General features: G+C 38.1%; 2 protein-coding genes across 12 annotated transcripts; both read right to left on the bottom strand.

The window, feature by feature from the left end:
• Positions 1-800: 800 nt before the first annotated feature.
• LOC113077117 (cdc42 effector protein 2-like) lies at positions 801-12844 on the bottom strand. Of its 7 annotated transcripts, none has more exons than XM_026249591.1 (3): positions 12527-12844; positions 1976-5160; positions 801-1496 (listed from the first exon to the last, which is right to left on the bottom strand). In XM_026249591.1, exon 2 carries the CDS (start codon positions 4877-4879, stop codon positions 4109-4111), a length of 771 nt encoding a protein of 256 aa, XP_026105376.1. In that variant the 5' UTR covers positions 4880-5160; positions 12527-12844; the 3' UTR covers positions 801-1496; positions 1976-4108. The 7 variants fall into 7 exon arrangements, with proteins under 7 accessions (XP_026105376.1, XP_026105388.1, XP_026105369.1 ...); XM_026249603.1 differs by lacking the exon at positions 12527-12844 and adding an exon at positions 11828-12044; XM_026249584.1 differs by lacking the exon at positions 12527-12844 and adding an exon at positions 9286-11297 and having other exon boundaries at positions 801-1499.
• Positions 12845-16019: 3175 nt separating this feature from the next.
• LOC113076851 (spectrin beta chain, non-erythrocytic 1-like) lies at positions 16020-97285 on the bottom strand. Of its 5 annotated transcripts, XM_026249487.1 has the most exons (42): positions 96820-97285; positions 71846-72030; positions 40225-40376; positions 39750-39923; positions 36199-36290; positions 36014-36094; positions 35062-35177; positions 34765-34877; positions 34453-34640; positions 33395-33512; positions 33133-33291; positions 32748-33050; positions 32405-32558; positions 31929-32323; positions 31737-31841; positions 31430-31588; positions 30596-30807; positions 30357-30494; positions 29932-30151; positions 29483-29836; positions 28710-28892; positions 28300-28502; positions 27949-28039; positions 27502-27648; positions 26909-27172; positions 26558-26782; positions 26267-26356; positions 25864-26157; positions 25601-25731; positions 25307-25511; positions 24747-25124; positions 24397-24641; positions 23970-24108; positions 23729-23813; positions 23329-23525; positions 23095-23210; positions 22160-22235; positions 21391-21504; positions 19784-19965; positions 19510-19683; positions 19360-19402; positions 16020-19262 (listed from the first exon to the last, which is right to left on the bottom strand). In XM_026249487.1, exons 2-42 carry the CDS (start codon positions 72000-72002, stop codon positions 19053-19055), a joined length of 7182 nt encoding a protein of 2393 aa, XP_026105272.1. In that variant the 5' UTR covers positions 72003-72030; positions 96820-97285; the 3' UTR covers positions 16020-19052. The 5 variants fall into 5 exon arrangements, with proteins under 5 accessions (XP_026105272.1, XP_026105273.1, XP_026105274.1 ...); XM_026249488.1 differs by lacking the exons at positions 71846-72030; positions 96820-97285 and adding an exon at positions 68442-69153; XM_026249489.1 differs by lacking the exons at positions 21391-21504; positions 96820-97285 and having other exon boundaries at positions 19053-19262; positions 71846-72002.
• Between the last annotated feature and the right edge of the window lie 14283 nt (positions 97286-111568).

Raw genomic sequence — 111568 nt, 5'->3', positions numbered from 1 at the left:
CATTCTTTTTATTATTATTATTATTATGTGGCTGTTATTATTTGAAAGGGGAAACTATATCCACACACACTTTTCTCTTGTAGCCCATTTTTAAACCTCTTCATCTGTTCTTTTCTGTGTTTAAGAGACAGGTTGTGAATAGTAGCCACACACAAAGGCCTCACTGAAGTATTAGAGTGCATGGTGAATACTTTTCGGTGTCCTCCCTTCCTCAAAGCACTTTCAGCATATTCCATGGAAATGTTTGGATATGTGTGCGTGTTTTCAGATACTGCCTGGGTGGTGATTATCTGTTACATTCTGTTAGTATGGGAGTGAGGACAGAGAAAGGAACGCTAAGCTAAAATCAACAGGACAGTTTCTACTGGAAACACTGATTAGGTCTGATCATATTAGGTCTGATCAAAGGATAGTTAAACTAGAAGTGAACATTCTGTCTTCATTTACTCACCATTGTCCCAGCTACCAGGGAACATTCTCGGAACGTTCTGGCAAGGTTCTTTCAAAGTTATGAACCAACATTCTTCCAGTAACATTAATAGAATGTTTGTTTAAGGACTTTAATACTTTAAAAACATTGCTTATATAATTCAGAGAACATCCCCATAATGCTTAGCAAGAGAATTATGTTCATTAAACATTTTTGCTATCATTTGCATAACCAAGAACAAAGTTTTTAAAACAGAACATTTTGAATGTTTAAAGAACAGTCAGAAATAACGTTTCCATTACGTAAAAGAAACATTCACAACATGTTCTTGGAACATATTTTTTTTAAATGGGATGTCTTCGAATAACTGTTTTTTTTTCATTTACAATGAATGTCAGAAGGATCAAAAGAACATCAGACCACACTAAATGTAATTACCTGGAGAAATAAAAGACTGAAATATTTCTTCTTTTGTGTTCAACAGTAGAAAGTCAGTCATACAGTTTTGGAACAATACGAGGGTGAGTAAATTACCTTTTTGGGTGAAGTATCTCTTTAAATATGGATTTGCTAGGGACAGCGTGGCTCACGATGACTGCACAGAAATTATTACATGAAAAAAGGAGCCAGCTAAACCAGTATTACGCTGTGAAACGTTAATTTGATTTAAGATCAGAATGCAGATCAGCCGGTTATGATGATCTCCTTTTGTCTGAGTTGATTGTAGGAGCCTCACCCTGTTGATCTTTTAATAAAATATTTATAAAAGTGCAGCGTGTTTTGACAATACATTACTTGCTGATTGTGAACCATGGTCTCCTTTTTGATACCAAATACATCTGCTCTTCTACAAATCTTCACTCCCTCTTTTCCTTCATCCTGGCCCTTGTTCGCCTTCCCTCAACCCTTTTCCGCCCATACTCTTTTCCTCCAACTCTCTCCAACCTCTCCACCTCTTTCTCGCTGGAGTTCCCATGGTATTGTGATCGTACGGTCAGGGACTTGGGCTGCTCTGTGTTTAAGCCAGTTGGAAAGATTCCCAGGGCCTGTGCAGAAAATGGAAGAGCTACTGCAAATAAGCAAAAGTACACAGACACGCTCTCAATCTCTTAAGGGGCTTTGAACATGCAAACACACACAACCGCAAGCCTGGGTTTCAGCCACAAGATACTGGTTCAAAATTGCAAATTCAAGACATTACTTGTATTCAAAACAAGTAGAAGTAATAGAGACATGCGTGCGAAGACTTGAAAAAAGTGTCACAGGTAAAAGCAGTAAAACCAGATTGGTTCATGTACTGACCTGCATTTCTGCTCTTTCTTATTCACTCATCATAATTTCAGTCTTAGCTAGAACTTTTTTTATATTAAATTTTGTATTAAAATAGGTCAAGGTAACTCAGTATACAAACCTATATTGTATCACATAAAATCCACATGAAACATGCAATGTCTGACTGCCTTCACGTTAAACTATATGAGCAAATAAAAGAGAGAAAGAGATTTCACAGCCAAACTAATGAATCAGAAATCAACATTTATTCACCATTATGTTTCTGTCTTATCCTGTAAGTCTTGTAGTGTGTACAGCAGCAAACATCCACTTGACAGCCAGGTACAGCATCTGAATAAAAGCCCAATAAAAACCAAGGCATGGGCAAAAATGTCTCCTGGTGCAGATCTGAACAAGCGCTATAGAGGCACATGACATGAGGTTAACGTGTAGTCAAAGCAATTAATGATTTACTTTTGTTGATAAGGCAGCAATGCTATAATATTTCTCACAGAGATACAGCTGCTCCCCCTCCAGTCTAAAAACATATGTGTATATAATGCATTTTCATGGTTAAAAGTCTTTGTCAGGAATGTAAGGTATTTGTGAAATGAGTAATGTCAATAATATATGAATATCACATTTTCAATTGAATATAAAATCCAAGTCAGTATTTTTCACAAAATGAAAATATTAGCATTAATATTAAACAACATGAATGATCACAGTATTCTGCTGTGGTGGAGCAGAAAAGTGTTTTAGATATGATTAATAAATTGTGTACAAAGCATCTGCCTATTTATACATATATACAAGTACCCATCTATATTTATATTTATAAAAGAACTTTTATTTATTGTTTTTTTTGTTTGTTTTATTGTTGTAATAGTGCCTCAATGATGCAAAATCATAAGATCCTCAGTAACCCTGATCACCCTTAATTAAATACAACTGTTTATATGAGCTATATAAACTTTAAAAAAGGCAAATGTGAAAATATTTTCATATTCAACATTATCTTTTGTCTCGTCTGAGGAGTAAAATGGCTTTGAGAACTGTTTACGTCACCAATTAAAAAAAAGTTAGTAGGGGTAAGTTAAAAAAAATAAATACTAATAAATACCAAGAGTTATGATAATATTTAGTGTAATGAAATTAGTCCTCATGCTTACAAAAATAATTCCCAGAAACACTTGCTACTTAGAGCAAAGCTTTTGAGAAGAGAAAAATGTGAGATTGTTTTCAAATCTCAAATCGATTTTTTATATTTTTTTATATTAGAACTTATGAGTTTAATTGAACACAGTAGATTTTTTTTATTGCTTTTACTAAAGATAGTACAAAGGTAGCATCATAAAGTTGTTTGCAATATGACTATTTCTGTTAATGTTTGCTCTTGTTGACCGTTTGATGCACTTTGGGGTAAGTTCATAACTTGTTGGTGGTGATGATGTTACTTATTTGAATTTATAATCTGACAAAATAATACTAATAGGTCTAAATCTGGGAACAGGAAGCACTGAGTATTATTAACCCATGTGGGGTGAATTACATGCATGGGGCAAACAAAGGTAACAAGCCCTTTTTTAAGGCCCCACCACTCAGTCAGAGAAGAAAAAAAAACACTGCTGCCTAAGAAAAGTGATCATCTGTCAAAGCCTCGGGGATTGTAGACACCTCAACAACAACCAAACACAGTAAAAAAATTGTATTTTATGAAAGGAAACATTCCATATTCCTGCTCCATCAAAAAACAACCTTTGGGTTTTGTTTTGGAACAATAAAAAAAAAAAAAACTCCCAACAAGAAGAGAAAGCTCCAATCCCAGGGTGTAGATGCAGAGGCCTCCTGGCATGTGTGTGTGTCCAGATCATTGGGGAGGAGCTGCGCATTTTTACCCAATTACACAAATTGCAACAACACAGAAAGGGGGGGAGGATGATGTCATTGCTGCTTTGAAAGAGAAAAAGTTTTCGTTTTTTTTTTCTGAAGTGAATCCAGGAGGCCTATAGCATGTTGCTCTGTAATAGTACATACACACTGCAGGTAGTATTAGATGAGCTTGCTAAAATGTTTTCAGATGTTTCATAATGTATCGAAGAGTAGCCAGAGTTAGTGTATTGCTTGTAGTCCAAAACAAACAGAGAGGAAGTAAAACAATCTATATGAACACAGAGAAATCCAACGATCGATTCAATTCACATCGGTTCCAATCCTGTAGCTTCCAAAGGTCTTTTTCAAAGATTATATGTATAATAAGCATACAATTTCAAAATATCCAGGAAATGCAATTGTACAGCAGGTAAATGAGTTCTTTCACAAGGCAAACTGTTTTGATACATGAAGAAAAATGCGATTAGTCCATTTATGCACCATCGAGCTTTGATTCTGATATCTTGATCACTTTCAGGTATATATCTCTTGTCGTCCACGAGGTTTAAGTCCCCCACTGAATGTCCCTGTCCTCTGGTTGTCCATGATCTGAAGCACATCTTCTAGGATCGATGGCCCCAAGTCCAGATGGAGGGAAAGCATCGAGCCAGCGTTGGTCAGATATGGCTTCTCCGCCTCATCCCTATCCTTCACACACTTCTCATTTTCCTCAGGATCTGGTCTTTGTCCATTTGTGTGCAGATGAAGTGGAGAGCGTTTTGTAGATGCAGGAAGTGATGAATGCCGTGACACGATCCTCTCTTCCAGGTGCAGTCTGGGAGGTTTGGGAGGTGGAGCGAGAGATGGAGATGTTGGGGGTGACTGGGCCGTTGTCGGTGCTGTCGGGACCTCAGGGGTCTCCATTGCTGTTGAAGTCAGAGGGGCTGTGGCCATCGGGGCTGGAAGGGTGAGCGCCTGCACCCCTCCAATGATAGGAAGAGACAGGGCATTTTTTAAGAGGGGCGAGTTATCACAGGACGGCGGGGGATTTCTTACACTCGCTGTGCGACTTAGCTGGGAAGACCCCTGGTGACCTTGTTGCCCTGGTAACAGGTGAAATTTACCTTGTAGGAAAGACAGGTCACCAAAAAGATCTTCTGCACCCCCACCATTGCCAATGTGGATGGTGTGTCTGAAGTCTCCCAGCGGAGGACTGATCATGTCAGAGGAAAGAATGTCACGCAATTTTTCCTTCTTTCCTTTACGGCTACTTCGTTTAAGGTATATGGGAGCCTTGGCAGACATGTCGGACCCTCCGCGTCCTCCTGCACAACAGAGAAACAGACCTTGCAGCAGGGTGAATGGAAGAAAGGAAAGGCGGAAAGAATAAATGGACCGTACACGTGAAGGAGAGACGAAAATCACAATGCACTTGGCATTAAAATCAATCCAACTTGACAAAGTCAGGATGCTCTTTGGTTCCTTTCTTGTGGAAAATTCACATTTGAAGGCCACATCCAGAAGGATAGTTTTCCCATCAGGACAACAATCCTGACATCATTTTAGACACTGAGCGTCCAGTCTGCCTGCAGTTTGGGAGAAAAAGAGAGAGTGTTTAGCACATGCACACTATAATTCAACTCTGATTTGCTAATTTGACAAAATAAAGCAGCTCATGTTAAACTGATCAAAAGTCAAAAGAAAGCCATCTATAATGTTACAAAACAATTTAATAAAAAAATTAGAAAAAAATCTATTAGGGTTTCCACAAAAACATTAAGCAGCACAACTGTTGATAGTAGTAATAAGAAGACTTTTTTGGTGATCATAACAGACTTCTTTCTGATATAATGTATCTCTTTTTGTTTACTTGCTTTTTTGTTTTGTTTACTGAACCGAGCCAACCTTAATAAAAAAAAAAACTATTTCACAAAAAGATGAAACCAAATTTGAATTCAGTGGCCCAACTTGTATAACACATGGGTTCTTTAGTTCAAAGTCATGGGATTTACTAAGAGAAGGGAAAACGTTTCAAAATAAGAAGTGAGAGATAATAAACAAACTGTAATTTGAAAAGAGTCGGAGCAAATAATCAGGGTTTGCTAGTCTTGGCACGTCTGACTTGTTTTACGCACATAGGAAAGATGACTATATCATGATAGTGGACTGTGCTGCAGTATAAAGGTTCAGCAGCAGTTTAATGGGAACGCTTGAGTGAATGTGTTAGTGTGTATGTTTTTGTGCTGAAAAGTTTAACAGACCATAAGACCTGTATTCTTGTGACAATACATCAGGGGCTAGAGAGCATGACTCATAACACATACCTTTAGCATTAAATCATACCTCTGGAGCTGGTTCTGTTAACTATATCCTGGTGTGTGTGTGTGTTTCCTTCAACCTTGACTTTTATCAAAGGGAGTTAACAAGCACACACTCTCACCAAAAACAAAGGGCAGTGTTTCCATCTCAAGTGTGGGAAAAGCCACCTTGCTGTTGCATAAGTGACCGAGCAAAACTCTGAGAAGTTCTGAGATGTTTCAGGGAATGAACTACAGAGAGTTTACACATCATTTCCCCCAAATTATACTGATCCCAGATGTCAGCTGAGTGTTTTGCAGATTGCAGCAACATTTTATGTAGGTCATTATGTCAAATGTTTGATCATATAATTGTGTACTATTCATTTATTTACATCCTTAAAACGATAGTTCCACCCCAAAATGAAAATTCTGTCATCTTTTACTCACCCTTTTTTGTTTAGTTTTTTTTTTTTTTTTCAAATCTGTTTGACTTCCTTTTATAGAAAGTAAAATGTCTCAGTATTAATTTTGTTCATACACTGTAAGTCAGGGGTCCCCAAACTCCAACCCTAATCAAACACACCTGAACCAGTTCATCAAGCTCTTACAAGGCATACTAGAAACTTCCAGGCAGGTGTGTTGAGGAGAGTAAGACCTAAACTCTGCTGGACACCGGCCCTCCAGGACCGAGAAAGTCCCACAGGTTTAACATGACATGAACATGAGTAAGGACAAAACATTCATTTTAAAGTGAAGTGTCCCTTTAAGGGTAAACATTATGGTCAAATCATTTCAACAATGCACAACTGGAGGAATGTGGAAACGGAGCTGGAGATATCTTTATCAGGAGATACAGATGTGAGTCCACATGTGCATGCTTCACAAGATGCCAGTGCGCTGACTCACTAATCTGAGCAACATAATGATGAAACATAAATAAACCAAGTCAGAGAACAATTAGCACATCAGTTCTACCCCAACTGATTCAACGTATGGTTACTGCTTTTCCACTGATGCTTGTGCCGGAGTGGCACTCGTTCAGAACCAGTTCGTGTTTCCACTGGCAGGGAGCAGAACCCTCTACTGTAAATCACCAACATGTAACAGAAATCACCTGCTGTCTCTTGCAGAAGGAGAGTGTTGGCCTCTTCTGCCGACCACTGCTGAACTGACATATTTAATTGTTGTTGTTAATTTACCTGAAATCTGTGACTTTCAAGGTGCGGTCTGCAGTGGAAACTACTACTGATGTCATAGGTTCCCTTGTTCGAGACCAGTAGGGTTTTGGGGTCATTTCAGAATATTTCTGAATGGAAAAATTTAGCTCGGTTCCCGACTGATCTCTGGCTCCGGCACCAACCCCGGTGGAAGAGCGGTAAGAGTGATTAATTAGATTGCATTTCAATCTGCATGTTGTGTTTTCAATTTACATTTTATTTTAGGTTAGATTATGTTCACTCAATTCATTTATTTTCATATGAGGTACAAGAGAAATAAATCATTTGTCAGGATACGGTCTTAAATTTTAAATGAAATAACCAGATCAGTTGGCTCTTAAAATACAAAAAGATCTAACTTCATTACATAAATCTGGCAAAAGTAATACTCTAAAAATGTGTTAAACTACACACAGCAGCATCATCTTTATGATATAAGGTTAAGAGTGAATGGCACAATTAACAAAAGTGGGTCAGCATTAGTTTCTTGCATAACAACTTTGGATGTCAGAAAGGCTTAATGAAGCCAAAACTGAATAACAGTTTTTCCAGGGAAGGAATGGGGTGAGTCCTGTTCAGACTCGCAGAGGAGTGTTAGGAAGTGTGAATGGTTTTTTTATGGTACTTATGGTATTGTGATATCTCTGTGTTTATAAGAGTCCAATCAAAGATATTAAACAATTCAGTGGAATTCTGAAGAATATGATTCTGGAAAAGAGGATGTTTACCATCACTGAACTAAATTAAAGTATTTCACATTGTGGAAATGAACTATGCCGCTCCTCTGAAGGCCCGAGGTTATTTATCAGCTTCAGAGCAGAATTGAACAATGTTGCTGCTGGAAAGTGTAAATGGGGAGCTGTGCTCAGACAAGCCCTCAACAGACTGCTCTGTTTGGTAGACAAAGCAGAGAACAAACTGACACAAAAACACCACAGCTTTTGGTTTGTTTAACAGAGAGAGTAACTGTCAAACCTGACAGACAACCATCAAAACGCTAGTGGTATGATCTTTGTCCAGATCTCAGAGACTAACACATATTTTTCATAATCAAACAGAAGAATGAGCATTGAATGTACTATGATTATAGAGTCTGATATTCAAAAATAGCTGCTAACTCAATTCATTTATTTCATGGAACTACACAAGCACTTCTATGGGATCGCAGATAAAATTATGAAAGGGATAACAAAAGAGCCATTATATGGTTAGCTTACAGGTCATGCGTGATCACCGTTACACTTCTTTTTGTGTTTTCCTAATGGTATGACAAGATTGTCACTAATCCTCTATAGATTTTTTCAATATAATTCTATAAAACAACAAAAAAAGTTTCTGTTATGTTTCTACTTCTCTGATCGCAAAGCCTATTAGCCAAACCTCAATTTTAAACTCAAACTCCAAGGATATTTCAAAACTTTCAAAAGGCTTTTGTCAAGAAAACACTCAAATTCTGTCTTGACAGATCAAAAACACAAATTCAACAATATGGATTTCAATTCATCTCAATTCAACTGCACTTAATTCAAACTGAATTATTAGCAATCTAGAACTAACATTTAACTCGCGAAATGAAATAAAATACATCTGAGGCGGTGGTCAAGCTGTCATATCTCTGTTTAAAGCTGTGCGCGCGCGTGTACTGTGTACTTACCAGCTCCAAAACTATACAACAAACACCCCGGAAAGTTTTTAAAGTCATTATACTCGTTTACAGATACACGTTCATATTTTAAACAAGCAAACTGAAGCAGAGTAGTGTAACTCCGTAGTCCGTACATCTCACATGGCCACACGAGCAACACAACAGCCCATTTCACTTTAGCACTGGCGGAAGTTTGCTATACTGCATGTTCAAAAGAGTTCATCAGAGTTATGTTTTAAACGATCACTTGCATTACAAATATCTGACTGAATTTATCTGAAAAGGAAATTACGCGTAACTCCATGAAAACACTCCTACATGATTACAGAACATTTTGTATTTAAACTGCATGCAAATGTTATATTTCGCCTACCTCTGAGATAGATGCCAGTGTGACCAAACTCCTATCCAAGACGCATCTATGCGCAGGTCTTTCATGTCAAAATGATTCAATACCAACTATGCTCGGCCATATATATTTCTTTCCACACGAAACCCAGCAGAACTGACAGAAGTGTAAAAATAACCCTAACACTTGATAGCGCATACCTATACAGAGAGTATTTGCTGATCCAGTAGAAACCTCACATCACTGCTGGCTGAAACAGAGCGCACAGGACTGGACTCCGTGGATCTGGAGCGACGTTGATATCCACACTCGCGGTATCCAGGTCATTCTTTGGCGTGTGCCGCTGTGTTCTTCCGCTTCTTCCGTGTTTGCTGAAGGACAGCGGAGCGGAGGGAGTCTGTAGCGCATCACACACGCTCGCGGTGACTCATAAGAGGAGGTTATCACACCCTCCAACACTCGCATAACCCATTACTGCGAGAATGTCTCCTTATTCAAACCCATATTCCCATCGCACATACTCAAAAACAGATAACTGTTTGTCATCACATATTAAAACAGAGATGCATTTTCAACTCTTTAGGAACTCAATTTAAATTAAAATGTGATTAAATGCAAATATCAACATCTTATTTATACCATACTGTGATCTACATTCAAGTGTAACGGACTATAGCAAAATAGACGAATGTTGGGCTGGGACTTGGTTCTTTTGATTGTTGAGTGGATTTTGGGCCTGGGGCAATGCACTCAAAAGTGAAGGCAGATGAACGTCATAACAGTGGTTGATTTAAGTGGACTAAATAATTGGACAAGTCCTGCATGCCACCAACGAATAGTCAGTGGAAGCTCCACTGATGACAGTTTGAGTAAACGTTATACAAGGTCTTATATTCAACTTGTTAAAAAGTAGACAAAACTCTTTTTTTGATTGACACAATCCTGCATTCAGCTCTAACAATAGCTGGCCAAGTGCTTGCTTGTCTGCCTGCCTGCCTTTGGGGGGGATCTTAGCCTTGTTCTTTTCAATATATTTCTATGGAGATTCCTTTTTGTTCTTTCAAACCTGTATTGTAAATTCCTAAATACAATCCTGTGACTCAATCAGTCAGTGAATGTTGTTCCTACATCCTATTAATAGCTCATAATAACTGACCTGTCTCTGTAACAAAAAGAAGGTCTGCTCTTAGTGTGCTCACACATTGACAATAACAGGATATCCATTGGAAATTTACGTCACACATTTTGTCCACATACCATATAGCAGCAAAAGATGACTTGAACATATTCCAGAATTATACACCAATTAAATCACACACTGAATAAAAACAGTTTCATTTTCCAAATTTAACTCAGAGATGCTGAGTTAAGGACACTCACAGGAGACTGGACAGACAGGATTTATAAAACGCACCAGCCTGCCCACTTGCAGTCACTTCCTCATCTTCCTTATCTCCTCATATTTCTTTATCACAGCTCTCTGTGTTCCACTGTCGTTTCACATTGCGGAATTCCTCCAGTGTGGGTTCAGAGACTCCAGACCAAACTAAACGTCTTCACCACAATCTTATTTTCTAACTTCCATTTGTAATGTCTGATATTTTTCTTCAACTATTCATAACGATTAAAGTGCAGTTCTTTTCATCAGACCATGGATTGTGCCAGCTCACATTAAGATGCTTTTCATTATATTAACACATTCAACGGCTTGACTTGACATGTCTAAATCTGTCTAAATTGGCTTCTTTTTTTCCTCCTCTTTATCTTTTCATTTCATACTAGTTAAAACAATGCTTGATGGTTCTGCTTAAGATATAGAGAGCAGAGTGAAGCTAAATCATCTTTGCTTTATCACTTCCTCTCAGTCTGATATCTGAACTGTTTTCATTTTTCTTGCTTTGTCTATCTCCTTATCTACCCTTATGACCTTATCTGCTCTTATGAACGACAAGCCTTCAGCCCTCAGCATCACACATATTTGCCTGCAGAACAATCTGGAGTCATATTGCTGAGTGTGTGTAGCTTTGATTGGAAAGCAGAGCCAGCTATTATCCATCTTTCTGTTCTGTTCTGTTCTGTTCTCCAAATCCACTCCAGATGTGATGTGCATTGTGTAGAGCAGACCTGATTCCAAAACTCATACTTCTATAGAAACACACGCACATATGAGCAGAAACTCAATGCATGCCATTCCCAGCAACACATTATACTTCAGATAGTCTTAGGAAGCTCTTTCTGAAGTTGTGAGTGGAGTCAGTGAGTAAAAGCGTACCTCATGACTGAAGAGACTTGCCAGCGGAGCTAATTGGCTAATTTGACTAGAACGCATCTACCCCCATGAAGCAAACTAAGTTATGTGCAAATTCAGCAGTCAAAAGGCATAATAAGTTCAAAAGTGCTTGGTTCACATGTGCAGAGCCACTGCACATTGCTCACCATTTCTGTGGTTAGCCGCAAACCATTTAATTGGTATCTGTGAAATATTAATGCAATGAAACTAGTCATGTTTAGAGTGTCACTAGTGTCTATCGTAACAAATTTGTTACATTGTTCTCAAAGTGTCAGACAATTATTGTAAGATGTCTGTTACTGACAGACATACAGCAATTTCAGCTTGAGTGAGCTTCACAAGAATGCCCCAATGCAGCAATATAGCCTATTATATGTATTCATAAGCATAAAAACTGGCTTCCAGAACAAATAATAATACTGTACATGAAAAAAGTAATTAACTTTCGTTACCTAAATAGCGAATCCATGAATACTACAGGCCTATTAATCATACTTTAGGAGCCAATCGCCTGTTTATGTTTTTCCAGGTCGGGTTCTTACTCGATCACTCTAACGATCAAACTCATGCACGCGTTTCCCAGTGGAGCTCAGTGCGCTCGCTCGCTCGGTCACGCGCACAACAGTTTGCTGACTCTACATTCTGCTCAGCTCCCTCTGAACATTCACTGCACTTTAAAATGAAATATGTGCATTGGTTTAGTTTATCAGCACTAAAATCGCATTACAACACACGTATCTGCAGCTGATTTACAAGAAAGCCACATGGACCAGAATTTCCACTTTGTGAATGTTATCTACAAGTTTTTCACAGCCGTGATAACAAATCAACTGAGCATTCACGCCTTTCCTCGAAACTGTTGCGCAAACAGCGTAGATTCAGATGAATGAACGACGTCTGCCTCACCACCCCAGCCACACTGCCAAAACATCTGCTTTATCTAGATTCTAGAACAAGTGACGAGTCCAGCTTTTCTTTTTAATACCATGGCAACATTCCCCAATTAATACACGTATTATTTTTTATATATTATGTATTATACGTATATTTTTACGTATAATACAAACATAATTCCATATCGCTTGGTCAAATTCAGCGCGCTAAGAACAAACACATATTTGGCGAAAATTAATTAAAGTTAATTTACTTACGATAATGCGCATGCGAAGATCCAGCGTTAGCTTTTGTGATCCAGTAACGATATTCTTTGCATCTTTTACCAGTCCGTTTGGGGCTCAAAGACAAGTTTGGCAACAGTTTAAAGCATCGGTGACACTTCAGTGCGGGTCCTGCCCCTCGAGCTGCACTCGGGCGGTTTCACCGGTCGCTGGGAAACGCGCCATTGTGACCGAACACAAAGCAGGGGCCCGGGAGCGCGAGAGGGGAAGCCTTAACATATCGGTGCTGCGTTTCCAAGCGATTCTGAACACTTGATAGACTTGATAGATGACACTTATCAGGTCTGAACGTTTAAAACATGATAAACACTGGAGGAGGAACGACTGTTAGTCAGTTTATTACTTCACTAAACGGCGATTTGCATACTGAGCAAGTGTATAACAGAGTAGAAAGGGACCTGTTGAGAGGGGCATTTCATCCAGGCCTTGTTTGGAGGTCTGTAGGCTTACTCTGTAGGCAGTTGAAAGCTTTCTGGTTGAGTTTCAAGGCCAGATTCAGAACAACTTGTTCTCTGTGTGGTGCAGATTTGGTCAAGATCTTAAAAATGTATCTCATTCTCCACCTATCATTTGTTACACTGATTTGTCATAAATATTTAACCTTATAATAGAAAATAACAAATCAAATTCAGCTACCACAGCTCTGCAAGCACAAGCATCTTAAGTCAGATGGACTAGTGGAGGGATAGAAGGGAAGAGATATAAGCATTTGAGGCAAGCTGATTCTTGTTAAGATGGTAAACTTCATAGATGTGGATGGGTTAAGGTCAAAGTTCATGACCCGTCAAGACTTAGCTGGTGGAGCAGACTGAGAACGAGGTCTTTTTTGTGCTTAGACACGTATGGGAACAGAAAATGTTTAAAAAGGCAAGAATATGCATAGATATATCCAAATAAAGAACATTGATCTTTGACTGTCAGAAGTTTTTGAAAGTGGTGGACATGCATAAATATTAATCTTATATTTAGGGTAGAGTCGGGGGAAATGCCCCCCTGGTGTGAAGCGCCTCCTACTGTTTTTCCCCAAATAACCACATGATAAAGTCAGGATATATTTTTGTTGTAACTGTGGACTATGTTGACAAGATTGATGTAGAAGTATTCACCACTAAGTTTACACTGGTGATGTACCTGAGGATTTCACAGTGAGTGAATCCAAATCTAATTTTCAGCAGAAAGAAAACAAGTGTTTTAAAGCTGCTTGTTTTGTAGAACATCACAGTTACACAGTCGCAATCACAATTATTCAACCCCTTTGACCTGCAAGGCATTTTGTTGCAGAGAACACAGTTTTATGAAAACAATTCAACAAAGACATCAATGAACTATTAGAGAAAGTTTCTTAAAACACATTTGAGTGATTCCGAGAATGCAAGATTGATGAATAATGATACAAATGTAATTGGCTCTAAACATTCCTGTTCAAAATTAGTCAAACCCAAAAGTCAAATTTTGTGCAGAATCTTTTATTCTGTGTAATAAAACTATTTCTTATAGCTTTTGAGGAAGCTGAGAGTTGAATTTATATATTTGCTATTCATATCAGCACATGCATTGGCAAAGAAGTTTATGTATGTGCAATAGCTCAAGTTAATTCAAGCTAGTTTTTAAAAGAGCTTCTAAAGGCTTAATTGTGTTTTAGGACAATTTTGTCGCACGACTCTCCAGGACAATCGAAAATGGGCAAACGGCAGGCGGGAAGGAAGTCGACCGGAAGTTGAAGTTGGTCGCGTGCCGCCATCTTGTAGCAGAACTTCACTTGCGTTAGCATCCCATTGACTCCCATTCATTTTGGCGTCACTTTGACAGCGAATAACTTTACATCTGAAGACTCCATTTGTCCATTATTTATTTCTAAAGATACATGTCAATGTATAAAGGGCACCATTACCTTCTATGTTACATCATGGCCCAATAGAAACAGTTTTTGTAAAAACAGGCTAACGATTGCATCATAACCACTCGACTCTCTGTCGCACAGTAGAGAAATTACCGTACAGACAGGAGGAGAAGCTCGCAGGCAATTATCTTAAAGGTGTGGTGAAATGCTATTTCATGCATACTGAGTTTTTTACATTGTTAAAGAGTTGGATTCCCATGCTAAACATGGACAGTTTCAAAAATTAAGTTGTACGTTTGAAGGAGTATTTTTGTTCCAAAAATACTCCTTCCGGTTTGTCACAAGTTTCAGAATTTTTTTTTCTAGTATGGGTCTGTGTGACGTAAGATGGAGCAGAATTTCCTTATATGGGTCCTAAGGGCACTTCTGCCGGAAGAGCGCGCGCTCCCGTAGAGTAGAGCACTCAGAGGCTGAGCACAGACATTCACTGATCAGAGCGAGAGCGTCGCGAAAATTTGTTTTTGGTTGCCAGGGCAAGACAACCCTGCACAGATTACCCCCCCCCCCAAAAAAAACCCAAAAAAACAACAGCATTAAGGGACCAGTGGATGGAGTTTATTTTTAAAGAGCATCAATGGAGTTGTGCAAGTGTTTTTGTTTGTTCCCTGCATTTTGAAGATGCTTGTTTTACAAACAAGGCCCAGTTTGACGCCGGATTTGCACATCGTTTATTTCTTAAGGATAATGCAGTCCCAACGAAAAAGGGTCACGATCGTGTGTTGGAACCGCAGGCGGTCAGTAAAACTGCTTCAAATATCTCTGTGTTGTTAACTTAGCTATCGGCGCGTAAGCACATCAAGTAAACAACATGCGATGTTGTCATCAAACTGCACTTTCATGTACACCTTAAAAAAAAAAAAAAGACGACATAAAGTGGAACTTAGTCATTTTCCAAAACCGCTAAGCAAATATATACAGTTTCAGTATATTTGCTTGGCGGTTTTGGAAAATGACTAAGTTCCACTTTATGTCGTCTTTACAATACTCCTTCAAATGTACAACTTAATTTTTGAAACTTTGTCCATGTTTAGCTTGGGAATCCAACTCTTTAACAGTGTAAAAAACTCAGTATGCATGAAATAGCATTTCACATACTTAAGAAAAATATAATTATATTTCCAGATTTTTTTTAAATCCGTGGGGTAAAACGCCTGCCATGGCCTAATTACTGTAATTACTCTGTCCTGAACATCAAATCCTTTTTTTTTCTTCCATCAAATGTATTCTAACTAGTTGTTTGAATAAATATATTTGTACTTATATTTAAAAATGACCTCAAATTAGCATCAGGTAGCTTGTTAGCAAGCCAGTTTGCATCAGCTAACACTATTTTTCAAATAGGCTATTATAATTTTGTAATTCATAATTATTGACAGATTAATATTATATTATATACATATTTTTATTTTAAGCTAAAACTGCATGTACTCTGGTTTATATACGGTTTATAATTTGTCACTGTCACTAAAACTATGATAACTGGACACATTTAACTTTTTTTTTTTCACAAAAAAAAAATCAATAGATTTAAAAAAAAATTAATTCTATCAGAAAAAATGCCACACATTTTTTCTTTTCAAATCATGTTTTTATTCCTAATATTAGATGTAGATACACAAGTCAACAAACAAGTCTTTTTCTTGTTTCGATCAGTAATGAAAAATCCTCCACAGCACACTTGCCCCCAAGTGGCGGGGTTTGGTATTACAGACGAGAAACTCCACAGGAAGAGGCTGCAGTTTTACAAGAGGTGCTTTTGCAACTGTAGTAATATTAATAATAGTAATATTAATAATGACTTTTATGATAATAATAACAACATAGTTGTGATAGCAGTGATTTTAACAACTCAGATTTAAAATAAAGAATGGAATCAATATTCTTAAACAAATTGTATTTTAAATGGTTTTGGTGGGATTATTTTTTGAAGATGCATTAAAATGTTGTAAATATAATACTATTTGATGAGGTGGAAAAAAATCTGCTTAAAAAAATCCCAGATTAAATCAAATCTAATGCTTATTACTTTGAGGCCACACACACTTTTACTGAGAGACGAGTCTCCTCTCATTGAATCCACTGTATTCATGTATTGCAATATAAGTACAATTCATTTTACCTATAATTTTCCAGTCCTTCTGAATTTATACAGACTCAACTGTCTAGATTCTCTTATGTGCCAACTAGCAAAGCAAACTGGGTTAAAACCATCACACTGGATAGTGTAAAATATGAGAGAAAGAAAAGGAAGGAGAAGTTTTAAGATAAAGTAACTCTGCTAAAAAATAACAGAAAAAAAATCAACAGCACAAATGAGAGACGAATCCAAAGCAACACACTGACTTATTTCAGGAAGCAATTCAGCGCACAGTCCCAAACTGTATGTGCAGACTCAGACTAAAAGACAGTATTCTGTGTGAACAAAAGCACTGGTCTACAACTGAATCATTGTGTCGCAGTGTTTTTATCTTTGAGGATGGAGAACATTAGACCAGTCCAGAGAAGAATGTTTCATAACGCTGATTCCAAGCTCCTAATTTCTTACTCTGAGTGAGTCACAGGTTCATGTCACTGAATGTAGTGGAAAATGAGTTCCAGTTGCATTGTCTACTCACTGAAAACTGGAAAGAGGTGGTTTTTTGTGGACTGGACAAGGTTCAGTAGAGTCTGCATCATTTTCCTTAACAGCAAAAATGCAAAACGAAAAAACAAAACAAAAAAAAAACACCCTAGCTCAGCTTTTGGTTTACAGTGTCTTCATGTTGACCCCTTAAATGCATCTCCAAAGGAAATGTTGAGATGAATGACATGAGTGGACATGGCTCAATACTCCACACACCTCAGAGGAAGGGGCTTCATTGTAGGACATCAAAAAACTCACACAAGGCAAGCTTTCTCACAATCACATGAGGCTGAAAAATCTTTATCCATAAAAAAAATACTGTTTTCATGCCACACTGGGTACGATTATTACCAATACATCATGCATTTAACTGCAAAAGTATATCTGAAATCCTGTCTTCTACATTGCTATTGATTCTGCCTCTGTGTATGCAGCTTACGGGACAGGAGCGAGTCTCCTGGTGGCTGAAAGTATAAAACCTACAATTATATAAGTATGTGGTAAAATTTCACATTCCCCCAAGGAAGATCATTTGTAGTAACTTCTGATGTACAACTAAAGGGGACAGATCCTCTCAACCACCATGACGGGGGCAGGGGGGGTGGGGGATGTCGATTTGGTCCATATTAAGAATACCTCAATAATTTTGTTTCTCATTCACTGTTGAAGCACATTCACAACCGATATACCTGAAAGCACACACACACACACACTCACACACACCTAAAAATACAGCATCAACCTCAAGAGCATCACTGTCACTAACCCAACAACAGCCGTCATAGAGGTTCAACCCTGTCAAATATTTAAAGCACAGGGTTATGTGCGTGTCCGTTGGTGTGTGAATGCTAAAACTGACGCCTGAGAATATCTTCCGATAGGAAACTTGGTCAAATACATATTCAACTCAAAGTAACAAGAAAGAAAAGAAATGCCCATCCTCAACTTTGTTTGTTTAATGTTGTTTACAGTTTAATGTTGGCTTGTGCAAGTGATTGTTGTGTTGTGTCTGTTTGCTTTCGAGCAATTGTAAAACCAAAGTCCAACCCACAGCATCTCAGTTTCAATCTTCACAACAAACACTTTTCTGGAGAAAGTGGTTAAAGGAACACGATGAACTAAAGAAACAAACCACACAATAAGAACACATACTTTAGGTATCTCTTAAAGGAAATGAAAGAGAGAATAGAAAGATCAAATAAAAAATAAAACCAAACTTTTTTTTTTACTTTCAAGCCCAAAAACCAAAAAACTACTTGAGAAAGAAAATTAACAGTCCTATCTAGAAAAATGAAAAGGAAAGAAAATATTGTGTCTGTCAGAAGAGCATGTAGATGAAAGGAAAAATGACTGCTTTGACTTCTCTGAACATGAGATCATACCAACTAACAATTTCTTTAAATATTCAACTTTAAATTGACTTAAAAATGCAACAGCAAATAAACAATATTAATAATAGCGATAACAATGAAATCTTCAGTTAGAAGTATTATACAAAAAAAAAGGATTGCGATCCTTCACAAAGAAAGTGAGAGGCTGAAATTAAGACGGATAAAGGAAATCATCACGGGAAACAGACAAAATAGCAACCTTGGTCATTACAGTAGAGAAACGCCATCTAACCCAAATATAAAATTATTTTTTGGGGAAAAGTTAAAAAGGAAACTAGTCAAATTAAAAGGTCAGGATGGATCTTGGTCTGGGAGCTGGTCTTGGTCAGGGACGTCTTCAGTTCAGAGATAACCGTCCGGCCTGATGTGCCATTTAATCGAGGAGGTGAGACTGAACGAGATCCATGTGTGAAATGAGAAATTAAAAAATTAAAAAATGAGTGGGGGGAAAAAAGAAAAAACAAAGTATCACAATGTGACATGAGAGTTTTCTTTGCCTTTTCTAACTTGATCAGTTTCTTTTGAGTGTTGACAAACTTCCATCTCTTGCTTGGCTCCCGGTTGACATCTATGACGTTTGGGTGCTCATTTCTTCTTGCCAAAGAAACTGAAACGCTTCTCGCGGTCTCTCTCTTTGCCGTCTTTGTTGCGCATGGTCACGCCTCCTGCATCGCCCGAGCTGGGAGATATGGGTGGCATGGTCATCGCCCGAATCAGACCTCGTGTGGCACCCGGCGAACGCTCGGTGGACGTCAGGGTTGATTGGATTGCTTGTATCCATGAACTCATCTCAGCCTGAGGGAGACAATGATTGTGTCACAGTATAAAAGAATGACAGGAGGATCTTTTTAAAATAAGAGAATGACTTAGAAACATCCTTTTCAAGGCTTACCTCATCCTTTGCTTGAAACAAGAACTCTTTTCCATCGCCAAGCCTTTAAAAAAATATAACATTGTGTCACATTCTAAGAACGTCATTATTTTCTTGTGTATTTGCAGTTTCATAATCACTGATTCAAATGTACAAATTTCTTTCTCTCACCTAAGTTTAAATACATGTTTTCTCTTCTTGTAGTCGTGGGCGACCTCACAGACAGCATCGCTGAGGCTGATGGGAACTTCTCCGTGGTATGGGACTCCATTCGCGGCACTCTTGTTGTCCTTATAGAAGCCCAGACTGCCTTTACGTAAAACACAATATACATTCTGCCACGATCTGCAAAAGCACAGAGAGACAAAAAACACACCAATTTCACAATTATCCTGATTAGGTTCTCTCAATTGTCCTTTTATAATTTAGCCGCTTCCTGTGTCACCTGGTGGCTGCTTTTTTGTTGTGCGATTCCATTTCCTGTTTTCTGCAGAGGATGCCCTCCATGGCGTCTGTGGCGGGCTCTGCTCCTCCTCGCCCTGGCAGTGTTGCTGAAGGGTCCTGGCGTGATGCTGAGTCCAGACCGCTGTCACGGCCCGGACCATTAACAGATTCAGATTCTGATCCCTGCTTGACCGAAACATGCTGCAGTTATTAGACGTCACAATAATGCATTGTTTCTATTAACTCAAATACTGATTAGGTCACTATTGTTCTGGTATATAATATTGGTATTCATTAAAGCATTTTATTTTACTTATTCTGAACTCTTCAAACTGTACATTAAACAAAATACACTCTAGTACATAAATACTAAATGTTTAAATGTTTTGGGTTGGTAAGATTTGTTTTTGTCTCTCATGCGTACCAAGACTGCATTTATTTAAATCAAAACAATGACATTATGAAATATTAGAACAATTTTTTACAAATTCTATTTAAATATATAGTTTCAAATCTCATTCTAAAGATGAATTGTCAGCTATCATTCTAATCTGAAACTTTTCTTTTTGTGTATGATGTGATATTTCTTTTTCAGGATTAATAGAAAAAGAAAGCATTTATTTGAAATACAAATCTTTTAACAATGTGAAAGTCTTAACTGTCACTCTTGGTCAATTTAATCAATAAAAGAACAAACTCATTAATTTCTTTAGAAAAAAAATGTCCTATCTCAGTTTTCTCATAAATTAACGTATACCTAATTCTTTTTTCTGTGACTAATTTTTGAGATATATTTTTTGATTGATCACAAACAAATATTCCTGGCTGATATTTTATAATACCAATGAGCAGTAAGCACAATATGTACATGCACAGAAAGGAAAGCAAAGGCACACTCAAAGACATTGAGTTAAAACAGAGACTACAGACACACACACACACACACACACACACAAACAAGACCGGAATGGGAGGGGGTCACATGGGGGGCAGTATGGACAAGCCTGGGATATGTTTAGGTAATAATGAAATAACACTGTCACAAAGACACATCTGCCTAAAATACTAATTTAATATCCTAAGCCAAATAAGTAAATACAAATGTTAGGAAAAAATTGTTGCCTTGGAATAAAGCAAAATCCGACGGAACTGAAGGAAATAAAGAAACAGTGTTTAATGTGAGAGTTTGATTAGTAGGGAATTAGTTCAGTTGTTGTGATGCACCCAAACACTATACATACATCATGTAAGTTAAGGGTCCCTGACAACAAACAGCAAAACAACAACATTACACAGAACAACAAAGATGCCTTTTAACATCATAAAGAAAACATTTGAATGTAATAAAGTGCATCGCAAACACTGATGTTCAAACTCAGGCCTAAGAAAGAAAGAAACATTACACGTTCAACATTACACTAACCAAATACATAAAAAGAAAAGCACAAGACTGATCCACTGAAAGCAACAGGAAGCAGCAGAGCTGTGACTGTGCCCTCTAGCAGGTGTGGTGTAGCTGCCGACATGCTGCACGGCTGCTGGGGTGTTAAGCACAAGCAGCGATGCTACACTACGGCTACAGGCTGGTGCTGCAGGGTTAGTACTCACACGCTCCTGTGCCTTGTGGGGTTTAGGCACAGGTTTAGAAACTGGGTTAGACTGAAGTTTACTCTCTTGTTTAGGTTCAGGTTTCTGGAGTTCAGATACAGAGACCAATAACGACTGCAGATAAGAGACGTCACAAGAATGTGTGTTAACAACATGCGAGTGTGTTAGAACTGGCACTTGTGTGTGTTGAAATATTGTTCTGACAATTAAAAGGACATCCACACACAGTATGAAAACGTGCTGATTGTTTTGTTAGACACTCGTTCTGTTGTGGCATTCTCCCACACTAAAGAAGACTCAAGAGTTTACAGAAGAACATTAATATGAACATAAATAATTGAGAGGAACAAGGAAAAAGACACTGACTGAACACACAACAAGACTGAACAGTAGAGACCAGGACTGTGACGTGTCTTGACATGAATTTTAAAGGTGACATCTGATGCAAAATTCACTTTTACATGTCGTTTGCATATGAATGTGTATTAGCAGTGTGGGACACAACCACCCTACAATCATTCATTCACTACTTTTTTTTTTAATCCCCAAAATAAGTAAACGGTCTCAATAATCAAGCCATTTTGATTTGATTGAGGAATTTTAACCAAAGTATGTTGCAGACTTGTGGAAAATTGGCATCCGATGTTCCCTTTTAAAACGGTGTCTGTATAATTACTAACCTATAATGTAAAAATGTATGGAAGTGAATGCATATTTGGATCTGTTGAATAGAGAATTTAACACAAGCACAGTGTGGAGCGTATCTGACCTGTGATGTGTCCTGGTCACTGTAGGCACCATTGACAGATACTGACTGGTTCAGTGTAGTCTGGTCCAGACTCGTCCTTAAAGACAAGACAATGTACATTGTGTAAACGCATCATTAAAAAACAAAGTTACAGCCGAAATTATCTTTTTGCCACACCTGGCAATAAAAATTTGGCTGTTAAGCCTTAATCAACTGTGATTTCATGTTTTTCCAAATAAAATAACATTAAAAAAAATCATAAAAATACAATTCCCTACCATTTGAAATTTGGGGGTTGGTAATTTGAAAGGTTTTAGTAAAATACAGCTTAAACATTAAGGTCACACTTTATTTTAAGATCCAATTTTCACTATTACAAAACATTAACTATGAATTTTGCCTCAATAAAATCCTAATTGCAGCTAACTGTTAGCTTTAACTGTTAGTAAGGTAGTAGAATATGGTCGTGTAGGTGCTTTATAAGTACTAATAAACAGCCAATATGGTAATAATAGGTATGATAATAAGCAACTAGTTAATAGTGAGAATTGGTCCCTAAACTAAAGTGTTACCAAAATTAATATTTTGAAATATTATTACAATTTAATGTAATTGTTTTAGGTTTGAAATAGATAAGCTGTTTGGCTCAGCATCATTAATCCAGTCGTCAGTATAATATGATCCTTCAAACAAACGAGAAAGTGCTGCTTACTATTTTTGTGGAAAATTGAGACTTTTTTTGTATGATTCTTTGATAAATAGAATGTTTAAAAGAAGGGAATTTATTTGATATTGAAATATTTTGTGACACTCTAAGTGTCTTTACTGCCACTTTATTGCATCCTTGCTGATTGCTGAATAAAATGATTGTCCTAGTATTGTCAAGCTTCGTGCTTGTTTAGTGTCTTTCACATTGAAAAAGGGTTGTTGAGTAGAAGAGTAGAGTGTGTTTTTACCTTGCAGCAGAATCGTTGATCTCAGACTGTACTACCTCCTCCACAGGGGGAGGTGTGGGAGGTCGTCGGGCCCTCTCTTCCTCTTCCCTTTTTCTTTGAATTTCCTGTTCCTCCAGCTGATAACATGAGAGAGCATTATTTGATTATTAAAAAAAATGGCAGATGCTATAAATGATGCTAGCGTCATTTTACAAATCCTGCACTTTTGTTGTTGAAGGTGTGCATTTAACAAACCGTGGTGAGTTTCTCTAGCTGTGTGAAACGATCTTCCCAGCCTGCTGCCAGTTTTTCAAAGGCTTCGTGGCGTTTGATAAGACTCTCAACCTCGTCTACGTTAGAGCCCAATTCTGCTGCCCTGACCAGTGGCTCCTGTCCAGCCAGCCACGACTCAGCCATAGACGCATCCCTGCCGAACTGTAACACCTCCAGAACTAACACACACACACACACACACACACAGAAACAGAGGAATACAAAGTATGAGGAATCACATAAAAGTGTGGATGTGTAATATAGTCAAACTATTTCATATAAGTGTATAATATATAACAGTTATATAAAAACTGGCACCTTTGATGTAAATCTCATTAGCATGTCACCAGCCACAGAAACACGCTTCCTCCTACATACTCACCGATCTGTAAGTGGTCCATTTTCTCTTGCCACTTCTGATTAATTTCAGTGCGTTTGGCCTGAAGCTGATCCAATTTCTCTTGAATCTAGAAATCACAGACATTCAATTACCTCACAGTGTGTGAGTGGGTGCATGTGGGTTTCCTTGACTAACATGCAGTGATTAAAATGTGTGTGTATGTTCTATCTTGCCTGGAGCAGACATGTGCATGTTCTTTGGTGTGTAAATGGTGCAGACAGACCTCATCTGAAGCATAGTGGTCGTTGTTGGTGAGGGTGCGTCCCATTTCACTGCATGCACTAAAGCTGTCTGCTCTAGTCTCTATCTCAGACTTAATATCCTGATGGTTGGCGATGACCAGACCAGCTGAGGAGACATCCCTACAACAAAACAGGGCTTATATGACTCACATCAGTTGTTTACTTACTCTTGTAATTCCTTCTTAAACCAACGTACAGTTATTGATATGTGTACTTAAATGTATGACTTCTCACTGTGTCACTGTATATACATTAGTAATATACTGAAGCAATATAGCACAATATTACTGTTTTTACTGTGTTGCTGATCAAATGCAGTCTTGGTGAGCATTTAGAAATCTTACTGACCCCAAACCTTTGAACAAGTGTATGTTGGAGTTTGACTTCACAATGTATGCTTGAACATACCTTGGGCTGTCGTGTGACTGGATCTGCAAGTTGATTCCTTCCATCCACAGCATGAGGTCTCTGACCATGTTTAAGAATCTGAACTTCTCCACTGTGTCCAGTAGGAGCAGCCGTCTGGCTTGAGTGGCAGATTGAAGCCCCTCCCAGGCCTCAGTGACTGCACGCTCGTGGCGAAGGATGTCATCAGCTTTCTCTCCAGCGTACGCTTTCTGCAGACGTGCAGCATCGTCCTGAACCTGTGTGACCTGCAGCGAAGAGTCAAAGAATGTTTCATCTTTAGCCACAATTAAAATCAAGCCATCAGAAAAATGTACAACATATACGTGAGAAGATTAAATGAAGGCTCTCACCTGCCCACTGAGTGCCTGCACATCATGCTCATACGCCGTATGCTGCCTAAGAAAGTGCTGGACAGTGTTCAAGTCCCGTCCAAGTTCGGCCCCTGCTAGCGTCTCCTTTTTCTCCTTTATGAGCCCCAGAGCTTCCTGGGCGTCTTGGTGGAAGCGGTGCAACTCATATGAGGCGGCAAGCATCTGTGTGCGTGTGTCGATGAGCTCCAGCAGGTCGGCCCAGGCCTCATTGAGCCCATCCTTCCACTCAGCCACACTGGCGTTTTCCGGATGACCTGACTCAATAAGATCATCTGCCTGGGCGTTCACTCCATCCACACGCTCCTGACCAATCGTGCTGGTGTCCCGCGCAAACTCCCGAAACTTGTCACGCAACATCTGAAGGGTTGAGAGAGAACATCCAGAATTTTACATTGCAGGGTATAATCTTTAAAGAATGTTTAAAGAAACAGTTCACACGTAAGATGATCAATCGTGATCAAATATGATCAATCGAATGACGTTTTTGTTATTCCAGTCGTGAAGATTCAGGAAATGAGAAGGAAAAGTGGATTTCATACTGTCACATGTTCGTAGTCTTGTCCGAGTTCGTGAGACCCAGCGACAACCTCTCTTTCGGCGATCCACTGCTCTAAATCATCCACCTCTCTCTTCAGCTGGGTCAGTCTCAGTCTCTCCTGCAGTTTGGCCCTCCTCTCTTCCGCCAGATCCTTCAACCCTGCGTACAGTTTATCCACCTGGGCCTGCCTCAGAGTAATTCTTTCACTACAAAAGGGAGAAAGAAAAGGGATTATATCAACAATTCATGACAAATGCTTTATTTGGGAGTCCAGAGATCCTACTATGCCCCTCACCTCTCTGGGTGTTCACTATTCACCATAAGTCTGCTGCTATTGGCCAGCTGATGGATGGTTTGAGCGTAGTCCTCTAGAGCCTGCTCCAGAATTTGGTGTTTCTTCACCATCACCAAAGCACTCTGCTCATCCTACAGGTGTAGGTAAACACATTGAAAACAGCAAACACTTTAGCAAAGTACTTAATTAAACTCATCAGAACTATAATAGACTAGCTCTTAAAAAAGCTGTTACAATCTTCTACATAGTACAGTCTTACTGACCTTCGCCTTTTCCTCTGACATCATATGAAGCTCTTGTTCTCCCATCCAGGCCTCAGCCTCTGCAGCATCTGTGTAAAACTGCTGCGCTCGGTTAGCCTCTTCTAGTCTCATGTTCCTCTTTTCCGTCTCAGAAATCAAAAGGGCCCACAATTCCCTCAGCTCCGCCAGACGCTCATCCAGAGCAGCTCTTCTCTCACTGTCCATCTCTGACTCCTTCCCAGGGGACATGGTCCTACCATGAGCCTGGATGTCATCGATACGGGGCTGATGGCCCTGAATCTCCTTTTGCAGAGTCTGGGGGAGATCAATCAGGCGGTGAAAAAGAAAGTGGAAAAGGTTATCGAGAGGATCAAAAGTAAACTCTTTTTTTTTATAGCTTCAAAAACACTGAGCGACTGATTACCTGATTCTTTTTGATGAGCAGCTGGACACTGGGCAGATCTTTACCGTGGTCTGTGGATGTGGTGAGAGGCATCCTTTCCTTCACCCATAACTTTAGACAAAAACATAATTACTTTCAAAACTTTAAATCATTTTTGCAGATGAATATTGCGCATATTGTATGAAAGGATGTAGAATTTAATTTCGAAACAATTTGCAAGCAATCCAAAAGAAACGTTAAGAAACACATTTAGAAAGTATTTTCGAAGTAAAATGTGCTCTTTTATAACTTCTGTTTTTGCCTGTGACTCACAATTTCATCCTCAAGGTCTCTGTTGAACTGATGAGCCTCCTTTGAAGCAAGAAGACACTGCCTTCTCTGTCTTAAAGGGTCCTGCAGTTTAGAGAAGCTGTCTGTCACCCTTCTCTGCTGCCCATCCACCTCCATTATCCCAGAATCCTCTTGGGCCAAGGCCAGAGCCTGTGACTGCAGAGACTGGACCTCTTTCTCACGCACCTCCATCTGATTCTCCAGCATCTGAGACACAGGTACAGGGTCACATGGGGGTCATTATGGGGGAACTGTTCTCAGAGATCGAATTAACATCCTCAGTGGTCTGTGAGTATCTCGAGTAGCAAACTTTCTACTTGATCTTGGATTTACCTGATGTTTCTTGAGCAGGATGTTGACACTGGTGAGATCTTTTCCGAAGTCATCACTTTGGAGTTGAGAGGAGATGTTCTGGAGCCATGAGTCCAGCGCTGAGCAGCTCTGTGTGAAAAGTTCAGCTCGGTTAGCGTCAAACAGACACTGAGCCTTGGCTTGAGTGGTGCTCTCTAGCTCCTCCCACTGCTTCTGCAGGCTGCTCATAGTCTCTGATACCGTCTGCTCCAGCTCAGGCTTCTCCTTTACCAACACCTGACCCTCCTACGAGAACAAGAAAAAGAGAGCCAAAGTCATTGTAGAAATTTGAACTCACATTCCTTGTTTTTTGTTTATTTGGTATGGCACTGATGAAGATATTTGACAAATTCTGGACATTTACACACATTCCAGGATTCCCACAAATTTTGACCTTTGAATTTCCATGACATTTCCAGAGTTTTCAGCATAAAGAGACATTTATAGCAAATTACATATATTAGAGATGAGCATTTCCATAGTTTTTATTAAATCACCAATTCAAAACCTGTAATGGCATTCAGGGGTACATCAGATATCCAAAATCCCTGGAAGAGATGTGCATGGGAATATACCTTGTCAATCTTGTCCAGCCAGTCTTTATTGGAGGCTAGCTCTGCCATGAAGGCCTGGTGCTTCTGCCACTTGCTGTGAAGGTTTCTAGCCTCATCATAGGACATGTCCTGAGCTGTCAACATTTTCTCATTTATCCACAAAGTCAGCTATAGAGATGGACATAGAAAATAAGACTTATTAGCACATAAATGCCTGAATGTGGCATCACTGGCTTAATCCTGTAGGAGGTGTTGTGGTTCACTGGTGTCGTTTATTTGAAAGGGTATCTTTCATTATGTCAGTCAGAAGGACTTTATCCCATGATGCAGTCAGTATAATGGATATATATATATATATATATATATATATATATATATATATATATATATATATATATATATATATATATATATATATATATATATATATATATATATTGTAGTTTGCTCTATATTTTGCGTTATTACCTCTTGTCCATCCTGTAGGAAGTGCTGCAGCTCTCTGTTATCCTTCAGTTTACCCAGCAGCTCATTAGCAGCTTGTTTGTTCTTCTGGTGCCTGAAGGAAATTGAGAGAAAAGATAGGATGAAAAACATGATGTAATCTGGAATGGAGCACATCAACACATAGATCACTGACAGGATCAATCTATCTACACTATATATATATATATATATTCAGCAAAAAATAGAAATATATTGTGGCATTGTTGTAAAACAAAATATCTCAATTAAAAAATGCTCAAAACAAGATGATTTTGGTCATACCATCCAAGTCTACTTCTATGTCTCCTTTTCAGTTGTTCTGTTCCTGCTCACCTTTCCTGAATGGAGTCTGTCTTCTCCTGAATCTTGTCTGCATAGGTGTTGCCATCAGATATGAGTCTTCGTCCAGAATCGACCACGCCATTGATCTTTTCTTCACTGGCCTCCATTGTGGTGAGGAAGTCCTCGTGTTTCTTGATGGCCTCCACAGCCCCTTGCAGGCTGGAGGGCATCTCTGTGTGTGATAGAACATACTCCTGCAGGCACAGAGAAAGAAAACTGGTTCATTTGCTCTCATTAAGGTTTCATCCACCAATCAAGAGTCATTATTTGCAGCTTATTCAGCTGAAACAGGGACATTCCCCAAAAGGGAGAAGGATATAGAGTTTTAACATAATATTAAACATTTAGTATTTAGTTGTATAGGAACCAAGGAAAACACAAGCAGTATCGTAATCACAAACCTGGCTACTGAGGAAGCCCTCTGCCTGGTTTGCATCTCGTAGCAAGGTTTGGAAATCAAAGGCCTGAGCGAGGACACAGTGGCGGCTCTCCCACATTCTCCTCAGCTCATGCCAGCCGGTGTCCAACGCTTGCAGTCGCTGTGCTAGAAACATGTGCTGGGCATCCGTCTGTCCCTGAGTCACCTAAAAAGCCAAGACAATTCAATTCAAAGATCATTTACAGGAATTATCGGTTTTCAGTTGTTTGTCAAATTTTAATAAAATATGCATTGTCATTCAAAGATTTGAAGTCAGCCAGATATAAATACTTTTATTCAACAAGGATTATTAGACTGATTAAAAGTGAGATTAAAGACATTAATAATGCTACAATAAATATGATTACTATTTCAAACAAGTGTTGTTATTTTGAACTTTCTATTCATCAAATAAACATGAAGCAATGTATCAGGGTTTCCACAAAAATATTAAGCAGAACTGCGGTTTTTAAGCAAATGATCATATTATAATGATTTCTGAAGGATCATGGGACACTGAAGAGTGTAGTAATGGCTGCTGAAAATCAGCTTTGCCATAAAAGGAATAAATTACTTAAAATTACTAAGTTTCTTTAAACTGTAATAATTTTTCTAATAATAGAAACTGCATTTTTATCAAATAAATGCTGCCTTGATGAGCATAAGGCATTTTTCAAAAACAATAAAATATTTGAAGAGTGGCGTTAATAAAGTTTTTAATAAAAGTTTTTGAACTTCAACTTTACACTAACTGACCTCAACTCCAGTGGCTCTCATCTTCTCATAATCGTCCTTGTAGTTATCTACTTCATTCTTGATGGCCTCATGTTGAGCCAGCAGACGCTCTGCTTCCGCTAGAGATGTAGGTGTGTCCTCGGATGCCACAGTGGTCTGTGTACGGGACAACCAGGCCTGGAAGTCATCAAGATCTCTAAGGAAGCCCTGAAGCTTAGAGGCTTCGCCCAACGACTCCTCGCGCCGTTTCATTGTGGCTCGAAGCTCCTCCCACACCTCCTGGATTTCAGCCAGTCGACCCTTGATCTCCTCCTCCTGCTCAGGGTGCTCAGACGCCAACTTCTCTGCCTCACAACGCAGGTCATCCAACTTACCCTGAGGAGAAGAAAGCAAAAGAGAACGAGTAAGAAAAAGGACAAGCTACACTGTCTTCACAGTTGTATTAGACATAATGCTGTGTTGCTTTTTACCTGTATGGCCTCCAGGTCTCTTTCCATACCAGTGAGTTTACGCTGGAGGGCCATGACTCCAGCCAGGTCATTTCCAAGGCTCTGTGTGGACTCAATGACCTTTGTCTTCTCCTTCATCCAGCTCTTGATCTCATTACACTCTAGATGGTAGTTTTGGATATTCAGTGCTGATTCCAGAGCTTGTTTACGCTGGTCGGACAGACTCTGGAAATCAGACCACCTGCAGAAGAGGATGAGGAAGGAGAAGCATGAGGCCATTTCTGTGTGAATCTGAATATTTAACTTTATCAACCTTCTTTGTGTGTATTTGTGTTGAGTTGGGTCTTTGTATTCTTAATCTCTTCTTTGTCGTGGTTTTGTCTGTGTAAGAGCATGTGTGATGACTCTGGGTGTAGTCCAGCTTCTCTTTGTATTGGTGAATATACCTTTTATTGAGTTGGTTCTGTGTCTGGTCGATTTGCTCTTTGTTGCGGTTGTCTGATCCAAGCAGCTGTTCAGCCACTTGATTGACATCAGTTATGCGAGCACCCAATGTGTTCATCTCTGGCTCCAGAGTTTCAAACCTTCAGTCGAAACAAAACAAACCAGAGTACACCAATATATGGCCATATCAATAAGATTAACAAAACAAAACTCATGTAGGCACCATTTTATGGGTTCTCACCTCTGCTGGACCACCTCCAGATCCTCTAGTTTGGTGGGAATCTCCATGTTGTGCAGCCACTGTTCTTTTTCTCCAACCCACTGCTGGCAGGCACTAGCTTCACTAAACATGCGATACAATGCAAGCGCTCCATCTAAGGCCTGTCGCCATGATGACGACAACCCCTCTAACTCTTCATATTGCTGCTCTATTGCTGGGAGACGGCCCTGAACCTGATGAAGAACGAGAGAGATACATATTAGGGGTAACATACACTACCATTCAAAAGTTTGGGGAAAGAAAGACGTTTTTAAAAAGTTTGCTTTTATTTAATCAAAGACAGTAAAACTGTGAAATATGATACAAAATTTTAATGCGTTGTAAAAAAAAATGCAGTGGCATGACTGGTCTTCAACGAACCCATGTTACACCTCTCTTTATTTCCTCTGGCTGCTGGTTGCAGCTCGCATCAAGTTCAAGACATTGATGCTTGCATAAAGAACAACCACAGGCTCAGCACCCACATACGTTCATTCACTACTATGAATCTACATCCCCTCCAGAAGTCTGAGATCCCCTAGTGAGCGACGCCTCGTGGTACCATCACAGAGATGCTCAAAATTACTTTCCAGAACATTCTCGTTCAGAATTCCTGGCTGGTGGAATGATCTTTCCACCCCTATCCGGAATGCTGAATCCCCGACAATTTTCAAGCGATAGCTTTCAAAAGCTACTTGACTTCATCATTTAAAAAAAAACTAACAAAAAAAAAAACGGTCTCTTTATTTATTCCTTGCCTTAATGCCTAAAGCTTGGTATTACAAGCACTTCCCCCACTTCTCCACAACTTCTCACCTGTGGAGACTGTGCGTATGCTTCAGGCAGTGTTGAGGCCTGTTCATGTAGTGAGTCGATGAGTGGTCGGTGGCTTTGAATCTCCTCCTCCACCTCTCTCTGCTTTCTGGCCAGAGTCTGTGTAGAAAACTCATCGTGGCCAACTTCTTGACTAGACACCTACAAACAGTGCGTACAAAATAACAAAGATTCAATCTGGCATGTGAACTCAGCAACATAAATACACCATGATAAATTCTTCTGGACAAACAGTAAAGTCAGTAATGGCTAAGCAGTCAGTTAAACAAAATATGTGTGTTGGTTTGACCTGTCTTAGTGTTTCCAGTATCCAGGCCTCCATGTCATTGCCGTCTGTCTGGAACTGATGAAAAGCTACAGACTCTTTTAGCCTCTGCTCATGCAACTTTGAAGCCTGTAGAAAAAGAATGTGAAATGTGGTATAAGATTGTGAAAGACACACACAACACTTTGAAGTCTGAGCCATTTTGTGGTGCTTTACCTCCTCCAGGTGCGACCACTGTGCTTTCACATCCTTGATTCGCTCTGTCACCTCAGGGGCTCCATAGTGGCCTTCCTTCACCATGGCCTCTCCGCTTGCAATGCTGTTCCCCAGAGGGCTATACCGGGCTGCCATCTCATCTCTGAAGGCCTCATGTTTAGACAGGAGGTGAAGAGCAGAGCTCAAGTCCTTTCCGTAGTCTCCTCCAGACAGGATCTGCTCCTGCTCTCTGATCCAGGCGGCCTCCTCTCCCAGCTCCCACAGGAACTGCCACAGTCTTCGCGAGTCATCCAGTCGAGCTCGTCGATCCGCTGCCAGCTGGCTCAGTTCTCCGTATGCTCGGCCTAGAAGATCCACCTTCTCTTCAACCAGAGTGGGGTCACATGGCTTATAACCTAAAAGAGAGGAGAACCCATTGTGTTTTAATTTTGAGCCTACAACAACCACATGTTTGTGTATGTACAGTATGTACTCACTCTGTTCATCTGAAGTAAATCTCTTTGCAGCGGCCTGCACAGCTTTGACTCGCTCGGCCTGTGCAGATATATCAGCTTCCACAAGTGTGTGTTTTTGCAGCAAGTCCTCCACATCATGAAGGTGTTTCCCACTGTCCTGAGATTGCAGACGACTCTAAATACACAAATAAAACACGCATAATTTGCATTTCCATCTCCATGGACAAATCTGTAAAACATTACAAACATTACAACAAGCTGGGAGCTGCACAAAAAAAACAACAAAAAAACAAACACAAACAAACAAAAACAACACTATTCTGTAGCAGTGGAAAATAAAATGCTGATCTGAATCAGTGGATACCTTCATGTCTTCCATCCAGTCCATGATGTAGCTCATCTCCTGTAGAAGGCGCTGCAGGTCTCTGTGTGCATTCAGCCTCTCTCGTCGTGCAGCAAGTAGTTCTTTCAGATACTCCCAAAGTCTAAGAACGTTATCCCTTCGTGCCAGTATGCGGCGCACTTCATGATATCTCTCTGCCTCCAGTTCTCGAGCAACAGCTTCTACGGCTGCTACGCGCTCACCGTATGCCTGGATGTCGGTCTCGATGGCCTCGTGTTTGCGAGTGGCTGCTTCCACAGCACCCAGGTCAACACCAAAATTGTCCTAAAGGTGGCAACAAAGTTTTATGTTACTTCTCATCTCACATTAAACCACAAATAGTTTTTTCAGTGTTAATCTACATCACCTGTGAGACCAGCCGCTGGTTTTCGCTGAGCCAGGTTTCTCTCATGGCTGCTTTGCGGTCAAAACGTGCAGCCAACATCTCCAGCTTCTCCTGACGAATCAGTTCATTTCTCAGTGCCAACTCCCTCTCGTGTTCCGCTTTCTCCAGCCTCTCCCATGCCTTTTCAGACGAACAGCAAACACAGCCTGGCATGAGCATCACTCAAAACTCAAGTTATGTTTGTGTAACTTCACATGTAGAGGAGCATCTGATGTGTATATACCTTGTTGATGTCAGAGATGAGTTTTCCCTCTCTTGGGATGTAGACTTTCTGATTGTTTGCTCTCATTTTACTCTGAATGGTGAAGAGCAAAACCTCCAAATTTCCCTTTTCAGTGAATCTGTCAAACATACAGAATTAAAGCAATGTGCCTGACTTCTGGATATTAAATGTGTCAAGACAACATAAAAATCTTGTTTGCAGCCCATTTTACTCCTGTAATGTGACTTCTGTAAACCTGATTTTATCCATCAGGAATTTAATGGATGGTGAAAAGTGGGAGTTACATATTACAACTGGGCCAATGTGAATTTGCTAATATAATGCCTACACAAGCTATTATTAAACATTATCCCACACTGCAAACAATTATTTTATTACTCAGTATTTTTATAAATACAAATGTCTTTCCTTCTTAAATCAAGACACATTTACTTAAGAAGCTAAATGACTTAAAAAAAAAAACTATTGAACCAGTGAACAAAAAATTCAAAGATTTAATTTTTTATTTCTTACCCCACTAGAAGATTTTTGTTTTTTAAAAGCGTAAACTCACTTAATTTTGAGTAATCGCTTTACTATTTGGAGTAATAGCTTATGTAATTTTGCTTCTCAAGAAAAGGTTTCTTGATTTTAGAATATTTCAATATTTGTACTAGACAACAAGACAAATATACCAAGTAAGAAAACTATTTTTGCAATGCATGCACAGCTGATGCCAGCTGAAAAGAAAAGTAATTTCAGACTTAACCCTCTCAGACTCAAATTAAGTTTTAGTAACAAGTTTTTAGTACTCCAGATACATAAAATATGTATCTGGAGTAATAAGGTAGTTAGTTTTTAACTGTTGCAAATCAGCAACGCCTGCTTTGAGAGGGTTAAGACAAGTTAATACATTTTTAAAGAAGGTCAGACAGATTTTTCTGCTATGGAATAACATGCACCAACTGATCAGTAAGACCAGGAACGTGCATTAAAAAGTAAATGGGTTCAAACTTGACCTAATGTTACTTTCACGTCATTCTTTTACAGTATTTTTTGTCCTCGTGGACATCACTCACTTAGGCGGTTTCTCAACGGTGCGGTAAGTATTAAAGGCCTGTAGCTGGTTCTGAACCGCACTGAGTGAGTTAGCGAGCTGACGATCATTAAGGGTAACAATGGTTTGCTCAATCCACTGCAGCAGCTCTGAGGCCAGAGTCTCGTATTTCTCTATGAGCTGATCTGCTTCGATGGCATAGTCCAGCACCTACAGAAACAAACACACACATATTCACCTAAAACGGTGACCACACTTACAGATAAAAGAAACACTCCAGTAAATGGCTATGTAAACAAGGGTAGACTGTAATTCTCTCTTGCTCTCCATGTACCTTGCCGATTCTCTTGCCCTCTACGGCGAGCGCCTTCATCTTGCTGAAGTAGTGGTAGTATGTAGCCACATACGTGATGATGGACTTCTCATCAGGCTGATCAACATTCACATCTAAAGAGCAAGAGATAAGATAAATATATCAGCTAGTTAATAATAAATATGTGTTCAATGTTTATTTCTTTTCATTTGGCAAATCTGGCTTTTCAAAATATGAGTGTTTGAGGGTAGCTCTGTCTTTATTTTCTTGCCAAAAATTATGCATGCATTAGCTATTTAGCCCATATATGTATCTCACCCTCTGGATCCAGTAGCTTGGTAAGACCCAGCTCCTTCTCTGCCACATTAAAGGCATTCTGCAGGTTATAGTGGGCATTAGAGCGCTTGAGGTTATCAAAGTCAATCAAGTCTGACCTAAGAATGAGAAACAGAGCAAGAACAAAATCAACAAAAGAGTTATTTTGAGGTGGTAAAACTCCAAGAGCACATTTAAGTTTGTAAAAACCCTGCAATACACTTTTCCAAAAGAGAGGGAAGCACTTCAACACTGCAAAGAGAGAGTGAGGGATTTTCACTCTTTATTTAGGTCAACTTAATTTAACTTTTCTTTTTCCTGTTCCTCTGCATGAAAAAAAAACTGCAAAAAAAGAATAAAGCTGTTGGGCGACAGTTGATAGGAAAGAGCAAAAATGAGGAGCTAGTGGGACAGTTGAGGATGAGAAGAACAGAAAATCCTACTGGGACCAATTAGTTTATAATGAAATTATTTCTTAGGAAGAAGAAAGAGGAAATATACAAACAAATAAATCATACAATACTGTACAATACACAGTAAACACAGTTGGGACCTTCTATATGCTTCTATTTTACATTTAATGTCTTGGTAATAATAAAAACTTTCACTGTAATGACAGCAAGTTGTCCGAAAGTACAGACTTGGAGCGATTAGGCTGTTACACAATTTAAACGTCTCAGAAATTCCAAATTTAACGTGAATCTTTCAACTTCTGCATTTTTATGCACTTCTGCAAAGTTTAAATTCCAGAATGCTGCTGGTGGTTGAAACCCCTGCAGGCCTCTGTGTATGTGTGGGAACATGCTGAAGAATGAAGAGGCATGAAGTGTGGAAGCACATGCTACTATGTGGAAATCGTAGCCATACCAAAGCTTGTCATGTGTTTGAGAAGTAAAGCCTTGCACTGGTGTACTAGCATGACGGTGTGTGCGTGTTTGTAAGCTCAGATTGATACCTGTGTTTGTGCACTATGGCATTGAATGCTAGACCATCTCTCCAGCTGGTAGTAAAGTTGTGGACATTGACATTTGGGTACCTGAAAGGAGAGTAGCATTCATAAGTACAGCACCAGAACTAGTGCATTTAATAAAGCATCACAGATTCACTCATTCATTTAATTTCTTTCTCTTCCACTATTACCCTGCAGTCTTCATCTGACACCACAGCAGCAGAGCATCTTTGGCTGATTTCTTCTCTTTGTTGTCCTCTGTCTCAACGCTAATGTCTTGGATCTGTTCAAACAAGTGACATGCAAAATATGTTACTGTATAAACTGCATATCATTTCCATTTGCATAGATGGTGTCTTTATGTTTTATACACTGTTGAGTTCAGTTTTGTATACACTACAGAGAATTTAACTGAAACCACTAACTGAATTTTTGGGAGTAAAATGAATTATTTGTAGAATGCAGTTGTCACTCCTATATATATTGTCACGGGAGGAGCACAAGACAGACACAGTGGGCGTGGCGTCAGGCCTCGGAGAGGCTTTTATTAACAGAAATCATAAAACAAAGGGAATAAAAGTGGCCAAAAGGGGGAAAGTGTCCAAAATAACAGGGAATCTGGTGTCCTCGTCGTGCTGCGGGATTTGTGTAGGTCGGGCAGTGTTCATCAAGGAAGGGTCCAGGCAAGGGGCGGAGTCCGGCGGCCGCACGCGCTCCCCTCCTTGGTCCGGGGCGCGAGGGGCGGCGGCTTCTCCTAGCGGCCGCGTCTCTCTCGTTGGCCGCGGCGCTGGTAGGGGATGGACGGCCCGGCATCCTGGCCCGTCGGCCGTGTAAACGGGTGCGGTTCTCCTCCGGATCGCGGGTCCGGCAGCTCACGTCTTGGTGGCGCGGGAGTCCCTCAACGCTCCCTTCCTGGACCCACGAGGACACCAGCGTGCATGCACGGGGAAGAGACCGGTCTCCTGAGGAGAGGCGCGTTGGGCTTTTAAACAGCGGCGGTAATGAGGCTCCACTTCCTTCAGGTGTGCCCCATCACACGCCGCCAGCCCTGACTCGTCCAGCGCCCCTCCTCTCACACACCCACTCCAGTCGGGAGCCTGGTGAAGGGCGGCGATTTAGGACGGGGTGCCGGTGACAATCAGGGAGGAGGCAGCTGACTCGTCACATTCCCCCTCCCAAGCGACATCCCCGTCCCCAGGGCGCCACCCACACGGGAGTGCTACCATCCTCAACCAGGCTCCAAACGGTCGGAGTGGGCGGGGCTTCCTCTCCGGGCGGTCCTCCCTCTCGCAGCGCACCAGAACAGGGACAGAGAAACCGGGTTTTAGTGACAGCCTCAACCAACCACAGGGTAAAATGACAATGGAAAAGTCACTTACCCCTTGTGTGGCTGGGAGGCTGTCCCCAGTTTTCCTCCGTCCCAGTCTGGGTTCTCACGAACGTTTGCAAGCGAGAGGGGGTGACGTCACCAGACGTTTCCCAACTGCGCTGTCTAGGCTCCGCCTGCCCGCATTCTCCACCAGTGTCACGGGAGGAGCACAAGACAGACACAGTGGGCGTGGCGTCAGGCCTCGGAGAGGCTTTTATTAACAGAAATAATAAAACACAGGGAATAAAAGTGGCCAAAGGGGGAAAGTGTCCAAAATAACAGGGAATCTGGTGTCCTCGTCGTGCTGCGGGGTATGTGTAGGTCGGGCAGTGTTCATCGAGGAAGGGTCCAGGTAAGGGGCGGAGTCCGGCGGCCGCACGCGCTCCCCTCCTTGGTCCGGGGCGCGAGGGGCGGCGGCTTCTCCTAGCGGCCGCGTCTCTCTCGTTGGCCGCGGCGCTGGTAGGGGATGGACGGCCCGGCATCCTGGCCCGTCGGCCGTGTAAACGGGTGCGGTTCTCCTCCGGATCGCGGGTCCGGCAGCTCACGTCTTGGTGGCGCGGGAGTCCCTCAACGCTCCCTTCCTGGACCCACGAGGACACCAGCGTGCATGCACGGGGAAGAGACCGGTCTCCTGAGGAGAGGCGCGTTGGGCTTTTAAACAGCGGCGGTAATGAGGCTCCACTTCCTTCAGGTGTGCCCCATCACACGCCGCCAGCCCTGACTCGTCCAGCGCCCCTCCTCTCACACACCCACTCCAGTCGGGAGCCTGGTGAAGGGCGGCGATTTAGGACGGGGTGCCGGTGACAATCAGGGAGGAGGCAGCTGACTCGTCACAATATATAAAACCAAACACTGCGTGTACTATACATGATTCATCACTCAGACATGGTTTGTACATGTGTTTTAACACAAACAAATCATATAATCCAATGAAAAGTTTGAGGCCAGTTACATCTTTTACTATTCTTTTATACACTACCATTTAAAATTTTGGGGTTGGCAAGAGTTTTCAAATATTTTTAAAATAAATATTTTATGCTCACCAATTCTGTATTTAATTAATCAAAAATCAAATCAAAAATATTTAAAATATTTGTATTCTAATTTAATATATTTTGAATGTGATTTATTCCTTTGATGGCAAAGTAAAATATTTAGCACTGCTCCAGTCTTCGGTGTTTGATGATCCTTCAGAAATTATTCTAAAATGATGATTTGGTGCTCAAAAACATCTCTCATGATCAGTGTTAAGAACAGTTGTGGTGTTTAATATTTTTGTTTAAACTGTGGCGTATTATTCAAAAGAACAGCATTTATTTGAAATATAATTTTTATAACAATATTCACTTTTGCTCAATGTAATGCATCCTTGCTAAATAAAAGTATTAATTAAATTTAAAAAAGTCTTACTGACCCCAATATTTGAAGGTTGTTCAAATACAAATTTGCATATTATATTTATCAAATTTACTATACAGTATATAAAATAAATATTTACTACATGAAATAAAACAGCAGTAGATAAAAGGGAGATTCTTTACTCCATATGCCTAAAAAGCTTTGGTTCCATCATGCTCTAGATTCTATAGCTCTGTATTACAGCCCAAACAGAACTCTTGCTGAGAGATATCTTAAAACGGACTGAAATATCGACAAACACGTACACTAACGGAGAACATAACACTGCCAAGCTTCATTAAGTCTGTTAATAAAGTCATCTTAATCCAGTTCAGACTATATCCCTACAATCATTAATAATCTGCTGGGATTCATTCAGCAAAGTATGAAAAGGAAAAAGTTCAGTCTCATATCTTTTGTAATTATGTCATTGCAGCAATATAATAATCTACACAAACTAATCAGAATCAGTGATGAAGCACAGTGTGCAGTCCGGAACACTTTCCTTTGATAATTAGCATGTTTCAGTAGAAGGAATTTTGAGCTGATTGCAAAAATGTAAAGGGCAATCAAAAGGGCAACAAAGTGGCAGTCAAAAATATGCTAATTATACTTCATTGTGAATGGATGACAGACTGATATAGCCAAGGACAAAAAAATAAACATAAATAAATAACAGACCTGGGTTAAAAGAAGAAAAAAGATCACAATTATGACAGATAATCACACACTCTGCCTACAACCTTTTTTTGGGAGCAACATGTCTGTCTATGAGTCAAACTCCCAAATCAGGATTATTTTAAATATTGTGGGCTGCACTACACAACTACAACCTGTGGCATGAACACTGATTTAATTCAAAACAGGTGATGCTGTTTCTTCAGTGACAAGTGAAAGATGCCATTTCTCTGGCCTGAAGTCTCCACCTGTCTGTCTCTATCTCCCACACCTCTAATCAAATCCATGTCCTCTTACCTGGAAACGGAGAATTATGGTCCAAATGAGTCCAAGTGTGAGGCGGTGGTTTCCATCAACAATGTCATGAGAACCCATATTCTCCAGATGAACCTTTTGTTCCTTCAGGAACTGCAGAGCCTTGTCAACGTTCTCCAAACAGTGGATGCGCATACGGCCTTTGGTGGGCTTTGGCTGTGTGAGAGAACAAGGCAAGAGAAATAAATGAAATGGTACTGATTATTTATTACAGCAACCCAGCGTTTGATTGACGGCCAGAGGAATAAGACAAAAAAAATCAGGCTTATTAGAGATGGATGGATGCATGGATAGACTAGATGTATGCAATGATGGATGGATGAGTGAATGGATGCCTGGATGAATGGATGGATGCATGCAAGGATGGATACATGCATGAATAGACTAATGGATGAATGGATGGATGGATGGATAGATACATAAGTGGATGCATAGATTAATGGATGGGATTGCTGACCAGTTGCTCCCCAGAGAGGACCTCCAGCAGTCGAATAAGCATACGTCCATCACGGAGGTCAGTGTAGAGGTCACCAATCCTGCAGGTCACGCGACCCAGGTGAGAGTTCACCCATTTATTGAAGGTCTTCTTCTGCACTGCTTCTCTCTCATCTGGAAGAAAAAAGTAAAACATTTGCTTTAAGGGTCACGCTGAAGCCAAACCTGTGAATGCATATAAAAAATTATATCAAAAATTCACAAAAAAAAAAAAAAAAAAAAAAAAACATCAGGTCTGTAAAGACCAGACTCCATAAATGTTCCTGCTACATGCCACATCAGGGCCTGTATTTTACAACAGTGAATAAAATGAACATTCATGAATGACATGCAGTGACTGAGGATTGACTGTAACTCTTAACTCTATTAAAGCAACTCAATTACTGCAGTGCATTGACAGCTTGACTGATGGCTGCCCACATTAATCAGAGCAGACCCAGCTCACAGCCAGCCAGTTACATGACGGGAGGGGTGGGACTCCACAACAAAAAGCATTGTAAGATGTTATAAAGCATGTATATCTGCTCATTAAATTGATCAATAAATGATAAAGAAAGAGACTAGGATGTACAGGAAAAGAACAGGATTGCTTAATATGACTGCAGGCAGATGAGTGTCTAAGGAGCAAAGAAGAGTGCAGTATTAGCATGCAGGAAATGTGAAAGCATATGGGGCTGGTAAGTAAGAGGCTCAAACCACTGCTGTCATCTGAATGACCTTCATTGAGGAAGAGCAAGCTGTTTATCACAAATACTACTACATGTTGCCCCTCACTACCACCTATATTCAGAAAGACTGAGTGAGAACTACTGTGTTGTGTCGCATGCACTAATACAAGGAGATAATTCCTGTGACAAGTTTAAATGAAGCATGGTAATTTAATTGCTGATAAGAAAAATGTCACAAGCACAACACTCCTCAGTCATTAAACAAACACGCTCCCTGTAAATGCTGAAAACAAGCACACAAAATAATGCAAGAGCACAATAGCAGCAAGAGGCAACACAAGGTCATCCTCAGAGCCATCTGGTCACAGATCTTCTAACGCACAAGCACTGTCTTCCATTAGGCCCGAGTTTGTTACTTTAAAGGGAATTGGTAACAAAAAGAAACACCTGTACATGTACGGCTGAACACCACAGAGCAATTAAAATTCACACTGATAAAAAGGTAGTTAAATACTAAAGGAAACACGATCTGAAAAGTGTGTATGTGTGTGTCTGTAGAGGCCTGATCCTGGTCAGACTGGACAGATTGGAAACCAATCACAGAAATTGGATATATCATTTTTTTTTACTCCCTAGGATCAGTAACGGACCCCCAAAAAACCCATATCGTTCGGGCTCTAATTATAAACACACAGAATATACAAATAGGCCTAGGGACCTAAATGGACTGGAAATGGGAACCGCTGATGTAGCCTATTGTAGTAATGTTGTCTCTGGTATTCTGATCTGTGAGCGCCAATGTGTTCAGGGGGCGTGGATCGCAGTGAGGGTGGGACATTCGCTTTCAGTGCTATGAGGCTAAAGTTAGCATTTCCCAAGATCTCCACAAAATTCTTGAATTACAAAATTAATTGTGGTTCATTTTATATAGACATTAAATACATACCCCAGTTTTTATTATTAAACAGTTTGAAACTAAGCAGCTTTGTCATAATTACTGTTTAAAGGTAGAATATGTAAGATTTTTTGTTTTATTAAAATATCCCAAAACCACTAGAACAGTGTTATATATTTTGCTGACTTGTGTACTTACATTATCCCAAATGTTTCGAAGAATGTTTAAATCCAGTTTAAGTTTAAATCCAATCCGACAGCTTTCAGCCTCATCCTGGTTCATACTACGTTGATAAATTATTAGCTCATCCATGAACATGATTTCTGCCCTAGTCCCATCAGATTGTGTCGGCTATGGGGATGTTTAGTTTTGAATACATGCCCTCTAGTGGCAAAAAAATACATAGTGTTTTTAAGGGTCATATGACATTGCTAAAAAAGAACACTATTTTGTGTATTTGGTGTAATGAAATGTGGTAAAAAAAACTTTATTTTCCATATTTCCATTTTTACAAAGCTCATCGTTCTAAAAAAGCGAGATGTGCTCTGATTGGCCAGCTATGCAGTGCACTGTGATTGGCCGAATGCCTCAAGTGTGTGATGAAAATGTTACATCCCTTACCAAATTGTGATGCTGTCTCCCAGCAGGATGAGACTCCTATCATCGGTTCTCTTTTAGCAGTTCAGCCAATGTACTATTAGGAGTAACTGAATAACTCAGGATATTGGTTTATTTCGCCTCTGAAGGAGTGCCAGACACATTTATAAACCAAATAAACAATAAGTAATTTGTGGATTAGTGCATACTGGAGACACAAACTGTTTCAAACGATTCAGTTAAATTTGGTGAACTGGTTTGATTGAGTTAAATAGAAAGATTCCTTCCAGATCCGGACATCACTAGAAGCTAAACTAGACTAGACAAAACCAATAAAACCCATTACAAACGAGGCATCTGTTGAATCCAGTGAGGACATAATTACAGATTATAATGACTTATACTGTCTTTTTACGTGTTGCATTGCGTATCACGCTGCATAAACATAAAACCGTGTCTGCATTTGTGATCAGAGAAACAACATACAGCAAGTCTACTCTACACTCAAAACTTTTGTTTGAATAATTTTTGTTAAATTATTTAATGTTGGAACTGCCCCACTTTATAGAAACATCCTTTGTGCCACAGACACATTGTAGGCTAGTGTGCAGGTTCAGAAAACAGACCTCATCCTCCATAAAATGCGAAACACACATTTATATATTGGGGTTGAACTGTTCTGTTACAGTGTTGTAAACACAACTTAACAGCTGATTTCTAGTTGTGTCCTCATTTGGAAGACCAAACAAAATAGTTTCAATTTCAAAATAAAACAAACAGTGACTCCACAACATGGCAGCGGTGGCAACAGCAGGAATAAAAGTTACACATTCCTTCTTTGTGTGAACATTTGGGCGTTGTTTTGCAAATATTCCCACATCATGACGTAGACATGTGGGGGCGTGTTAGAACGAGCTGTTTTAGGATGTGTGGTTGACTCTTAACTTTCATAAAGAATATCTCTTGTAAACTATCTCTTCATAAAGAATATCTTTGCAACTTTACAGATCTTTTCTTTATGCACCAAGAACTTGTAACACTCCAAAGAGAAAGGAAAAATTGTTATTGCATCATATGACCCCTTTAAATACCAAATTTCATATTATAAGCTTATATTTGGAATGTTATTTGTTGAACGTAAAAAAAAAAAAAAAAAAGGTTAAAAACGTATTTCACGGTTTTGATGACAGTTTCTCAAATCCATCCAGAGCACAGGATAGAGTTATATTAGTTGCATTACATGTGGCTATAGTAATTTTAAGCCACAGTCAAAAGGATTTAGAATAGAAAAAAGGGCTTGGTCCTTTAGATTCCACTGATATGATCACACTCTCATTTGCCTACAAATTCGTTCAGGGAAATGTTCCTGCACAACTGAGGAAACCTGTTCTGCTGGTCACTGACACTAGGAGGAGGGACAGTGCTTTCAAGTACACAAATACGCTTACATGCAGATCATGGCAGAGAATGCTCCGTTTTACTGGTTTGAATGCTAGGCCTGCACAGTACTGAACGATGATGTCTTAATTACATATTCAAATCTGTTAAAATGTGAACAATCTGTGTGTGTGATCAAATATTGGAATGCCATTTCAGAATATAGCTGGCAGTAGTAACTCACACAACCACACACTACACGAGGTGTCCATTGGCAATTGTGCTTTAAGAGAATAAATATTTAGCTTTTACCAAATAAAATAATTTCTGGCACTTTAGCCTTGATCCATTTAGAAATGAGGAGACCTTGAGCATTCCACACCAAGGAGAAAGACATACACGCACAAAGGAAACAGAAGGGAGTCTGAGGACTCTGACCTGCTTTACATTGCAAATAGGAACAAGAGGGTACAGCAGTCATTTGACCATTAAGATGCATGGTCAATATGAACAGATAAGCAGTAAATATCTGCCTGCTATTCAAATTGCAGGGATGCACACTCATCACGGGTGAAAAAGGTGAGAAAGACACGCAACCATGGAGTAGAGCCCTACACGGGCCTCAAATTTAGGCCCTTGCCCTGCCCTGGCCCGAGATGCTCAGGCCCTAGCCCGGCCCGTGTCCAACATCTTATCAGAATGACCGGCCCGAGCCCAACCTGAGCCCGTCTTTTTTTTTTTTCTCCCAAAAGAGCTTATACTACTGTTTAAGCTTTTAAAATTGTTCAGTTTTGTATGTAATAGCAAAGTGATTATATTTTGTTGATTTTTTTATTAAGTTAATTTAGAAAAACATTTGGAGCTTTTGGAGTTTTTCTCCAAGAGGCCAGTGGCAGACAGTGAGCCTACTGTATGCTTGATTAATATAGCCACCTCAAATCATCATGACTTGCTTAAATTAAAATTTATAGACATAAAACAGTTCAAGCATATAACAGTGTTTAAACTCTAAACCTAGATAAATCTGTGCCATGTCCAATAGTTTGTAAGGATACACTTTGCAGGACATGAAGGCGCCAGGCCGCCAGCTTGACCACTTGACCAAGTATCGTGGGAGGGGTTCTAGAGCATATCTGAGCACACACTCTTACCTTCAAAAATAGGTGAGTGGTGTGGAGAGAGGGGAGGGGAGGGGCTGGTGATTTCAACTGCCTGAGGTCAGCGTAAAAAGATGGTCTGCGATGGCCATCATCACGGAAGCTTAACAATGATCAATTATCAATCATGTGTCAAAACAGTTTAAAGCATTCAAATAGAAGAAAATTAGGAAAAACACATATATAAATAATAATAGTGAATTAATATATTACCTTATATATTACTTCTAAACATCCCACAATCTCTTTCTCTCTCTCTCTCTCTCTCCCCCCCCCTCTCTCTCTCTCTCTCTCTCTCTCTCTCTCTCTCTATATATATATATAAATATATATATAAATATATATATATATATATATATATATATATATATATATAAATATATAAATATATATAGTATATTTGATAACTATATTATAATCATATATAATATTTAGGGCTGGTAATTTAATGCGTTAATGTAATTAATTATGAAGATAAGAATAACGCTTTAAATTTATTAACGCATTTGATGCACTTGTCCTGATCCAGACCTGTGTGGATCATCGGCCATTTCATACAGTCGATTGATGACTAATATGAGGCAGGGCAACAACTTACTGTGTGATGGAGCCTAGAAAATGTCCCTAAAATTCAAGATATGGGGCAAAACGCCCGTTTGAGATTGTTTCTCATATTTGCATCACATAGTTAAGAAATATCACACAATCTGTAAGCTAAGTGCAATATCACACTAGTGCAAATATGATACTCATCTTATACAACAGTTCATTAAGAAGTTAATATTGTGCTATTTTAGAAACAATGTTGTCTGTTTTGCTTAATTTTGCCAACCAAAAGATAAAGACAAAGCAGAACTGTTCATCTTCGAGCAACCAACAGTGGCATTTCATTTCTAAATCCCGTTTTGAACAAATTTGGTGAACCATTGGCGCGTTGAACCATTGGCCGTAGTCGCGTTGGCTTTGAAGTGGCGCTGCACAGACCGATCGTTGTATGACATGAAATTACAGCAAGAGCAATTCAAAAGCACAAGGAGTCATCTGCTCTCAAAGCTCTTTTGGTTCTTTGATGTCACACACTGATCGGTCTGATGGTGATTATCCGCTTCAATTCGAACAAGCCTAATGATTCAATGAACCATTCATAAAGAACCATTTACTTCACTCCTGAATGAATCAGCCATTTTAACGAATCAAATAAATGAATAAATGACTTGATGACTTAATCATTAAGACATTTACCACCACCTACTGGCAGTTTTAGTTTATTATTTAGAGTATCATTACATTAAATAATTAATTTCATATTTTCATAGTAATGATAACAAAATTAAGAAAAATTATTAAAGGTATAGTTAGGGCTGTGCGATTAAACGAAATTGAATCGAAATCTCGATTTGAGACATTGCGATTTGCTAATCACAAAAGACTGCGATGTGTACGTGATATTACTCTGTTCCAGCATATGGATGACTGTCAGTCTTGAGTGGCAGTCTTACTAACCAATAGAGTGAGGGCACCTCCATTCTCACCATAAAGCTCTGCTCTAGGCAGCTGTGTAAACGCCCAAAAAAAAATTTCATTTACAAGCTTTCCACAGTGATAGACCTCATAATTACAGAATGGACTAGTGTACACAAAAAGACCTACATTATACAATGTAAAATCTCAGATTTATATTAGGATGAGGTAATGAGATGTGATCTGACAGTCCAGAGCTGTTCTCAATACATCGTAACCTACTGGGTGGTTCCTCCTGTCTGTGCTGAAGGTCAGGACCATTTTACAACTACTTTTCCTAGAAGTTTTTCAGGCCACATTGTTTTGAAGAGTCTTTCGGCACAGTCACAGAGTTCAGGGTCACACGTGACTAATGATCCGTGTCCCCCGCTTGGAGCAGCTCACAGTTACTGATGATTGTGATGCATTTTATTTCATGTTTCCAAAAGTCTAGACTGAGATCTTTCATTTTTAAACTTCAAAGGACAGTTGATGTTACAGTGAAATAAGTGGAAATTCATGTTAAAAAGGCTGCTGACTCCTGATATACTAGGAAAATATTGTTCCATAGATATGTGTAAAACAGGCAAAATATTGTTTTAATGTGTTTTCAGTGTAAACGTTCTTGTGAATGTCAACAGCTGATTTTTAACTGCTGACTAATCCATCAATTACAGATTAACCTGAAAACGCACACACACAAACACACAAAGCTAAAGCTGCATCTTCACAAGCTTTCAGTCAGTAAATGAAAAGAGAAGCACAAATTATTGCAGGTTATTGGCAGACAGGAAACCCATCGATCAATCAGCAGACTCACTCCACACAAGCTTTGCATTTATCTATCAAACCTTCAGAATAAACGAACACAGTCTAGAAAATGGCACTTTCAATGCCCACAAAGAGAATATTAACCTTTAAGTACGGGAGATTAAGTATGCAAGTAAGTGTGAGCTCTGCGCTCATTACTTCATTGATGTCACCTGTGCTGATGTCAATCTCAGACAAACCTGTTTAACATAGAAATGTCACATGAGTCTGTAACTTAGATTTCATCACTAAAAAACACAATGAATTCATGTTCATTAACTTGCATGGCAATATTTCCAGTATAGTGAAAGAGTAACAACAGAAACATAAAGGTCACTACATTATGGAAACAAAAGTCTGTGTACATTAAAGTCTTTCGAAGGTTAAAGTCTAGCTAGGTAAAATTGTTATAACACTAGCAAAATGATAAGAAAACATTAAGTGAATCATTTAACACAGTAAGCAGAAATAGGTAATAGAAGGACCAAATTAATTTCTTAACACTGCATGCACACAATATTTAGAAGAGTGAAAATTCTCTGAACTTCCTGTTAAAGTGTGTGTGTGGGGAGGGGCGATCTAATGCTATTTCATGCATTTTGAGTTATTTACACTGTTAAAAAGTTGGATTCGCATGCTAGACATGGCCAAAGTAAAAAAAAAAAAAAAAAACTGTCTGCAGAGTATTTCTGTCCAAATATACACCTTCAGGGTTTGTATCAACCAAAATGCCTATTACCACTACGTGTACCTCTGCCACAGGGCCACGGCGTTACATTCTTCTACTAATAATAATTCTAACTTTTTTTATTTGGCAGCCTATTAAAATTCAGCTATCAAATTGCCCCACTATTTCACTTCAGCACCACATTTCACACACACACACAAACACACACACACACACACACACACACACACACACACACACACGCACACACACACACGTGCAAATGAGGATTAGAGCCTGTAGCCATTGAAGAAGTCTCAATCCTCAAACAGATGTACATTGTCTGCAGATATAAGCAATTTCATTGCACTTTAACAAGTAATCTGAATATATGTGCAATATTTTAACGAGCCCTCACTAACTGAGTTTAATGCCACAGTTATGTTCGAATGGATCTTGTTTCTGAGGTGGTGCGTCGGGCTCGTCATGGGGCGCACGCTCCGGAGCACTGTATGACTGATGCATCAGTTCAATTCAACTTTACTCCAAATATGAATTTACCTGTTTTGTTTACCTGCTCTTTTATTTAACGTGTTGTTTATGTCCAATATTTAGTGTTAAACAGTTGGACTTTAATTTAAATCTACTATTGATTTTCACCATTAATAAGTTATTTGTAATTTATAAAAAAAAAATGTGGGGCAGTGCTAAAAAGTTTGTTCCTGAATGTCTTGATTGTGCGCATAGCGTGATCTGTTTGAGTGACTGTGCATGTGAGCACAAGATACAGAAGACAGCGCATTAGTTTAGAACTCTACTTTTTATTTTAGTCTTAAAAAGTAGAGAGTGTAGTCATTTGTGCAATGATAACCTACCATCAATGTTAAGATGATCTTTTTAATATATTTATATGAGTACATTACAATATACATTTATTAGAATGAGATAATTATTATTTATGGGCTTAAAAACAAAATGTAAATAATCAGAACGTTGTACCTGGTCAGGAGTGCCCAATGAAAACATGAAACATATGCCGTTACCTATATTGTATTGTGGTACAGTAATGGAGGCCCTTCATAATGCTCAACTGCTTATAGTTAGCACTGGCCCTAAAGTATGCAGCGTTTCATAAACAGCTGTTTTACTAAATTCTAATGAGGTCAAATTCAGTGCAGTCTTGTATTGTCATATGTATCGTATAGGGGCCTCTGCATCGTGATACATATTGTATCGTGACTTTGCTGGTGATACACAGCCCTAGTGTGTATATGTGTGTGCAAATTCCACTATAGACTGGTCATGTTGTGACAAGAGCTGCTTTCCCGAGATGATCAGGAGAAACAGAGCATGACATAGGGCAATAGAGAGAGACAGCACAGTTACATGCCTGTTGACTTGGAGCACAAAACTTAAAAGTTCAGTGCTCTAATCCTCCTTTTGCATCCTTCCTTTTTCATCATCACATGGACATTTCCTGATATCTTTTTGCTGGTCCACTTGTCCATGCTTCTGTCTTGTGATACAAATCTTGTGGTAACTGACATTTGTTTTGAGCGTGTCTGTGTACTAGTTATATTAGGTTAGCACAAACTGTTCTGCACCACACTACTATGAGCAGGTATGTCTGAAAGCTGACGCAAGTCTATAGTTTTTCTGCATTGGCTAACTCAAATATCTGCATGTTTTCATTGGGCTGATTGACGATGCCATCGTCACTCGACGATGGCTGAAAGACATCACGATGTTAAGCTTACATTATAACACCCCACCCCCCAACCCCAGTTCCGTTTTCAGTAAGGAAATTAAGTGTACTACGGAAACCCAAAAGGGAATAAATAGCCTACGAGGTGAGGGGATAAAAAAAATATTTCAATACTTCTCACAATTTCATTGTTGGGTAAGTTTGGGCAGCTGTATATAAATTGCGGGCATCAGGGAGCTGCTATTGTAAACCGTTTTCAATTGCGCAATCATTTTACTTTCACTTTTACTTTTTAGATTTGTGATCACAAGGACTAAATAGTATGGAGCGGTAGTATTACCACACATTTGACAAGATGAAGACCAGATGTTTGTCATTGATGCTCAGGATCTGCAAATCATTCGCCATCTTCCCATCAGACATTTCTCCTTACTCTGTGTTTGTGGAAAGTAACTTTCATTTACTGATATATGAAACAGATATTACCCACATTGTGATCAAGTGAATGCATCCTTTCTGAATGCAAGTTAGGGGGGTCCCTGACTAAGGAATTTCATTGTCGAATCTGAATATTCAACTGATAGTCGAATCAAATTTTTGGGGGGTGGGGCAAAATACATTACCAAGAGTCAAGTCAGACATTGAACAGTCATGGGGGGGGGGGCGGATAGCGTGTTTCATTTTGTTTCATATTGTCTCGCCACCATGCTAGTGGATCTGCTGTAGAGTCAATTGGTTGATCTTGGAGATAGCGGGTTAACTCCGTGTCAGCGCGCGCTCTGATCGGTAAAGGGGCAGAGATTTCAGACCTCCGTTTATTAAGGAGATCTGTCACAAAACTCATCATCCGCGCCAAAGTTTTTTGAGCAAATTTCAAAGCCGCACCCGTCCGCCATCCGCTGATTGTTTTGCGGTCTATGCTTTGCTGATGCGAGCCGCAAAAAAAAAAAAAAAAAAAAGCCATTGTCTGTTCTGGAAAGGATGCAGCAAAAATATTTAATGCTAGAGTATGAGGCATAGGCCTACGCTGAGTTTCATTACGATGAGATGCGTTCTAGTTCACAGTGCAGTGAAAGTGAACGCGGCGCGCTGGTGCTTCCATGTCACGGTTATCATTGTCTGCTATATTTGCTTTTTATTTATTAAAATACATGCAATTGGTTGATGAAACATCTATTAAAATTAAGATAAAATTTGTTCAAAACGAAATTCGTTTTTAAGAAAGGTTTTCTACAAAGCAAAATTTAATGAAGTGGTAAATATCATGTCTGACGATTTACAAAACTTCATTAAGTGGTAAAAACCATGTCTCCCGATATATTGTGCATCTGATGATCCTACAGGGCCGCGGGAAGTAATTTTGAACAGGGGGTGCTGTGAATTTTTTTTTTTTTTTTTGACAAAAAACCTATGAGCCTATAGGCCTATTTAAAATACATTTTAAAAATAAATACATTGAGATTTACTACTTTATTGTCATATACACTTCAGTGCACAGCCAGCCAGGATCGAAACGTACAGACATCAGTTCTCAGAAATAATAGTTTAATAATCGAAAGAAAACGAAATAATTACTTTCATTACAATTTCAGATAGCCTATACATACATGCAACATATTTAGATACAACAAATAATATTACAACAAAATATAATATTAATCAAACTTCACAATAACGCTAAAACAATGCAATCGATTTGGTCAGCTGGCTTGAGTCACTGCACGTTTATGTCACGTTTGTCACACGCAACTCTATTAACTCCAAAATCTTTTTTACGCACACAAGGAAATAATCACTGACTATTTAAGCAATTTGTTTATTGAACAGTTCTCCACATCCATTACGCAAAGAACACACGCACAGTATAAAGCTTTCTGTCTCCATCTCCAACCTTTTTACATAAACCACAAGGAAATAATCTCTGACTATTTAAATGTTATTTAACAGTTCTCCTCAACCATTACGCAAATATCACACGAACGAAATAATACTCTCCATCTCCATCCCCACCACCTTACAAAAATACTATAGTGTACTACTTACAATTGCTTGGCTAGTCAAAGCTGATCCCACACTTGTTGCCAAAAAAATAAATGTTACAAGCGCGGCAGCACCATACTCTTACCTGAGTTACATGCAGGCGGGGTGCCCTGGTTACAGATGTCCAAATGTCGAGGTGCGCTGTATTATATAAAGATGGATGTATTCTGCATGGAACGAGCGGGAAACCTCGTTACTCGGCGACCAAACGTAACTTCCGAACCTGTGTTGATTAGGCCTCAAAATATGAAATTAAAATCCAAAATATACGTAATAGCCTACGTGTTTCAAAATCATTTTCTAAAATATTCATAAGGAATTTATAAATTGTGCAAAATATTTTAATAGGCCTACATTTTTTTTTATCTCCCTCTCGTCACTAGGGGGTGCTGCAGCCGCGGCCATGTGATCCTATCTAAAAAATGAAAATAATTTTTGATAAAAAATGTTTGTAAAAAATATTTTAGTGACACGGTTTTGGCGGTTATAAAGTTCTAATGACGGTGTTCAACTATAACCGCCGGTCTCACGGTTATATACTAACCGTCACACCCCTAGACAGTCATAATTACTGACGTTAACACACAGGGAAAATGTGTATTGGAAGCCTCGCAGATAAAAAAATAATGTTTTGATTAAAAGGTAGTTAACATTAAACATCCGCGAAACGTTATAGTGCTCTCATTATAATGTTATGTATATGACAGTAGTTATTAATGTTCTGCATTTTTTTTGGGAACTGTGCGAGCTGAAGATGACCAGTAGAATGAAGTGTTTGATAGAGGGTTTTTAGTCAATGGGATTTAACTCATCATTTATCTTATATAGAATACGCTTTGTTATTTATAGAACATAACGGTAATATTACGACTTATAGGCTATCTGCACAAAATGCCACACGGCTCTGAATGAACTCCTTTTGTGGACTCGATCTTCATGCAACAACATGCAAAAACACGGCAACTAAACTCTAAAAATTCACAGCAATTTATTATAATCGTGTTCTCATTATAATGTTATGTATATGACAGTCCCAGTCATAGTTATTAATATTATACACTGTTATTTGTCCTGCTCGCTGCTTAAATCTAAAGGGGTGGATGGATTTATTTACATATGTTAAAATATTTATTTAAAGCTTTCAGATTCTTATTTACAGCATTATCTTAATAGGGTGTATATTATTGAGAGAAAAACATTACTTCTATGTAAAATCAGACATTTGAGCACCCCCATATAGCCAAAATGGTATGATCATAACACCTCGTGAATATTCGACTATGAGATTGGTAGTTGAATCAGGCTCCTCCTATCGAAACATCGAATAACTGACTATTTAGGGTCACCCCTATTACAAGTATTACTGTCATTCAAAAAATATACAACATCAGACAATATAATTTAGCACCAAATTAAATAAAAAATGATACGTGTCTGTGACCGTAAAAAATACTAACATCTGTTTCCTGGGGATTAATTTTACATGCACATAAAGCAACAAACAACAGAACATGAGGATTCACATGGTCTTCATATCACATCACGCTTTTGCGAGCGGAGAAAAACATAATAAAGCTAGGCTATATATAGCAAATAAATAGGCCTATATGAGAAATATATTTTTATTTGAATAATAAATTACAAAAATGAATGAAAAACGCAGTTTCGGTTAATTTTTATGCTGCACGAAAGGAACCAGATGGCAGAAAGTGACATCCTATTTTTCTTTAGGCTTATTTTACGCACAAATATTTGTTTTTATTGTGAATGTACAAAAAGAAAGACGAACAGTTTACAATTCCAATTGTCTTTATGACTAAAAGAAGAAATTGCTTCCACTGTTAAAAGGATCGCAAATACGGAAACATTTGATTTTTTGTCGAATGAGAGACCCAATTTTGTTTTTTTTCTTGTTCTTTTTTAAATAGGCTACTGTTAAGTGAAATGATTTGTTATGGACAGAGGGGAACTAAAATAGAATAGCTAAGTTTACAGTGTTTATTATAATGTTTGTAAACATTTCGCGTCGACATTAGCCCTATTTCTGAATGAAATTATAAAATGTGACTTATTAATAGGCTACGCATGTTTTTCTCTCTCTCTAAAAAACAAAAACAAAAAAAATTTTATGTGCCTACTTTAACATTGCAGCAAACCTTTTTAAATATTAGTATAAATTACTGAAAATATATAGATGACTTTTTAAACCATTTAACTGATTGTATTAATCAGTCAAAATACTTAATGGTCAGTTAACTGTTAATAGGCTAAAATAAACATTCCTATGTCACACACACGCACACATCTGTTAGCATTGGTGTAATTGCTGCTGTCCAGCCGCTGTTTGGGCGTGCTGTGGGGAGCTGTATATTCTATCCTTACATCTCTCTCTCCTGTCATTATTGGTAACCCCTACATCTTCCGGGCCTTTTTCTTCTGCTTATGTTTCTGCCCACATTTTCATCTCTAATCACTAATCCCCAACAGTAGCGACCTTCATGAGCGGAAATGGGCCGCCACACCCTTCGTCACTGAAGGAATGTGGGTAAATGAGTCCTGTGACAGTCTGTCAACCCATTCCTAAACTATAAAGAAGCTACAGAAACATTCAGCGTAAGCTTGTTTTTAAAATGATACAATCAGTGATGTCTGTTTGTATTTACAAGTTTCAGCACTACTATATATATATATATATATATATATATATATATATATATATATATATATATATAGATATAGATATATAGATATATGATGCAAACCAGTTTTATAATGAATTTTCACCCAAAATGAAAGTTCAGACCAATTTTCTCAGCCTTGTGGCATTTAAATTCCATAACACTTTCAGTGATTAGGAAAATTCAGCCTGTTTCTCAAAGCTATCGTATGACGTTTAGAAGACTTAAAATACAACATATAAAAGCCTGAATGATGACGGCACACAGACAACATAAGCTATCATAGTACAGAAGAGAAGCTCTGAAGGTTAATTTTCTTCTGCGTTACACAGGAGGAGGAAAATCATACAGGTTTGGAACAACATTCGTTAAGTAAATGATGACACAATTGTAATTTTCAGATGAACTATTAATTTAACTTGAAATCACTGAGGTGTGTCCTGTAATCACCTGATGGGAATGTGTAATGTGGCAAACATCTTCCTGCAGTGACTACTTCCTTGAAATGTTAAGTTTCAGATTTTCATATGTGTGCAGAAACTCACTACAGGTCAGTTGAAATTAATAAAACACCTAAAAAAAACTTGTGTTTATTTAATTGGCAGGCATTTATTTTATTTTTATGAATGTTAACATTTTCAATATTAAAGGTGTTTCTACTAAAACAGGCTCAAAATGTTTGTAAGGCATCAATTACCAGACCAAAGAAAACATGTTATTACAGTGAAGAGAACCAAGTACCTATTACACACACACAAACTGAATGACAGAGAAAGAATGAAGACACACACACCTCTAATGGCTATAACTAAAAGGGATTTTCCACATGCAAAGGCATCTTAAATAGACACCTGCCATCTTCATTTTTCTCCCCTGACATCAGCCTGCTACAATGCTTTTATGCAGCAATGTCAAAGGGGTGCTGGTATGCTTTTTAAATTTTTCAACTTTAGTTAGTCTGTAATGTTGCTGTTTGAGCATAAAAAAGATCTGCAAAGTTACAAAGCTCAAAGTCCAATTCAAAAGGAGATATTTTATTGAACAGAAATCACTTTTCAAAAACTACAACGAACAACTCGTTTGGACTAAAACGCATATTTTCCGGGATTTGTGATAACACAAAGATCAACAAATGGGATGAGACCTGGTTGAGATGCACTAGAGAAGACAACAAGTGTTATCACTATGTCGGAGATGTGCTAGTATTACCAAGAAAGATGAGCTTAGAGTGGTTACAATCATCCAGGTTTAAATCGCGCTCTAATTTATTTGATTTTGACGCAATATTTAAACTGAAGCTCGCAGCAGGCTCCTTTGGAGAGACGCAGGACATTTCCCAGCCAAGCACCGGAGTGCTGTCAATCGCTACACAGACTGGCCCAGCTAACCAATCACAGCACATGTAGTATTCCAGAAGGCGGGCTTTCATTTGATACAGGAACTATTCGAGCCATTCATGCCAGACTGGGGAGAGAGGTATTGTAATCATGTATAATATTTGAAAAATAATGTTTTTCAAACAACTCAGTACAAAAACCTGTTCTAGTACACCCCCAAAACAAAATCGAGACTTTGTAAAAGAGCATAACAGGAGCCCTTTAATAAGTTGTTTTCTAACTGTTGACAAACACTTTTAAAAGGAACTTAGCTTACATAAAGGCCCACAGAGAGGAAAAAAACTGGCACAATCCCATTCTTACGCAAACACGCATATACACACAAACACACACAGAGGGTTGAAATCATGGGTTCAGAGGCATTTCTGATGTCTGGAGAACATAAGTGATACTAGAGGACAGTGTACAGAAAAGTGACAACGGGACACAGACTTAGAACAAGCTGTCCGCTAAGACACTTGGAATTATATTTTTACCCAAATTTGACTACATCAATACACATCCTTCATACTACCATTGGCTCCTGGCTTATAAGTTACTGCTAAACTGACATCATGAAGCCCTCCTTCACTTTAACACCATTAATTTTCACCATTCACCTTCTCACCAATGGGATTCATTTTCTAAAGGCTTTAAAAAATGTCAGTGACTTAAATGTTCTTTTTACAAGGGATGCATTGCCAGCAATACTTGGAACACCAACTGTTATTTCATCCAGAAAGCCAGCAAACACCTAAATCCATTCATTATAAAGGAGCATCAGGCAACGGTATTTCGACTACTGCTGAATTCTTCAGTAAATTTACTTAAGCAATGTTCAAAATGTGTGAGACATGGAAAAAATATTTTTGGGTGCACATTACAGGCATTCCTATTCTAACAGTGTTTGATTTCTAAGATGACATCTGAGTTATCTGAAAACCGGTAGATCGTTTGTGTCATGCATGAAACACACAGAGTATGTACTAAAATCTGATTGGATTAAAATCACACAATGTGTCTATGAAGCACAAATGTACCTGTCCTCCTCAGGAAATCCATTTCTGTCTGAATAGGGCTTAAAGGGATAGTTAGAGATAGCTGGATTTTTGGGGCCCTACAATGGATACCAACGGTGCCAAAACTGTTTGGCTATCAATATTCTTATCTTTTATATTATATTATTCATCCTGTCTCAGTTGTTAAAACTCCAGGTGTGAGATGATAGGTGCTTGTGCTATTTTCAAATGGCTTCTGATACTGTAAAATGAACCATAAACTCAAGCTTAATACAAATTCTAAGTGTCAGTAAATGAAAGAGAGTTAATTAAATATTTCAGTACACATATGCTACATTTAGCCAATTACACAAGCAACTTTGACTCCCTACAGGACATGAATATCATATTTTCAAGAAGTCAACAGAAAACCTAAATATACCTTAATATGGTCAATAGAAAATTCCCAACCTACCATTTAACATAATTAATGGTCAACAAATATATCGCCAAGGCCAATATATCAGCTGATGTGTTTGAGGCAGGACTTTTATTTTGACAGTGCTAAGATCGGCAGCGCCTGAGCACTAGTGATGGGAAGGTCAGATCATTTTACCGACTGGGACCTTTGGGTCTCATTCAGCAAAATTAAATAATATTTTTTCTAGTCATTTTGTTTATTTTTATCAAAATATAATTAAAGTATTACGTGTTAATTCCCTGACATGTCTACTAGTACTTATGCAAACGTTGATCACACTACAAACAATATAAAACTATGTTATAAGAAACAGAAAAGATTAATTAGTTGTTTACCTGGGTCTTCAAGTCTGATTAGTTCACCTCACCCCTTATCTGACAAGTCTTCGGGTTTGAGTCATTCAGCACGTAACTGCCCCATAAATTTAACCAATCCAAATTGATTAGTTCATCTACCGAGTCATCAGGTTTTTCGAGTTGTGCATTCATCACGTGACAGACCCATAAGCTTTGACCATTGACTGTATAAAAGGAGTTACCCTGACAACAATCTTTGTGTATATCCTTTTTTTTTTTTTTTTTTTTGTCTTTATGATTTTAAGTGTACTGCCCTTAATGTTTTAATGTTTGTATTGTTTAATTAAAAAAAAAATGGCTGTATAAAAGGGTTTAACCTATAGTTCATAATTTTGTCACGTGACATGACATCATTGGATAGAGAAATTAATTTACAAGTTTCCTTACAAATAGGTGCATAGTCATTATTATCATCATTATCACCATTATTATTTCAATCAGGACCACTTCCGTCAAGTATATTTTATGACAATTATTGCATACAGTTAGTGTTGGTGGTATGGTTATGTTCTGGGCAAAAGTCCACACCGCTGTCCATTTAGCCATGCTTGGACAGAGCAGGGAGGGCAGCAAGACAAATCCCCCTGGGGTACAGAACAGAACCATTATAAGCATACATAATTACAATTCACAATTACATGAGTTGTAAACAGTGATAGAGACTGCTTCCAATGAAGAGACTGTAAAGAAAGAACAAAGTTAGATCGGATTACAGGTTCAGTTGGTGGAGTTGGGGTTGGAGGAGGGAGTTAATTGCAAGCAGCGATGCGATGGAAGAGACACTGAAGAATGGGAAATTAAATAGACTGCATGTGATAGGTGTCGAGACTGGACTGGTACACGTCAGGAACAGCTGACTGTCGGCTGATGAAAGCGTGACTAACATGGCCTGACTAAACTAACGCGATGCTCAATAATTATTATTTACTTTTACAGTTACTGAGTTTCAGATTGTAGCTTTTTACTTCTTACAGTTTATAAATATGTGAATTTCTGTCATGATGGTTATTTTCCATACACTGAATGTTGTAACAAAGGTAATAAAGAGTTGGTTATAATTATTATTAAGCCTCTTTCTGGCTCAGACTGCATAGGTTAAAGCTTATGGGTCTGTTACATGATGAACGAATGACTCGAAAAACCCGAAGACTCATGGGATGAACTAATCAATTCTCTTTACGGCTCAAACCTGCATTGACTGAAACAGGTGAACTACTAGACTAATTCCAGTACAGTACCAAGAATTTTGCCCATGCACGACTGAACGAATCACTCCCCGAGATGACTCGTTTTTTCCGAGTCACATTAAAGATTTGTTCAAAATTAACAAATCGTTCAAGAATGACCCATTAATGTATACAAAAAGTATTATAACAATTGCTTTTATGTTATTAGTAATAGAAAGGAAAACATTATAACACTTTCTTGTTTGCCGTCAGCATCACAAACCTTGCAAACTTAGTCGAATCCAGTTGTGAAATCTTATGAAGTGTGCATTTTTATCCAACATGATTACGTGTTCTCTGTGTGACAGTCGGTCCTTGTGAATTGAATGCTTTAAACTTGTGATTTCAAATTATGCTGTGCTTTATGCATTTGCCCACTGTCATATTTATGTCATTTTTTTCTCTTTGTGCTGTATGTAAAACGAGTGTTACCATGGCTTTATTTGAAAAATATGATTCCCAATGTGCTCATTTCCCAGAAAACAGTGTCCTGTTGGTTAGTGTTTACTTCCTTTTAATTATATTTTTTATTAAATATTTATTTGTGAAAAATACTTTGTCATCAAGCATAATTATGTTTATTTTACACATTTATTTTATAATCCATTGTCAAATGATTTAAAATTTCCTAAATATTAATTAAAATACAAATCTTTAAAAAATAATATCGGCTTTATATCAGCTATCAGCCCCTCAGCTTTCCAAGATGTTGGCTTTGGCTGTCAAAAAAACAATACTGGTCGACCACTAAACATAATGACTTCTAAAAATACAAAACACTAAAGGAAAATTTAACCAAGACACAGTCACTCTGCAAGTCAACAGAAAATAATTTTGTGTGTGCCTAAAACAAATTTCAAAGTTCAGAATGAGGAAGTCAAGATACATGACCGACCACACTCCTGGAGTTGTACTACATTGCTTGTTTCTCTGTTTTAGAGTATCAGAGCTGAGAGGTATGAGATTTAAGTTGAATTGCGTGAAACTGAACATGCACAAACTAGTCCAAAACTTCTCAGTAGCATTTCTGGCAACAGTTGAAGAGCCACTGACTTGTGCCCCAGGCTTAACCACTTACTTCACTGAAGTCCAGACGTCCCAGTCCATGCCAAACTTTCTTACGTCAGAGTGTGTGCTGCTATACAGATCTACACAATCATAACCCTATCGGTCACACAAAACACGCACAACTCCTCATGGGTTTGCAAGGAAACTAAACATTTATCTATGAAAAATTCTGACTGTTAACTTTACAACTTGTAGATGTAGCCTATTTTTTCATGAAAAAAAATCCTGTTAACATTTTTGGCTTCATACTGTTACGCAGTCTTCTTCTTACTGTACATATATGCATTGACATTTTTCACATACATAAGATCAAGTGTCTTGCCAAACCACATCAGTTAAACATCACACACACTTCCTCAACATTAAACTGCCTAATCTAAAGTAAATACCTTTCATTTTAATTAGGATTCGTGAAAGTCTGCCTAATTTAAAAGTTTCTTAACAGAACAAAACCAGCCTTTATTGACCTTATTAGAAGTACTCTGTATTGCTACTGACTGTGAAGATAATTTAGTAGGTAAACAAAATGAAGTCTAGGGCTGGGTATCATTTGATTTTTATCGATTCTGATTCTTTTCAATACCCAGTTTCGATTCCAATGTGATTAATAATGATAACCAAGCATTTATTCTGTGTCTCTTTTTTGCACACCATTTATTACAGCAGAATACCATGAACAAAAATCAACAGGTTACATAAAAACTGGACTCTTTAAATTATGTTTGTGTGTAAAATAGAACTGCATGATTCTGGATACATTTATAGTGTTTTAAGTTGTGTACAATGAAAGTCAATTAAATATAACATCGAAACCCCACTGACTTTCATTGTATGGACAAAATATATTTTATTTTATATTCCACAGTAGAATGGATATACCAATATGTGACTGTAAATAATGACAGAATATTCTTTAACGCTACATCTGGGTGGAGAGAAAGAAAGAGAAAATATGTACATTCACATGCAAGAGCAGCCGCAGATATAGATCACAACTGATTGTATTCATACAAATCTATATCTCATTTGAAGTTGTATATTATCTCAAATGCTGATAAAGTGAATGTTGATGTATGAGTTTCTGACTCTCTACCCCTTTCACCCTTATCTCATGACTGTCTCATAGCAGGGCTATTTATTACATACAGATGTATTGTGTTAGCATGATTTTTTAATCGATTGCTTGTGTCTGCGTATGAAGAATTTCTCTGCATCTCTGTGTAATGACTGGGGGGGGGTTACATGTTTACCTCTTCAGGGTGACTGACACTGGGGTAGAAAACATTTTAAAATTAAGCACACTCTCAAATACACACTGCTTATGAGATTTCAGAATGAAATTTTTATCCATGTTCACTCATTCGCTGAAAATTGATTAGTGTCTTTACCCTTTTTACGTGATTATGCTAAAACTAAAAATATGTAGGGGATGGAAAATGTCTGAAGGAAGTTATAGTTCTAAAGGAATTTGTATGTTCCTTCTAGATAGCCTACTGAATATTTTCAGCTGAAAGCACGATTTAAACAAGTACTTTAACATGCAATCACTCTCACAATCATGCATTCAAATAAATGTAATCTAACAGTGCTACTTCATCCAATTTAAAATGAGCAGAAATCTCAAAGTAATGCAAAACTTTGATGAAAATAACTATATTTCTTCAGTTATTTAGGTAAAATAACTGAAGAAATATAGTTATTTTCATCAAAGTTTTCACCGCAAAAAGCAGCAATTATACATTCTAAAGCTTAGCTTGTCATGTGGTAGGAAACAAGATTGCACTCTGGTGTTCCATTAAGGCACATTTAGACTGTGTTATTTTATTTGTTAATGTGTTATGAACAGAACTGTGATATTTCAATCATAAAGAAATACTTTAGCCATGGAGTGAAGGGTAAAGGCAGGGCTGTGTTTCTGATTTCAGAGCGAGGTGTACTCTGCCGGACACCAACACACAAATGTGGCTTTTTGTTAATGACTGTCCTCCTACAGGGTTTAACACAGACAGCTCACTACCAGTTACTGTGACAATCTTTTTCAACAATAATTTTTTGAAATTATCGTTTGACTATGTTCTGGCCCACCGTCTAGTGGCAAAATGTTTTTCTTGGCCTGATGCCAAACTTACTTGCCGACCCAGTTCTATTGTATTTTGTTGTGGCGCAACGTTCGGTGTAGACACGGTGTTGAGAATATATAACCTTATAAAAACACTTGTATGACTCTTATCCCATCCTATTTACTGCAGAACACACAAACACCTGAATGCAGGAATGTAATATTACCTTGCTGCAGGGATTTATTTAAATTAAGTTAATTACAACCACAACAGAGAAACTGGTGTTGCATCAAACACATACATGGAGATGAACCAGCCTGACCAAGCATGAAGACCGTGTCTGAGCAAGCCCTGTTACGAGGCACCTGTACTTCAGTAAAATGTTTTAAAAACTAAGCCTAGGGGTAACCTGACTGGAATTACCAGTGTGTGAGGACATGAGAAGAGAGGAGGATCACAGGCTCAGTATCAGAAGAAAAGATACATGAGACACTGTATATGTCAATGTGTGTCAAAACGCTGGTATGCACCTGATTTCAGATCGGTACAATGACGCAACTACAGTAATCATTAACACATACGTGACATGCTGTTCTCTCTCTTACTTTCAAATATACATGTCTTCTTCAATGTCTTTACAATTAAATGGGGTTCGTACAGAAACTGCTAAATGAAATTCCATGGCCCTCATTTATCAACAGTGCATAGAAAAGGTTCTATATTTTGTCCTACGAATGAAATTTAGAATGTGCCTAAATACAAGAGAATCCAGATTTTTTAAAGTTGCGCACTCAGTTCTTATGCACATTAGTAAGCAATCATTGTTGATAAATCCCATATGTGTGCAAGTAGCATGATCGTTCATGTTCACGGTCATTTGGAAACGCCTCCAATGAACCATATGTGACCCTGGACCACAAAACCAGTCTTAAGTTGTATATTTGTAGCAATAGCCAAAAATACATTGCAAAGGTCAAAATTATCAATTTTTCTTTTATGCCAAAAATCATTATGTTCCATGAAGATATTTAATAAATTTCCTACTGTAAATATATATATATATATAAACTTAATTTTTCATTTGTAATATGCATTGCTAAGAATTCACTTGGACAACTTTAAAAGGTGATTTTCTCAGTATTTAGTTTTTTTTTTGTTAGTTTTTTTTGCCCTCCGATACCAGATGTTCAAATAGTTGTATCTCTGCCAAATATTGTCTGATCCTAATAAACCATACATCAATGGAAAGCTTATTTACCGTAATTCCTCAAATAAAAGCCGGGGCCTTTATTTACCTGAACTGCACAAGGTAACAGGCTTTTATTAGAGGCAGGCCTTTATTTTTTATTCCATCTGTTTGATAAGTAATCGTTTTAAATAACCTGTTTTAAATTAAAAGCGATAGCGTTCCAGTGGACAGAGATCATAACATTTGCACAGAATCAGTTCAGAATCAATCACCAAAAGCATTAGTTCGGTTCAGATGCGCTCTGTGTCAGTCTGCTTCACGCTGAATCATGCATGTGCAGTATCATCAGCTCCTCGGTTCTCGAATCAGACGCGTCCGACAGAAACAGTTCTCGGTGTACTGGTGATCTGAAAACCGATGCAAACGGTTCTCGACTGGAGAACGAGAATTGCTCTGGCAATGGCATGTATGTTCGTTATCAGGCTCTGCTGCACAAATTTTCCTGGCCTTTATTTGTCCGTGTTGACCACGCCCCCGGCCACTATAAGAGGCCCGGCGTTTATTTGACTACTGGTTTTTATTTGAGGAATTACGGAATTCAGCTTTAGGATGATGTATAAATCTTTGTTTCGAAAAATTGACACTTAAGACTGATTTTGTGGTCCAGGGACAAATATGGTGAAAAGACCTCTCTTTATAAATCACGTGAATGTATGTGTCCTCATTAAAATCATGGTATAGAAAGCGGTACCAACTAAGAAGCCATTCCGTGACCTCACTCTCAGCATGGTCTTTGAAAATGCATTCTCTGCGGATGGCATTGTTTGCCAAGTCTTTCAATAATGCAAGATAAGCCATTGCACAGTCTGAGACAAACATTTGTCACAGCTGTCTTTTATAGGGTTTGACACCAGTTACACAACTTGTCTGTTTAAAACTAGACAAATGATAAACTGAATGTTTTATAATTACAGGAAACATAGGATATGTGTAGATTGCTTAATGCATACTGTGACACTCTTAAATGCTTTTTATGTGTAGTGCTGCTATTTTACCACTAGATTCTCTGCATAAGAATGCTCAGAGGTGTGCTTATATTTACACACATTTCTGCGTATAAGTACAAGTTGGTAGATCCCACACTTTGCGTGAAACTGTTCTTATGCACTCATTACACAAACATCTGTTCGTACGCACGGTTGATAAATGAGGACCCAGGACTTTCAAGGATCACAATATCGTTATCATCTTTCAAATTCTAATTTTCTAAATAAACGAATAAATTAAAATTACAAATAAAGTGCAGCACATGCAAAACATGCAATGGCTGTGGTAACTTGAAAAGATACAATGGCAAAGTTATCGCTTTCCTTTTTCAAAGTGATTTTTTAATTTTTTTAATCATCATACATTTGGAAAATTATGAGCTATATCTTGCTCGTACACGCTAGAGGTGTGAAAAAAATTTGCTCACGAGAGGAGACAAAATACAGGTACTTGGCTCAATCAAATAAGACAATATTCTAATATTATATTAAAGAAATTTTCAATGACAAAATATTTGGCTTTTAATCACAAAAGGCAATGTAGATTTATTTTGAAACATTGAACTAATTTAGAGCCATAACTAATTATTTTCATGGCAATAAAGTAATCTAAATCTACTGATTTTTTTTGACAACCGAGTAATCTGATATTTTTTAGTAATAAAAACAGACCCAAGTGAAAACTTTATTATATATAATAAACTAATGATGAGACAATAATAATTGGTTCAAATAAAGTACCAAAACCAAGTAATCACATGGGTTTATTGAACATCACTGTTAAAATATGTAATATGCCTATAATATGCCTACTTATGTACATTATGTAATATAACAAATACTTGCAGAGGAGGCCAACGGTCTGATGATGCTTCACTTTACAGCGACAATGACATTTAAATCCATGTAATTTTAATATTTGGCCACATGCAAACTCAAAGCTAGGGTTTGAACTTTTATTTTGAAATCGCGATGTAGAAAAAAATCACATAGGCTTAATAGAAATATGTTGATGTATTGATATATAAATATAAATAGGGTAAAGGTACCTATTAAACTCACCAAAATCTACATCGAGACATTTTTAGTGCACAAGATATTGGTTTCAGTACAAAAAGTTATGTTAAAATAAAATATGAACCCCTCAAACAAAAATATTAAATTTTATTTTAAATGACAAAAGCATTTGAATTAAGATATAATATACATTTTTGCACCCTTTAACCACTCCCCGTTCCCATTAAGCTCACATCATGTTTTTATTAAAAATCTTTGTTTATTTTAAGGAAAATTTTTAAAGAATAATTGTAAAAATATATAGATCTTTTTTTGAAGGTACAAAGTCAATCACAGAAAACAACAACACTAAAATCAAGAAACAAGGCATTTAAGTCAATCAGTTATATATTCATAATGAAGTGCCATCTAAGCACATTGCAACAGCTATAATATGTCCATGTTCAGCTAAGTAACACATTCAAAAATAAAATAAAATACACACAAAAAAAAAAAACATTCAATTTATGGGGATGAACATAGAAACTAGCGTCATAATGAAGTCTCTTATTAAATGGATGTCAACTTATCTATAGGGTTCTCAAGTGTGGAATACACTTCATGATTTTTGCCCCGATTTCAACAGATTTACAGTCTGGAGAAGTTGATGTTAGTTGCCAAAGGTCAGAGCCAACTCCATAGACTTGAGTTGCCAGAATCCATAGAAAATGTATTAACTTAAAGTGACAACCATCAGTTAATATTTCAATTATGTTTTATGTTAAAGTATTTACATAGACGTTCAAATGTGGAAGAGCTTAAAAAGTGCACATTGAGCTTAATTGGAGCAGCAACAATTTTTTATAAATTTCATGTAATATTTATTAAAATGACAGGATTTTGTTAAAAAAAATAGTCTAGATCATGCATTAAGTTAATACATATTTTAATATGAACAACTTATTAACAATATCTATGAAATTATACTTTTATATATTGAAGTCACATTGATGTCACACTGAAGCTGTGTGATTTTCATAGGGGTGTACCATAAAATAATCTGAAATATAAAAAATTTACAGCACTGTAAAACGACAGACCAGCAATAAACTGTCAATTTATAATATTATGGATGTAAAAGTACAAGCCAGTAATGCCTGTAAAGTAATGTTAGCATAACAAGCAAATCAAATGCAGTTAGCAAACTGTGTTCTGTAGCATCTGCGCTATGTTGCTAAAACTATTTTTTGAATCTAATGTAATTATTTCTCGCATCCAATTTCTAGGTTATAATATGCAAAAGTCTGAATATAAATCTCTTTATTTTACAATAAATAGTGAAACTTACCCAAAATAAAGGCATAAACAATCAACAAAAAAAAACAACGCACATTTAAGAGGATCCTCTTTTGGTGAAAGTTTTCAGACCGCTTTCAAAATGGACGCCAGACAGTTTGAACATACAGACTCATATCTCAGTGTGCAATGATCTGATTTACTTGAAATTATAGGAGGTATATAGTAACAAACATATAAATTGGTTAAGACATCAAGCAGGATAATAAATAGATTTTTCTTTTTATATTCTGATCTCAAAACTGGAAGTGTGCTTAATGGGTACGTGAGCTTAATTGGTCCGTTTACCCTAAATATTAAAGGAGTAGCCTCTAAAATATATTTTTAGGTAGAAATTCAAAATCCTTAACCTTAATTCTTAGGGATTCCTAATGAATTCTTTACTCATGGTAATACTGTTGTGAACAATGCTGGGCCTTGGTATCAAAAAGGTTGAGAAGTGCTGCGCTTTCGAGAGCTTTTTCTGAAAGAATTACATGGACCAAATGTGTCAAAGTAACTCAATCTAAACATTGTAAATCGTTTCAAAACATACGACTGAACTACTAGAGACTTTTCATTTTAGGTACTTCCTTGCTGGGACTCTTGAGGTGTGTGTTCCTTTCAAGGCCTGTTTTGCAGATGGCACTCTTTCTATACAATAGATAATAGGCCTGAAAAGTACAATGCTTGAGTCATTATCTCCCTGTTAACTGAGAAACACTCCCCATGACCTCAAGCACGCACACAAACACAGCAGATCAGATCTCGCATCGTGTGGGGGGGATTAGCAGGGTTCACACATGCTAGGTGGTGCCTGTCTAAAAAGTGTTTTCGAAGAGAAAAAAAAAATATTGTATGAAGGATACGCCCACAAAAAAAAAAAACCATCAACTTTTTAACATTTGCCAAACCTCTAACTATATTAATACATACAAGAGGATTTCTATCCTCTCCTTTCCAGTCCTATTATCGTCTCCACTTCCCCTTCTTATCCTCTTCCCTTCCCGTCTGTTCCTCTCCACTCCTTTCCCACCTATTATCCTCTCCTCTCCCCTCTTATCCCCTCTCCTATACCTTTCCGTTCTGAACTTCCCTCTCGTCCTCTTCTCTCACTCCCATTTTAAAACAGTGTCATTTGGATCTGGGGCAACAGCCCTGCTGTACCTGAAATAAGGCCACTCTCCGGGAGACCAGCATAGGTCTCTGGGTCTCTCTCTCTCATGCACAGGCATAAAAATAAATCATTGTAGGCCTAGTTTCTCATCTGCACCATCTTTGGTGCAGAGAGAGAAGAGGAAAGTTGATAATTTCTGCAACTAAATACATCAGCATATGCAAAGGACCGATTTTGTCTCTACTACATTATGACATTTGTCAAAGTTTAAGTATTGTTACTTTAAATGTCATGCATTGATTTGAGAACTTGAACTGATCAACAAGACTTTAGAAACTTAGTCTGATATCAGTTTAATATGCCATTGAATTGATTTCAGTACATTTCTAATGTTTTAACATAAAATTACTGCAGTCATAATATACACATCAAGAAGATAATTTATCAAAATGGTTAAAGATAATTTGAAGTTATCTGTGTGTAACCAGATTAATATTCATGAGCTAACCCCTACATCACTTCTGTGATCTCACAACTACCAGATCTGTGCAAAACCTAACTTTTTAAAAACAAGTGACGCCCATGATGATGAGATTCAATCTGTCAGGGCAAACGTGTCTTCCAGTCAGATCTGGATGAGGTCACATGAACTTTTTGAATGTGACATTCAAGGTTGTTGACCATCTCAGTGGATTTATAAAGTGGTCAAAAGACATAAGTTATTTGACATGGTTTAATGATTAGCTGAGAGGCTGAGCTACTCCTACAGATGCATCTGAGAAAGAAAAAAGATCAAATATGAGAGAATATGAGGTCACAGAGAACAAACAGTCTTACCTTGCAGCTGTTTGAAACGGCCCTCCAGGATGTTGGAATACTGCACCTGGTTTATAAAGGCAGCTGCCGATGGCTCAGGTTCGCGTGGATCAAAATCCATGTCTCTTCTTTTTCACTGTTACACTCAATTTCTTTTACTGTGAACTGTCCCTCCAACCCTGACTCTCAACTTTCATCCAAAACAAATCAATCACTCCACAAGAGTAAAACCAGGAGTCATGAGCATAGCACATAAAATGTGCAGTTGAAAAATTAAAAGAGAAAAAAAAAACAGCCAAATGTTTAACTTTCCTCAAAGGGCAAAAAAGTTGGGTTTTGAAACAGAAACTCTCCAGGTGGACGCGTGTATCCGAGCGTTTCATCAGTGTATGCTAAACCGCGCCATTCTGCTTCATCAGTTTAAAAAAAAAAAACCTCTTCCTTCAATAGACTCTCTCTCTTGTTCTTTCCTTTTTTGTGGCAAAAAGGAACCCACATGCAGTTGAAGTGAGAAAAATGTAAAGTAAAAACTAAATATTCTTCTTTCACCGTTCTTCTCTTCTTCAAACGCACTCCTCTCTCAGTGCAAACTCTTCTTGCTCTCTCTCTGCCACTCAGATCAGACTGAGTGTGTCTGTGTGTGTCACACGCACACACACACAACCCTTCTTTGAGTAAGCCCACAGAACTAGCTGCGCTCAGCTTCCTAAGTAAACAAAGCCTCCTACTCTCTCTCTCTCTCTCTCTCTCTCTCTCTCTCTCTCTCTCTCTCTCTCGGTTTCTGAGCTTTGGCATTTGCATAAGGTGTGTGTAGGAGGAGCAAATCCCAGGCTGAGTGAGTGAGAATGACAGAAAGAGGGAGGGTGAGGAGGTGTGGGCTGAACCATTTCTGAAGGTGGACGGGGGTGGAGTAGAAGTCAAAGGATGGATGGTTTCACAGGAGAGATGTGCATGTACGACCAGCCCCTGGAGGTGATCAGATAGTCAGCAGAAAGGTTTATTATATTAATAACTGCCTGGATTTTTACATTGGGTAATATTATGTTTTGGTGATTTTTGTGGGTGTTAAGCAGTTGTAAGAACTTTACCTTTAATCATGTCAAAAAGTCCCTCTTGCCTTCTCGAGCACGTGCACAGATAAATAAGACGTTAAGGCAGGAAGGAAGTATTTGAGAAACACTCAAGCAAGCACTGTCTTTCTTCCTGTGCAAGTGTGTGTGTGTGTGTGCGCCACCTCACACCCATTAACTGCCAACATCGGCAGTGACAGAAAACTCATCTTGTAATGCCTCCAAATGAATCCGAAAACAGAATCTGTTATGTAAGTGCAGGCACATCAAGAAAAGCCTTGATCTGAGAATTTCGAGCTCTCACAAATAGAACTGCAGCACATACACACTTTCACAAATGCATTTCTTGTGTGTGCAGATTTTACAAGAGCAAGTGGTGTAATGAAGACCAGTCTAGTGGCAGGTTGTGCTGATTAGCAAATGTCACCAACAGTGGCCATCAAAGAACAGAGGTCACAGGTCAAACCATGGCCAGAAGCACTGGGCCAACAGTCAGCCAGTGTATCACTGGAACAAAGCATTTTATCACAGCACATAAAAAGGGATGAAGATGAGACAGATAAAGACAGATATTAAGGGGGAAAATAAACAGGTAGGCCTATCTGTTATATACAATATTCTCAAAATAAGATATTATTCATCTTTTTGATGCCAACTGTTGCTATTGAGATTTGACAAAAAAGTGAAATGAAAGTTTTCATTTCCAGGAATTTATACTCACACGTCACCCACGCCCACATGAGGGGAAAAAAAGACTTCACGGTGTTATTGTATATACAATAAGACTTGCATTTAGCTTTAGTAAAATGCTTTTATTATACATATGTGTTTATGTAATGAAAAAAGACATGGACTGTGAGAGAGACAAAGAGGAGGACAGAAATGTCCAAGAACAGCTAAAGTTAACTGTGTATGGGTGTGAGAGACATGGGAACTGGGCCTCTGAGACCCTCCTCTTTTCTGTCTTTTAAGAGCTAAAAAAGCCACTCTAGCTCAGTATTCTCAGTTTCCATTCCCCTATCAGTACTTCCAGGACTGAATGTTTTGCCTGAAGTTTATTCTGGTTCATATGGTGGTTTTCACATGCTGGGTTTGATGCATAAAGACAACAGAGAGAATTAAAACTCCTCTCAAGTGAAACTCTGTTATATACACCAGCAGGTGTGGCCAACAATTCCATTAAAACTCATGTAACGCATGTCTTTTTACAGCTAATAAATACTTTATTTAGGAAACATTTTACCTTTGAGGATTTTCCCAAGAACCTCCGAAGGGAGGTTCTGTCAGATTTAGCTAACTCCTGGGGACCATTCTGTCTCAAATACACACACAGCCCTGATGACAAGGTTAGGTTCTTCTCAGTCCCACTACATTCCCAGCACTTGTATCTGTGTGGGCGTTTGGCTTTGAAACAAGCCATCTTTCACATATTAATGTCTTAAGCGCTCATACACATCAACACATCATTTTCATTAAATATCCATTTAATATTCAGCTAAAAATACATTTTAGTTTTATTACAACATAAATTGATAAATGCATAAAATGTACTATTATTAAAATATTGTAATAGTTTATCTAACTTAATACTAGAACAATTTATATGAAAATAAACCAAAAATGTATATTTAAAAAAAAATACTCAAATACTTTAATAATGTAATACTATAATATTTTCAAATGTTACATTTATAATTTTATTTCAGTGTTGCATGCAGACATTTGGTGAATCTTGATTTTTCCATCCAGTGACATTCAAATCTGTTGCTTCAAACACAACTTTTAAAAGTACATATAAATTGATTTATTATGTGCCTCAAATCATGATATGCAAAACAAACGTGTGAAAAAAACATTCAGCAAACAACTGGCTTTAACACATCTAATGTATATGACATTAGAAAAGCCCTGGAGATGAGAGTGTGTCACGAGGTAAATAACAGCACTGGAAGAATGTGGATCAAGTCATTGCTTGTCAAAAGATGGTATCTCACTGCACTTCAACACACAAATCAGCTGCTGTGTTACACACTGACGTCTACATATAGAATGTCTTTTGAACAATGTAAAACCATGTTCCATACTCCAAAACCATACCTGAAGCTACTTTATTATTATAACTATATTATAATGCATACAGTCCTCCTAGACCACTGCAAGAGCATGTGGAGTGTTTTAAAGTGATTTCTTTTTACACGTTTCCTTGTGCCACCCCCTACTGGTCACAATCATACAATACAACCCATTGAAAACTATCTGATAAAGCAAGCATGCAAACAAACACCAACAGGAAGCACATTGGTACAAAAACCAAACCTGGACTTGCACACACTGAAATAAAGAAATAAAACTGACCTGCGAGAGCTTTAATGCGGGAACGCTCAAAGAGACGTGCAGAACTGTTCTCATTATCCCACTCGGTTTCAGCTGCGATGTCCCAGCGGTTGTTGATGTCGTTGTACTGCTGCTGGATCTCGACGCTGTCAAAATCAGTCGGTGAGATGGTGCTCATGGTCGCAGCTGGAAACTCAACCGCTGCCCTGGAAATCAGAGAAGTAAACAAGTGAGGAGATGACAAACAAACTTTATTAGTGGTCTCAGAAAAATGTGACAGAGGAAAGGTGGAGTACAGACACCCACATCACATTTGCGACACCTTTTGCAAGAAAAATGTTGAGCTTTAAACTAGTAAAGTGTTTCAAAACTTTATAACATTCAAATATTATTGTTACAATTACTTTATAAACCACACCTTCAAATATTGCTGAAGGTGAGAGCAGATTTGAAATAGTACCAGAGGTGTAAATGTTACCTCAGTAACAGACTGTAAGCAGACGAGGTTAGTCTAACCTGGTGCAGCACGGCTTGGGCACATGTAGTATTCTGAACATTTACCACAATAACATCAGAACGTGGGTCAAAATTAACAAGTGCTAAGTGCAAAATGGAAATAACAAAAAGCTTTGCTAAATAAATTTTTTTTGGCCAGCTGGTCATTAACTTTATGAGGGATTAACATAATCTATAATTGAAATCAGTTTATGAAACTATATGAATGACATTCTGGCCCTCACTGATGTAAGTGACACTGATTAAAAAATGTGTAAGATGTACAAGCTAAAACTACCAAATTTACCATCAGTATATTATATACAATACTTTTTTTTAAACTCTGTGTGAAAACACATATGATATACAAGTGCATCTCAATAAATTGGAATGTCATGGAAAAGTTCATTTATTTCAGTAATTCAACTCAAACTGTGAAACTTGTGTATTAAATAAATTAAATGCACACAGACTGAAGTAGTTTACGTCTTTTGTTCTTTTAATTGTGATGATTTTGGCTCACATTTAACAAAAACCCACCAATTCACTATCTCAACAAATTAGAATATGGTGACATATCGACTCAAAACACCTGCAAAGTTTTCCTGAGCCTTCAAAATGGTCTCTCAGTTTGGTTCACTAGGCTACACAACCATGGGGAAGACTGTTGATCTGAAAGTTGTCCAGAAGACAATCACTGACACCCTTCCCAAGGAGGGTAAGCCTCAAGAATTCATTGCCAAAGAAGCTGGCTGTTCACAGACTGCTGTATCAAAGCATGTTAAAGCTGAGTGGAAGGAAAAAATGTGGAAGAAAAAGACAGACCGAGAGAACCGCATCCTTATGATGATTGTCAGGCAAAATCGATTCAAGAATTTAAGTGAACTTCACAAGTAATGGACTGAGGCTGGGGTCAAGGCAAACAGACGTGTCAAGGAATTTGGCTACAGTTCTCATATTCCTCTTGTTAAGCCACTCCTGAACCACAGACAACGTCAGAGGCATCTTACCTGTGCTAAGAAGAAGAAGAGCTGGACTGTTGCCCAGTGGTCCAAAGTCCTCTTTTCAGATGAGAGCAAGTTTTGTATTTCATTTGGAAACCAAGGTCCAAGAGTCTGGAGGAAGGGTGGAGAAGCTCATAGCCCAAGTTTCCACAGTCTGTGATGATTTGGGGTGCAATGTCATCTGTTGGTGTTGGTCCATTGTGTTTTTTGAAAACAAAAGTGCATGCTTCCTTCTGCTGACCAGCTTTTTGAAGATGCTGATTTCATTTTCCAGCAGGATTTGGCACCTGCCCACACTGCCAAAAGTAGGTTAAATCCACCTTAAATTCCATCTCAGCAGTGCCATAAACTGATCACCTCCACACCACGCCGAATTGAGACAGTAATTAAAGCAAAAGGAGCCCCTACTAAGTATAGAGTACATGTACAGTAAATGAACATACTTTAAAGAAGGTCTTATGAAGTATTCTAATTTGTTGAGATAGTGAATTGGTGGGTTTTTGTTAAATGTGAGCCAAAATCAGCACAATTAAAAGAACCAAATACTTAAACTACTTCAGTCTGTGTGCATTGAATTTATTTAATACACAAGTTTCACAATTTGAGTTGAATTACTGAAATAAATGAACTTTTCCACAACATGGAATATTTGAGTAATCTCACTTTGACATTTATTGAGATGCACTTGTATTACAAGCTTTAAGCCACCAGAATTAAAATATTAGAAAGAAAAAAACAAGATGTGTCCTGGCACACATCTAGCACACCTGGCAACATTAAGATTTTACAGATAGACAGAGACTTGCTCACACAATATATTATGCTGTAACTGCTTTTTTATTTTCATTTTAATACTTATTGCTTATTTATTCAATTGTTATAAATAACGATATAATTATTTATATAAATTAAGCAATGCAAAATACAATTCCATTCCATATTTATGATCAGTAAATTTTCTTAAATCACCCAATTGCTAGATATTGCAAAAGGTTAATTCAGATCCCGCATATTTGACTTCTGCCTGTCAAATATGACTTCGGTCTGCAAAAGTGTTATGGCAGGACAAAATACTACTACAAGGCAACAAACATTTTGTCAAGGGAAAAAGAAAAAAAACTATTCTCAGCACAGGGAGAAATAGTTAGGTTAACACATGCAAAGATTAACTAAACTAAGATTAAATCAAACCTAAACAAAATACAGATTAAACCAAATCCCTGATGCTAATCCCACCATAAAGAGGAGTTCTTAGAATCCAGAGATTCTGGAAAGAAAAAGAGAATTGCCTGTAGGACAAAGTTTATCCCATAAATATTTCACAGCATAACAAATCTCTAGGGCCAGAAGAGAGAAACAGAGATCAGGTCAAATGTGCATCCCTCACACACTGTTCTTCTTTTTCTCTCCGTTTCACACTGAAAGATATACCTTCGCTTAAGGACACTGAACACGGTCTAAGACCATATGCATATAAAATTGTGAAACACCAATTCCAGCCAGAATATTTATAAAACTGTAACTTTTTGATGAAACGCATAGGCTGATGAAAAGGAGACCATTAAGCGTTTTGACAAAAAAAAATAAAAAATAAAATCCACCTAAAATGATGCAAAGTGAGAAATGTTTATAAAGTAACTTACCACCAAAGCATACTGATTACAAAATAGTTCAATTAAATGTAGAAAATAGTTCAATTAAATGTATTGCAACATGCTAAGACCAACTCCAAGAACTAAATGACAGTATTCTGATCACGTTGTGTGCTATTTATATGATGCCTTTGTATGTTCACTAAGTAGAACATTTACAAATTTTCATTTCATCTATCTTAGAAGGCAGCTGTCTATGTCGGTGGCAGACAGGAAGGCAGGTCAATAGGTTTTTAATGAGAACAGAGCCAGTATGTGCATCCTTTCATGGTTAAGTGCCTCGGAGGCCATAGAGGTCTGTGTGCATGGTTATAAAGTGATGGGTCAGGTGGCCTAAATCAGGGGAGGCATATGAGCATGTGTTTTTGCTCATGTGGTAGGGAACAGCTTGTGTAGTTCTCACATCAATGTGAGCGAACATGTGTCTACGTGTCCGATATCTCTCTGCAGGGTCCAGCTTTAATCCACTCCCCTCATGACAGTTCCATCATTCACAAATGAAGCAGGAAGAGTGGGGGACTAATACAGAGTTTCATTCAGGGACACGGAAACAAAGGAACCCCAGATGCTCCTGATGGTAAAATTCAGATTTAATGATGATCTTACAGGGGACAAAGATTTTCAGTGTACTATAGTGATTTATTGTAGGGATGCACCGGTTGACCGGCCATAAATCGGAAACCGGACGGTTTTTGCTTAAAATACACGATCGGCAATCGACCGGTTTTTGGTCTTTTTTCGGCCGATTTTCCCTGAAGTGCGCTCGCGTGTACATACTACATTGTAATCATTCGCAATCGCATTTGTGGTGAAGTATTTCGAAATCTGCGCGTAGGACACGGGCAGCCGATCAGCACTGGAAGTGCAGAGCTTCATGTCTGAGGCACAGATAGCAGGAAGCGAACAGCTGTTGGTGTACTGGCGTGGGGCACACATAAGACTCCCTTTCCTGCGCACTAAAGCTGCGCGATCGTATACTGTACCTGTCCTGAACACGAGTAGACCGTGAAGAGATGTTCAGATCAATGTGTTGGATGAGAAACGAAACGGACTAAACTATGACAAAACTTTTTTTTTTATTAGAACTTGCATACACGTTTGAAAAGCCAGAAATAAACGTCAGTTCTGTATAGGATGATTATTTTTATTTTACCTTAAAATTACATAGACTTAATTTGATTTTAAAATCACCTGCTGTAGCACACTGAGAAAAAGTGTTTCATTCATCCAATTTTTTTTTTTTAAATTGGATGAATGAAAACACTTTGCATCTTTGTTTTATTCGCATGAACATTATTTGATTTTAACATTTTGTAATAATCCATTTATATAGCATACTTTTATTTAGTCTGTAAATAAAGACACTGGTAAATCCTTTTTTTTTTTTATTTAAAACCAAATTTAAAAACTAAAATACTGAATGCTGATTAATAAACCTCTTATTGAATGTGTGTTGATTGTGTTGTTTGGCCTCTTAAATACCAAATAAACATCTAGTTTATGCACACTTTCCTTCTTTCTTGTTTGTTGCTTAAAGTAAAAAAAAAAAATTGAAATCGTTATCGGAATCGGCCAGTTTGCTTGTAAAAAAAATCGATATCGGAATCGGCCTTGAAAAATCATGATCGGTGCATTCCTAATTTATAGCCCTGGAATTATAGACCTGGTTTAATATATTAATGTCAATGAATGGAAAGGAATATGGGGGGGGGGGGGGACAATACTCTTTATATATAAATACCCAAAATTAGCTAAACCAACACAACTGCTATACATTTTTGTTCTGACTTAATTTAATTGTGTTCAATCCAATAAAATTTAAGTTTACTTAATTCATTTGAGTTGGGACTACATACATACATATATATATATATATATATATATATATATATATATATATATATATATATATATATATTAGGGGTGTCCATGGTTAACCGGTTAACCAATTAACCGTTAAAACTTGTGTAACCGAGTGAAACATTTTGCTCGGTTAAGTGACGTCAATGGCGTGCATTGAATTTAGTTGTAATACATTTTTGCACCACCAGAGACCGCCAGAGCGCTCCCAGACATTTGTAATGTCCACAAGAAGAAGTCATTTTTCTAATATGAAGCGGTTAAATAAAGTACAGCGTTGGAGCACTTTAAAACGGGGCAAAATGCAAGTATTGCAATACAGTGCTTAGATATACTTCAAGTACAACCTCGTTGTTGTAATCTCAACAGCCAACACCCGGGCATCATTAGGCCGGCCAGGACACACTGGATGCGTGGCGAAAGCATCTCAGCTGCGTGGCGTGTCTGTTTTTAATTCGGCTCCCATGTTAACAGGTTAGAGCTTGCCGACTGCCTGCGTGAGACGCGCGGCTCAGGCGCGGCTCGACGCATGCATGCTAGAAATAGAACCGACGCCTTGTTGGAAGCGTTTCCAGGCAAAGTATAATAGGAAAATATGTTTATATGTCATTTTGTACACAAATACATATTAATTCATGACATTTTGATATTTGAAAGTCTATAGGTTGACATAAATTCAGATATAAATGTAATTAAAATAAATAAATAAATAATTATCGATTTTCAAATATTGTACCTGTCAAACATAGTCATAGTCATAGCCTTAGCGAGGAGGCCGCGGAGTCTGCTTGTTACCTTTTGCCTTATTTATTTTAGGCTTATTCTCAAATTCAGATTGTATTAATGGTCGGCATTATTAGGCAGTTTTAATAGGACAATTTGACCGGAGAGATTAAATTTTGTTGGACATTTCTTTTTTTTTTTTTCGGCCAATGTCCGCAAATTACTATGGTTATGGTTACTATGGCACACTATGGTTAACCGAGTATTAACCGCTAAGGGCCTCGGTTAACGGTTAATGAAAAACTTGAGAACGTGCAGCCCTAATATATATATATATATATATATATATATATATATATATATATATATATTTTTTTTTTTATTTTTTTTGTTACCATGTTGATTTTTTTGTGGTTACCATTAGGGCTGCACGATGTGTCGTTTAAGCATCGATATCCCGATGTACGAATCCACGATAGTCACATCGCAGGATGTGCGATGTAGGCTGTCATAATTGATCCGTTATTCATTAACTGTATGGGCCAGAGAGAGCGCAAGCGCGCGGCCGGTGACACACTAGATGCGTGGCGCAAGCGTCTCAGCTGCGTGGCGTGTCTGTTTTTAATTCGGCTCCCATGTTAACAGGTTAGAGCTTGTAGACTGCCTGCGTGAGACGCGCGGCTCGGGCCGAGCGGAAAACGCGTGCATGCTAGAAATAGAACCGACGCCTATTTTTGACATGACACGCAACCATGCTGGAAGCGTTTTCAGGCAAAATACAATAGGAAAATATGTTTATATGTCATTTTGTACACAGATTCATATTAATTCATGACACTTAGATGTTTGAAAGTCTATAGGTTGACATATATTCAGATATAAATGTAATTTAAAAAATAAATTAATAATTATTGATTTTCAAATATTGCACCTGTCACCGGCATGATAGAAAGAGTGCGCGCGTGCGCGCGCGAGAGAGAGCCCCGGCCGCACGTTAAATGTCTTCAAACAACACAAACGCTGTCTTGCTCTCTCTCCCTCACGCATATTAATCAATTGACATGATGGTGGCGATGTTTAAATCATTTAAAAAGAGAATGTAAGTGTGCTCACCCAGTTTTTGTTTTCATGTCGCAAAATATATATCGCAGAAAAATAAAATATCGCAATGTAATTTTTTCCCAATATCGTGCAGCCCTAGTTACCATTGTGTTGAAGAGTTGAGCTTGGGTAGTGGGTGGCTGGCTACAAGTATTAAGCATTAGCGGTGTTAATATCACTGCAGTGACAAATAACTTCCTATTTGTGCTGGTCTATAGCTGCAGAAACATAAAAGACATTTCTCAAAAACAGAGACTCGAATATACTTCAGCAGACAAAAATACACAATTAATAAACAGACAGATAAATAAAATGGGTCTGAGAAGACTGAAAACAGGTGTATTTCTGTGATATAGCAGAATTAATGTGTGTGAGTGTTAGTGTACGAGGCACACAGAAAGATAAACCCGAATTATGGATGGATCTGAACCAAAACACAGAGAACTCGGTGGGCTGTTTTCAATCCCATTAGTGTGTAGATTAGGAAGTGCTGAAAATAGAGACTGGACATAGAGCAGTTATCCTGGATTACACCCACACACTCCTCTAGAGCCTCTGTAACTGATGCAACATACATACATCTCTCCTGTCAAATATATAAGGCATGTTTTTTTAAAATCAGCATTTTGATTTGCTCAGCTCTCAGCAAGTTTCATAACACCAGTGACAGATGCTTTATATCAACGTGGTTCACTGAAATAGGGTTTCATACATTGTTCTGTTTCAGATTGTTCAGAATTTACAGCTAGTCACACTAAAGAATAAAACCCCGTCAGACAAAAAATTGGATGAGGTGTTTCAGTATCTTGATTCAGAAATAAGGAGCTAATTTACGCATAACTACCTTACTTTCTTTAGATATAACACATTTCCAGGTATCATATCTCAGCATTGGTCAAATCCCTGCAGAATAAAAACAACACTTCCTCTTCTCTGTTGTCTGTAGCTCATATTCAGTAAAGCATTCGCCCTCATGAAAATGTAAATTTAACCAATAGTTCAGTCAAAAATGTACATTCTAATCCCATACCATTCTGAACCTGTATAATGTTAATTCTTCTGTGAACCACATAAGTGTTAGGAAGAATGTCCAAGCTGAATTTTCCATGCAATGAAAATTTAAGGTGATTTATACTGCCAAAATTTAAAAAGGACAAAAAGCAACATAAGCAAATGATTTTTTGTTGGTCGTTAAAATGATTTAAGCCTGGACTCTTTCAAAGATCCTCATGATGAGGTAACCACAGAAACAGTCCTGTGTCCTATGTCTCAGGACAGAAATGGCAGGGCAATAAACCATGTGTTTGTATTGTTTAATGAACATATTCTGTGCATGTATATACCCAAAAACACACACACACACGCACAGAGAAAAACTCCCCTGAGGACAGGGACTCAGGTGCAGCCATTCCAGACAAAACCGGTCCCTCCTCCCAAATCTCTTTAACCTGCTCTAGTGTTCATCTTAAAAATGCTGCCTGAAAAGTGCTGAGGAGGACTGGTTGGATGGGGCTGGGATGGGGTGGGGGCAGATCAGACACACCCATCCCACTCCAGCCCATGACTTCGAAGAAAAAGAATAGAAGGGGATAAGTAGGCTTGTAGTAGTGATAAAAGGAGAGAATGACGAAAAGAAACAAAATCAACTAAAAGACACTAACAATGACTACGTTTACATGCAGCCAATAACCCGTTCAAAACCGGGATATTAGCAATAACCCGGTCGCGCACGGCCATGTAAACACAGGCGAAAATTTTTAAAAACCTGGATATTATACCTGGGGTACCCCTTTTTTAACCCGAATATTTGGTCTTGTAAACGCGTTTCGGCATATCCCCATCAAAATGTGTGTTCTGCGCATGTTCTATTCGCAAGGAATCTTGGTCTTTTGAGTCTTTGGATACAGGAAGAAGAATCGGAAATGACGCATATTGCTTATTACGTCCAGACGCTAACCGTGCGGCCCCGTTTACATCGGGATATTGGCGACTGATTACACATTCCATGTATACAGGAGTAACTCTATCCGCTCACGCATGTAAACAGGTTATCCCGAATGTTTCAGAAACCCAAATAGTGACATTAACCCGACCATAACCCAAATTTTAACAGCTTGTAAACGTAGTCACTGTCCTAAAAAGCCAATAAACCACCCTAATCCAGCATCGTATGCCCTTAACTCATAAATGGCACTATCAGTGAGCTTGATGAAGATTCATTTTAAACAAATCTTTAAATTGACTAAGAATGAACGAGTCATCTCGGGGAGTGATTCGTTCAGTCATGCATGCGCAACATCCTATGTGTTCTGTACTAAATTAATTCACCTCTTTTGAGTCTTCGGGTTTTTTGAGTAATTCGTTCATCACTTGACAGCCCCATAGCTTAACAAATGCAGTTTGAGCCGGAAAGAGAATTGATTAGTTCATCTATCGAGTCTTTACTTAAAGGGGTCATATGATGCGATTTCAATTATTTCTCTCTCTTTGGAGTGTTACAAGCTCTTGGTGCATAAAGAAGAGCTGTAAAGTTGCAAAGACTAAAGTCTCAAATCCAAAGAGATATTCTTCATAAAAGTTAAGACTCTTCCACACCCCCCTAAAAAGGCTGTTTTTAGCACGCCCCCATTTCACTATGTGGGAAGATTTGGATAACTCCGCCCAGCTGTTCACGCAAAGAAAGAAGGTGTAACTTTTATTCTCGTTGTAGCATTGTTGTTGCTGCTGCTGCCATGTTGTATAGATGCTGTGTGTTCCACTGTGAATGCGAAACTACTTTGTTTGGACTTCCAAAGAAGAAATACATTAACTTTGCACTGTGGAATTGCCGGATCAGCTTTCACCGTGGACAAAGCGGAGTTAAGCCTAGGGTCATCACACGTGGTTGCCGCAAGCCCAACAGACGCTCATTCATAGAATCCGCCGGCCGCGCTGTTCTCAAGCCACCCGCCTCTGCTCACTCTAGGCCTCCGCTCACTCAACGCCGCGGTGTGACACTGTTTCATTGAGGAAGTGAAATTACTTTGTTTGTTCTTCCAAAAGAGGAAACGACTAGAAATCATGTTTATATCATGTTTATAATGGGTTTTATGTCTCTTTACTCCAGTGGGACATGGCATCACAATATGTTAAGGGGCATAATATTTCAGTCACACGCTGGAGGTATTCGGCCAATAACAGCACACCTCGCTTAGTAACGTAACATTTTAATTACATTTTGCTATAATGAACAAAATTAACGAAATTGACTCGAAAAAAGATTTGTTCATTTTGCTGAATGAGACTCAAAGGACCAAGTCAGTAAAATTATCCGAAATTCCCATCACTAGTGTGTGCTTGTGTTGGGCGATATGGTCATTTTTCAAATCGTCATATTGATAGCCCATGAGATCGACGATACACGATATTATCGTGCATGGGTGGAGCAAGAGAGAGCCTCTTTGTTCATGTCATATCATAAAGAAAACAGAGGCTATAAGAAAACAGAGGCTATAAGAAAACAGAGCAGGTGAGCTGGTGAACAGGTGAGCTGGTGAGCAGGTGAGCTGGTGAGCAGGTGAGCTGGTGAGCAGGTGAGCTGGTGAGCAGGTGAGCTGGTGAGCAGGTGAGCTGGTGAGCAGGTGAGCTGGTGAGCAGGTGAGCTGGAGAGCTGTCTCTGTAACACGGAGACTATGAGGCACTGACCCGAACCAACCCAGAGAATTCCCCTAGGAACAGGCGTGGAAAAACAAAGGGTGATCCCCTTGGCAGAGCGCAAGAAGAGTGATCTGAGGACTGAGAGCAAGACCAGCTTCGACAACTACGAACAACGATCTGACAACATGCAGTAACAACCACAAGACATATAAAGACAGGACAGAACCAGCATCAGGTGCAGCCATGCTGATTAGCTCATCAGCCCAATGATTGCCGGAATGCTGAATGAGCAATCAGACAGATAACAAGAAAACAGACATGCAGAATGAACACACAGATCTATGAACCGTGACAAAATCTGCCATATCTGCGCCGGGAAGTTATCAGTCTAAATGTTCTGCAAAATCAGTCAACGGTGAAAATCAATAGTAGATTTAATTTAAAGTCCAACAGTTTAACACTAATATTGGACATAAACGAACACGTTAAATATAAAGTATTTAAAACCGGTAAATTCACATATTTGGAGTAAAGTTGAATTGAACTGATGCATCAGTCATACAGGGCTCAGGACCGCGTGCCTCATGACGAGACAGACGCAGCACCACAGAAACAAGAATGAGATTCATTTTAACATAATGTGCCATTAAACTCAGTTAGTGAGGGCTCGTTTAAGATATTGCACATATATAGGCAGTTCAGATTACTTGTTAAAGTGCAATGAAATTCCTTATATCTGCAGATGATGTACGTCTGTTTGTGGATGAAGACTTCGTAACGGCCAAAACTATGTATCACATTATAGTGCGGTGTGCATGAAAATAATAAGGCGGCAGAGCGAACTTGTTCTCACGTAGTCAGACCCCGGTAAATTCATTTTCCTCCAGCATTCTACAACATTTTAGATTATATGGACAGTTTGTGTTTATCTTATTGTTTTTAATGGCATAATAAGCAAACTAACAAACAGTATTATCAGTCGCGTGTCCAATAACTGCTGTCTGGGGGATGCATTTTATTTCCAGTCCTCAAGTACTTTTTCAGAAGTTAGCTCTGTGGCTAGTAAGTCAACTATCTAGATTGTGAGTAAATCACTTTCATATGCGACTAAATCTTCCTTCTGGCTACTAAATTATGTCCAATATTAGCCAATGGCTAATAAATTATCAGATTTTACTCGCCAGTGTGGTAGTTGTAGGCTAAGTTTAGCACAGATATTTTCACTCGCGAACACTCTCTGACTCTCCGTCAGACTATCTGTACCTGTGCCATTTTTTCCTCAACGCACCTGTGTTTAAGGTACCGTGAACTCTAGTGTTAAAGCGCACATATCACCGTCGCTTTCTCTCAAACTCACATAGAGAAAGAGCGAGAGAGAGAGAGGGGTTTGACGTGCTACTTATAAACAATATTATTTGTTGTATTTTCCTGTCAAAATAACGGCGTTCCCTATGGAAGACCTCAGCTTTTAACAACAGTCGGGTTTTCCGGTAGTTAGTGGAGTTAAGGGGGTGTGAAATGCTATTTCATGCATACTGAGTTTTTTACACTGTTAAAGAGTTGGATTCCCATGCTAAACATGGACAAAGTTTCAAAAATTAATTTGTACGTTTGAAGGAGTATTTTTGTTCCAAAATTACTCCTTCCGGTTTGTCAGAAGGTTCGAAAAGTTTTTTTCGAGTATGGCTCTGTGTGACGTTAGATGGAGTGGAATTTCCTTATATGGGTCCTAAGGGCACTTCTGCCGGAAGAGCGTGCGCTCCCGTATAGCAGAGCACTGAGAGCACAGACATTCACTGATCAGAGCGAGAGCGTCGCGAAATGTCACAAAAGGAGTGTGTTTTTGGTTGCCAGGGCAAGACAACCCTGCACAGATTACCAAAAAAAAAACAGCATTAAGGGACCAGTGGATGGAATTATTTTTACAGAGCATCAACGGAGTTGTGCAAGTGTTTTTGTTTGTTCCCTGCATTTCGAAGATGCTTGTTTTACAAACAAGGCCCAGTTTGACGCCGGATTTGCACATCGTTTATTTCTTAAGGATAATGCAGTCCCAACGAAAAAGGGTCACAATCGTGTGTTGGAACCGCATGCGGTGAGTAAAACTGCTTCAAATATCTCTGTGTTGTTAACTTAGCTATCGGCGCGTAAGCACATCAAGTAAGCAACATGCGATGTTGTCATGAAACTGCACTTTCCACATGTACAGCTTAAAAAAAAAAAAAAAAAAAGAAGACGACATAAAGTGGAACTTAGTCATTTTCCAAAACCGCTAAGCAAATATATACAATTTCAGTACATACCACATAGAGACGTCGTTGCTGATGCTGCTCTTGTTAAATTTCAGCCTCTGGATCTGTGTCACAGCTTCCAGACGCTCTCAACGCAAAAGCCTACTCGCGCTCGTGATTCTTTAGCTCCGCCCACACTTCATGCCTCCAGCCGGTCGTGTTTTCCCGGGAAAAATCGGTACAGACTATCTTTCTCTTATGAATATAATAAAACTAAAGACTTTTTGGAGTTATGAAGGATGCAGTACTACTCTATAGGTACTCAAGATTAACAGGATATTGAGTGAAAACGAGCATTTCACCCCCCCTTTAATGTGCAAACGGCAAACTCATTGGCTGGCGCTCACCTATTATCTTCCCTGTTTTGATTTCAGCAAATCAGTTTAAGCGAACACACAAAACCTGATAAATATTTTTCATATTCATATCTTGTAAAAGTTATATAAAGTTATATTTTTTTTACAGAAACACTGAATGACAGCTCTGGCGTGACGGGACGCGTAAAAAAACGATGTATTAAAAACACTGTGCGTTCGTTTGTCGATTGTGTAAAAGTTTGCGAGCCGAGTTTTATTTCAGTGATACATTGTTGAACAGGGGACTTTTCCCCACATGTTCCCTCAACCACAAAAAAAATATATTAATAAAAAATACACTTACACAAACAAATACTGGTGCATCCGTTCCTTTGGAATTAAATGCAACGTTATTAAAGCATACGAAAACAGTGCTGTGTATCATCCGGTTGGGCTACGGAGTTGAGAGAATGAGCTACTTCAGCAAGAGTAGGCTGTTTCAAAACCTAGTAAGCTGCCTAGATAGGCAGCATTTTTGAGCATCACATGCAGTTACACATTGCCGGTTAAAAACAAGAAAGTGGCTGGTAAAAACATTGAGTGGCTGGTAGATTTTGAAAAAAAAAGTTAATTTCCATCCCTGGTGTGTGTGTGTGTGTGTGTGAGAGAGAGAGAAATGCAGTGCTGAAGTGAAATAACTGGGCAATTTGATAGCCGAATTATAATAGGACGCCTAATAAAAATAAAAATTATAATAGTTATTATTATAATCTAATATATTACTAGGAGAATGACCCTAATTATTTATTTGAGCACGAGAAAAATACAATAAGAATAATTTGAGTAAGAAAAATAAGAATAATAATAAAAAGATTTTAAAAAGATTTAACTTTGTATGCCAATACAAAATCCTGATATTGCTAGAAATGCAGCATTTACAATGAATTAAAATGCAAATAAGTGCTGATGGTCACTTATACAGATTGTAATAACACAAATGCGCCATAAAGTAAATAATCCACGCTCTCTATATTTATATAGATGTGTTCACTTTGATAGTAATACGTCTATTATCACCTTTTTCAATTCCATTACATAACCACTAACCAGGAGTGTTGTTAGGGTTTATTTTCATCCCATTCATCCATTTCTGCCTTTATTCAGGTAAAATTGCTGCCCACTTAAATTCCATTCAAATTAGAATCGATTACTCCTGACTTTGAGATTCATTCATTGAGTCAGAAGTTATTCAGTAGTGAATCAGATGTTCGTTTTTGTGTGCAGAGAGGGCAACGCAACAGAAAGCTTCTGAATAGAGGCGCAGGAAACTGTTGCTCATGTCTAAAGATATAATTAACGCCTACTGAAATCTAATAAAGTTTTCTTGTCTATTGCCAATGGCTACTTTTTTGTTGCAACTGGTGCCTGTGGAGATGCAATGATTTATTGTGTTATATCATAACAACTTGCAATGATGTGTTACCACAGTATTCTAAAAAAAATTATACATATTTTTTCTTTTAAAATCATGTTCACACAAAATTGGACCTCATAGCACTGACATCAACACATTTATTTTTCAGTGGACAATCATTTCTTCATTGCCTTACTCTCATTACTCTGACTTTCCTTTCTCTGTGTCTCAGCTGGCTGATCTGTTTTTGGCTGCACCCTTTTAACAAAACAGATCGAATGAGAGACCATATGCCCCCTGGGCATTATACATGTGTGTTCTTCTGTTGTACTCCTTTTCATTGTCTTTCATATTAGAATCCCATTGCCACAGAAAATGGCATCTATTTTATCCCTGTTTAAGTCCTCTATCTCTCATCTCATAATTGATTAGAGTACCGCTAGAGTACATGATTCTTACACTGACTGAATGTATGGTAGTAGGAGATAAAAAACAAACAAAAAAAACTGTTTCACTCCTACTCACATGCACACCATCATTCCTTTCATCCAACCACCCACACTCGAGCACACCACCATCACATGCATACACACAATTTGAAATATCAGTTTCCACCATAAGGTTAAAGAATCATTTTGAGTTTGACAAAAACACATAATTTAAGTACATGTTATGCAGATGCGGTTATGTAATTTTGGTTTTAGTTTGTCAGTACTCTAATGTGTGATCTGAGTTGATCAATGAAACTGTTCGGTTAACACCCATTTCCACGATCAATAAAACAATACAATAAAACCTAGCATTCCAGAATGACTACAAAATATCTCATGTTGTGGACAATATATTTTCCTTTCCAAGTCAACAACATATAAATATAGAATGTTCTAGGCAAACCCTCAAGTAGGGCCCTATGATTGCCGCGATCCGGAATACGTGGACGGAATCATGGAATCTAGTCATAAAAGCGGAATTCACAGTTTTACGTGGAATGTCAAGGAAATTGTAAAATTTTAAATGAATTAATAAAAAGTAGGTCATTACACTTAAATCAAATCTTGATATAGACTAATATCTGTAAATATTAAACCGCAAAAGTAGATTTAAATATGAACCCTGCATGTTCTGCCTGTCTCTGTGAATGAATGGTGCAGACATGCGGTTTCATTTACTACAAACTCACTGAAACACGTCTGACGCTCGCAGTGATTTCAGCATCTGCCATCTCACTAAATGAGGACAGAAACACAGGAACGTCTCCAAAACTGCTCTGAGAGTCACTTCATGAGCATTTTACTGTTTGAACTAGCGTCATATATCACATAGGTTTTCACAGCAACCTATCAAAATAAAAGTTTGGACTCTTTTTCAGTAGAATGTACATAGCCTACTACTACTACTACTAAAATAAAACATTTTTTTTAAATGTTTAAAATCACACAACAATTATTCTTGAGATTTTAATTTTAAAAGTAAATCCCCTTTGTTTGCCAAAAAAGAAAGTTTGCTTTATTTTCAATAATTAAAAGATAAATTAAATTAATGTTTTAGACCTTCAATTGATAACCACAAAAAAATTTAAATACACAACACAGAATTTCTGGGGGGGGGGGGGGGGGGTCGTAAAGATACTTTAAGAAAATAAAAATAAAATAATAAATTAGGTTGTCTAGGTTATCTACTTTTGATTAAATAAAACCAGAATTTGCTTTAAGTTGTCTGCTGTTTGTACTTATTGCTTTCCTTAAGTAGGGGTGGAAATCTGAAAAAATCGGAAATCGAATAAAAAAAAAAAAAAAATTGAGATTTTATTTTTAGGCCATATCGCCCAGCCCTTATATTTTCTATTTATTTGTTATTTTATTTATTTAGGTTGAGTAACATTTTTGAGAGACTGGTATGCATATTTTGTAGAACAAAATGTTTAAACATTTAAATGATTTCAAATGTTAATATTAGCGCTGTCAATTCAGCATGTACATTCATAGTACAATTATATAATAATGATCACAACCTCTATGCATATTCCTTAATATTTCTAAATATTGAGCAATTAATGTTAATATAAAATTCTATATGGCACTCATGATGGAATCTACAGAAAGGAAAAAAAATTCAAATGTTAATAATCAGCATAACAAAGGGTTTAGTTCCTGAATGAATACAACTCTTTGAACTAATTGGTTGAGTAAGTGTGATTTATAAAGACCCAATAGTATAGAAAGCTACTTGGTTCTTATTCCTGTTTAGAATGAACTGGTTGAATAGATAACTCATTTATTTACACAATAACTTGCTTCCACCTTCTGACGATAATACTTTCATACTCCAAGTTTAATTTTGTAATTAATTTTATATTTCTCCAAACAAAATGTTATGTTTAAAACATGAATAACATTATGTAATTGTAATTGGTGTGTTAATGCATTTACTGCCTTCTAGGCAGCATTACATGGTAAATAATACATTGAAAGGTTAATAAAATCGGAATCGGCAAATAGTCAAAAGCTGCAGCATCGGTATCAGAAGTGAAAAAGTGGTATCGGGACATCCCTACTGCTCACAACACCCTATTTTGGGTAAAAATGGAAAAGACATGACTTTTCTCTAAAAAAAAAAAAAACAGGATTCCCTAAATTATCGTCATTGATATTGTTATCACAATAAATATCAGAAATTATAGTAATACATATTTAAGCCCATATTGCCCATCCCTAGTGTTGGCGTACAGCTGACCTGAAGTCTCCACAGTCAAACTAACCCTAAATGGTGATACGGATCATATTGCTTGTCTCTGCTCTCTGTGCCCTACTGTGGCGGTGGGCAGGAATGTAGGGGTGTTAGTGAAAACAAAAGCACCAGCAGTAGTAATGATGACTTGGCTTACAGAAACACAGAACCCTGTGCGTAGGTACAATAGTGGTCTCACTCACAGAAACATACAGAGAGGAGAGTATCGAGGATTTAGACTGTCAGCACTCTGGGGGGCCAATGTCGCATTCCTCTCATCACTGCCACTACAATGATCAACCCTCTACATTGCAAGTAAATCACTCGCATATGTGACTAAATCTTCACTCTGGGCAACTTGATGTCTTATATTGAATAAATTCTCAGATTTTACTACACTGTAAAAAATCCAACTTACATTTTGTTTGCAAACTCAGTTTTTAAAGTTAATTCAACAATTTTACATTGAAAAAGTTGAGATAACACAGAAATGTAAGTTGAATAGGAATTTAGATCAATTTGTTACACCAAATTAATATTTCAAGTTAGAACAATTAACAACTTTAAGTTGGTTATTAGTATTGCCAACAAAGGCTGATGAGCATGCGCAGTTCGAATGCTTTTTTAAACAACGCCATTTTATTTTCTCCCGTTTCATTTTCGAGTCACCTTAAGCGGCTTTTTTCTGCCTGACAGTTTAAATTAATCTCTCCGGTAGGTGCTGTTCTTTATATAATATTTACCAAAAGAGTTGAAATGTGTTTGTTCAAAATGTGTGCTTTTGTACGCCGTTTTAGGCCGGTGACACACTGGCTGCGTGGCATCTCTGCTGCGTGCCAGAAGCGTGGTGGCTGCTTCTCGTTTTCGGTGTCTTTAGAGTTGCTTCAGGCGGCGCCCTGTTAACGTTGGTCCGTCATTGTTATCGCTCCGGTAAGCGGTGGTTCTTTGTGTATCAATTTAAGCCATGATTTAAATTAAATTTGTTCACATAATGCACATCTTTACAACGGTGTAGGTGGCAGCAAGTTAGTCATTTCAGTTTTCATGCTTTGTCTTCGAGTTGCCTGAGAAGGGTCAGACGAACGCGAGTTTTTTTTTCCTCGACAGTGCAATCGCTCTGGCAGGTAATGTTCTATGCAGGCTATGAGAATAATTAACAGTAAGGTTAGAATGTATTTGTTTACAATATGTGCTTCTGTACAGCTGATTAGGTGGCTCCAAACTGGTCAGTTCAACCTCTCCTGCTTCGTCTTCGAGAAGTCTTTTAGTCATTCGGTGGCTTTTTTTTTCAGACAGTATCATGACTTAGGTAAGCACTGTTTTATATCATATTAAGTAAAGGGATTTAATTATTGTTAAGGATATAGAGTTTTCTTTATTTGTTTATAATATGTTCATTTTGTACAGTTGTGTGGGTGCTTTTGAGTTTTGAATAAGGTTAAGTTATAAGTGTATTAATACATTATTTTTAGACAAATGTAACCGTATAAGATAAGCTTGTGTGTTTTCGTCTCAAAGATGTATTTTCTTCTTTTAACTTCTTTTAAATTCATGTGCTTATGTTTGCTTGGCGTACTATAAATTTGTATGTTCTAAAAATACAAATAACTTAAGAGCTATTTTAAAGCTTAAATTCATAGGTTTTTTTTTGATATTCGATTAACCAACTTGCTTGCTTTTAGATAGTATTTTAAAGGGATAGTTCACCCAAAAATCATAATTATGTCATTAATAACCCACTCTCATGTCGTTCCAAACCCGTGAGACCTCCATTTAAGATATTTTAGATTTAGTCCGAGAGCTCTCAGTCCCTCCATTGAAGCTGTGTGTAAGGTATACTGTCCATGTCCAGAAAGGTAAGAAAAACATCATCAAAGTAGTCCATGTGACATCAGAGGGTCAGTTAGAATTTTTGAAGCATCGAAAATACATTTTGGTCCAAAAATAGCAAAAACTATGACTTTATTCAGCATTGTCTTCTCTTCCATGTCTGTTGTGAGAGAGAGTTAGAATAAACCAATATCCCGGAGTAATTTATTTACTCAAACAGTACATTGACTGAACTGCTGTAAAGAGAGAACTGAAGATGAACACCGAGCCGAGCCAGATAACGAACAAAACATTGACTTGTCAGTTTTCGGATCACCAGTAGTTATTTCGGACAGTTTGATTCAGTAAACCGGTTGAAGAAAACGGTTCACCGGTTCTTTTGCGCTCAATGTAATGACATCATTGGCGACGATTGCAAGACTTCGGTTTACCTGTGCTCATAACATTAACACAGAATCAGTTCAGAATCAATCACCAAAAGAATCAGTCCGGTTCAGACGCTCTGTGTGTCGGTCTGCTGAATCACACATGCGCAGTATCATCAGCTCCTCAGTTCTCGAATCGGACGCGTCTGACAGAAACTGTTCTTGACTCGTGAACGAGTCAGTCTATTGTTCATTATCTGGCTCAGCTCAGTGTTCATCTTCAGTTCTCTCTTCACAGCAGTTCAGTCAGTGTACTGTTTGAGTAAATGAATTACTCTGGGATATATGTTTGTTTTAACTCAGAGGGAGTGTTAGCCACATAAAAAAGTTAACAGCTTAAGTCATTTGTGGATTAATGCTTATTGGAGACGCAAACCGTTTCAAATAAATCAGTTCGATTTGGTGAACTGGTTCAAAAAGATCTGGTTACATCGAATGATTCATTCGCAAACCGGATATGACAAACTGCTTTGTTTTGAATTCTCTCATAACAGACACAGAAGAGAAGACAATGCTGAATAAAGTCGTAGTTTTTGCTATCTTTGGACCAAAATGTATTCTTGATGCTTTAAAAAATTCTAACTGACCCTCTGATGTCACATGGAATCTAAATCTAAAATATCTTAAACTGTGTTCTGAAGATAAATAGAGGTCTTACTGGTTTGGAACGACATGAGGGTGAGTTATTAATAACATAATTATGATTTTTGGGTGAACTATCCCTTTAAGTTGTTATTTTATATTGTTCTCCAGCAATTAATTAATGTATCCCTGGTGGTAAAAATTAAATAAAATCGTATGTTGTTGCCAAAATAATTAGTTCTAACGTTATTTTGTGTGGTTTTTTTTTTTTATTATTAGGTTGATGCAGTGCAAGATATGCAGATTTGAACACCCTGCCCAGGAGGTCCTTTTGAAACATGACCAATTGTGCCACTACCAGGGAAGATACTGCCAACTACCCTGCCTCTACACAGATTGCATCTGCTCCTTTAAAACCACTGGTTGACGTCTCACCTTTTAAAGGGGTCATGACATGGTTTTTTTTATTTTATTATTATGGTCCCCTAGGTGCAATTATAGTATTACTATAGTTAAAAAAAAAAAACTTTTAAAATGTAGTGAATTATGACATTTTCCCACCCTGTTTCTCATCCTTTGATTCAAACAGTCTGTTTTGGGTTGTTTCCCCTTTAAGAGTTCAGTGTTAACGCCCACTGTTATGATTGGCTAACGACATTTGACGGAACATTTGCGGATTGAGCGTAACTGTTTAGTAGCGAGTGATGCATTCGAAGCGATGGCTCTTGCAATGATAAAACCTTATATGTTTGAGCCGGAATCAGATGAGGAATCAGAGGAAAATGAACCATCACCACAACAACGAAGACTGGATCAGCCCGTGTCCACATGGAAAGTGAAACTATTTTGAATTAATAAAAAAATTGTAACCCGAGACACTTGAAAACGGTTTATTGTTGCATAATTATTCTATAGTTTAATATGCTAACAGTTCAACATTATTTACCTAATTTCAATGAAATGATAGGGTGTACTGCGGACAAAAATGCATGCACAGGCCATATTTGAAGATGCAGCATTGATAAGGCAACATTTTTAATCTTCTATTACATGTAGGCCTACTAGAAAGGCGACATATTTTCAAGATTCTCTTATACAAATAAACTGCATCCATTTTTCCCTGACGTCAGGATCTTTCGGCAGCGTATTCAAAGATGTTGTTTGTCCACAGCCAGGAACAGCACATCTGCGTGGCATTGTAATTTTCCTGTACACAGACCCACCCGCTGTCCGTCGACTGAACACTTGTGAGGCGCGCAGCGCGACAACGATCCGAAATGAGCGTAGGTCATATGCAAATGGTTGGAACGTCACTTCGCACCGTGACGTCACTTCTTACCATGGATCCAGAACGAGCTGTATTTAGAGCTTGATTAAATAAATGGCTCGTTTATAATGGGGAAGACGTCTTAAGCTATGAAACTTGCAGGACGTTTTAATGGTACAAAGACCTCTTATATTCCAAAAGATCAAGGCAAATTTGGTTTCTCATTTCATGACCCCTTTAAGATCACACAAGTGCTTATCTTCACGTGAGAGTCACTTAACATTGAATGGTGAATTGTGTGACTTTAAGGAAATTTGTAAAACGCCCCATTACTCCAAACATATAAGGAGCCATTTTTAAAAAATCATGAAACTTTAAGGTGCCCTTTTAGCCAGTGTGGTTTTTGAAACACATCTGATTTCATCATCCAGTGGTCAAAATCATTGCAGCTCAAAGCCAGCGAGCCACAAACTGTTGTTATGCACACACTTTTATCACCATTGCAGTTAATTTTATATTGCTTGTGATAGATATGAAGGACAGATATGGAAGCCAATACATGTTTGACTGGACCCGTTGTTATTTTTGCACATTATTTTGGACTTGAATTTTGTGATAGTTAATTTAATTGGGAAAGCATCAAATGAAAACTGAGTAGGAGTTTTTAATTTTGCAACACAAATGTGACAAATAAGCTCTTAACTTGAAAAAAACTTTCTATTGTAATTAATTTTATTGCGTATGAAATTACTTGATTTGGTTTGTGATTTAAACTTGCTGTTCTACAAAAAAAAAAAAAAAAAATCATATTGATGAAATAAATAAAACAATTGTGATTCTGTCCATTTAAAGATTTTTTTGAAGACCAATGTTGTACTGAGTAGCATTTAACAAATTAATTCACTCATATTGGATTGGCAGTTTTGTGCTGAACTTTAAACTGCTTGAGTAAAACCTAAAGTTCTGAAGCTGCAATGTAAAAACCAAAAAAAAAAGTTTTTTCAACTTTTTTTTTTTTTAAAGCAACTTCAAATATCAGGTTTTGTAAACAACTAATTGACCTTTAAGTTGAGTAAACTCAAAAATCTGTTGAAGCTGGTAGCCTCAATCATAAGTTGGGCAAACTTAAAATTTTAAGGCAACAAACTTCAGCAGATTTTTGAGTTTGCTCAACTTAAAGGTCTATTAGTTGTACAAACTTTTGTGGATGTTTAATCAACATAATATATTAAGTTAAGTGAACTTTTAGTTAAACTTTCAATTATGTGTTTAGTTAACTTAGTCATAAGTTGGGCCAACTTAAAATTTTAAGGCAACAAACTTCAGCAGATTTTTGAGTTTGCTCAACTTAAAGGTCCGTTAGTTGTACAAACTTTTGTGCATGTTTAATCAACATAATATATGAAGTTAAGTGAACTTTTAGTTAAACTTTCAATTTTGTGTTTAGCTGACTTAAAATTTTAAGTTGGCCCAACTTATGAGTAAGTCAGCTAAACACAAAATTGAAAGTTTAACTAAAAGTTCACTTAACTTAATATATTATGTTGATTGGACATGCACAAAAGTTTGTACAACTAACTTACCTTTAAGTTGAGCAAACTCAAAAATCTGCTGAAGTTTGTTGTCTTAAAATTTTAAGTTGGCCCAACTTTTGATTTTTTACAGTGTAGCCAGTAGGGATGGGTACCAAGAACCGTTATTTTTTTGGACTGTTACGTAATTGGGTCAATATCGGAGTAACGATAAGCTTCAGGACAAACGATACTTGCATTGTTTTATCTCTGTATACTTCAATGTTAATGATGAATTAGAAGCTGCTGCTTGTCATTTCATTAGTTCATGTTAATTCAGAGTGCATAAACTGTTAACTAGCACAACTGTTGATTTTAATAATGAAATAGTAAATGTTGAAATTAAAGGTACAATTTGTAAGATATTTGTAGTAAAATATCCAAAAACCACTAGGCTAGTGTTATATATTTTGTCCAGCTGATTACTAACAATATGTCTAATGTTTTCAACTACTTGTAAATCATGAGAAAATTCCCATTCTAAACAGTGACACGGGGCAGTGCAGTCGCCCGTCGATGACGTTAGTTACCCTTTGTTACCACCTTTACTGACGTAGAAACCACATGACAACAGTGTCGTGGACAAATTCGGAAATAGTTTCTAGCATCCAGCAAACCACTAGCTTGCTTCAAGCAGTTCCTTATTTACTTCTTATTGCATGTTTTATGGTAGATTGTGTTACTTATTTATGGAACATAATTACTGTTTACCGTCTGCCACTGCCAGGACAGCTCCCTTAAAAGTAAGCGTACGGGTCAACCAAACGACCCAAGAAGAGTTTGGGGGAGAGGAGAGAAAGATAGAAGACAACAAATCCCATCATTCCACGCTCCTTCTTACCGTCATCAAACCATGCGATTGTTATTGTTTTGGTAGTGCGCCCTCTAGTGGCAGGTCCTACAACCTGTTCCTTTAACATTAACTAAAATAATAAATTCTTAGTTTGTTATCTGTAGTTAACTAATGTTAACTAATGAACCTTACCTTCTTACCTTACTTAACTTTATATTATTTAATAAAATAATAAATGATCATTACAACACATTTTCGGTTTTCAGCCAAGTGTATCCAGAATTTTCGGTTTCCGTTTCGGCCCAGAATTTTCATTTCGGTGCACCCCTAGATGTAAGACTACGTTTAATTTAATTTAAATTTAAATGTAACAGTAATTTACTTTCAAATCCCCCATTTGCTGAAAGGTCTGAACAACTGTTTAGACATCACATACAGACGGTACATTTCTACTCGACCAATCATGAAACGATCAGAAAGTTCAACAACATTCGGCTGCGCTAGTTGCTGTTCAAATGGAACAATGTTTTGTCCTGTTACCTGAAAAATTACTAAATCCCCATCCAGACGAGATGAGAGCGTGTTCAACTGAACGAGATCCTACTATCGGTTAACAGCAGCACGAGCCCTGGCCGCAGAACCGGCTGTAATCCACCTCAAGCTGCGTTAATGTCATCAAATTCCGTGTTTTTCTAGCCCTATCACTCCATTTATACAGCATGCAATAGCAGGCACTGCCATGTCCGATTTATTTCAATCATTAAACCCTCTAATCTGCCAAAGACGGCCGTCCAAAAATGTTGTTGTGCAGTACATTCGGTTTAGTAGCTACCTGTCCTCCCCTTTAGCAACAGTTTGACAGTACTGTAGTGATGCTTTTTGTCCCTAGTCTTGGATTCGGACAGCGGGCCATGCATCCCCCTCCACCGCCTATGACAAATCAAAATAACAGCAGATGGCATGAAAGAAGCCCAAGATGCGCGCTATGTCACATTGCATTGCATTTAAAACGCCAGATGCCCTCCGCTCGCACACATATCCCTCTCATCAGTGAGCTGAACCGTAATGTTTGGGTGGAAAGCTCACATGATAGTCTGGGCATGAGTGAATGTGCGCGGTGGACGCACAGACACACGCCGAAACAAAAGGCGAGCAGCATGGTCATTCACCCTCCGTCACACACGCGACCCGTGTGAGATAACTGAAACGTTAACGTTACATTACCTCACAATTCCGACAACCGTATAATGTGTAGTGGCCATTATAAATTCGCCATGACTAAAGCTTTATCTTTAAAGGAACAGCTCATTACAGATACGCAGACTTACCGTTGGCGTGGCTGTGTTTTCAAATCCAACGAATCTCAACGTTTCTCTCGGGCGAAGACAAAGCGGAATGGTTTCGTCCAGCTCACATAGGTGTCTCTGTTTTCTTCCCGTTTTAAAGGCCAGATAGCACTCGATAGTTTTTACGTTAAATCCTCATCCTTGTGTGTTGGATTTTTTATCAGCCCGAGCAGCGCGGGCGGGCGGTTGTGAAACATAAAGCGAATCCCTCGCGTAACGGTGAGCTTCAGGTAACGACGCAGAATCCAAACCGTTATTTCATCCCTCGACGAATATTTGAATTCCTCCGTAATTTGTCACACAGCCTTGGTGTCCACGCGACCTCCGGCGTGTCGCTCTTGTCTTTCTGTAGTCCGAATGATAGACGAAAGAATGAATGATCGAAGGGGGGTTGCGTGGGCTCACATACAGCGCGAGCCTACACACGGAGGACAGCAGCGCGCGGGTGAGGGTTACGTCTGATTAGTATGTTGAACGCATTTCGCGCCCACGGATGCACAACAACGAGCGAATTCATTTCGCTTTTCTCGTTTTCTATTAAAGACAGTGTTCTTAAAGTCTATGTGTGCTTTAAATCGGCAGTAGTGCAAGTGTACATCAGAATAATTTAGACTACTTGCTTGTATGCCTGCGGATGGATAGGCCTATTTGTCTGTAATTAGACTGTAATTTAGGATGCTTCTGTAGTTAATAAAATAGTGTTATTAGTCAAATCTGTCGAGTTATACTGTTGGCCTATGCTAGCACTGGTTCACCGGTGGCAGCATCTACACAAACAAGGCAGGATCCAAAGAAAATGTACAACAGGCCCTGGGTAGACAATCTGCCCTCATAAACTTTATTCAAAAGCATTATCAACCTCTCCCCCTTGAAATGACATCTTTTCTCTGATGATGTGTATATTGGGCAGCACAATAGTCCCCTCCCTCCATCAACATGTCAGTTACAATTAGCCAACCACAACGATCCAATCTATACTTAATGGACAAAATCAAGTCCCTACATACAGTTTTTCTGGTTGGAGAAGCTGCTTCACTCAGATAAACAATGAGTCACAATAAGGAATAAAAACGATCAAAATGCTTTTTCATGTCAACTTTAAAGTTCCTATAAAATCAATTCTGAGAATTGTTTTTGAATGCATTATACATTTTACAAATGTATTGCTGAAACACATTACAAAGACTCTGGATTATGTAGTAGCCTACTGAATTGTGGAGTTAGACCATTAAACAGTTTTTCACAAATTCTGGGTTCAGGATTTTTGGGGCAGGGCTAAAAAGAGGGTTAGATGACGTTCTGGAGCCCCCGAGCCATGTCCCCTCCCCTAACCTTATAACTAGAGCACATTCGCATCAGTTCACCTGTTCAATTGTGAGTTGCCAGTACCGTTAGTAACACACTAGGACAGCGGTTCTCAATTCCAGTCCTCGAATCCCCCAGCTCTGCATATTTTGCATGTCTCTCTTTGTTAACAAACCTTAATAAGATGACCAGGGGGCCTGCACCATTAACAAAGCTGAACAAATTCAGAGTTACAGGATTAGTTTCGAGTTGACAAAACCAAATCTCTCCAATCCGGCTTTGTTGGTACCATGATGCTGATCATCAAATTCTTTGTCAACTCAGGATTTGATCCTGAGTTTGTGGAGCACGTGCACATGGGTAATGTGTGACATCACTGGCGAACTGGCCAGCATGAGCCTTGCAATACAAAGCAAGTTTGATTTACTTCTAGTGAGAGACCCAGCGAGATTCAAAATTTAACAACAACAACGAGAATGAAAGGTACGCCTTCTTTCTTTGCGGCATTATGCAAATCTTCCCACATACTGACGTAGATATATTGGGGCGTGTTAGAACGCGCCATTTCAGGGGCGTGGACTAGTCTCTTTTATAAAGAATATCTCTTTGGATTTGAGAATTTAGTCTTTGCAACTTCACAGATCTTCTTTATGCACCAAGAGCTTGTAACACTTCTAAGAGAAATAAAAATGTGAAATTGCATCATATGACCTCTTGAACAGGAAATTACTCCTCTTACTAATCCTTATAGTTAAAAATAATAGTTGTTTCAAGGTAAATTTGCTCTTGAGTGGGACTTGTAGATGGGGCTCTTCAAGGCTTCTGTACACGAAACATGAAAGATCAAGATACATGAAAGAAACAGGGGCGCTTGTGTTACCCTTGAGGAGAGGTGACTGCGGAGATGGTGTCTTCGATCCATTTCAGGGTGGGAGGATCGGACTGGTTTGGGCCTCTGGACATGCCCCACATTGTCATAATCACAAACGCAGCACATAAACAATGTATCAGGCCATGCATGTGGTACATCCATCACTTGCCAGATCTGCATCTTAATGCACTATAGAAAAGCACGTACACATGCAAGCAGGTCTGTACTGGTTCTGGTGGAGATTTTTAAACATTAGTCTAGCATGTTCCTACATAAAAAAAATACCCTTGCCAATAGAACATATAAAGGACATTGTCATTGACATTTACATAACAGCAGATAAGTATTCAAACATATCCTTTATGTATGCCAACTGACCATGCTCGTGCCCTTATCTAATTCTGTTGGGTCTCATGTCATTAACTTTCAAATTTACATATACTAGAGAACTTTTTAGCCGTTGCTCAATATCTGAGTTCACTGTTGCAAAGGTTTCTTCAAGAGAACAAGAATATTGCTCAGTCTGAACCAACACACTTCTATGCACACACTCTCATAATGGGCTTATAAAGAAACACACAGCACAAGCATCTCAAGTTTATGCACACGTATTCTTTTGATACTGATATTCTTTTAATCAGATGAAAAATGATTTCTGATCATAGATTACAGATCAGGTTTCTTCCTGACTCAGGGGTTGAATTTCCTTTTTATGCAGTGAAAAATGTCCTCTCTTTTACTGATGTCTGTTTGACTCTCTCTTTCTATCTAAACCTTCACCTCTCACACCTACAATAGTCCCCATCCCTACCTGGTCCCCTCTTTTGAAAGAGCCCACAATAGTGACAAAGGAAAAGTGCTGAGTGGGTGTCTGTGTGTACTGGGTCCCACTCGAGCTGGGACAAACTGGCTGAAGCTCTGCTTACACAGAACTGCTTTCTGCTCACTACAGCACATTCAGTCTTTCACTCTGTCTCTCTCACTCTTTTTCAGTTTTATCTTTTAATTTCCGTCTCTCTGTCTACAGTTTCTCTGTAAATCTGTCCTACTGTCCTCATATAAAAGACATGGCAGTGTGGGTGTGGAGAGTTTAAGGTGGGACTGGCTGTGGGGCTGCCAAAATGAGTCGACTTACTATGGATATAGTAAAGAATCACCCCCCTTTAAAATAATCACATTTTGATGCTTTGCAGTCTGAATTGAAGATGGACACAGTTTTGTTTTATCCAGCTGTTTTTACTCAGTGCAATCATCCAAGTGAAAGATATAACACCAACGTGCCAGAAAAAAAAAAAACAGAATCACTGAGTTTGAAAAAGGATCAACCCCATAATGTTGGATTATGTTTGCCGTCGTTTGACCCATGCCTGTTACGGATAACATTTCAGTCTCGCCTTCTATATTCTTCGTTTGGCTTTGTTTGATTCTTACCTGTTTTGACCATGTCATTCAATAAAGCCTTGCACATGGATCCGCTCGCTCCTCATGTTTCTGTCAACCCATTATGTAATTAAAGCAAGAGGTGGTTTAACAAAATACTGACACAAGTGGGGTGATCCTTTCCAATTCAGTGATTTAGTTTTTTTATTTACATTTTTTTTCAGACATGGTCATATCATTTGGATGTTGCTAGCTTTACTGAGTAAATTCTGCTAGATAAAAAATACCTGTCCATCTTCATTTCCTGCTGCAAAGCAAATGTGATTATTTATTTATTTATTTATTTTTTGGGGGTGGGGGTGATTCTTTTCTATACCCACTGTGTATACACACACATATATATATATATATATTATTTTTATGCTCTACTGTTAGTGTTATCTGTATGCACCAAGGGATTTCAATTCTCTGTATGTGCTGTACATGTAGAAGAATTGACAATAAACAAGACTTGACTTGAAGTTCTTTCAGAACTATATACGTATTTTCCACACTATAAGGCGCACCGGATTATAAGGCGCACCTTCAATAAATGGCCTATTTTAGAACTGTTTTCATATATAAGGCGCACCGAATTATAAAGCGCATATAATAGAATATACCGCGCCGTGACACAAACTATTGAGAAAATTGCCTTTAAAGTTGTCCAAAAGAAGCCCTTAGCAATGCATATTACTAATCAAAAATGACGTTTTCATTTATTTAAAGTAGGAAATTTACAAAATTTCTCCATGGAACATGATCTTTCCTAATGATTTTTTGCATAAAAGACTGAACTGATCATTTTGACCCATACAGTGTATTTTTGTCTATTGCTTCAAATATACTCCAGCGACTTTTTTTGTGATCCAGGGTCACAAATGAATGACTATGTACACTGAACAAAATAATAAATGCAACACTTTTGTTTTTGCCCCCATTTTTCATGAGCTGAGCACAAAGATCTAAGACTTTTTCTATGTACACAAAAGGCCTATTTCTCTCAAATATTGTTCACCAATCTTTATAAGTCTGTGTTAGTGAGCACTCCTCCTTTGCCAAGATAATCCATCCACCTCCCAGTTGTGGCATATCAAGATGCTGATTAGACAGCATGATTATTGCACAGATGTGCCTAAGGCTGAACACAATAAAAGGCCACTCTAAAATGTGCAGTTTTATCACACAAGCACAATGCCACAGATGTCACAGGTTTTGAGGGAGCGTGCAGTTAGCATGCTGACTGCAGGAATGTCACCAGAGCTGTTGCCCGTGAATTGAATGTTAGTTTCTCTACAATAAGCTGTCTCCAAAGATGTTTCAGAGAATTTGGCAGTACATCCAACCAGCCTCACAAACGCAGACCACGTATAACCACACCAGCCAAGGACCTCCAAATCCAGCATCTTTACCTCCAAGATCGTCTGAAACCAGCCATCCAGACAGCTGCTGCAACAATCGGTTTGCTTAACCAAAGAATTTCTGCACAAATTGTCAGAAACCATCTCAGGGAAGCTCATCTGCATGCTCCTCGTCCTCACTGGGGTCTCGACCTAACTGCAGTCGTCATTTGATGTTGTAACCGACTTGAGTAGGCAAATGCTCACATTTGATGGCATCTGGCACTTTGGAGAAGTGTTCTCTTCATGGATGAATCCTGGTTTTCACTGTACTGGTCAGATGGCAGACAGCGTGCATGTGAGCGATTTGCTGATGCCAAGGTTGTGGATTGAGTGGCCCGTAGTGGTGGGGTAATGATATGGGCAGATATATGTTATGGACAACAAACACAGGTGCATTTTATTGATGACATTTTGAATGCAAAAAGACATTGTGACAAGATCCTGAGGCCCATTGTTGTGCCATTCATCCAAGGCCATCACCTGATGTTGCAGCATGATAATACACGGCCCCATGTGGCAAGGATCAGTACACAATTCCTAGAAGCGGAAAACCCAGTTCTTGCATGGCCAGCATACCCACCGGACATGTCACCCATTGAGCATGTTTGGGATGCTCTGGATTGGTGTATACACCAGCGTGTTTCAGTTCCTGCCAATATCCAGCAACTTTGTGTTGTGTCGCACTGCGTGAGGCAAATGGTGGTCACTGACTGCTTTTCAGGCACCCCCCCCCCCCAGTACAGTGAAACTGCACATTTTAGAGTGGCCTTTTATTGTGGCCTCTTGTCTTATCAGCATCTTGATATGCCACACCTGTGAAGTGGATGGATTATCTCGAAAAAGGAGAAGTGCTCACTAACACAGATTTAGACAGATTTGTGAACAATATTTGAAAGAAATAGGCCTTTTGTGTACATAGAAAAAGTCTTAGCTCTTTGAGCTCAGCTAATGAAAAATGGGGGCAAAAACTAAAATGTTGCGTTTATAATATTGTTCAGTGTAGTTTATGATAGCTCTTGATTATTGATACCATTGACTGATGATGTACCCTGATCCTGAAGCCACAACTGTGCCCAAGAGAAACAAAATGATTAAATGCAAATACAAACCACGATGGCCCTCCTTTTCCCTTTCTCTCCATTTCTTCTCCTCTGTTTCTTTCTCTCTTCCTCTCTCTCTCTCTCTCTCTCTCTCTCTCTCTCTCCGACCTATTAAAATATATTTATATTCCTTTCACAGCCTCCTAGAGTCATCTCACTGGGACAAGCAAACTATTTCAGTTCTCTCTCTTTCTCATTCTCACACCACTAAGTTCTACCTATCCTCCAGAAACAAGTTTTGAAGGTCACCTAGCTGTTCCAGTTTAGATCACAAGAATTTTTGACATAAAAATAGGACATAAAATGGTTGTAGAAGATAAAGAGGCAGAGTGAAGAAAAAAATGACCAGTATGAACCCAAAGAGGCTGCTCTGTAATTTAGGGGCTGCCATTTGAGGCAAGAAGAAGTAGATGTGGCTTATAACTGTAAAAACAGCTATAACAAGTAGTCCTCAAAATTACCCGTAAACAAACAACAACACGAATAAAGCAGCAGGCTGTAGAAGGCTGATCCAGGCTACTATATGTTTAATGTATGAAATATAACCAAATAAAAACACTCTTGCATTAAACATCAACTTGTGTATCCTCACATTTTGGTCTTTGTTGGTACACAGTGTACTATAGATTCTTATGAAGGTGTTACAGCTGTTATGACATGTCTTATTAGATACTGTGAGAATCTGTTATGATGGCTATGAATTAAAATAATAGAAGAGAGGATTCAATAAATAAAAGATCAACAAGAAGGGTGTGACAAAATTGTCAAGAGCACAGAAAGAAAAACAGAATAATGGGAAATGTGATGGGAACAGCAGGAAGATGATAAATAAGTTATTTCTCTGGTATGTTTATCCCCGGCCCCTTCCCAGAATGCATTGTGTGGACAGTGCCAAATGATATAGCCATATAAGATGCTACAGATGGCTGCGCAAGTGTGTGAGGCAAGTTTTGCCTACGCTGTGAGAACCAAATGTCCCCACAAGGATAGTAAAACCTGAAAACACCTGGGGAGCAGAATGTTGCCACTGCTTTCCACAAGGAAAACAGCTTTATAAATATACTAAATAACATGTTATTGAAAATATAAGAATGCTGAAAGGTTTCTGTGAGGTATAGGAGCAAGATTACGGAATAGAAAATATCATTATATATATAAATACAATAATCAATGAGAAGTCCACACTAGTAGAAAAACTAATGTTCATGCAGGCTACATTACATAATGCTATCATTCACCAGCACACAAACTTAACACAGATATCTGACAGCGGATAAAACTACACAAAAAATAAAAAAATATGGACAGATGAGAGGAGGACGTGATGAGAAAAAGGACACATATTCTCATGCTGAGCGTACTGGGCAGCATTATTCCCTAAACACACACTCACATTATCGTTTTAGACAAAGTTACATGGATAACCCAGATATCCAAAAAAAAGTTCTGCCCTAAAACTTTAGCTAAATCTATTTAAATCAATCATCGACCTAAAATAGCCATCTTAAACCAGGGCACAAAGACATCTATATACATACAGTCCCTCTCTCAGTCTCTTACATAGACACAAGCTCATTATAGCATCCCATTGATGCTGTTGTCATTAATACAACGAACCTGGATAACTGTGACTTTCTGAATATCTCTGACCTCATTAGAAAGAGAAAGTGAAAGGGGAGAGGAAAAAAGAGAATTAAACAACATAGAGAGAGCAAGAAAGAGAAACAGATGCTGTGGCTGTGCTGTATGCGAATCAGGTCAATGGAGATTTAGCAAGATGAGGCATGAGGTTTGTTCTGCTCCATCTTTCTGCACATTCATGCATTCCAGAATCAAACCTGCTGGGATCTCCCGGTGACCAAACATCACTATTCCACAAAAAAATCATTTCATATATAAATAAGTGGCTGAAAACCATGTCAAATCAGTCAACTCTGTACTTTGATGTGTCAGCAAACGTGTTTAATTCACTAAGATCATTTAAGTCACTCAAATGTGTGTGTCCTATATTTTATATGCACCTCTGGGTTTGGTACCGAGGGACTTGCTGACCTATTCATGAGTGCCTTTCTAATAATGCTAATTAAGACTTAACAGGGCTTGGGCATGCAAAGCCAAATAATATCTCATGAGGATGAGCTTTACACACAGACAGATTAATATGAATGTAGTTTTATTAAATAACACATTATAACACATAGCACCACCCAGTAGACTGTGCAACTGTGCAGTTACACCGTTCTGTCTGATAAAATATAATTTGCTCCACCTCTCTCTCACTCTTCCCCCTCTGCAACTGGAATAAGAACAGGCTATCAGAACATGAGCTGTTTCTTGTTGCTATGCAACCAGTATATGGGATGGTGATTCGTGGGTTATTCTGTGCTGTTTGTGGCACTACATAACCATTCAAACGCAGCTCCATCTGCATCAGTGACACAACGAGATAATGCATGTGAGATCCTTAAATAAATGCCAGACAGACTCTAGAATGATTGCCATGTAGTGGTGCAGCTCTCTGAAAGATATTGCAACTAGAACAGTAATTAGAGAATAATTAAAAATGTGGATACATTTAATAGGGATTGAGGAAGCTGTTGTTTATATTGATGGCATATATATATACACACACACACACACACACACACACACACACACATGGTTTAAATTCTGAAATTTTGACTATATATAGGAACGTTACAGTTAGTTCCGATCCTCAAATTTAGTAATGTGTTTGACTGTCAATTTGTGCATTAATGATGGGATTTCTCAGTGACTCTTCAAGCAGTTTTCATTGTTACATCAGTAAGTGTTTATGTTTAAGACATTGAATCATTCACTCAGAGAATTAGTCTGAACACAACTAATTCATTGAGGAATAAATCAAGTGACCATCTGCCTGCATATGAAACTAAGTATTCTTTTATTGTATTTAGTTGTTTCTTAGAACAGTTTCTTAACTGTTCAGTTATTTTTTTTAAATGGTTTTAAAGTACATATTAAGCTCAGTGTTACAAAAAGTATATGAGTGATACATTTTTTCATTCACACACATAACTTTGCAGCTCTGAGCAGGTTGAAAATGTAATGTCTATTATGGGCTGGTTCCTGACAGCATCCAGTGAAATAATCTGGGGATGATTCAGAAACTAATGACCACAGTCCCGCTGAATGACAGTAAATGCCTACCATCAAGCAGAAGAGATAGAGGTAGAGTACAGCTGAGTAGATAAACAGACAGCTAAACAGCTCTTTCCTACACACCCAATTAAGGACTGTGAGTCATACTGCACAATGAGACAAAGAGAGAGTATTTCTGAGCTGAAGAATGATTCACAGTAGACCAAATCACATGCTATGTTCATGGATGACAAAAAGAGAAAGATACAGATGGTAAGTGGGATGCGGAGGTTGAGGAATGGAAGGATAAATAAGAAAGGAAACTAATAACTTAAATACATTTACATATACAGTTTAATTACACTCTTATCAATATCACCTCCTCCTTTTTTCTCTAACAATAGCATCAGAGTGAAGTCATGGTTGGCGATGGCTTGCAGCTAAACTGATTTAGAGCAGGATATGACCTTAGTTACCAAATTCACAGTTTTCACCAAGTGGCTGTAACACCGTTATGTATCTGAGGTCCCGTGGTATTTTATATCCCCTCCTTAATCATGAATTGATGAAATAAAGAGATCAGAATCTTGCTTTGTCATCACTGTGTCCTTGACCAAGGTGTTTCCACACAAACTGTCTCTGTACAGTAATTACAAACCCGATTCCAAAAAGGTTGGGACACTTTACAAATTGTGAATAAAAACACAATACAATGATGAGGAAGTTTCAAATGTTAATATGTTATTCAGAATACAACATAGATGACATATCAAATGTTTAAACCAAGAAAATCATTTTAAGAGAAAATTAAGTTGATTTTAAATTTCATGGCATCGACACATCTCAAAAAAGTCGGGACAATGCCATGATTACCACTGTGTGGCATCCCCTCTTCTTTTATAACAGTCTGCAAACGTCTGGGGACTGAGGAGACAAGCTGCTCAAGTTTAGGAATAGGAATGTTGTCCCATTCTTGTCTAATACAGGCTTCTAGTTGCTCAACTGTCTTAGGTCTTCGTCGCATCTTTCTCTTTATGATGCGCCAATGGGTCTATGGGTGAAAGATGTGGACTGCAGGTTGGACATTTCAGTACCCGGATCCTTCTTCTACGCAGACATGATGTTGTAATTGATGCAGTATGAGATCTGGCATTGTCATGATGGAAAATGCAAGGTCTTCCCTGAAAGAGACGACGTCTGGATGGGAGCATATATTGTTCTAGAACTTGGATTTACCTTTCAGCATTGATGATGCCTTTCCAGATGTGTAAACTGCCCATGCCACTCGCATTCATGCAACCCCATACCATCAGAGATCCAAGCTTCTGAACTGAGCGCTGATAACAACTTGGGTTGTCCTCGTCCTCTTTAGTCCGGATGACATGGCATTGCAGTTTTCCAAAAAGAGCTTCAAATTATGATTCGTCTGACCACAGAACAGTTTCCACTTTGTCACAGTCCATTTTAAATGAGCCTTGGCCCAGAGAATACGCCTGCGCTTCTGGATCATGTTTAGATCATGTTTATTTGCCAATATTTGGCATGACATTTGATATGTTATCTATATTCTATTGTGAATAAAATATAATAAGTTTATGAGATTTGTAAATTATTCCATTGCTTTTTTTTTTTACTTACAATTTGTACAGTGTCCCAACTTTTTTGGAATCGGGTTTGTATGTGAGTCCCTTTACATTAAGACCATTGTCTACAATTTGACATCTAAAATACAAATATGAAATATGAATGATAAATATGACTTAGACTAAGAGCAGCTGTCTGACAGACACATGCATGTTCCTAGTTCTCCAGGACAAGGTGCTTGATACTTCTGTTTAACATGCAAATTAAACGAGATGCACGAGTCTTCACGTTCGGTGTCACAGAAGACCTTTGGAGACACATTGCTATTGATCTTCCTTGCAACCGGTAAATATGTTTATTAATTGTTATGTTTCATAAATAGCACTATAACTGTGTGATTTTAAAATAAAATCTGCAGTTTGCTATTTAAGTTGTGTTAAAATGTTTGAAGGATGCTTTGTGATAGAGGTGATTTATCATATGGTACTTGGTTTATAATAAGTTAACATAGAACTATTACAGAAATCATACATTCTGAGCTGTAAGAATATATATATAAAGGAAACATATGTTATGTACTATGACAGTGATAGTATATGTGTTTTTGACATGATGTGTAAATAGTTAAAAAGATATTTAAGACTTTTATGGCATATTAGGTTGTTTAGCTATAATCAGTATAATTGACTTCATGCAGAAGACCCATGATTAATATGTGTAAAAATGATGTATTGTGACAAAAATGCCTTAATATGTTGAACCTCCATATTAAAAGCGTGAGATATCAGTGGACTGTTATTTAAGTAAGCTCTATACACAACTAATATTTAAGTAAGCTCTATACACAACTAAATGGAACTTTAAAAGTACGATCACAAAGCCCAAGTTTGAAGATATAGATATTACATATACATATTACATATATTACATGTCAGGATTTACTTCTGCAACATTTATAACATCAACCTGATGAAAATACTATAAAAGAAACAATAAACATTTCTTTAAAAATCCCTGCAAATTTCAAAATCAACTTACTTTATTGGTGTGTTTGCACTGGATATAGAAGACAGAAAATCTTAAATAGCAACACACATTTCCATCACTTTTCAAATGTCAAACTATAGTTTGGTAACTCACTCACTGAAGAGAAAAATCATTGTTAAATGCATTAACAGCGCAGTCAAATATGAACAAACTGTTCAAATCTGAGATGCTTTAAAGACTAATTTTGGGAGTTATTTTCTTGTTCCACACAAGCCACAAAGAGAGAGAGAAAACATGGCTGGCAGAAATGTTTGGGTGCTGGTCATCTCTGCAGGTTGGTGGCTTCACATCTAATCACAATAAATTGATAATTACAGCAAAATCCTGACAATGAATATCAGCGATGAACAGGGAACCAATAAGATTTATTTTTCCTGGGTTTAGACACTATATGTCTTTACTGTCTTACCTAAAGATCTGGAACAATGAAACATCACAGAGTAACAGGCCAATGACCAGCTACAGTATAGCAGTGGGTGAGGGTGATAGATGAATATAAAAAATTACAAATATTACCAAATGTAACATGTTTTTACCATAATCTCTTGCTTAGACACCATTCACGATAAAACCATAGACCTATGGGTTATCAAAAGATAAAGATCTATCAGTACCTGTTCCATCTTACTAACCTATTTAGAATGTATGTCTTCTTTATGTTTTTTTATGTATAGGGATGATCAGTTTGGATGGAATGCTGGCATCGTGGATAATGGGGTGCGGAACTTTATAGTCCTTTAAAATATGTGACAGTCTAGTAAGAATTCTTAATAATTACAGGGTTTTTTTTTATTCAGGTCTAGGTTTCAACATGCTGAGATTAGACAGAAGTCTTCCATAAAGTCATTCACAATCAACGCAGATGCAGCTCAAACAGAGATGACAATATTAGCGAGTGCATTAGATGTGACAAAAGGTGTGTCGAACACGCCAAAGACACAAATAATCCCAAACATTCCTGGAACTGCATCAGCGAATGTGATGTCTGGATCATCTGCGGTATCAAGAGCATCATCCGTTGCTATTGCTGAACCCTCTCAGCCGACAGGGACAACCAGATTTGCTCCAACTATAATAGCTACAGCTAATATCAGGAGTGCAACTCCGATACCTGAACCAGTGACAGACAGAGCAACAAATTTCATTACCAGTAAACTGAGAACTTCAAAAATCACACCTGAAAATAAAGCAACATCAAAAACTAGACCAGACATTACATTTAGTAAAGCAGCGGTTTTGACTGAAACAAAAGTACATTTAACTGAAGGACAACCAGGACCAAGCACTATCAGAAAAACTCTAGAAACAAGCATAAAACACACAGTTGGACCACAAAAATCTTTTCAAGCTATAAAAACGTCAAAAGGTCCAACTATAAATGAGGCAAGTGGTACAAATCTTATAACTATGATTCAAACTGCCACTAGAAAACAAGACAGAAGAGTGGGAAAAGAATTAAGTACGGCTGGTACGGGAGTAACAATAAAGTCAAATGTATTAACGACAATTAAATCCACCATAAATGATTTAAACTCTGTTTCACTAAAGAGACAGAACGCTAAAGTAATCGACAAGTTGACAACTCAGACACACAAGTCTGTATCACCTTATACAGGCAAATATCAAACCAAATCTACTACTAAGAATAATCCAGGCAGACAAGGCCAGGTAAAGAAGCCCATGTCCTATGATAAAACATTTTATTCTGCTATAATTATGGGTAGCATCCTGCTTATATGCGGCCTTCTAGCACTTGTTGTGTTTATTAAGGATTTTACTGGGCCCAAATAATGTACACAAATGCTGGTTAATTGTTTCATGAATTAAAATTGTGTATTTGTTTCAAAATATAAATAAACAACTAATTTAATAAATAACTAATTCATTAAGATGAATTCAGTTCATGACTGTTGACACAAGATGTAAATTGTTTTCTCACCCTCACGTCATTCCAAACCTGTATGACTTTCTTTCCTCTGTGGAACCAGTTTTAACTGGTTGTGTTTACAGGTCAATGGTAATCAAAACTGTTTGGCTACCAACATTCTTCAAAATATCTTATTTTGTGTTCTACAAAGGAAAAAAGGAAAAAGTCATACAATTTAATGACATGAGGGTGACAAAATAATGACAGAATGTTAAGAACTGTAGAAGAGGATACAAATTGTTGTTGTGTTTGATTTTAAAAGTTGTAATAAGCATGTTTTCTACAACTTTACATTTGACCACACTCAATAAACAGCTCAAAATATATCCCCAATAAACCTGAACATTTATCAATATGATTTCACACGATAGATCCTATACATCTATGTATCATTAAAAATGTGTCTCATTCAAAATAAAAATCAAACATTTCTAAGCTACCTGTTGTGCACAAAATCCGCCCTTCGAAGATGCTCCGCCCTCGAGGAGTCCACTGATTGGCGAAACTTTGTTGCGAGCCGATCTAATTATGGTTCTTGATATGATTTATATGACACGAAATATAACGTTTTGAATGTAAGCGTTTTATAAATCTGAAAGGATGTTTATGAATGTGTTTCAGAACGAGCGCACACAACGCAATATTTGTGCTGTTCTACTTGCCCCCAGTGCCAGAAACAAAACAAAACAAACAAAAATGATTGTTCTTGTTTTTGCCACTAGGTGGAGGTAGAACAACACAGACCATACTGTCAAAAGTATTAGCATGTCCGTCCTGTACTGGCTCACTGAGGAATACGGAGTGGAATAAAGAAAATTGTTAAGTGACTTCAGGTGGTTGTATTTTATTTTTAAACAAGTTACCCAAATACGTTTAAATTTCAGTTTGCTACGTGGGTATGTAAAGCCTATTTCCTCTCTCTGTACACGTTACCGACAGACAGCTGGTAAACCAA

Source organism: Carassius auratus, chromosome 5, assembly GCF_003368295.1.
Source record: "Carassius auratus strain Wakin chromosome 5, ASM336829v1, whole genome shotgun sequence".
NCBI lineage: Eukaryota > Metazoa > Chordata > Actinopteri > Cypriniformes > Cyprinidae > Carassius > Carassius auratus.
Note: the sequence above shows the minus strand (reverse complement) of the source record. Positions and strands in the feature narration are given on the sequence as shown.

Excerpts from the sequence above, each read along its gene's own strand:
- LOC113077117 (XM_026249591.1), bottom strand. The coding sequence starts at position 4,879 with ATGTCTGCCAAGGCTCCCATATACCTTAAACGAAGTAGCCGTAAAGGA.
- LOC113076851 (XM_026249487.1), bottom strand. The coding sequence starts at position 72,002 with ATGAGCACCATCTCACCGACTGATTTTGACAGCGTCGAGATCCAGCAG. Across the intron at positions 34,878-35,061 it reads CAAGCTACTGGATCCAGAGG|ATGTGAATGTTGATCAGCCT; the intron begins GTGAGATACATA and ends CTTGCTCTTTAG. Across the intron at positions 27,173-27,501 it reads GGCTGGACAAGATTGACAAG|GAGGGTCAGGTGTTGGTAAA; the intron begins GTATATTCCCAT and ends TTGTTCTCGTAG.